The sequence below is a fragment of the Rhinolophus hipposideros genome (genome assembly GCF_964194185.1).
Source record: "Rhinolophus hipposideros genome assembly, chromosome: 9".
NCBI lineage: Eukaryota > Metazoa > Chordata > Mammalia > Chiroptera > Rhinolophidae > Rhinolophus > Rhinolophus hipposideros.
Window position 1 is genome coordinate 53416137 of NC_138055.1, and position 121896 is coordinate 53538032.

Consider the following 121896-nt stretch of genomic DNA (forward strand, 5'->3'; position numbering starts at 1 on the left):
AGACAAAGCAGGAGGAACCTGAGGATCATACCCACCCTGCAGATTGAGGAGAGCACCACAGTGGTCACCTCACAGAACGCTGAGAAAGGAGCTGCTGAGGCGACACTCACAGAGCTGAGACGTACAGTCCAGTCCTTGGAGATCGACCTGGACTCATTGAGAAATGTGGTAAGAGCCTCACTTCACCTGCCCCAACTACTCCTGTCCCCTGACCTCTGTCGGCCTAAGGCCCAATCCTGTCTTAGTCCAAATCTTATCCCTTCCATCATAAATTCCTTTCACTCAGAGTGGTTTCTCTTTGCATTTCCTACTGCTCCTATCCACTACCCTAGTACCTGGCACAAAATCGGTGCTCAAAAATGTTGCAAAGAGTGAAGTCCTGAGTTCTGAACTGTTCTGCTGAAAGTTGAAGAGACTCTCCCTCCACTAGATGAGTCTCACCCAACCTTTCTCCCTGTGCCCCTGCAGAGGGCTAGCTTGGAGAACAGCCTGAGGGAGGTAGAGACACGCCATGCCATCAGGATGGAACAGCTCAATGGGATCCTGCTGCACCTGGAGTCAGAGCTGGCCCAGACCCGAACCGAGGGGCAACGCCAGACCCAGGAGTATGAGTCTCTGTTGAACATCAAGGTCAAGCTGGAGGCTGAAATCGCCACTTACCGCCGCCTGCTAGAAGAAGGGGAAGACTTTGAGTAAGTGGGGGCTTTCCTACCCACACAAATTAGGGTCCAGATACCACTTCTCCCCAAATCTGAGCTTTTGTTAAGCACCACTGAGCACTGGGCCGGTACTCTGTGAGTGTGGCTGTGTCTCTAAGCGAGTGACAGTTACAGAGCTTCCCTCCTAGAGAAGAGAATGGATTAAGTATTGCCCCTAGCCATACTTAGAATACAAATGAAATTTGGCCTTGAGCGTTTCCCGTTTCTGGAGGAAGTGGACAAGGGGAATCTGGAGATAAAGGTGGGAATCCAGAGGCTTTTTTCCTCATCTCCCTTCTCTGCCGGGCTGTTTATAACTGGAGTTTGGTCTTCTCTTACAGTCTTGGCGATGCCCTGGACAGCAACTCCATGCATTCCATCCAGAAGACCACCACACGCAGGATTGTGGATGGCAAAGTGGTGTCTGAGGTCAATGACACCAAAGTTCTGAGGCGTTAAAGAAGCAGAAGCAGCACACCTCTTGGGGGGCAATAGGTCAATAAAAAGCTCAGAGGTCATGGTATATCGCTTTGAGTCTTCCTTGGCTGTATGCAAATCCGCTCACCCAACAATCCTATCTCTGATCAGGCAAGAATCACTTCTGACCGCGGGGGTTTCCTACAGGTGGGAAGTGAGCAGAGGAAGGGTCTGGGTTCTTGGAAATATCTCAGAGAAAGAGGAGGGAATGGGCCACGGGCACTGGGGAAAACTACAACAGAATTGTGAAATCTTAGCCTTGAAGAGATCTGGTGATGGTAAGGCTCCTGCCTGATAGGTGCTCCTCAGCGGAAATGTGAGCTTGAGAAGGAAGTGGAGCCAAGAACAGAGGGCAAGGGAAAGAGAAAGGCAGGACCAACGCACACAGCGGGCCCTCCCCACCCCTGCCACACTGCATCTTCGACCCACTGCCCAGGGCTTCCCACTGCAGCTTCTCCCTCCACCCTTCCCACATTCAGCCCCGAAGCCTATGCTCCTCTGTTCTGCTCCTTCACTTAACTGGGATATGACTTTTAGTGCACTAGAGGTCTAGCTAGAACTGGAGTAAATGCCATCATTGCAGGCGAAAGAATAGTCTATTCCAGGGATTCCCATCTAGGTAGGTGGTGCCACTAAGTAATTATCCACTTAGGTAATAAAAAGCACCTTAAAGCTAACTGAAATGCCACAGCTCTGCTTTCGATTGGATGTGTCATCTAGTAGTGACAACAATGGATATCTAAAACTAATAACACTTTGATTGGGATGATAACTTATCTCCTATTTTTTTAAGATTTTATTGGGGAACAGTGTGTGTTTCCGGGACTTTTTCCAAGTCAAGTTGTTGTCCTTTCAATCTTAGTTGTGGAGGGCACAGCTCAGCTGCAGGTCCAGTTGCCATTGTTAGTTGCAGGGGTCACAGCCCACCCTCACCATCCCTTGTGGGGGGCCATGTTCAAACTTAGTTGCAGGGGGTGCAGCCCACCATCCTTGTGGGAGTCGAGGAATCGAATTGGTAACCTCATGGTTGAGAGACCATGCTCCAACCAACTGAGCCATCTGGGAGCTCAGCGGCAGCTCAGCTTAGGGTGCCATGTTCAATCTTAGTTGCAGGGGGCGGAGCCCACTATCCCTTGCAGGAGATGAGGAATTGAACCAGCAACGCTGTGGTTGAGAACCCAATGGCCCATGTGGGAATTGAACCGGCAGCCATTGGCGTTAGGAGCACGGAACTCCAACCGCCTGAGCCACCGGGCTGGCCCAATAACTTACCATTTTAAATGAAAAAATATACAAAAGTAACATATACAAAATCCAAAAGAAGAAAGGAAGAAAATTAAATACTTCCCATTCCCCAGAGGTAACCATTGTAAAATAGTTTCTTAAACTAGACATATATAAACACATTTCACTTTATATTTGTAGGGTCATACTGTCCTGCACCTTGCTTTCTTAAACTCTGCTTTCTTCATTTCACAATATATCTTGGACACCTTTCTGAAACAATATGTGTAGACCTACCTTTTTTTAAATCTAGATGAGTAAATTTAGAGTCTCCTCTAATTTCATTTGTAATCTATATGATACGAATATCCCACTTAGCAAAAGGAAACTATTAGTCCCATATTGGAGGGAAAGCACAGAATTGTAGAGATTAGGATGCATTCTGTCACCTCAACTGCTTTGGTGACATTTTTGATGAATTTTGCCTACCTATTGTCCAGTTGAATGTTTATATCACACAAATCTGCTCTCAATCTTCCATAAAGAATAATTACTATGTTGCAAATTCTTTCCCAAAAATCAGAACCTTGATCTGCTAATGTCTAATCATAGTCACCAGACCAATTTGACAAGTGATATCTAGGTCTTTCTTGACTCTTGCCTTAGTAATTTGTCATCCATCTAGTTTGAGAGATAACATACAAAGTATAACATCATTTTATGTAAAACTTCTTACTGCATCTATATAGGAATGATTTGGAGATCATTATTTTTAAAGGACCATCAGATCAATTTTCTCTCGGGCCTAAGGAATTAAAATTTGGTGCAGAAGGGACTATTATAATTAATTGCATATACATCATACTCCTCATTCTTTTTAATCACTGCCTGGTACTCCAGTGTATGGAGTACAAATGTACTTAACCCATGTCTTCTAGTGATGGATGTCTTGGTCTTCAGTAGTTTTAGGTTTTGCAAAATGCTACAAATGCTGCAATTAATGTTAATTAGTATACAATTAATACCTGTTATTAATATGTACTATATGAGCATATCCATAGGATCAATTCCTAGAAATGGTATGGACTACCATATTAACAAATATTTATAAAGTATCTACTTTGTGCCATCATAGAGCTCACAGCCTAATAGTCAAAAGTATGTGCATTTTTAGTCAGTCTTTCAACAAATACTTACTGAGCACCTACTCTGCACCAGCCACTCTTCTAGGCACTAGAGACACATCAGTGAACAAAGCAGACAAAATCCCTCTCATGGAGCTTGCATTCTAGTGACAGGAGACATAATAAACAATAAGCATAATAGAGCATGCTAGCAGGTGGTAAGTGTTACACGCCTGGATACAGCAGGCAAAGAGGGTTTTAGTGGGGAAAGGCAAAAAAGTAAAAAGGGGATGCATGATGATCCTTTGACTAAAATGGAAAACTCAGTTTTTACTAAAACATGCAGTGTGTTTCCTCTGCAATCTCTAAAAATATGGGGGTCCTTGGTGAAGAAAAGCTAAAGACTTCGAAGCTCTTTGTCCCTGGGAGGCGCTGAAGGTGGGGGAGAAGCCCTTAATGGGATGGGGTGGAAGTCTTTATCACTGCAGGTCCCTGAGAGAAGATGGGTCAGCAGTGGCTGTGAAGTGAACAGAACAAGGGCCGCTCTTCGTGAGTGATGTCTGAGCATGTTACATAAAAGGTTACCTGGGAGCTTCTATGGGCAGAGACCCCTGTGGCCTCTGGGTGCCTGGGTTCTACTACCTGGAGGAAAACATCCACCTAAAAGCAAGGTGCCCTGGTGAGGTCTTGCTCACCCTTCTGAAACCTACCTCCCCTGAATAAATAGAACCACCTGCCCTACTTCCCTTCATTCTCTCTCCAGCACTTACTTTGTCTGCCCTGTCCCTCAATCTTTGCAGGAGTCTACAAGGAGATGAATCTTTGGGGAAGATGGTTGAGCGTTACTTTCAGAGATTTGTTTTAGGAAAGCAATCAGGGTAGTGTTCCTGTGCTGTCCACCCCTCTATTTTCCAAATGTGTATGTATAATATGAAATATGCTCACTCAGACACACAGGTGCCCCAGAGGTCTGATGAGCACCCCCAAGGGATTTCACAGGCCTGGCTGGCCATCATTGCAACTTAGTCAGTAGGAATCCAATCTTCCTTGGGCCCCTAAAAAGGAGAGACTGATGGCTCAGCCGCCAGAAGTGGGACTGACAGCAGACAGGCCTGAGAACAGACAGGACCCCAGCAAAGGTGATGGGATGGGGTGAAGCAGAAAATCATTGGCAGAGCCTGAGTAGGGCTTGCAGCTGAGTCAGGCTGATTGGAGAAACCCGAGCCGAGCACCTGACAGGACTATCTCTCCATCAGACAATGTCCTACAGTTCCCAGGGCGCTTATGCATTTGATCCTCATTACAATCTCATGAGGTATGCGGGCAGTGGGTATTACTGGCTCTGGCTCAGAGGTAGGCGCACAAATCATGTGACTTGGCTGAGGCCACAGAGCTAGAAGCTTAAAGCAGGAAACCACATCTCCAGATTCCCAGTCCTAAGCTCCGCCCTCGACGTATTATAACTTAACCCAGGGGTTCTTAGCCATGGCTACAATTCAAGTCACCAGGGGAGTTTTACAAACAATACGGACGCGGCCCATCTCCAGAGATTCTGATTCAGTTGTTCTGGGGTAGAGGCCCAGGCTCCCGGTAAATGTTAAAAGAGCTCCCTAGGTGATTCCAAACAGCAGACAAGGTTGAGAGTTAGACCCAAGCTATACCTAGAGTCAGCTCCATGGCCTGCCCTCCTGATGCAGGTCATGGCTGTGCCTATTTTAAATAGCACACTGTTGGAAAAGGTCAACACTTTTGGGGCAATCCTCCTCATCCCTGTGGGAAGACAACTGCATGAGGGGCGGCCCGTTTTATCCCACAAGTGCCAAAGGGGAAAATTAGAAATTCCAAGGTTATAATATGGAGTCATCGGTCCCATGTCACCCACCCCCTGTCTAGGTACAATCCAGACCACATACTAAATCAGTAAATGGTACTAGAAGGGGCAGAACAACAGGTATCATATACTGCCATTTGTGGGGGGTTTTAAATGACAAAAACAACAACATACACACACGTATACATTTAAGGTTGGTGCAAAAGCAATTGCATTTTTTGCAATTTTTAACCTTTCAAACCACAATTACTTTTGCACAGACTTGTGTATATGTTTTATACAACATAAATACAGACATATATATATATATATACATATATATATATATAATATTCACATATATATATCCTTGTATATGCAAAGATATCTGGGAGGATACACAAGAAATTGGAAATGATTGCCTATGAGAAGGGAAATTGGTATAGGGGAAACCAAAGTAGGAGGGAGACTTACTTTCCCTTGCATATCCTTTGTACCTTTTGAATCATATATTGCTAATTCAAATATAAAAAAAATTCTTTTGTTAACTTTTATAACGGTACAAGAACCTACAGCCCCCAGGAAAGGAAATGTTGCACCCATCTTTGTTTCTGTCCCACCCCATTCATTCAATCAGTCATGCAACAAATTTATTGAGCATCTACTCAAAATAAATTTATTGAGCATCTATTATGGGCCAAAAACTGTTCTAAGACATAGGGATATGGGGGTAAACAAAACAAGCAAATAATACTTGCTTTTACATTCCAGCAGATAGAGATAGACAATAAACGATAAATGTAATACATAAATTAGGTAATATCTTAGAAGAGATAAGTGTTATGGGAAAAAATAGAGCAGGATATGAGGAATCAGGAGTTGGGGTAAAGGGTGTATTAGTTTCCTATTGCTGCTATAACAAATAACCATAAATTCAGTGGCTTAAAACAACACACATTTGCTATCTTATAGTTTAGGAAATTAGAAGTCCTAAAATCAACATGCAGGCAGGGCTCTGTGCCTCCCAGAAGCTCTAGGGGAAAATTGATTTCCTTGCCTTTTCCGGCTTCTAGAGGACATCTGCATTCCTTGATTCCTGCCGAATCTGTTATCTTCAAACCCAAGTGCATAACATCTTCAAGTCTCTTTCTCTGACTTTTGCTCCCATCGTCATCATACCTCCTTCTCTGACTCAGACCCTCCTGTTTCCCTCCTGTGAGAAGGTCCTTTGGAGTACATCGAGTTGACCCCAACAATTCAAGATAATCTCCCCATCTCAAGATCCTTAACTTAATCATGGCTGCAAGGTCCCTTTGCCATATAAGGTAGCATATTCACAGGCTCTGGGGATTAGGACATGGACATTTTCAGGACAGGGGAAATTATTTAGCCTACCATAGGAGGGGAGGGGCAGATTGTAATTTTAAATCGGGCAGTCTGGATAGAAGGTGGCATTTGAGTCAAAACTGAAGGAGGTGATAGAATTAGCCTTGCATATCTGGGGAAGCAGGCGTCAGGAGGGAACCTGCCTGGGGTGTGTGCACAGTATCCTTCTGCTCCTGACGCTCACATTTAGGTTTACACTTGTCTGTGCCTTTAGGTCCCTTTGGGGCCCATAGGGGATTGAGTAAGGGTGGACTGTCAACCTACCTCACCCCAAAGCTCTCTCCTCTTCCCTCCTGCACCCTGCTACTAAACCCCTCAAAAGCCACCAGTCTGAGTCCAACAGCTGCCTCCACCTGCTTATCTTTTCAACCTGTGGCGTTTGAAGCCTGATGCTCTTGGCATCCACGCCACTGTGCTCCCCAGTTCTGCAACCTTTGCCCGCTCTGCGTGCTTAACTAGCCCTCTGACACAGACATCTCAGGCTGGCCTCCGCTTTTTCTCTCCCTGAGCAATCTTATTTTTCTTCCTTGACTGTATTATCACCTCTGAGCAGGTAGCTCAATGTTAATCTCCAGCCCTGATCTCTCTGGACCTTCAGAACCGTGTTTCCAACTGCCTTTGTTTCATTTTATCATATAGCATACTTAGCTACTTATCTCTCACCTTCCCCATGAGATTGTTAATTCCCTGAAGGCACATGCCCTGTTTTATTCACCTTTGTTTCATCTTGAATCGATTATACAGATTGGCGATAATAATAATAACATTTATTGAATGCTTTCTATGTGTCAGACTATATGCTAAATACTTTACACCTATTAATTTACTTAATCTTAACAACCACCCTATGAGATGGATAGTATTATAACCCTCATTTTACTGATGACGAAACGAGCTCAGAGTGGTGAACCGATTTTCTCAAAGTCACACAGCTAAACAAATGGCAAAGCCAGAATTCAAACCCAGGCAGTCTGGCTGCAAAGTCCAAAGGCAGTGGACAGGATTAATACAGCTGCATTCCAAATTCGCACCTGTCTGCTCCAGAGCCCATAAAGCTAAAAAATACATTTCCCAGATACCCTTGCAGCTAGGATGTGAATTACATTCCACTAATAAGATGCAATTAAGTGGCATTGGAAGCTGGAAGTCAGAGACCCTCTCCTACTCTTTTGGTTGTTTCTGTTGGCAAGCCTGGTCATGGGGCTGATGGATTTTTCTGGAGCAATGTCTAGTGTCCAATTATTTGCTTTTTGAGTACTGAGAGGCAACTGGACCAGGAGGAAGTAGTGGCTTCCTGATCCATGGGTCATAGCTGCAGGAGTACGACCACGGGTCAGTCAGCTTCCTGAAGCCCACCAGTTAGAGTGGTTTATGTTTCTCAAAACTAGAGTCAAGAATGAGGCCTTCTTTGGCGGTAAGAAAAGATGATATAGGAACATTTGTGACAACATGGATGGATCTTAAGAGTATAATGCTAAGCGAAATAAGTCAGACAGAAAAAGCAGAGAACCATATGATTTCACTGATATGTGGTATATAAACCAAAAACAACAAAATAACAAGACAAACAAATGAGAAACAAAAACTCATAGACGCAGACAATAGTTTAGTGGTTACCAGAGGGTAAAGGGGGTGGGGGTGGGAGATGAGGGTAAAGGGGATCAAATATATGGTGATGGAAGGAGAACTGATTGGGATTTATAGATGATGTAACATAGAATTGTACACCTGAAATCTATGTAATTTTACTAACAATTGTCACCCCAATAAATAAATAAAAAGAATGAGGCCTTCAAGGAGGAGACGTGGGAGCAATTTCTGACTCGACGGAGTTTGAAGGCAGTTAACCAAATGTAATGGCAAGACCAGTATGTTCATTTACTACCTGGGGCTACCTGGAAGGTAAGGCTTTGGCAGACTACTCAGCTGTTACAATAGACCACAATGGTGGGGAAAAGAAAATCAAGGGCCCTGGTACGGTCTGGCTGCTTTGGCTGCACTGGTGAGCTTAAAGAAAGGAAAAGTTTTAAATTTTTAGCTCAAGGGGACCAGGGTGCTTCTAAGACTTCCTAAATGAATCTGTCAACTCATATCGTCACAGGACTGAGTAACTGAAGCCTGAGGTTTCAGGTTGTTGAATTACATAGTAAATTGAAATTACAAACACATCTTACATAAAAACCAAGTCATAGAGGAGGAGTCCTAAGAATGGGCAAAGGGACTTTGGGATATATTTGAGGATGCTGATTGCCCAGACCCTCCTACATCTCGCTGGCTGGTCCTTCTCCATCTAATGAGGCTGGACCTGTCTTGCTTGGAGACTGTAAGAGCCTCACCTGAGGTAGTTAACATGCAATGGATACCTCAGATGCATAAGTGAGGGGACGAGGACAACATCTGACCCTCGAAGAAAAGACACAGAACCAAGGTTTTGCTAGTTTATACAGACACACACTTGGGGAGCATGTGGTTGGATCCTAAGAGTGCTAAACCAGAGAGGAAGAAACATAGTTTTGGATTGGACTGAATTTATTGATATGGGTTTATTTAAATGGTCTCAGAGATTCCAAACCTGGTGTGCTGACTCCAGCAACTGGGGCTCATGTTATCTTTCTTCATTGACTGGCGAAAACATGGACTCATTCGTGGTGTACAATAAATGAAACTGAGTTACCAGAAATCTGACTGCATGATTCAGAGGAAGGAATCCGAAGAATTAGGGAGAGAGGAATGTTGGATTGGATTTATCATGTACAATCCACTCACCCCTACATAATTTCTCCAAGAGGGCCTAGGAGATATTCCCTTCATTGAGGCATTGAGAAATATACTGGTAAGAGATGTTTCTTAAAAGGTGCTATGCTGATCTTTATCTGCATACTCCGGGAGGAAGATGGAAGTGCTACCATGGAAATGGGCTTCTTGGTTTTGATGGCAATGATGTGATCCCAGCATGGCAGAGGCCAGCTGGCATCAGGTGACCACCGGAGGCAAGGTGGGTGTGGTCACCTTAAAAGGCCACAGGGTCAGAGAAATAATCAGAATGGTCTGACCCACTGGAATCTTTGGCAGCAGTGGTATTCTACTTGTACAATAAGTGGGCAGTCTATTAGTCATCTTTTATTTTACTCTTATAAATGTGACTACTAGAAAAGTTTTAAATTTCTCTTTTAACTTACAGTAAAAGTCACTCTTTTTGGTGTACAGTTTCATGAGTCTTGACATAACTACCACTACAGACAAGATACAGCTCTGTTCCTTCCCCCTGAGTGTCAAACCTTCCTTTCACTCCTATCCTCCGTCAATCACTGATCTGTTTTCTGTCTCTACAGTTTTGCTTGGTCCAGAACGTCACGTGAAAGGAATGCTCCAACATGCAGGCTTTTGAGGCTGATTTCTCTCACGTCGCAGTGTGCCATGGTTGATGCAACAAGGTTGGCCTCTTGAGTGCTCTGATAGGAAAAGAGCTCCCTGTCTTAAATATCAGTAGACTGCACGGAGGTTGCAGGTGCCCGGGTTCTCCCAGGAGTCCCAGGAAACTGGAAACCAGGAGACGTTTCTAGCTAGTGGGGTGCGGGTGAGGCGGTGGCGGGAGGCGCGGCGGCCCTGCCCTGGGTGCGGGCCCGTTGGACTGGCGAGGCTGGGGACACCCAGGTGCCACCCGCAGACTCCGCGGGGGCATGCGGAGTCGCGGGGCAGTAGCGCCCTCCCGCGGGCATTGTCCGCCGCGCCCCGAGGGTGTGAGGACGCCGCGGAGGGGGACCGGGACGCGGGCAGGAATGCGCTTCCCCACGCGGTTGCCTCGGGAAATGAGCCGAGACGGAGGGCGGCGCAGAGCCAGGAGCAGTTTCCCCAGCTCCAGAGAGTTCTGTAAGGAGAATTTTGGGGATCCAGGGTCCCGCTTCCTGCCGTCCCCGCTCCGGCTAAGCCAACCTAGCCCCGCGCGCCCCGCGCTCCGGCACTTGGACGCCTTCTCTGGGTTCTGCCCCCGCTACCACCCCATCCTGTTCCAACCTGGGCTGTGGCTTTCAGGGGAGTCCCATTCGGACACAAAGCTTCTTTATGTTTTTGCAGTTCCTTTTCGCCCCTCAGCCCCGCCCATGAGGAACGGGGCCGTGGAGCTGGCAGGGCAAAGGGTTGGCCAGGTGCCCGCTGAGGGAGGGAGGGCGCCAGGGAGGGCGAGCTCCACACCCGGGAGTGGCGGAGGCCGGAGCCTTTGAGAGGCGGGGGTCGAGCTCGACTGCTCGGACTCAAATCCCCGGCGAGCTACGCCAGCTGGGTGACGGTGCGCTCCTTCCTTATCTGTCAGTGTCTTTGTTTCCTTGTTCGTAAAAATAGAGCCAAAAATAACGCATGCTTCTTTGGGTTGTTGAGAGGATTAAGTGAATTAACATATGCAAAGTTTGTAGGACCCCTATCTGGCCCACACTAAGGTGCTATATACACTTTTACATTATTATACGTATTTGAGTACCAGAATTCAGGTATCCTCTTCCCAGGTGCCATAATTGCCCCTTCCTGCCTTCCACTCTGGAAGGCCAATCTGGTTATGCGCACTGGTCACCAGCAATGAGAAAGGTGGCGCACAGACCCTGCCACCCAGTTAGTCCCCTCAATCTGGCCCAGGGCTTCTCCCCTCTCCCAACCCTGGGGAAAGCCTCAGCTCTCCCTTGGTGAATGGAGGTCAGAAGAGGAATGTTCTGGCCTCACCTGGTCTGAGTCACCCACCAGAGTGAGATAAGCTGGGAAATCTAAAATCTGACTCCTCATCCCAATGTGGTCGCTATCTCCATGACCCTGAGTCAGCCACCCTGTGGGCCTCACTTTTTTCATGAGTAAATAAAGATATTGATCTCTTGAGAACACATTTATGGCCTGCCCTAATGGTTGTAAGGGTTGTTATGACGATCATCTGAAATAAGGCAGGTAAAAGTGAGTCATGAAGTTCCATCCAGTTCGACACATTTTACAATCCTGGAATTGTAGGAGGCCATCTACGTCACTCAGTGCCCATCTTCTCACTCCTCCCACCCACCACCCATGTCAGCTCCAGGAGATTAGGGATTTTTGTCTGTTTTGTCCTCAGCTGTGACCCCCAGCACAGTGTATATGATAGGTGGTCAATAAATATGCAGTGAATAAAGGAAGGAATTTGGCCTCTTGGGGTAGGAATCTTCTTTATAGCCTTCCTGACATCTGGCCTCTGGGTGAAGACTTTAATATAGGTTTTAAGTGATTTTTAAGATAGTACACACTTGGGCACTCATTACTAGAACATTATTTCTCCTTCTACTGGGCTAAAATCTGCCTTCTTTTAACTTTCTAGACCCAGCTCTGCCTACTCGAGCTACATAGAACTCCTTCCTCCATAAGATTTTATATGTGAGCGGTTATTCTCCTAATCTGTGCAGAGGGAGCCCCAAGCACGGTGTAGGATTTAGCTCCACTGCTGGCCTTGGCCCCACCTGCCTGTGGATGAAATGGGGAAGAGTCCTCTACACAGGAACATCTCAAGGGATTAGAATACAGTGATCCTCAGGTCTTGGGAGTGTTTCTCCCAAAAGCCCTGGGCAGAACATGATGAAGTGGATCCTCAACTTTTTCTCTATTCATGGGCAGGATGGAGAGAATTTCTAGAACTGGAAAATGGAACCACAGGAGCAAAGGGGGCTGTAACTGAAGGGCCATTTGGAGCAAAGCCTCCTATCAACCCTACCTATGAGGAAATGGAAACAGTCGAGTCAAAGGCCAAAATGGAGATAAAGATAGAAGTTCTCTTAAACAACAAATACTGAAGATGTATGCCATTGTACAGCCAACTTTCCTTCTTATGGTTTCTTTTTTAAAATAATATCACAATATCATACAACAGTGGAAAAGAATAAAATATAGCTACATACATCAATTTGGATGTATCTCAGAAAATAATATTGAGTGAAAAAAATCAAGTTGTAGATGAATTGAGACTGAGAAAGTGGTTTTCTGGCTATATTTAATTTCAACTGATTTCAATAGTCGCAATAGTGATGAGCGGTTCATGGTTACCATATTGGGCAATGCAGGACTAGACTGCAAGCTCTCTGTGAGCAGAGACCAGGCTGTCTTGCTCACTGTTGTCCCTCTGTGGCTGAGCACAGATCCAGCACCGGTTAAGTCACCAATAAACAGTAGGGGAGTTTGTTTTTGCTTTTGTTTTTGAGACAAAATTCCTCAACCCTAGCTATGAGGAAATGAAAACAAAGTCGAGTCAAAGGCCAAAGTGGAAATAAAGATAGAAGTTCTCTTAAACAACAAATACTGAAGATGTATGCCATTGTACAGCCAACTTTCCTTCTTATGGTTTCTTTTTTAAAATAATATCACAATATCATACAACAGTGGAAAAGAATAAAATATAGCTACACACATCAAGTTGGATGTATCTCAGAAAATAACATTGAGTGAAAAAAATCAAGTTGCAGAAGAATTTGGTAATTCCATTTATATCAACTCAAAACATTCAAGACTAAACCACAGATTAAAGATATCAACATATGTGACAAACTACAAGGAAAAGCAAGGGAATGAAACCCAAAATTTAGGGTAGTGGTTTCCTCCAGGAAGGAGCAGTATGACAGACAGCATGGAGTGGCACATAGGAGACCCCAACAGTAACCAAAACACTCTATTTCTCTTATCCTGGGTGGTGGCCGCATGGTTGTCAGTTTTATTGTAATTCATCATACTTTACACACATGATATAATTATTCTTTTGTATCCATTCAGTTTCTGATTAAACAATTAAAAATAAGTCGAGAACATAGATATCCCCATCTATGGTAAATTTTTCTCCTGTTTAAAAAAAAAAATAAAGAACATGATGAAGTGACTGGTGCCGTAGCAGGAGGAATTTAGGGTAAACGTCTGGAGATTTTCAGGCATTACGATGCCCTGAGCCTAAAGCACACAGTTTTCTACCCCATCCCCACCTCTGCCGTAGCTGGGTCTAATTGGCTGACCTTTCTCCATCACCCACCCCTTCAGCAATCTGAAGACATTCATTTACATTGTTGAGCTTCCTCTAGGCCATTCCCACACAGCCTGTGTTTCAGGCCTGCTTTGTGGCCACCACAAGAGCTAATGATTTACGCTCAAGGCCAGATGAAAAGGCTGGTGAGCCAAAGCGGAAGTGGGGGATGGCGGTGGCAGGCAGGGAGGGGGGGGGCAGAGGCTTTGAAGCCACCCAGGGGTGGGGAATGAATTTCAGCCCTTTGTGGCTCACATCCTCCCCACAAGTGACTTCCCTTTGCTACACTTACACTGTTCCTTTCCCTCTTTCCCTTTCAAAAGCCACTGCAATCTCTTCCAGGAAGCCTTCCTTACCTGCATCACTCTTCTATTCTCTATCTCCATCACCCTGCCCGACTCCCACTAATATCAAAAGTAGTATTTTTCAAACTGAGGGGTATGAGCAGAAGAGTTGACTAACAGTATATAAATATATTGTTAATAAAATAAATAAAATAGGGTAGAATGAACTAGATCAGAGTCTTCTCATATGGTAAGGGTGAATTGCTTGAGATAGATAGATGATAGATAGAATGATACAGAGATCTGATAAGTACATGTATATAATGTATATCAGATTTTAATCAATATCTGTAGGGTTTTTTTTTTTCCCCCAAGTCAAGTTGTTGTCCTTTCAGTCTTAGTTGTGGAGGGCACAACTCAGCTCCAGGTCCAGTTGCCGTTGCTAGTTGCAGGGGGCACAGCCCACCATCCCTTGCTGGAGTCGAACCGGCAACCTTGTGGTTGAGAGGATGCGCTCCAACCAACTGAGCCATCTGGGAGCTCAGCGGCAGCTCAGCTCAAGGTTCCGTGTTCAATCTTAGTTGCAGGGGGCAGAGCCCACCATCCCTTGCGGGACTTGAGGAATCGAACTGGCAACCTTGTGGTTGAGAGCCCACTGGCCCATGTGGGAATCGAACCGGCAGCCTTCGGAGTTAGAAGCATGGAGCTCTAACCGCCTGAGCCACCGGGCCGGCCCACACTTGTAGGTTTTAATCAAAAAAGTTTAAAAGCTACAGCGTGAGCACTTGGTTCTGACATTTTGAAGCCCTACTCTGGGTCTCCATATATGACCCATCTGCCTTGCCTGTTCCTCTTTCTCCTTCTCCTGCTTCTACACAGTATCCAATGGAACAATAGAATTTTCTGCAGTCATGGAGAATATACTATATCTGTGCTGTCCAGTAGGGTAGCCACTAACCACATGTGGCTATTGAGCACTTGAAATATGGCTAGTGTGACTGAGGAAGTGTTTTTCTGGCTATATTTAATTTCAATTGATTTTAATAGTCGCAATAGTGAAGAACGGTTCATGGTTACCATATTGGACAATGCAGGACTAAACTGCAAGCTCTCTGTGAACAGAGACCGGGCTGTCTCGCTCACTGTTGTCCCTCTGTGGCTTAGCACAGATCCAGCACAGGTTAAGTCACCAATAAACAGTAGGGGAGTTTGTTTTTGCTTTTGTTTTCGAGACAAAATTAAGGAGGCCTGAGCTGTAGCATTTGCCAATTTCCATGGTGTAAATCCTCCCACTGTGGTCAATATCAAGCTACTAGTGGTTAAATCTGGCAAGAAAAATTTCTGAATTGAACCATCAGTTCTTACTAGCTTTTGAGTGAATGAATAAACAAATAAATGCGTAAATAACCTTCCGTATGCCCAACACCTAAGGGAAGGAGGAAGATCTTTTAAGCTATCAACAGGCATCTTTATCCCGTTGTAGCTCCTCTTTGTACAAAGAATTAGAACCTAGTGGGAGAATGGCTGGACTTTAGTCTATGGCCCCACTTCACACCCCATGCAACTTTTAGAAACCTCAGGGGTTTTCCAGCAGGCTCCAACCTAAATCATTCTAGCCAGAGGAAAATCCTGTATGTTACAAAGGCGACTGAATGAATATTAAAACATGTGGACTGGATACTAAGCTCTTGTAAGATAGTTGATACATTTTTAAAATTTTTCCGAGGTACAGAAATTACACAGCCTCCCTCAGTCACTTAAATAGCCTTTGTAATGGGAAGGTGCTAAACTGTAAATCTTGCTGTCATTTAGGAATGCTCAGTGCAAATATTTAAAGCTCCCAGGCACCATTTTCGCTTCACCTTTAATGGGCTTTACAGCCCTCCCCTGGGGTTACCCCTGCATTCCACACATGTTCAAGGAAGGAGGGGCAAGTGCTGCTTTGGGGAAAGGTTGGACCCTTGGTTTTAGCCCAGACTGATTCAAAACACAGAACTTTCAAATAAAACTTCAAGCAACAAAACATAGACAAGGATACAAGAAAGGTCACGAGGTGAATTTAAAGCCAAGGAAGGGCACGGTAGTAAATGCTACAGGTGTTCAGAGAAAGGACAATGATCATGATTCAGGGCAGAAGTGGAACCGGAGGGATACCAGGACTTGTGCAGTGAGAGCGGTGTGCATTCCAGAGGAGAAGAAAATGAGAACAAAGTCCCCAAGGCTCAACTGCGGACCTAGCACATAGTAGGTACTCAATAAATACATGTTCGTTGAGTGAATAGGGCCCCAGAGAATCTGAGTCTTCTCTTGCATGCAACAGTGGCAAGAGAGCATGGGTGGGCAAATGGCAAGTCTCAGGCAGTACCTCACCAAGGAGATAACCTTGAGCTGGCAGGAGTAGCAGGGGCATCGATGGGGCTGAGCTGAGCCAAAAGCACCAACTAAATGAACTGTCCCTGTAGTTACGATCCAGGGTGCCAACCCTCCAGCTGCCCCAAGTCCCTGGACCTAAATAAGGAGGTGACAAGGGCCTGCAGAACTTGGGTTTCAAAGGCCTGCTGCCCACCTTTGCACTGCCTTGAGCGCAGTTTGGCACCAGGCCTGGCCACGCTGTTCCCCAGAGCTATCAAATTTCTGTGTTGGCAGGGCTAAGGGTGGCTGGATGGTCACGGCCCTGCTCAAATCGAATCCTTCCTGGGGTCCCCGGAGCTGTCTCTCATGTGCCATTTCCAGGCCTCTTCCAGCCCCTTCCAGCAAGTTCTCCTACTTGTTCATGCTCCCACTAAGTAATACACAAATTTTCTTTAAAAGGCAGTAGCATATTGTTCAGTCTTTTATCCAACAATTCCGAACCCCAGAAAGTTCTGAAGACCAAAAGTTCTTTGTAATTCACTAACATGCAAAACCTGACATGAGGCTATTTATCGTTTTTTATATATCCCACTTAGCATGAACATTGATACCTTTCACTGCAGAAATATTAATGTGTCTGATTTCATGATTCCAGGTGCCACTTCAAACCCCACTGTGGTTTTCCTTATACATTATATGACCTACATGTCTTTTCTAAAAATCTAAAAGATTCTGAATCCCAAGAGTCATCTGGACCCAAGAGTTGGGTAAAATGGACTTGTAGCATCAGCCCAGGCTTAAGTTTACAGCGAAAGAATCTGGGGCTTGAACGCCTGCGTACTCCTTAGAGCTGAGGGCTCCCAGGAAGACAAGATGGGGTGGGGGGCCTTGGACAGCTCAGGCAGAGACTATTTACCACTGAGACACAAGTGCATGTTTCAAAGCTTTAACAAGAGTACTGGGTATACCTGCTGCCCAGGAGCTGTGATTTCACCTCTTCCAGAGGCCAGACAATACACTCATACCCTCACCTGGTTTTCTTCAACATTTAAATGAAGCTCTGGGTGGGAATGAAGGGAACTGAAGCGTGTAGCACACCTGAAGAACTCAGTGGGTACTTTGTTCTTTCATCCAGTAAGTATTTCTTGACCGTCCTGTACCGTGCTAGACCCCTGGAGGCAAGATGATGATTAAATTACAGGGTGAGCTCAAGGAGAGACAGAACATGCACGTACACTTAGAAGAAAAGTGAGTCTAAGCAGATTAAAGGGAGATTTAGAGGAGGGGAGAGTTTGGCCTGGAGAAAAGGACGACACTTGGGAGGTAAGAAATGTGCCCTGGCGGGCGTCAGAAGATCTAGGTTGGGCCAGGCCGACTCACTGCGTCACCATAACGCCATTCTTTCCTCTCTGGGCCCAGTTTTCACCAGTTTTCACAAAATGTAGATTTAGCCTTCAGTCTCCTCTGAGTTCTCTTCCACTTTCTGTGACGCCAAATATTTGAAGGACTGTCATTTAGAAGACAAATTAGAATCTGGTCTTCATGACTCCCGGGGGTACAACCAGACCAAAGAGTAGAAGCTGCAGGAGGCCGATTTCTGCTCAAATGCAGGACTTCCTAAGACACTGTCCCTACAGTCAGGGGGGCTGTCTGCCTCATCCTCATCCCAGAGAGGTATTCTGGGGGTTGGACATCAGGCAGGGCGTCAGAGCAGATGACCATGTGGTCCTCGCCCATCCAAAGGGTCTGGGATTCCATAAGCTGAACCTCAAGAGAGGCTTGGTGTTTGCAGAGCATGTGCCCATTTACCAAGTAACAATTCCATCTAATTCTACCTTCATGGCACATCTAGAAGATGACAAGGCAAGAACTCAAGTTCCAGTCCTCAAAGAGGCATTGGGGCCCGGGACCCTGGGTGGGGAGCAGAAATATCCTCCTGGGCACCTGGATGTTAAGGGAGGGGAACTTATTGTCATCTGTGTACATAAAACACAAAATGCAAATTACACACCAAAGAGCAGAGTATAATCAGTGGGGAGGGGGGTTCGTGGTGACAAGGGCTGGCAGGGGTTAGGGGAGGAGTCTGTGTCCTCACTCCCCTCTTGAGTGGGGCATTTCTGTCCCCTGTTCTGTGTCTCTGTGTCTCTCTCTCTCTCTCTCTCTCTCTCTCTCTCTCTCTCTCTCTCTCTCTCTCTCTCTGTCTCTCTCTCTCTCACACACACACACACACACACACACACATCTGTCTTTCCTCCCTCTGATGCCTCACAACTGCCTCTCCCCACCCCACACCCTGTCCAAGAGGAAATGCAGCCACTGCCCTTGAGGAGTTTGTAAAGTGTGGCTGGGTAAATACCAGGCTGACTCATCCACAGGAAACCATGAGGGACCAAGGTCCAATAGAGTCTGCTCTGCTTTGTCACCAGAGAGGAGAGGTACAAAGAGGGTTACAGACAAGGAGGGCAGGACCTGACTTCTGGGGGAGGAGGAGAGGGGGGGAGGTAAGGGAGGTCTGGGTCTGGGGACCATCAGGAGAGAAAGGAGACACTCTGGAGAGCCTCTGTGAATGGACTGAGCCTCTGGGCTATCCCCATGGACCCAGTGAGCTCATTCCAAACCATCCCCTTTGCTCTAGAATTTATGTCCTCTGTTTCCATTCCCTATTCCCATCTTCTTCAGCTGGGCTGAGGTGAGAGCATGAAGAAGCCAGGTGGCACGCAGTGAACTGAGCTCTTCCCGAGATGGTGCCAGGTCCTCTGCCCACAATAGTTCATCCTGTCCTGGGAGGCAGGGAAGGCTTTGAAGTACAAGCTCTATTGTGGACAAAATCCCTAGCCAGGTATAGACACCAGATCTAAGAATGTCCCCATTGGGAGAGGAGGACATTGTCTCTCCTGGCTCCCTCAGTCCCACCCATCCTGGATCTTTACTCAAGGTACTTCCTGGCCCTCTGGGACAGTGACAGCAGCTGAGGATGACGAGTGTGGAGATGAGAACATGGGACCTTCATGTCTCTACCCAAACAACAGCCCACACTTTCCTTCCAAAATTAACTTTAAATCCATATCTGTGCCTCTAACACCACTCGCCCATCCGTGTAAACACCTCTGATGGCTTCCCACTGTTGAAAGTATAAAATCTGATCTCCTGTCTTTGTATCCCATCTCTCCCACGACCCCCATATTCATCTCCCTGCTTAACTCTCTAATCTCCTCCTTTTCTAAACCCTCTGCCCCCTCTGAACTGATCCCAACTGTGTGTCCTAAACGGCCTCCTGCCCATTCCTCTATGGACCCCTGCTCCTCTATTTCCTGCCTCCCACGCTTCCCTCACGACACAGGACAAATGACACCTCCTCCCTGAAGCCTTCCCCATAACTCTGGTACCCACTGGTACCCTATGCTTCTCTGGACACCTCTGATTAGCACACCAAACATTGAGGTTATTCTTTTAGTACTTGGGGTGCCTGGCCCCATATGTTGGCTCACCCTGATTGAATGGACCTTGTATTGGTCCAATCATGGTGTCTGCTCTATCGTCCTAGAAGAGACAGGGTAGAGAAGCCCATAGCACAGGCCACTAACCCCCAGCCCGGATCCAAGAGATGTCCATGTAATGATTAAAATGAGAGGTTCCCCTCCAGATTCACAGGCTCAAGATGGGGAGCCAAAAGGGAAGCTAACAGAGACCCAAAGATGGAGATGAGAGCTGAGGTAGGAGACATAGAAAGAATATGGGAGACAAGTCGTCGTGTCCCCCCCACCCCCACCCCCCACACCACCCCGGAGAAGAGGATAAACTTCAGGGACTAAAGGGGATAAAAACTAGTTCCTGGGAAAGAATGTGATATTCATCCTAGAAGAAAATAGAAGCTTCCTGGAAAGGAGGGGTCCTGATCTTATCTGATATTGACATTCCAGAGGGCCCCTGCTGCTTCTTCTCATCTTAATTAGAAAATACCTGAGGATCCTAGCTACTACATGCTGGGAGAAAGGAATTCAGCCCCCTCACCTGACCTCCACCCCCAGTCCTGCACCCCTCACCTCTGACCTCTGGGCTTGCTGGGTGGGTGGAGGATGGGAGCAGGGGTCTGTATTTCTGCTTCTTTGTCCATTGTGTTGATCCTTTAAGCAAGTTTCATTGGGAGATAATGTGAGAGGGCCTGGGAGCTATCGGGCCTCCCTTCCTGCAGAAATCTAAAAAAAAAAAAAAAAATCAGAAATAGCCCCTAAGAGAAACTCTCAACTCTCATTCAGTTGGCCACCCCCCATCACCCTTACTCTACCACGTGATGTCCACTGTGCTGACACTTCATCCATTCACCCATCCAGTTGTCCATTCAAAATCACTTCGTAGGGCCTGCTATATATGTGTCAGATCCAGCGCTGGGAGCAGACACTTCTGTGGGAGTCTGCTCTCAATAACAAATGATAAAAGCTAGAACCCAACTATAAACACACTATAAGTGGGTAAAGACCGAGTTTTGTCTCATGGATGTCCCAGAAGTGGTGACATGTGAGCTGTTGCTTGAAGGATTCATACAAGGTAAACATCACAGGCAGAGGGGAAAGCAGGAGCAAACGCCTGGGCCCCTCCCCTCCCACACACCATCCATTGACCTTCCCCTTTCTCCTCCATCAGATTTCTCTCTCACTCTGCTAGGTTCTTCCCATAGCATTCAAACCTGTTCTACTGTTACCCACCTTAAAACAAGCTCTCTGGACCACCTTCCCCAGCAGCTCCTTCCCTAGCAATCGTTTCCTTTTGACAGGCTCTTCCCTTCCTGACCTCTGTTCAGTCAGCCCACTCCACATTGGCCTGGGCTCCCCTCACCCTGGGAAGCTGCAATAGCCAAGGTTCCTAGAGATTCCACATTGTTAAAATCACTGGACACTTGACATTTCTTATACGAGTATTCTTGGACCTCTTAGCTTTCAGCAGCTGAATGCTCCTTCCTGGAAACAATTTCCCTGGCCTCCTTGACACCTTACTTCGGGTTTTCCTTCAGGCATACCTTCTCAAAGTCTCTTCCCCAGCTCCCTTCCTTTATCTGATCTGTAAACATTGATGTTCCTAAGAGTTAGGCCCTCTCAGTACTGTGTACCGTTTCTTTAAGTAATCTCATCCGTTGCCATGGCTTTAATTACATCTTCTATATACCAAAGATTTCCAAATTTAGATGTCCAACCCAGACCTTTCTTCTGAGCTCCTGAACAGTCTATGGAACTTTCTACCCGTTGCCGCCTTTTGGATGGCTTAGGCATCTCAAATTTAACCTGTTCAAAACTGAATTACTGGGCCGGCCTGGTGGCTCAGGAGGTTAGAGCTCCATGCTTCTAACTCCGAAGGCTGCCGGTTCGATTCCCACATGGGCCAGTGGGCTCTCAACCACTAGGTTGTCAGTGCAATTCCTTGAGTCCCACAAGGGATGGTGGGCAGCGCCCCCTGCAACTAAAATTGAACATGGCACCTTGAGCTGAGCTGCCCCTGAGCTCCCAGATGGCTCAGTTGGTTGGAGCGCGTCCTCTCAACCACAAGGTTACCAGTTCGACTCCCGCAAGGGATGGTGGGCTGCGCCCCCTGCAACTAACAACTGGCAACTGGACCTGGAGCTGAGCTGCGCCCTCCACAACTAAGACTGAAAGTTCAACAACTTGAAGCTGAACAGCACCCTCTACAACTAAGATTGAAAGGACAACAACTTGACTTGGAAAAAAGTCCTGGAAGTACACACTGTTCCCCAATAAAGTCCTGTCCCCCTTCCCCAATAAAATTTTTAAAAAAACAACCAAACTGAATTACTGATCTTAGCCCCCTAACCAGCTTCTTCTTAATTATTGCTCATCTTAGTAAATGACATATCAGCCGTCCAATTCCTCATGCCCAAAACCTGGGAATCATATTTGACCTCTCCTTCTTTCTTACCCCTATATCTAATGAATTATGAAATGGAAGTCTTCTTCCAAAATATATCCAAACCTATTCCCTTTTCCCCATCTACACACCTTATACCTTATCCAGGCTGCAGCCATCTTTCCTCTGTACTATAACACCTTCCTAGCAGGTCTTCTCGTAGCCACTAGTGACCCCTTAGCCATCTTCCACACACCACCCAGCATGGTCCTCTTTAAAAATTAACTTCATTATGCCCCGCACCTACTTAGAATCCTTCCACGGTCTCAGAAATGCCCAAACTACGTGGTCAGTCCCCTGACTCTCTCCAGCCCCAGCCTTTCCAGTATCCCCCTTGTTGACCAATCTTCAGCCGCACTGAGCTTCACCTGGGTCTTCTAACCAGCCACATTTTTCCAGCCTCAGGATTTGTGAGTGTGGTCCTCTTTGCCTGTCACACTTGACACATTCACTCCATGCACACACATTGCCCCTCACTGAGCTCCCCTCTCAGGCATCTTTCCCTTATCTTCCCAGTCTCTGGCTAACTACTGGGGTACACAGAAGGTGTTGTTCAGTGAATATACGAGAAGGAAGGGAGGACAGAAGGAGGGGGGAAAAGGCATGGTGTGAGGGTGCAGCTTAGAGCCAGCAGGGGAGGGCTGAGAGATGAGCCTAGAAAAGTAAGGTACCTTGAACTATCCCTCTAAGCATTTAGTTTCAAGATTTGCACCTGTTTGAGCGGCCAGGTGGCTCAGTTGGTTACAGCATGGGTTCTGAACAACAGGGTTGCTGGTTCAATTCCTACATGGGAGGGTAGCCTGCGCCCCCTGCAACTAAAGATTGAAAATGGCGACTGGACTTGGGGCTGAGCTGCGCCCTCCACAACTAGATTGAAGGATAACTACTTGGAGCTGATGGGCCCTGGAGAAACACACTGTTCCCCAATAAAACTAATTTAAAAAAAAATTTAAAAGATCTGCACCTGTTTCAGTTATTCTGTTTTTGTCCCTTTTGGCACTTCATTGTTATAATGTTCCATTGTATTGAATGGCAGTTGAAGGCGGTGTAGACTGGTGACTCCAGCTGGCCCTGTGGAAGGGACACACCTCCTAGCCTGCCTCTGCTCCCTGGTGGCCTTCCAGGTACAGACGGTTATTCCAGCCTAACCTGGGATTTTCTGCCTTATAGCACCACCATCTGGCCAAAGTTGCTAATAGTTGGCCTCTCCACCTGCATTCACTTCCAATTTCTTTTCAACATTCCCAGTGGGTCAAGTTCATAAAATTATGGCCTCTTGAAGTACAAGTGACATCAATGGACTGAAGTCCCATTCAGAGCTTCACCCCATGCTTGAAATTTACCCTGCAGGGCCATGATAGAGGTGTGGATAGAGTGGCAAATGACCGTAGTCCAACAGTCAAGGAACTGGCAACGTGAATATCAGGCATTGGGCCCCCAACCCCCGACATCTCCTTTGTACCCAGGCAATCCGAGTTTTATTGGTCCTGCCCCCATCTGATTCTCCCCTGCCACGCACACCTCTCATCCTCCTTCACCCTTCATGGAAAGTCACGGGTGCTTTCCCAGATTAGCTCAATCCTATTAACACAATATTGGATCTTTGCCCATCTGACTCTCACCACACTTTAAAAAAAAAAATGTTGTTGTTTTTCCTTATTACAAAAGCAGAACGTGTTCGTTGTTGAAAATTAAACAACACAGATGAACAGAATAAGAAAATGTTTAAAACCTCCACAATTGTATCCTTCAAGATCTTTTAACATACACTTGTTTCTGTTTCACAGAAATGAGATGGAATCGTACCCATCATTTTATAATCTCCTCTTTACACATAACACATACAGTGGGAATTTCTTTCCTTGTCAATATGTATTCATCTACATAGATTCAAATATTTTTTTAAGGATTTGAATAACATTCCTTCAATAAATGGATACAGCATAATTTATTTAACCTGTTCCCTCATTTTGGACATTTACATTGCTTTTAGTTTTCTGCCATCATAAACTGAACTGCAATAAACAAACATCTGTTTGGCCATTTTAAAAGTATTTTTGCATTGTAAATGTGCCTTGGGTGGCATATTACCCCATTACACTGTGAGGACCCTCGAGATAGACCGACCCACCCACACCTCTTTCCCTGATGCAGAGCCATATTTCCAATCACAGCAGTCCCAATCCATCCTTTCTCTCCTCCTTAGAAGCACTGGGACAAATAGACTCACTCCCAAATTCACTCACAAATATCCAACTCCCACCCACCTCAGCTCTCCAGGGCTCCTGTGTTGCTTATTTTGTTCTTACCTCAGATACACTTGTAAATCAGTTTCTGTCTATAAATTAGTTTCAAAGTAAGGTGGTATTTTTACGTGGGTGTTTAGGTCCTTTATAATAATTCCTAATATTTGTATAATGCTTTGCAATCTATCAGATGTTTTATACAGAGCTACCACTCTTTGAGTGCTTACTATGTGCCAGGTACTGTGCTTAGAATTTAAAATAAATTGTCCCTAAGCTTCCCAAGATAAGTAAATATTGGGGAGGGGGGAATGTTATGGAAGATGAAACTGGGGTTTAGGGTGAGGTGAGATGGTATAGTGAAAAGAAAGAGTTTTGACGTCAGCCCAGACCTACGTTTGAATTGTTTATTGATCAAGTGTCGCAAGCTGTCAGCCCACCTCACAGATGTGCCTCAGACATGACCATTGAATGCGAACGCCTTTAGCCATTTCTTGCTCTTCAGTCGGCACTACTCTCTGTGACTTACACGCTTCACAGATTTGTCTCTCTGAAACTTGAATTGGAGACCCCTGAAAATATTATCCCATTTGATCTTTAACGAGGACCTTGTAAGGAAGGCAGGGCTGTGGGAGTAGTTCACCCTGCGTTAGGCAATAGGGGGCGCATTGTCAGCAGGGAATTTAAAAACAACAATAAAATTGATTAAAAGTCTAACTGTTTTTATTATCTCCATGTGTGGGTAGTTCCAAACAAGGTCAGAGATAAGATACTCTCAGAAAAACTTTCATTAGTCTAAGTTCTAAACAATTGCTGTGATCACTATTGAGTTTTAATAAGAAATGGATAAACTTCAGATTAACACACTTTTTTATTACTTATCTTTTAATAAACAGTGTTTTATATGAAGTGAACACCCAATGTTTTCCCTTACACCCGTTCATTTTGAGAAAAGTTCGTAACAGTTCAGAATTGTCCAAGCACTCGCCCAACCAGCCTTTGTGGTAATACATATTTCTGGGCTTAATCCGTGGATGAGAAATACACAACCACACATACGCAGAGAAACAAGACTTGAGTTACTTCAATTCTGCCATTCTATGTGGAGGGTTAGAATTTTCATTTGTGTTTGACATTTAAAATAACGACAGTGCAAACTGCAAGGAATAATATTTTTTCTTGGTAAGTGCAAACTTTATTTCATACGTGAAATGTTTTACTGGATTTGAATAATATCTTCTAAGTTAAATAATGTTTTAAATTGTTCATTGTTCTAGAGCTGAAAAGTGAATCAAGAAAATAATGATTCCTTCTAAAAATAATTTTGTTCTTTAGAGAAAGAAGTGTCAAATACTCTAGATATATCACTGGAGAAAGATAATTTTATTTTTTTTAGATATGGGATTTATTTGTTGGATAATTAGAATTATTATGAATTAATCATTTACTTGCTGGTTCCATAGTATTATTAACGAATAACGTTTGCCCTATGATTGCTCTATCAATTAGGGTTCTCCAGAAAAACAGAATCAACAGAATTATTAATATATAAAAGGAGATTTACTACAAGAATTGGCTCACACAATTAGGGAAGCTGAGAAGTCTCATGGTCTGCCATATGCAAGCTGGAGGGCCAGGAAAGCTGGTATAATTCAGTCCGAATCCAAAGGCCCAAGAATCAAGGCCTAATAGTGTAAATCCTGGCCTGAATCCAAAATCCCAAGAATGAAGAGCACCAATGTCCAAGGGCAGGAGAAGGTGGATGTTTCAGCTCATGAAGAGACAGTGAATTTGCCCTTCTGCTGCCTTTCTGTTACACACAAGCTCCAAAAAGAATGGATGATGCCCACCTGCACTGGTGAAGATGCTCTTCTTCAATCGGTCCACTGATTCAAATGCTAACCTCTTCCAGAAACATCCTTAGAGACACACTCAGAAATAATGGTGTACCGACTATCTGGGCATCTCTTAGCCCAGTCAAGTTGACATGTAAAATTAATCATCACAATTATAAAACTGAATAGTACAAAGACATACAATGAAAAGTAAGTCTTCCTCTTAGCCTAAATGCCCTCACTCCAAATGCAACCATTATTTACAGGATTTTTAAGTATGGGTAGATATCATTTTAATCTCATTTTACAAATGAAGAAACTGAGACTTAGGTTAAATGACTACCTGAGATCACTCAGCTGACGGAGCTAACAGAACCAAACTAGATCTTTCCTTGATACCTGCCATTCTGACATCATCCTGAGTGCTGGGTGTACATCCTGGATCGAAGATCCTTGGAGGGAAAGGGCTGCACATGGCACCTGCTCGGGGCAGTATCCAGCACTGGGCCACTGGGCACTACAGCAGGAGACCTGGGATCTGGCCCATGATGAAGCTGGTGCATGGTACTGGGCAAATCTCCTGATTTCCCCATCTGTCCTTCTTACTCACTGGGCTAGGTTGAGACACAAAAAATCTAAGTAGAAAGATGTTTGGGAAGTAAAAGTGTCATACAGATTCAAGGAAAGAAGGGAGTAGAATGGATGATAGGCTTAACTTCATACTTTCCTTTGAGCACATGTGTCCATGTTCAGATATAAAGTTCCGAGAAGCGTGTTGCTTTTTCACTGCCTCTCTTCTTGTGAAGAGGGTTGACTTTCCCACAGTTCTCTACAAGTGCCCAGCCCAATGCAGATAATAAGCCTGTCAAAGGGGCTGTGTAGCACCTCAGTCTGGGGCCAAACCACATACCCAGGTAGTGATACTTTCTTCAAGGAGTAGCACAGGTGACCCGACTAGCTGAGGTGCAAGACAGATGAGCCAGGAAATTCAGTCATGAGGAGCAGCCTATATCTCCAAAGAAGAAACACTTGTCCTCTGCCTCCAGCTGACATTCTGTGACTGCACAGCTAGTACTGTATCAGTTTACCCATTACTGCATAATAAAACACCTCAAAACGTAGAGGCTTAAAACAATAACCATTTATTTACTCGCAACTCTGCAATTTTAGTTGGGCTCAGCTTGGCAGTTTCTCTGCTGGTCTTACGTGAAGTTGTTTATGTGGCTGCAGTCAGCTGGACTAAGGGGGTCCAAGATGGCCTCATTCACATACAAGGCAGTTAGTTGGGGCTGTCAGCCAGGGTGCCTCAGTTTTCCTCCATGTGGCTCTTCAGCAGAATAGCCTAGATTTCTTACCTGGTAATGGCAGGTCCCAAAGGAGTGAAAGCGGAATCTGTAAGGTCTCTGGAAGTCTAGGTTCCAGAAGTCACACATCGTCATTTCTGACATATTTGTTAGCCAAAGCAAGTCACAAGGCAATTCCAGATTCAAGGAGTAGGAAAATAGACTCTACTTCTCAACGAAGACGATACAAAATATTTTGGTCATGGTTTTCAATCTACCACAGTCTTTATAATCCATCAGTCAATATTTGTCATCAATCAACCAGCCTTCACTTGTTGAACTCCTAATATGTGCTAGATACTGTGCTAGAATGCTGAAGAATAAAAGAGCTCCAAGACCCAGTCTATGCAGGAAGATTTTGAAATAAGCTGAAGATTACTGGGTGCTTTTTCAGTGGAATTCTGGCTTTACCCAGGGATCCTTCACTGTTATTTAAATCTGTAAGGGTTTGCACCTTGACTTTTAAAAAACGTTTGTAAAAATTGCTTATTTTAAAGACTCTCAGTAGGACTTGAACATCCTATTTTCCGATACATGAAGAAGATAATCAATATGTTTAGTATAACCTTTTATTGTTTGTGACTAGACTCACCTCTAGCTGCGTAAGTTGGAAAAACTGACATTAATGCAAATAATTTTTGTCCATAGAAATGCAAATGAACTTTGTCAAGTGAGATAAAATTGGTTTCTGCTAGGTAGAAATGATTATTCCAAATATTAAATGTTCATACCTGTACGATATTAACCAGTTTTCATACTTATTAGCAAATTCATTGCAGCATTCCTGATTGCCTATGAATGTCTGCTCTTCAGATTATTCTTTAAATTGGTTTTAACAAATTGCAGATTTCCTCCTTCATTAGTGAGTTAAAGACAATATTTGATGTGTGTTTGCTTCACATTTACATGAGAGCCATTATTTTACCATTTTGAATATTATAACACAGTTGCCTCAGCTACAAAATGGTAATAATAACAGTACCTCACCAAGGGGGAACTTGTTGGATGGATGAGATTAGATAAAATATAGAGACATATTATCATAGTACCAAGCTCATAACAAATGCTTAGTAAATATTATCTGCTTTATTCTTGATATTTTATTATTCAAAGGACTTAAAACTTAGTTGCGAAATCACATAAAACAGCAGCAAAGAGTTTAAGTACATCATTAAGCTCTAAACTGTGGCAAATGTTATTAATTCTGGCATTCAAAACAGGTTAATGGAGTCTGGAATCATCCAGGATGGCTTCCTGGAAGAGGAATGGTCTTAGCTGATCCTTGAAGGATGAACAGGATTTGGATAAGGAAAGAGAAGAGGGAAGAAATCGTCTCAGGCAAGGCAAGGTCAAGATGAGGAGTATAACTTGACCAGGCTCTGTGATGAGTTTAACCCTAGCTCCCTCCCCTATTGCATTTACCTTTGATTTGTCTATTAAAGAGTACCTCACTATTCACTTCTCTTTTATCCACAGACATACAATAAAAACATTAAGCAGGTGAATTATTTCCTCATCAATACTTGCCAAGAACATACAATTAATTATAGATTTGTAAAGTCCTGAGGGGCAGGAGTTGGGCCTTTAGCTGTTTCTCATACATACTTCAGCATTAAAAAGTCTGAACCAGTAAATGAGAAGGGAAAGAGGGGGAACTTGAGCTTGCTACTGTCAAACAAGCCTGTTCCACCTGGGTCCAGAGTTGGGTTCAAGTTTGAAACACTACATGGCAAATATCTGGTCAAAGACCTCCCTAACCCTCCTTTAACCAACAATCTTCAACCCAGGAAGTGAGAACTGTGGCATCTTTGGTGTGGAGGTTGGATTTGGGCAAGAAAAGGCACTCCTCAAGCAGAAAACCTCATCAAAAAGAGCATTTATGGGGTAGAAGTCCTTGAAGGAGAGGAAAAACAAACATTTATAAAATATCTCCTGGAGTTTATAATCTAATTAGGAGGATAAAATAAATCAGGTACACAACTAAATAGGAGACCAGGCCAAGAAGATGTCTTGGGATGTTGTGTCAGAGTAGGTAGGGCTTCCCCGACAAACGATTTGGCCAAACTAAGAAGGTATAGTTATTCTAAGTAAAGAGAATCGTAAGTAACAGTGGAAAAGCCCAGCGTGTGCTCTGGACTAGGCAGAAGTTGGGAGCAACAGATAAGGTTGGAAAAACAAGGCAAATTATGAAGTGCTTTTGAGGCAAGGGAGTAGGGCCTTGAAAAAAAACGGGAGTTCTCCAGAGAAACAGAAACAATAGGATATATAGAGAAATATATAAGAAGAGATTTATTATTGGAACTGGCTCACACAATTATGGAGGCTGAGAAGTCCCATGACCTGCCATCTGCAAGCTGAAGAACTAAGAAAGCTGGTGTTGTAATTCAGCCCAAGTCCAAAGGCACGAGAACCAGAAGCACTGATGTCCAAGGTCAGGAGAAGACAGATGGCTCAGCACAAGCAGAGAAAGTGAATTTGCACTTCCTCTGCCTTGTTAAGTTATATTCAAACCTTCATTGGAATGAATGATGCCCACCAGCATTGGTGAGGGTGATTCTTAACTCAGTCTACCAATTCAAATGCTAATCCCTTCCAGAGATAACCTCACAGAAATCATATTTACCAGCTATCTGGGCATCCCCTCCTAGTCAAGTGAACAAATAAAGTTAAACATCACAGAGCCCTGTTTTAGGAAAATTGATCCAGGCACTGAGTGCTGGGTAGAAATGAAGTGAAGTGGAACAACTCCTGAAGTGGTCCAGAGAGGAAAGAAGAGTCATAGAGCAGAGGCAGTGGGGCTGGTGCAGAATGGAAGGGTAGGAGAAGTGTTGGAATTTTCACCAAAAGAATCCTTATTTCTGGTTAATCTTTTAAAAACTGGAAGATCTGGCAATGCTGGGCCCACATTTCACTTGATATTAAGAGTCTGGGCTGAGTTGTGATGGATGCCCTCAGAGAAAGTGTACAGGGAAGGCTAGTCTACAATATATAAATAGAAGGGTTTTAACACAACACAATGAAGATTTGTTTCTTGTTCAAAGTCCAGGGTGAATGAGGCAACTCTCTTCTGCAGCTTTCCTCCTAGCAGTGACTCAGGGATCCAGGCTGCTTACACTTCATGGTTCTACTATTTCAATTCGTGTTCTCCATAATCACATCAGCAGAGAGCAAAACCATGTAAAGCTTTTATCAACCTGATAGGACACATGTTACTTCCACTGACAGTCTATTTACCCGAACTAGTCACATGCTCCCCAGCAGGGGACTGAGGAATGGGAAGCTCATGGATACTGGGTGAGCAGTAAAAGTCTGCCACAGGGAGCATGAACTCTGCATGCAGTTTGCCACAGTGTCTACCAGGCAGCTTAAATCATTCATATTATCACTTTGCATTTACAGTCTTGGGTGCAAAAAGAGAGGAAGGTTGGGGAGAGAACCCTGTGGAATGCTCCAGGGAGTAGTTATCACAAGAGAACCCCACACTGGCCAGGTGTCTGTGTGTCCCTGCCTTTCTTCTCCTCCCTAAGGTAGCTGCTAGTGTGTTTCCCTGAAAATAAGACCTAGCTGGACCATCAACTCTAATGCGTCTTTTGGAACAAAAATTAATATAAGACCTGGTATAATATAATATAGTATATTAGTATTTGCTCCAAAAGACACATTAGAGTTGATGGTCCGGCTAGATCTTATTTTCAGGGAAACACAGTATAAGCGACAAAACCAGGGTGGTGACCTAGCCATACCTTTCCCACTCTCCTGGGCACACCACAGAGGTGATACCTGCTTCTTCTGCAGAGGTAAAGATTCAAAATGTTCTTGTATTATAACCATTTGCATATTTCAAATTCCTCATAGTCAAGAAGACTCCTATATTCCATCCACTTTACTTCCCCCTGCATTGTGTTTCCTCTGTTTACCCTTGTTTTGCAGAGCTAACTAGGAAGAGAGTTGCAACGAGAATGTGTATTACTAGGCTCTGAACAGTACGGATGCCAGCGGAAAAATGTTATTTCAGAAGATTCAATGTATGTGTTGTCCTTTAAAAATGCTTGTTTTATATATCCTGTTTTGGCCCTCTGTATAAATTATTGTTATCTGTTCCTCCTTTTCTGCCTTCTTTGGATTATTTAAATGTTAGAATTACACATAAATTTATTTATTGTATTTTTAGCTATATTTCTTTGCATTGTTTTTTAATACTTGTTATAAGGCTTAGACTATACAGCCTTAACTTTTCACAACCTAGAGTTAATATCGTATCTCTTCAGATAGAAGAACCATTATCCTTTATGCTATAGTTGTACTATCTGCATTACATCTAAATAAATTATAAATCCAACAAGACAATGGTCTAATGTTTGCTTTAACAGTCAGATGTATTTTAAAGATATTTAAAAGGGAAAATTTTTATATTTACCCTGCAATTTACTCTTTCTGATATTCTCCATTCTTTCCTGAAGATCTGAATTTCCATCTTGTATCATTTCCCCTTAGCTTGAAGAATTTCCTTTAGTTTTCATAGTAAAGTAGTTCTACTGACAATGAACTCTTAGTTTTCTTGAACCTGAAAATGTCTTCATTTTGCTTTCATTTTTTCCACAGCTTTGAGATATAATTCACATATCAAACAATTTACCCATTTAAAGTACACAACTCAGAGTTCTGCAATCATCATTACAATTTTCATCACCCCCAAAAGAAACCCTTTATCCCCCATTCCTTCCATACCTCCTGCCTTATGCAGCCACTAAAATACGTTCTGTCTCTATAGATTTGTCTATTCTGATCATTTCATATAAATGGAATTATGCAATAAGTGGTCTTTTGTGACTGGCTTCTCTCACTTAGTATAATGTTTTCGAAGTTTATTCATATTGTATCATGTATCAGTACTTCATTCTCTTTAATTGCCAAATGATATAGAATTCCAGGGTGCTTATGCCTTATGGCAATTTTTTTTCTTCCAGCACTTTAAAAATCTTGTTTCTCTGTCTTCTGGCCTCCATAGTTTATGGTAAGCCCATGGCCATTCAAATTATTATTCCCCTGTATGTGATGTTACTTTTTTCTAAATGCTTTCAAGATTTTCTTATTGTCATTGGTTTTCAGCATTTTGATTATGACAAGCCAATACAGTTTTCTTCATATTTATGCTGTTTAGGGTTTGCTGAGCTTCTTGATTCTTAACCAAATGTGGGCAGTGTGGGGACATTATTTCTTTAAATATCATTCTACCTCCTCTCTCTCTCTCTCTCTCTCTCTCTCTCTCTCTCTCTCTCTCTCTCTCTCTGTCTCTCTCTGTCTCTCTCTCTATCTATCTATCTATCTATCTATCTATCTATCTATCTATCTATCTATCTATCTATCTATCTCTTCTCTCCTTTTGAGACTTCAATAACATCTTGTATCTTTTGATATTATCCGTAGTCCCTGAGGCTCTGTTCACTTTTTTTCCCTCTCTTCTTCAGAGTTGATAATTCCCATTGATCAACCTTCAAGCAGAGAGACTCTTTCCTATCATCTGTATTTTGCTCTTAATCCCATCTCATGAAATTTATTTCATACTTTAATTCTAAAATTTCCATTTGGTTCTTTTTATACTTTCTATTTCTCTGCTGAGATTTCCTACCTTTTCATTCATTACAAGCCTACTTTAGCTTATCTCAATGAGTGCAGTTACAACAGCTGTATTAAAGCCTGTGTCTGATCATTTCCACATCTGGCCTCTGTTAATTGTCTTTTTCCTCAAGAATGGTTCACATGTTCCATGTTCTTCATATGTTGGATAATATTGGTCTCATCCTGTAAATTGCAAATGTTGTGTTGTGAAAACTCTAGATTCTGTTATGTCCCTCCGTGGTAGGCAGAATAAAGGCCCCCTCAACGATGTCTACGTCCAAATTCCTGGAACCTGTGAATATACTATGTTACATGGCAAAGGGGAATTGAAGCTACAGATGGAATTAAGATTGCTAACCCAATGACCTTAAAACTGGAAGTTATTGGATTACCCAGGTGGGCCCAGTGTGAAAGCAGGAGGCAAAAGAAAAGTGAGAGGGGCCGGCCCCGTGGCTCAGGTGGTTAGAGCTCCATGCTCCTAACTCCGAAGGCTGCCAGTTCGATTCCCACATGGGCCAGTGGGCTCTCAACCACAGGGTTGCCAGTTCGATTCCTCGAGTCCCACAAGGGATGGTGGGCAGTGCCCCCTGCAACTAACAACGGCAACTGGACCTGGAGCTGAGCTACACCCTCCACAACTAAGATTGAAAGGACAACAACTTGACTTGGAAAAAAGTCCTGGAAGTACACACTGTTCCCCAACAAAGTCCTGTTAAAAATAAAAAAGATCTAAATAATATAGCAATTATTATTTTAAAAAAAGAAAGAAAAGTGAGAGTCGGAGTGATCAATATATAAGAAGGATTCACCCGATCTTCCTGGCTTTGAAAATGGAGGAAGGAGACCATGCGTCAAGGAATGTATTGCGTATATCGAAGCTGGAAAAGGCAAGGAAACAGATTCTCCCCTAGAGCCTCCAGAAGGAATGCAGTCTTGCCTACACCTTGACCTTAGCTCATTGAAACCCATTTCAGACTTCTGACCTCAAGAGCTGTAAGAGAATAAACTTGTGTTATTTTAAGCTACTAAGTTTGTGGTAATTTGCTACAGTAGGAACCGGAAACTAACACGTCCTCCAAAGCTGCTTGTGTTTTTATTTTAGGAAGCAATTAAATTGGTTAGACCCAAACTGCAAACTCTCAACTGAAGTAGGCAGCAGCTCATATCTCAGTTTGATTCTCTCTCTTTTTTTGCTTCTCAGCTAAACTGTTCACAGCAGAACACTGGCTCTCTTCTTTATAGGACCCTCCCCCCTCCTTTAATACCTACACACACACACACACACACACACACACACACACACACACACACTCACACTTTGTGAGAGCATAGACTGCCCTAGGCAATACCTTCCTAATGGTAGAAATGTGGCAGAAGTTTTCTAGGGAAGCTTCAGCCACCCTGAACCACACCGGGCTGTGCCATATCAGTACATTGTTCCAAGTTTCGGCTCCCCTCAAAAATCTGCTCGCCTCTCTCCACAGCTTTTGGATAGTTTTGGGTCTTTTGCTTTGTTTTTAACTTATGTCCAGAGTTTATTGGTCTATCCACTGGGAACTTATTTACTATACCAAAAATAGATCCCCTATATAATCTTGATATATATTTAAAATTAACCTTACACATTCAAAACTCAGTGATTAAAAAAAAACTTTAGAGAAAAACACATCTTTAAAGTAGTGATACATTTTGCATGGATTGTGCAGACATAAAGCAGAAAACAGTGATAATTTGATTATTTCAGTTACCCAAGCTGAACAAAATAGAAGCAACTAGCATTCAAAACATATTCTTTTATTAATGAATTAGTTTAGTCTTGGTTATCTGAAGACTATCTTGGCCAGCTTTACCAGGAGGAAGATCATTATATCCACAATTTGCATCACAGATTCATAAAATGACAAAAAAGATCTTTGAAATTATCTAGTTAAATGCCCTCCTTTTACAGATTAGAATTCTAAGGCTCAGAAAGGGACAAGGGAATGTTTTATTTAACCAAAATTTATTGTTAATATAGTTGAGATTTAAATTCTTTAAACTTCCAGGTATAATTATTTGATTTGTGATATATATAATATATATTATATATAACACATGTAATATATAATATATATTATATATCTATTACATAATACAAACACACAGAGGATGGTTTTCAAAAGAAAATTTGGACAATTTCAACCAAATTATTGTGAGAACCTCAAATACTAAATTAAGCCAATTAGCTTAGTAAATTCAGACTCTGGAAAACAAATATAAACTCACATGCATTTGCTTGCTTGCTTTATTTTAACTTAGTTTCCAAACATTTTTCAGTTTGAAATAGTCTAAAGGAGGAAATCAGTTTGCTTTCTTCCTGTGAATGAAGCCATTATTTTTAAGGGCTATATCTTCCAATTCGATGAACACTAAATGAATCTAGGCATATAAGTTAATGTGCATTATAACTTCTTGGAAACCTCCTCAATGAATGTAAATTCCTTGAAAGTCTGACTTTAGCACCAACTATATATTGAGCACCAACGTTCCAGATGCTAATGCATGGAAAACACAAAGATAATCAACAATAGATAGACCAGGAGGGAAGGCTATTCAAGGAGAAAAGTGACAAATGCCAAAAGAAGGTGCAGACATGGTCCTGATGGAGTTCAGGGAAAGAAGCTCAGAAAAAGCTTTCTAGAAAAGGTAACGTTTGAAGAGCCCTTGAAGGGTAGATTGTATTGTTGACCCATTTGGTAGTGAAGGAGGAAAGAGTTTTCTAGGCAGAGGAAAGAGCAAAGGGCACAAAAAGAATCAAAGATAGGAAAGCACAAGGTGTAAATGGTTGGAACATAGCAGACGAGGGAGGACAGCAGGAAAAAAGTGTGGCTCAGTAATTTGGGACTAGAGTATACACAGCCTTGAATGACTGCTGAGGTCATGCAGTCATGGAAAGTTCGTCAACAGGGGAATGTGTGCAGACCTATGCTTTAGGAAAATAAATCTGGTAGCTACATATTACATGGACCGAAGCAGGGAAAGACTGTAAGCAGGAAGACTAATGCAGTTGTCAGGATGAGAAATGACAAGGGAAATGATAGGAAAATGGAGAAGAGGATATGAATATAAGAGACACTGCAAATACCAGGACTTGGCAAGTGACTTTCTGTTGTCATGCAGCAGCCTAACTGTCTGTCCCCTTGTGCCTATCCCTAAAGAAAGAAGAGTCTGTGAAACTGTTCCTTTCAGGGACTTTGCTTCACCTTTGTGCTCACACTACATATCTCTCTGTTTGGCCCCCAAAAGATGGTTGGTCAGCCAATGACGGGTAAGATTCCTCATGGAAGGAACAACCCAAGCCAGGCAGAATCCTGTGGGGACCACCAGGAGAACTCATATGGTCGATAGCAGTGGGCACAGCCCCCACCTTCCCCCAGCTGAGGAGAGCCTCTGCCTAGGTAGCTATATTCCTTCCCTCAACCTGCTTGGGAAGTGAGCCAATGATGTGATAACATCAGTTCTCCTTCCATTCTTAACAATAAGTTTTAGCATGAAGGACTTGTTCCTGGGGAGGCACATGTCATAATTGTTAACACATCATGTGACTTTCTAAGTCCGTCTGTTTGCAGGCAAGGGTGATTGATTTGAATCAGTTTTCTGGTATGGTGTATGAGACTCACAGACCATGGAGAAAACTATGCTACTTCCTTGTGTGTTCATCAGTAAAAGCCAGAAGGCGGCCCGATTCGGGGCTCTCAGTCCTTTGAGGCTGGGAGACCCTTGGCCCCCTGTTTCATAACTTTCTTGATTTCTGTTTCTTTCTTAACCCTTCGCCGCCCCTTCTCGTTCTCTCACTGCCCGTGTTGCGCTGGACGCGACAACTTTCAATAACCAATTTCTTACCAACAGAAACTGAAATAATAAATGTTTGTTGTTTTATGCCAATAAGTTTTAGGGAAATTTGTTATACAGCATTAGATAACTACCATAGTTTATTTCTTCTGGATCTCAGAACAAATGCTACAAAATGGTTTTTGCAGAGTTATTTTATGATTTTAACCGTTTTCTTTATTTTTTAAGAAGTCTCTGGGAAACTGGAAAGAACAGGGACCTGATAAATAGCTCTGGGTTCGCAGCTCTGCCACGTGCTGGCTGTGTGCACTTGGGTAAGGTATTCATTGTTTCTGAGCCTCAGAGTCATTATTTTAAAACAGGATTAACAATATTAACCTTAGAAGGCCATTGTGAGGACTACACAAACTAGTGTTTTAAGTGCTTGGTATAACCCTGGGATATATTAGTTACTTAGAAACCGAAAGTCTCTCCCTACCCCCTATGTACGTCCCTATAGTGTTTGGTTTGTCATAGAACTTTCTGAAATCTATTGTCTCCAACCTTAACTGGATCAACGCTTTTTTTCTTAATTCTCAGATATCATTCCATTTTAACGATCTGGACCAGAAGAAATACAAACTCTAAGTGTCACTCCAGTCCTGCTAATTGAAATCTGGCTTTTAACAAATTTCCCAGATGATATGTAAGCACATTAAAATATGAGAAGCACTGAACTAGTAGCTATTCCAAACTTAATATGGCCAAAACAGAGCCTTCATATTCTTTCCAAACCTGCTCCACTCCAGGTTTGCCATCCAAATAAATCTTTAAATCCAAATAAATGGCATCACCCAGTGTGGGGACAAAGCCCCAAAAAACAGTTTCCAGGCTCTCGGCCTCACATAGAAAGGTGCTGGCTCAGGTAGTAAATGGCCATCAACTGTGATCAGATGGCCAGCAGCTGTGGCTAGTTGGCCGTCAGCTGTAACCCATAAGCCATTGGCCACTAATATAACTGCTGTGGCTACGCTAGCAGAGGGGCATGGGGGCTAGCAAGAAGATGGTGGCTGGCAAGCGCGGACTGCTGTTAGGACGGCGGGTTGCAGATTATGTAGATCCTGCTTCCTGTGTCTCCAGCCCAGCCGCCAGCAAGACTATATTGGTTTAACACCTCTATCTATGGCTCCGTGGGTGTTCCTTTTTGGCCTCACCATGTCCTGCGTTCTTATGTGGGGAGCGGGAGCAAAGACCCCGCCGGACGCCCCACACGACAAATGGCACAGCGAGCAGGGTCCCCCGCACGACACATGGCATAGTCGGCAGGATACGGTGCTGGCCAAAGCTTTCCCAAGGGCAGTGGAGCAGTTTGTGCCTATGAAAGCTCAGTCTGAGGAAGGCCAGGAGGAGCAGCTGCAGAACAGCTCGATCCTCGTGGAGGGGTGGGAAGATGTGGATGGTTCCCCAACCAGCAGAGGCTGGAGAAAGCGAAGGTTGTTGCCGCCCTGTGAGCTGGGAACTGCTTGCTGACTCAGCCTGGATGCGGAACTTGTCCCAGGAGGAAACGCTTGCTGAGTCCTCCGTGGGAGATGAGGGTGAGGTCAAGGTCATCCCTTACCCCCAGGACAGCCCTGGGGAATGACTATGGACTATGAGGAATTGCCTTCTATCCCTGATTTAATGGACGCTTGACTGTTTGGGAATATACCACCATGTATTGGAACTGGCGGATGTTTGCTTTTGTGTCTTGACTGGCCGCCATTGAGAATATGTAAGCACCTTGACTGTGAGCCACTGTTGTTACAGCACAGTACCCCGAGAGGCCCAGAGAGAGTGGCAGTGCCCTGAAAGCCCTGGCTGTGTCCAGGAGGTCTGGCTGAGCCCAGAGAGAGTAGTGGTGCCCTGAGAGCCCTGGCTGAGTCCAGGAAGTCTGGCTGTGCCCAGAAGTACTGTGGTGGTGCCCTGAGAAACTCTGGCTGTGCCCGGGGAGACTGGTGGTACCCTAAGAAGCCCAGGAAGTCTGGCTGTGCCCAGAAGTACTGGTGGTGCCCTGAGAAACCCTGGCTGTGCTCAGAGAGCCTGGCTGTGTCCAGGATATTGCATTCACCTCCAGGCTCCTCGCATAGGGACCCTCGCAGAAGACACTTGTCACGTAGATTGTGAGGCGAGACCCTGTAGGAGTGGAGTGTGGGGACAAAGCCCCAAAAAACAGTTTCCAGGCTCTCGGCTTCACATAGAAAGGTGCTGGCTCGGGTAGTAAATGACCATCAACTGATCAGATGGCCAGCAGCTGTGGCTAGTTGGCCGTCAGCTGTAACCCGTAAGCCATTGGCCACTAATATAATGGCTGTGGCTACGCTAGCAAAAAAAAAAAAATGGGGGCTAGCGAGAAGATGGTGGCTGGCAAACTTGGACTGCTGTTAGGATAGCGGGTTGCAGATTATGTAGATCCTGCTTCCTGTGTCTCCAGCCCAGCCGCCAGCAAGACTATATTGGTTTCACTCCTCTATCTATGTCTCCGTGGGTGTTCCTTTTTGGCCTCACCATGTCCTGCGTTCTTAAGTGGGGAGCGGGAGCAAAGACCCCGCCGGACGCCCCACACGACAAATGGCGCAGCGAGCAGGGTCCCCCACACGACACCCGGTTGTTTATGCCAAAAACTTGGTGTTCATCTTTGCTAGCTCCCTCTCCTGTGACCATACGTCTAATCAATCACCAAGTCTACTTCCCAAATACATCTACAGCTATCCCTTTCCAGCTCTACACCCACATTTAAACCACCATTTTCTCTCACCAGGATTACAGCAGCTAGGGCTGACTTACCCAGTAGGCACAAAAGGCACAGTTTCTAGGCACCACCCTACTTTCAGGGGCCCATAAAAATATTTTAGTTTCAGATCCAAGATGGTGGATGTGGGGACAAAGCCCCGAAAAGCAGTTTCCAGGCTCTCGGCCTCACATAGAAAGGTGCTGGCTCGGGTAGTAAATGGCCATCAACTGTGATCAGATGGCCAGCAGCTGTGGCTAGTTGGCCGTCAGCTGTAACCCGTAAGCCATTGGCCACTAATATAACTGCTGTGGCTACACTAGCAGAAAAAGATGGGGGCTAGCAAGAGCGGATTGCAGAGAGGCGGATGCCACCGGTGAGAAGGCCTAATTAAAGAATATAGTGATATGATTCCCCGACCTATGGCTCTGTGGGTGTTCCTTTTTGGCCTCATCATGTCCTGCGTTCTTATGTGGGGAGCGGGACCATAGACCCCACAGGCCGCCCGGCATGACAAATGGCACAGCGAGCAGGGTCCCCTGCACGACAGTGGAGTAGATAAATACTGCGCCTGCTTCCTTCCATGAATAATTTAAAATTACAACTAAATTATATAACAATCAACCTGGAGAAAACCTCTGAAGTCTAGATGAACAGAATTTTTATAACTAAGGATATAAAGAAGCCACGTTGAGACTGGTAGGAGGGGCAGAGACGTGAAACGGGCTAGCCCCACACTTGTGTGTGGTGGTTGAGAATCAAGAGGGATTTCTCAGCCATGGAGGTTTCCCCCCACAGAGGAACAAGGGACTCCAGCCTCACACCAGGTTCCCCAGCCCAGAGTACTGGTGCCAGGAAGAGGAGCCCCCAACAACATCTGTCTTTGAAAAACAGTGGGGATTCCAACCAATAGGGATGTCCTCTTAAGGGGCCTGAACACAGACTCACTCAAACTGGGCTCCAGAGTAGGGACAATGACTCAGGGAGTGTCAGAGGCATACGGCGAGTAGCAAACTGAGGTGTGTGGCTCTGGATCAAGGGCTGAAGGACAATTGCCATTTTCCCCGTGAGGGGGACTCCAACCATGCAGTCAGCAAGTGGGTGCCATCTTTCCTGTGTTGAGCCCTCTCACTACACTTATAGTGAAATCTGAATCTGATTGGTTTGGTGAGCTCTACTCGTTATGGCCGCGATGCCCTTCTGACTCACTGGGACATCAGCCCACACAACTCTCCCAATGCAGGAGGCACTTTCCCCATGAGCAGCCAGCCCCACGAGCATTTCACTCCTTCTTGGAAAACTATCAGAGTTCACAGTTCCCAGGCAGGCAGCAATTGGCCTAGGTGTGCTCTGAGACTTTTGTTGAGTAGCTCCAGGCTCAGCACTAGCCCCAAACCAGAATCTACATTAAACCTGGTGACCAACTCTTCCCACTCTAGTGACTCCCTGAAACCATGCCTCACCCAACTTGCATACCACACGAGGCTTTATCAGTGGCCGAACCTTAAGGGAGCCAGCAGGTGGTGGTAGGTCTCAAGGTGTCCTGGCTTTTTGCAGAGCTACCCCAGGCCCGGCATTGGTGACAGCCATCCTCAGTTTACAGCATGGCCTCTCTCATGCGCCTCCAGGTTTAGCACAGACAGCGAGCAACCACTCCAAAGCGGTAGGACCACTTTGTAGCTCCTACCAGCTAGTCCCCAGCTGGTCACAGGCAGTGGCTGACCTAGGCCTGCACCAGAGCCCCTTGCAAAGGGCCCCAGAACCAACATACTAGGAGGTTAGCTTCAGACCATAGCAGAGCACCACCCAATTAGCCCCACAAATGGCACACCCAAAGGGTGGTCTCAACAGGCACCAGAGCCCACTAGGATGAACCCATTCAGTGGGGTAAGCACTGCACAGCAGCCTGTAAGCTGTGGACATGGCCAAACCCCACAGCCAATCAGCCTGAGGGTCAATCCCATCCAATGATATGCCAATAGCAATCAAGGTTCAACTACAGCAAGAGGGCACACACAAACCACACAAGGGACACTCCTGAAGCACCCAGAACAGGTGACCAGGGAGACTGTGCCAGGGCCCCACAGGGCACCTACTACATAAGGCCACCAGGCCAAGAGACATAGGAGACATAGCAGATATATCTAATACATAGAAACAAACACAGAGAGGTGGCCAAAATAAGGAAACAAAGAAATTGTGTCCCAAATGAAAGAACAGGAGAAAACTCCAGGAAAAGAACTAAACAAAATGGAGGCAAGCATCCTACCAAAAATACAGTTCAAAACACTAGTTATAAGGATGCTCAAGAAACTTAGAACTTCAACAAAGAGACAGCAAGAATAAGAAAGGACATAGAACCCATAAAAAAGAACAAGTCAGAAGTGAACAATACAAAACTGAAATGAAGAATGCACTAGAAAGAATCATCAGCAAACTAGATGAAGCAGAGGATCAAATCAATGATTTGGAAGACAGACAAGGTAGCAGGAAATACCAAATCAGAACAGCAAAAAGAAAAAAGAATTTTAAAAATGAGGATAGCTTAAGAGACCTCTGGGACAACATCAAGCATAACAACATTCACATCATAGGAGTACCAGGAGAAGAAAGAAAGCAAGGGATTGAGAACATGTTTGAAAAAATAATGACTGAATAAATGATGAACGTCTAAGTAGTACCTTGTTTTGTACACCTGAAACTAATAAATAAATAAATTAATTTTTTAAAAAAAAATAATAATAATGACTGAAAACTTTCCTAACCTGGCAAAGGAAATAGACATACAAGCCCAGGAATCACGGAGTCCAAAACAAAATGAACCCAAACAGGCCCACACCAAGACACATAATAATTAAAATGGCAAAGGTTAAAGATAAAGAGATAATCCTAAAATCAGCAAGAGAAAGGCAACTAGTAACTTATAAGGGAACTCCCATAAGATTGTCAGCTGATTTCTCAACAGAAACTTTGAAGGCCAGAAAGAATTGGCACAAAATATTCAATATGATGAAAAGCAAGGACCTACAACCAAAGTACTGTACCCAGCAAGGCCATTATTTAGAATCGAAGGATAGATATTAAAGGACAGATAATAAAAAGAATCCCAGATAAGAAAAAGCTAAAGGAGTTCATCATCACCAAACCAGTATTAAAAGGAACATTAAAGGGACTTCTTTAAGATGGGGGGAAAAAGATCAAAATTATGAATAATGAAATGGCAATAACTATATATCTATCAACAATTACTTTCAATGGAAATAGATTAAATGCTCCAATCAAAATACATAAGAGTGCTGAATAGATAAGAAAACAAAACCCTTACATATGCTGCCTACAAGAGAATCACTTCAGATTGAAAGACACACACCGACGGAAGGTAAAGGGATGGAAAAAGATATTTCGTGAAAATGGAAACAGACAGAAAACAAGAACAAAAAGCTGGGGTAGCAATACTTATACCAGAAAAAAATAGACTTTAAGACAAAGGCTGCAACAAGACAAAGAAGGACCCAATAATCCCACTTCTGAGTATTTATCTGAAGAAACCCAAAACACTACTTCAAGGGTATCTGTGTATCCATATGTTCATTGCAGCATTGTTTACAATGGCCAAGATGTGGAGGTACCCTGGGTGTCTGCCAATGGAAGAATGGATAAAGAGGTGGTACATATACAGAGGGTGCCAAAGAAATGTATACACATTTTAAGAAAGGAAAAAACTGTATTAACATTGTAATACTCAATATATACTGATAACAAAAATGAATACAAGTCATGTGTATACATTTTTTTTGGCACCACCGGTATACAATGAAATATTGCTCGGCCATGGAAGGGAATGGATTCTTGCCATTTGCAGTGGCATGGATGGAGCTGGAGGGTATTGTACTGAGTGGAGTATGTCAGACAGAGAAAGACAGATGCAATGAGATTTCACTTATGTTTGCAATCTAAAGAACAAAGTAAACAAATAAAACAAAAATAAACTCCTAGATACAGAGAACATTTTGATGGTTATCAGATGAGAGGGAATTGGAGATGTGAGTGAAAAGGGGGAAGGGATTAAGAAGTACAAATTGGTTGTTACAAAGCCATGAGGATGTAGGGTATAACATAAGGAATATAGTCAATAATATTGCAATAACTATGTATAGTGTCAGACGGGTACCAGATTTGTTGGGGTGATAGATGGGAGGGGGTTTGGGGGCAGGGTGAAAAAAAGTGAAGGGATTAAGAGGTACAAATTAGGTACAAAATAGTCATGGGGATGTAAAACATAGGGAATATAGTCAATAATATGGTAATAACTATGTATAGTGCCCGGTGGGTACTGGACTAGTCAGGGGGATCACTTCTTAAATTATATAAATATCTAACACTATTCTGTACTCCTGAAATTAATATAAAATAATACTGAATGTCAACTGTAATTGAAAAATTTTTTAAAAAGGAGAAAAGGGGAACGGAAACAAGAGGTCCAGATTTCCAGGTATAAAACAAGTCATGGAAATGTAATATACAGCATAGGGAATATAGTCAATAATATTGTGATAACATAGTACAGTGTCAGACGGTTGCTGGACTTATCATGGTGATCACTTCTTTAGGTATATAAATGTTGAATGACTATGATGTACCCTTGAAATAATATAATATTGTATGTTAACTATATTTTTAATAAAAATCTTTTTAAAAACATTTTAATTTCTCTTAAAATTGTAAGTAAAACAAATATTCGAGTCAAAGAAAATGTTTTAGTGTATAATATTAATATATTTGTCTTTAAACCAACATAATCATAAAATATAATTGTTAATATTGTTTTTAAGTAGAAAGGTGCCTGTGAAGGAAAAAGTACCTAGAGTCTATGAAAAGTTATAATGGTGTCCAAAAGATTGTCAGCAACAATCTTTTGCCTGGTCTTTCTCTTCCATTTCTGCATCTGTATAATCCACTCTCCATTGAGTATTCTTCCTGTGGGTGTTTTGTTTTTTTTTTTATATTGAAGTGTAACTTCTGTAAGTGCATAAATCTTAAGTGTACTATGGGATGAAGTTTTACATAAATATTCACTCATGTAACCACCACCCACATCAAGACACTAATCTTTTTCAAAATCTTACTTCAAGTCATGACATTCTCTTGTATAAAATCCCTCCATGCTTTCCCAACCCACTTGAAATAAAACCCAAACTCCTAAACCTGGTTTACAAAGCCTCCCATTATCCAACCCATCCATCTGTCTGGAACTTCATCTTGTACTACTCTCCCCACTCCCTTACCATACTCCACTGCCTTTAAATTCCTCAGTTTGCGGGGCAGCTGGTTGGCATGGTGGTTGGAGCGCGGCGCTCATGGCACCAAGGTCACCAGTTTGATCCCCACGTGGGCCAGTGAGCTGCGCCCTCCACAACTAAATTGAAGGAACAACGATTTGACATGGAGCTGATGGGTCCTGGAAAACACATGGTTCCCCAAGAATCCCCAATAAAAAGCTTTAAAAAAATTTTTTTTAAAAATTCCTCAAGTTGCCAAGATGTTCCTACCTTGGAGCTTTTGATCTGGCTCTGCACCCTCAGCTTTCACCTCAAGCGCTTCCTAAAGTTGTTCACAGGGTGGGCTATGTGTAATTCAGAGCTCAGAATTACAAATCACTTCCTCAGGGGCCTTCCCCAATTGGGCAATCTAGACTTACACCCAATCATCTTTTATCAAATCACCTGAATTACCTAGAGTGCTTATCGTTTCTAATATGTTTTTTTCACGTCGGACGGGTAACGTGCGGATGTGTAAGGAGGTTCGTGGGAGGCACATCTCACGCAAAAGCGTGAGCACCCAGTCGTCACACTTACGAACTACAAAAGGATCATTTCTAATATTTTTTTTCTGCCTTTCCCTCACCGAACTATGACTTCCTTTGGGGCAATTTCGCTCCCTTGCACTCAATAAAGCCAGCAATAGTGCCTGACACATGGTAGATGCCCAATAAAATGTTTTCATTGAATGAAATGCTAATATATAACAAAATGTAGCATTAGCTAGAGAAGTCATAGGTAGCACTCCTTGGTGAAATTATAGGGCCTGAATTGGACTAAAACCAGCCAGTAAAATGGAGGATTAAAAGAAGTAAAAACCTATGGCAATGAAGTGTTCTGTATTTGTTACTTTCTTATTCCTGCTAAATATGCCCAATTAAAGCCATCCTTATCCAGGATAGTGGGCTTGCTTTGCTTCAACAAAAAGGGATATAAAAAGAAATTCGGAATCTTCGCTTTCATAAAATCAATTGAAGCACACCGATTCCAGGTTCCAGGCCGCCTCCATTCGGTCCAGGGAACTGTCCCAGCCAGCGCGGCCCCTCCCCTTCCGCTTACCCCCACCGGCCGGAAGTCAGCGAGGCAGGAGACCCCGCCCCGTACTCAGACCCTGCCCCGGGTTCGCGCGTAGCCCTACGTAAAGCATTACAGGTTTCGCGACAGCCCAGGCCCCACCCCTTTGGCCACATGTCGCGCAGGTCTTCCGGTCGGACGCCGTGCCACCTCCTCGCGCTGCTTTACGAACCTAGAGCAGCGCCGCCCCGCCTCTCTGTTCTTCCTCCTCACCTCCCCGCCCCCTCCCAGTTTTGCGTCTCCTAGCCCGACGCGCCCGCTATAATCACGTGATTGCCTCATCCGGGTCCTTTGCGTTCTCTCTCCCTCTCCCAACATGGCGGCCTCAGGTGAGTGAGCGGCTGAGCTCGGCCAAGGACCGGGTTCCCAAGGCACTCTCCGAGCCTGCTCCACTGATCCCCTGGAGTCGGGGAGTGGGCGGCACCACTTCCCTTTGGATCAGGGAGCTGCGGCAGGCTGGCGGCTGGGCCGCGTTAGGTTTTCGCCTCGGGATGTTTGGGGGGAGGGGAAGGACACCCTCCCCCTCGCACTCTTTTCACCCCGTCTGCGCGAGGTTGGAGCGGGGAGTAATGATGGACTCTGGCTTGAGTTGGAATGAGGAGGAGGCGCAGAAAGCTCTACAGGGGGCGTGAGGCCTTCTCATAGATGAGAAGCACTGTGCCCGCGTGGAGGAAGGAAGGAGGCGGTTGGCGCGCGGACGGGTGCACACTAGACTAGGTCCCCGAGGCGCGAGGCCGTTGCGGACGGGAGTGGGGGCAGGGGGAAAAGGGGGGGCAGTTACAGCCCGATCGCGAGTCGGTGGAGGGGCGGAGGGAGGCAGCGGTGCGCGTGCGCGGCAGGCGAACCGAGGGCAGTGGAGACGGGCGCGCCTTAAAAGCACGCGCGAGAGCGCAGATGGCACGATTTTAGGCGTCTCTGTCGGTTTCTTTCATATCCTTTCACTTTCTATTCTTCACCTTTTAGAATGGGCCCGGCCCCTGCATTTTCCCGAGGGATATATGTGTTAGGTTTGGGGGGTGAAGCTACTAGAGTTAAGTGGGGGTGGGGAACACATTGGTGCGCCCACGTGTTGGGGAGGAAGCAAGGGTAGGCAGAGTTCTTCCAGGCTTTTTTTTTCTTAATTCAATCAACACGTTTTTACTGAGCGCAGACTATGCCAGGCACGGTTCTAGGTGTTGGAGACACAATGGTGAACAAGATCCGATCCCTTGACAGCTTCCATTTTGATTGAATTTTTATAGCTCCAGTGGTGGTGGTCAGCCCCCCCCCCTTTTTTTTTTTGAGATAATTGAACAATGGTTAGGAGGTGATTTTAAAATAATACCAGTGGCTGGAGTTGGTTCCTGATTTAGACCTCTTAGGGATAGGGAATATCACGCACAATAGTCCACTTGCATTTCTGATGGACTTAGTGAGCTATGTAACGTTTTGTAGTATTAATTTTAGTTTGGGGGATTTATAGTCGGCACTCCTTATCAGCGGATTGAATCATGGGGATAGAAAATATTGGGGGGAATGTTAAGTTGTTCCTGATGTGTGCTGTGTAAGCCTATGGTAGTTGTAGTTGTCTGTACTGAACATGGATAGACTTTTGTCGTTATTCCCTAAATACAGCATATGACAACTATTTACATAGCATTTGCATTGTATTAGGTATAAGTAACGTAGAGATGACTTAAAGTATATCGGAGGATTGTATGGGGTGTGTGCAAATACTATGTCATCCTATTAATATATAAAGGACTTGAGTATCTGGGGATTTTAATATTCAGGGAGGTCCTGGAACCAATCCCCCTACGGTTTGGCAGAACAACTAATTTCTTTTCCCTGGCATGACCCTGCATTCTATGAGACATTTATCGAACCTTTGCTATCTCTGGACATTCACTTCCCAGCAAGAATTACTTTCTCTGTTATTACATAGGAGACTAAGGATTATGTATGTCTTTGGAAAATGTTGAGGGAATTGAGGTGTATTTGAACATAATACCTTTCATTCGTGTAGCACTGGACAATTGACCAAGCACTTTTGTGTCTATTGTCTCATTTGATGCTCTGTGAGATACATGTAGGCAGGTGATACGTACCAGATGAGGAAGGTGAAATTATTTGTTCAAGGTCACACTGTATGCACATGGCAGAGCAAGGTCAAAGTCTTTGAGACTCCTTGCTCTTCATTATCAACTTGGAAATAACAAGGTTGGCTTCCATATAAGTTTGGGGTGCTGCCCTAAAGCTTCATCTGAAGCTTATTTGGCCTGGATTTACCATTTTAATGGCTTAGTGTCATAATTTAGTGAAAAGCCTATACTCCCCTTTCTCCATAACTTTTGTGGAATTTTTAGAAGTGGAAGAAACGTTAGCAATCCGACTTAGTTTTACAGAGTTGCGTGAAATCCAGACTGGTTAAAGGGATTTACTTAGCGATGTCTCCTCCTGTTCTTCAATATTTACCCACTTGGAAACCCTCATCTCCTTAATCCCATAAATCTTTAGATTGTGTAATATGTATAAGGGACACTATGCTAGTGTCTGAGCACAAGGTTACATCTGACAGTCTGTCCTTGAGAAATCTGGGATTAGCAAAATTCTTTCCCCAGTTGGAATCTTTTCCAATCAATTGCATTGACTTTGATGAGTGACCGGTATTCCCATGTATTGGGCACTCAGCTAATGTGGCTGGACTAAAACTATAAAACTTAGTGTGTGTTTTCAGTATACTTTTTGATGTCAAATTTGTTCGATACAGGTTAATTTTTGAGACTAAACTGCTTTGAAATTGGAAATAGTGTATGTATGCCTGTAGGTCTATCGTTTGAATAATGCTTCAAAATGCCATTATATGTGGGATCTTGTTTCATTGATATTTTTTTTTTATGGAGAGGATGGTATCCAATGGTGGTTTTCATGCAGTGCTGACCCTTATAGTTAAAAACAGTTTCATTGGTTGCCATTTATGCCATTTACATATTAACCTATTTTCAAATCCCATCCTTTACCATATGTTATTCTGGGAGTAAGATAACCAGAATCAGAATGCCAAGACTAAAACTCCCAAATACAGGGAGCAGTGTCAAAGTAAAAGAATATTTCTAAATAAAGTCATTTAAGTATATACTTTTAAACAGCTTTGAGATATAATTCACATACCGTATATGTATGTCTGAAAACATCCTAGAATTCTCTTTTCATGATGGGGGAAAGAATGAACTTCAGGGTGACCTTTTTAAAAACCAAGTGCTTACTTGTAATTAAGTATGTGTGTGTACATATATAAGTGCACCCACCAAAGTTAATTTCTTAGATTTGTAATAGTTATTTCTGTAGTTCTGATGGTAGGAAAATGCCTGAAGCAAGAAGTTAATTTTTATAGCTCCTCTCTTACAGAGAAGCTCCAGGTACTTTGTGTAGTGGTTAGCATGACGTGTATTAGGTGCTTATTTTATAATTTTTTATGTAAATGATCCAGTTGAGTGTCTCGAGAGGGGGAGGAAAAGACAGTATGACATTCTCCTCAGATTGTGTCAAGATGAAGAAATAGGGCAGAGAAGAGGGGTCACATAACTAACTGAACACTGGTTGAGGTAATGGAGCTTGTTAAGTCCTGACTTAGTCTTTATTCTCTTCCATGCTGAACTATAATGCGGTAAAGGTGAGGCCTCAGCATGCATTGCATTGTATGAAACATCTTTTCATGGCTGGGCTCTAAGCAGCAGTATAGTTGCAACAGCAGTTGTAGGCGCTCTGATATTTGGGTGCATTGATTTGCACTTATACAATATTTCTTTAAGGAAACATTTGTTAATCATTAATTAGTTTTTAATTCTAGAGGAGGATTTGGCAAGATTCACTTCCTAAAAGGAAACATCTTACCCATTAGTAGTCATGTATCCTCTGCTCTCCCCCCCAATATTAATCTCCCGGTTTTTTTGTATTTACCTGTTCTAAACATTTCATATAAATGGAATCATACAATATGTGGACTTTTGTTACTAGCTCCTTTCACTTAGGGTTCATGTTTTCAGGGTTCACCTGTACTGTAGGATGTGTGGAAACTTAGTCCTTATAGCCAAATCCATTGTATGGACATCTGCTTTATATTTATCCATTTGTTAGTTGATGGACATTTAGACTGTGTGGTTTTTTTTCTATTATGAATAATGCTGCCATGATCTTACACAGTTTTTTATGATGCTTTCTGACTTTCTTAGCCTATAGTTACTAAAACTATATAGTAACTATATATTTAGTAACTATATTTAGTATATTTACTATATTTTATATTTACTACATTTAGTATATTTAGTAACTACATAGTTACTAAAACATTTAGAAGAATTGATAACCCTATAAAATAAGCGGGACTTAGTCTGACAAGATCTAAAATTAAGAAGCTTAATTTTTGACAAAGCCCCATGTGAATGTTAAGAGCTAGGGGAATTTCCCTTCCTAAATAAGTATTAGTTTAAGAAAGATGCAGAAGTGGGGTGGCATTGTGCAACAAATAAACTTGATTGCTTATTGTACTTGAAGGTGTCTTCTATTTGAAATAACTAGCAGCCAGTCTATAGATTTTGTAACTAATACCTGCCAGTTGGTGTTTTTATTACTAATACAATGGAGTAATAATAACAGAAAAATGTTCTGAGGAAAATAAAGGAAGCATTTCTTTTTTTACATGCTGTAGCCTGGTAACCGTGAAGACCTGGTGTATTGCAGTCTCTTTTCTGCTAGTGTACTTTATATAGGGCTGACATTCCCTTTTATTTGTCCTTTATTTTTAAGATTTTTATTGGGGAAGGGGAACAGGACTTTATTGGGGAACAGTGTGCACTTCCAGGACTTTTCCAAGTCAAGTTGTCCTTTCAATCTTAATTGTGGAGGGCACAGCTTAGCTCTAGGTCCAGTTGTCGTTGTTAGTTGCAGGGGGCACAGCCCACCATCCCTTGCAGGAGTTGAGGAATCAAACAGGCCACCTTGTGGTTGAGAAGATGCGCTCCAACCAGCTGAGCCGTTTGGCCACCCGGGTGCTGAGCAGCAGCTCATTGACTTCATTCTAGTGGAAGGCACAGCTCTCTGGCCCATGTGGGAATCGAACTGGCAGCCACATTGAGCCACCCATCTGCCCTGTCCTTTTATTATTGATGTGAAAATAACACTTAGAAAACAGTGGTTCTCAACCAGGGGGCAATTTTGTCACCCACTCAGGACATTTAGCAATGTCTGGAGGCATTTTTGGTTGTCACAATGGGGTAGGGACTTTCCTACTGGAATGTAATGAGTAGAGGCTAGAGATGGTGGTAACTTCTTACAGAAGCACATGGCGGCCCTCCACAACACAGAATTACCTAAAATGTCAGAAACTGAGAGGCTGACTAGGAGTTGATCTGTTGTATTTATTTTTGTATATATCATAACAAACCCTGTTTATTAAGAAGGCTATTCTGTTCAAGGACTTGTGGACTAAAAGTTTTGAAAATAGTTTCTTTTTAAGTTTTTTCATTTGTTATTTATTTGTTTATTTATGTAAGGTACAGTCGGGCCTCTATATCCATGGGTTTCGCATCTGTTGGTTCCACCAATCACAGGTCAAAAATAATGGGGTGAAAGGTTACGTTGTTGCTGAGGTGCTATGTGGTTAGGCCTGCTACGTTTGCATCTGTACTGAACATGTACAGACTTTTTTCTTGATTATTATTCCCTAAACAATACAGTATAACAACTATTTACATGGCATTTACATTGTATTTGGTATTGTAAGTACAATAGAAATGATTCAAAGTATACGGAAGGGTGATTCAAAGTTCTCTCTCTTATATCAGGGACTTGAGCATTGGAGGATTGTGGTATCCCTGTGGTGGGTGGGGGTGTCCTGGACCAATCCCCGTGGGATGGCTGTACCCAGTGCTTGTTTGGTAAAGGAAAATTGTAATTGAGGCAGCAGGCAGAGGATTTAGTAACATTTCTGGGATGTGTATTTTCCCCTTTAGTCCATGTGGTTTTAAATAAAAAACTAAAGAGTTGGACCAGTTCCATTATTGTGGCAAGGGATTAATACACCTGGAGCATTAAACAATGTTTTACTTAAAAAGAAGTGGAGAACGTTGTTGAAATCCTAAACATTTTGTGGGCCTAGATACTGGAGGAGCAAAGGGCATAAAGTATTTAGATAATATTGTTTCCCAGTTATTGGAAAAAATGGAGTGGAGCGAACATTGGCACCTGCTTAGGTTTATTGATTTTGCTTTTTAAAAGGCTAGTTCCTTTAAATCTGCTGCTTATATTGTGACTGAGTGAATTCTGCTGCTAGATTTAATGAAACATAACTTAAGGGTCTTGTGAAAGAATTCTCTTTAAATGCAATCTATCATCATCCAACAGGGATTTTTCTCAACCAGAAATTTTTGGGAAGTAGTCAGTGACAGAATCAGGAGAAATGGGAATATGTGATTTGAAAAGGCATTCTAAAATAGTGCTTTAATTTTTTTAGTCATACTATTTAGTTTATTATTTTTGAAATTTGAAATAACATTAGAGAGCGTGAGACTTGTTTGTCAAGAGTCAAGGGGTGAAAATTGAGAAACCCTGATCTAGAAAGTTGATGTAAGCGGAAATCAGACCAAAGGGCAAGGTTAATTCCAGATTCTGCTGTTTTGGTAGTAGTTATGTATATAGAACAAAAGGGAAAGGGATACCTTAATCAAATTCTTATTATTCTTATGTTGAACTTGGCCTCATTGTATGGACTAACCACTAGTTCCATTTCTATTTTCCCAGTGACCAGATTGGTTAATAATTGGGTATAGCTGATAATACTAGGTTAAGTCCCGTGAGGGTAAGGATCGCTAGCTAGCATCTTACTAGTTCCAGACACTATTTTTGATCTAGAGGATATGGAAAAGACTAAAATAAGCCTAGACACTAGAAGCGTTCTACCTCAGAGGTAGGCTTTATGTCTTGTGCAAAATAATTTATTAAAATTTCCCCTAGGCCTTTGCATATGGGCCCGAAGCAACATCACTGCCATAGTACTCAACCTTTGCCTAACTGCTTTCTTTCAAAGCATAGACTAGATCCAAAATACAACCTCGTTCATCATAAATGAAACTTTTGAATCAGGGTTAGTATTAATTCGCTTGAGAGAAACGTGGAAATGTTATATGCAAGGCCATCTTTTCCCTGTGTTACTGCCGCCAAGTTCATCTGATTTGCACATTGAGACCATAATGCTTCAAATTCGGTTGTGTCCAGAAGATTGTTCATAATGTTTATAGCAAGCAGGTCTTTATTTCCTGTAAGTTGGATTTTAAAAGAAAAGCAGGTACCAAGTGAAAGAACACCGTTCAGTTTAATAGATGGTGCATCATGTTATAGACTCTCCGTCCTCTTGGATTGAAAATTAGATGAGAATTGGAACACGGAGGAATTTTTAGGATTATAAAAACCATGAAACTGATCTTTGTTACAACAGAGCTGCTTACTTTTTTTCTGACCATTTAGTGACTGCTCTTCAGTGGCCAGTTCTAGAACTTCAGTTAGTCTTTTCAGCTCTTTGCAGTAGCTGTTGATTGATGCCATCTCAGAAGTTCTGAGAACTAGACAGAGCCAAAGTCAATCCACTAAATGGAGTCATTTGGAGATTCCTGAAGATTTTATAACTGCAGGAAACATTTAAATGTGTTGGTTCTTAGGGATTTCTTATTTATTCCCTTTAATATATCTGTTCTTCATGAGTGGCGTTAAGGTAGGGATTAAGAGTAGGGATTTTGTTTGTTTGTATCCCAGGAGCAACAAATGTAGTAACCTGTCTTACACCCAAGTAATTGCTAAATTAAAAATCTCAAATGACGTATGAGTGAATGTAGTAAGAAATAAAAGGTTGCCCCCACCCCGGCCTTACTCCACAGAAGTACACTATTGAAAATCCTTCTAGACCCTTTTCCATAATATGCATTAGACAAAAGGGACTCATAATATGTATTCTGTGACTTCTCGTTGGACTTTCCATGCCTGTATCTTGTGCTTTCTCCTTGTTTATATCTGCATGGTATTCCTTCATATAAATGTGCCATAATCCAATCCTTTGATGGGCCTTTATGTTGTTTTCTTTGTAAATATATTTAACAATAGTACATCGTACAACCCTGTAAGTACCCAAGTACTGAGAAATTATCTTTCTCTTGCCTTTTTAAAACAGCGAAAAAGAAGAATAAGAAGGGGAAGACTATCTCCCTAACAGACTTTCTGGCTGAGGATGGAGGGACAGGTGGAGGAAGCACCTATGTCCCCAAACCAGTCAGCTGGGCTGATGAGACAGACGATCTGGAAGGAGATGGTAATTTTTATTTTCCCTCATGCTTGGAATTTTCATTATCTTCTAAATAAAACCTGTTCTATTAAAGGAACTTACTCACTTTGTAGAACCTGAAATCTCACGTATTTTATGGAATTTTAGGTTTAGGCTTTAAGAGTTTTTGATAGGAACTAAAGTGGTGACTCGAGAACGAGTTCTGGCTTTTGCATTCACAGACTTCTCAAGGTCTATCCTTTTAAGCCTCAGTTTTCTTCATTTGAAAAGTAAGAACTAGATTATTTCCTTTTGGGTCTAAAATTCTGTGATGTTCTCATAACGTGATACTGCAATACAATCTGTAAGCTGTTTATACTCAGAGTCAAGGATAATTTGTTCTAGGAGCGGTTAGTAAGAAGTCACGGTGTCCTTGGGTAAACAAAAATGCTCCGAAGAAAAGGTATATGAACAGTAATTATGGTGGGAAAATACAGAAGAGTCACTGGGGTATTATTTGGATAAGCTCTGCTTTCAAGGAGTATCTAGCAACAGACAGGAGCTATATAACCATTGGGTATAGCATAAATCTGATCACCTGTCATTTTTTTTCCAAAAGCTTTCATTATAGACTAAAGAATACTTTTTTCTTTTGTGACCTCTTTTCATAGTAACAATTTCATACAGATTATACTTCCGTAAGTGTTGATGCTTGAAGTGCAAGTTCATGGACAGTGCTATAGGGACAGAATTGATTTTTCTTTTCAATAAAGGGAGGCTAAACCATGAACAAAACACTTTTTCTCCAGCTGAAAGGTAGGAATATGCAAGTTGTCCGCATAGTTAAATACATTTCGAGTGAGGGACCCATGTTGGAATCGTAGCTCTATTGGGATTACAGTCTACTGCTCTGCAGTCAGTGTGGCCTGGGTCATGTTACAGAGCCTTCCTGAGATCTGAGTTTCTTTTCTGTAGAATGGGGAACAACCTCACGGGATTGGTAAAAAGACATGATGGGACATAATGAATAGGAAGTAGCTGGCACATGGTAACATTACATAAATAGTTGATATTCTCTCATTCCTTTGCTACATAAGGAGTAAGAGTTACCGTGATTCTGTTAACAAAAAACCTGGGTCTGGAAAGGGCTTGGAATACTTAGAAAAAGAGACGGTGTATACTATGTCTTTTTGCATTGCTGTTCTGATTCTAACGTATTCTGATTCTAACATTTCAGAAGCATTTTCTCTGTGTAAAGTCTCACTTATGACTTAACGCCTACCTTTTTTACCTGTTTGTTTCCTGATAGAGGTTATATAATACTTGGCGCTTAGCATGGGTCCTCTTATTCTACAACAGCAGTAAGGGAAGTTTCCTCTAATTTCCTGTGCCCACTTTTCTGTCCTAGTTTCCACTACTTGGCACAGTAATGAGGACGATGTGTATAGGGCACCTCCAATTGACCGTTCCATCCTGCCCACTGCTCCACGGGCTGCTCGGGAACCCAATATTGACAGGAGCCGTCTTCCCAAATCACCACCCTACACTGCTTTTCTGGGGAACCTGCCCTATGATGTGACAGAAGACTCCATTAAGGAATTCTTTAGAGGATTAAATGTAAGTCTACAAAGGTTTTAGGCAATGAACTAGATACGGGGGATAGCATGTTGGTAGTGACTGTCTCTGTCTCTGATTTTCTATATTGAGAAAGATTTTGAGGTTGTGTCTAGACTTGGAAGAAACGGATACATAATAGATGAAGTAGTGTTTAGGCTCTTTGAGAATGTTCTCATTCAACACCAGTTGGACAGTTATCAGCAAAATTAACAATACCTTATTGATACAGATGAGAGTCTCTCAAAAACCTATACCCCTTCTCATTAAGAAACTTAAAAGGTGATGTATCCAGTTAAATTTTAAAAGATGGAAAGAAAGTTTCTTTGAACGCAGCCATTCTGTTTTTGAAATTTTGATTAAAAATAGTTAGGACTTTAAAAATGAAATCGTGAGTAACAGTTTTCAGTTCTATTAGGTTTTTGTCCCAGAGTCTTTGCCAATTAGAAAAGATTAAATGTACGTTTCTTCCAAGAATCAGTTCTGTCCTTTCTTCTTACTTTGTTTTTTGACTCCCTTCATAGAGCCTGTTGTCTGCAGTGGTCTGCCAACTTCTGTAGTTGGCTTTTCTGATGTGATTATTTTTTTGACTGCCACCTATAAATTTCCCCTGTGTTTAATTATGTAGCACAACTCGAAGGCTGACCTGTTTTTAATTTCTAGTGGCCAATTTCTGTAGAATGTTGAATAAAATGTCTGATCTATTGGGCTTTTCACATTCATTGTGCGAGAATTTGAAACTGGTCTTAAAATTGGAAATGGAGAGTGCATACCCTCTTGTAAATAATTAATAAGAATTAGTGCCAGGGAACGTTTTGTGAAACTTTAAAGGAAAACATCCTACAAACTTCAAATTAGAAAACACAAGTTCAAATTAAAACAAAGTTAGTGTGAATTTTTTCCTGTGTCCACTTTTCTATCCTAGTCAACTACTTGGCACAGTTTGATGACAATGTGTATAGGACACACATCTTTACCTAAAATAGTAAAAATTCAGTGGTTTGCCATCTCAGAATTCAGCGGATTGGGTAAGGGTGAGGGGGTTTACAATCCATTGTTTGATTCGACCTAACTATTGTTAATATATGAAGACAAGAACCTTTCTCAGTGTGTTTCTGAAAAATACACTGCCAGAAAACTTTTTGGCAAAAATTGAGTTGACTTTCTGAAATATAAAAATTGGAAATATATAAAGGTTAAATTTGTGTTCAAATTGAAACGGTTTAATGTGTCATGCAGTGAAGTCTGTCTTCTATTCCTTTGTACCAGTTTTCTGCCTGGAGACGGACGACCAGGTTCTTGTGTATTCAGAGAAAAATACTGCATCCACAGTGGTCCAAAAAAGGAGACAAATGAACAAGAGCATTGAATTGGGAAACATTTTCTGTTTTTTTTGTTTACTCCTTCAGATCAGTGCAGTGCGTTTACCACGTGAACCCAGCAATCCAGAGAGGTTGAAAGGTTTTGGTTATGCTGAGTTTGAGGACCTGGATTCCTTGTTCAATGCCCTGAGCCTCAATGAAGAGGTAAAGAAAATAATGGTGGGGAGCTTGAGGGGTGGGAGCTATCAAATCTCATGTTTATCGAACTGATACTTTTTAAATTGAGTCAGCACCCATTTCAGTGATTGCTATAATCTCTACAAAGAAAAGCCTGGATTATTTAACAATAGCACTTAAAAGTCACACCTCATGTCAGCAAGTTCATCAAGCCCCAGTAATTCAGGGAGGTACTTAGGTGGAAAATTACGGAAGAAATCCACCACACTAAGTCTTTAACAGAATCCCATATTGGTGCACTCACAGCTTTGCCTCAGCTCTCGTGGCTTTGCTTTTAAAAAAATAATCTGACCAGATCAATCCAAATAGAAAAATCATGTTAATTAGTTTAATATTAAATAGCATTGTCTCATTTTTAGGGAAGTAATGGTGTTTTTTATATATGTAATTTTAAGAGGATTTAGAAACATTCTTGGATATCATTTATGGTAAATACATGCTCCTAGGAATCTTTTACAAAAGAATGGCACTACACATTCAGTCCTGCTTTTTGACATTGCCCGTAGATGTTTTTCTATCCAGACACACTAGAGGTTCAGTAAGAAGAGGCAATTCAGCTGTAAATACGTGAGGTGGAAATGGAGATTAAATCTAATTGTAATGCAGTTATTTGTGTGATTGATGCCATGTAGTGATTCTTAGGCTGGCCCAAGCAGGATATTAAAACCTTTATTTACCTGTTAGTGATGGAAGTTTCTAATCTAGGAACTGCTTTTTTACCTCTAGTGACTTTAGAAATCAAACTAATTATATCTGGGAAGAAAAAAGGCTTTTTTTTTTCTTCTTTTAATTCTAGAAACCTCATTGTTGAAGGCGATTTCCAATGCCATTTGTGTCATACATGATTCTATGGTCCAAATCTGCCATTTGACATGATTGCAATCAACATCTTTTAAAATATTTTTCCTGTCTCGTAATTGAGGGTACCACCATGATTATCTGAAGTAAATGTTAGATAGGAATAAAAATTCACATATTTAGTTAAATATATGAGAAGCTAAGGTTGTTACAGAGTGTTTTTTCTCAGATCATTTTTAGATTTTAATAACATTCCTAATTTTTAACTTCTGTCTGGATTTTTTTTAAAAAAATAGCATACAATTATCTGAAGTTTTCTGAATTAACTAACTGTTAATGTAAAATGTTTTCATGGTCCAGACCTAGGAGTCACTGTGTATTTAGAGATTTTATTATAGTGGTATTTAATATAATCCCAAGTGTTTTTAACTAAAATTCACTGTTATCCTTCTTCAACTGTAGATTCTACTATGAAATGAGGAAAAATCAGCAGTAGAGTTAATTGGGTTCAAAGTATATAAATAATGATGTGGGAAAGGGAAATCAGAGGGTATCCTGGAGGAAGTGATTTATCCAAAGGTAATATTAAGTAAAAGAACTTGAATATAGATGGAGACCATGCTTTATGCAACTTCGTGATATATTGTAGGGTTTCTGTAAATGCTTGAATGACTAATTAATTACTCTGGACCCAAATATGCCTTTTATTTAGCTAGTTGGGAATTATTTTTATTTATTGCACTGTTACTACATTAAAATGCCTTTGGTGGTTAAAAAGTTAACTCTATCCTGCGAAATTTGGTTTTAAGTTAATTGACCTGATATCATTTAAGCCCAACTTAAATTTATTAATTTAAGTCTTTTATAAAGTCTTTTTCAAGTCTTTTATAAAGGATTCTTTAGCCAACAAATTGGAGTGTTGGCTAGATTACAGTGTTTTTCCTTTATCTTCCTTCCCCCAGTGCTTCTGCTATGCCCAGACGTTCAAGGTCACTCATGGGATTTGTGCATAATGGGGCAAAAGGTTGGTTAATATGGTCCTATGCTCTCAGTCTCTAGGTAACAGGAGAATTCGAGTGGACGTTGCTGATCAAGCACAGGATAAAGGTAAGAAAGCTTACAGAAATTTTCCTGTTTTGTTAACGGTCCTAAGATGACAAAGGAGAGCTGCCCCTTCCCGGAAAATTTTATGGAAGTAGATAGTGGTAGGCCTATGTAAATGTAGAGCAGTGGTTGTTAACTGAAGACAGATGTGCCCCTTAGGGGGCGTTTGTCAGTGTTTGGAGACATTTTAGGGTGTCACAACTGTGGGGAGTGCTGCTGACACCTATGTATCTATAGATAGAATCCAGGGACTAATCCTGTAATGCATAGGACAGCTCCTCACAGCAAAGAATTATTCAGCCCAGAATGTTAGTGGTATTGATAGTGAGAAACCCTGATTGACATAGGTGAACATCCAATGTATAATAAATACATGAGGTACCCAGCAGTATATTGGACACAGGAGGGGCCTAATTCATACATATATCAGGGCTCCTACACAGGAAATGAGACAGATGCGCATTAAGCCAGTAGGAGTAAATGTGAGGAAATAAATCACTCAGTTGAGTTGGACAGTGAACTTAAAAAAATCTGAGGCAACTTCATCATGAGCAAGAAACAGAGTAAATTGAGGGGGGGTTTCTATGCATGCAAGAAATACTGGGCAAAAGTTTCTGTGAGCTCACGTGGGGGTTCTTTATTTTATATATCTGTAGACAGGGATGATCGTTCTTTTGGCCGAGATAGAAATCGGGATTCTGACAAAACAGATACAGACTGGAGGGCCCGTCCTACCACAGACAGCTTTGATGACTACCCGCCCAGAAGAGGTGATGACAGCTTTGGAGACAGTAAGTTCATTTTTATCAAGTTAGTTTCTTCTGTGTTCATTTTGCTCTCTTTTGGAGACAATTGTTTATAAAGAAACTCAACAGATTCTACAAGTAAAGTAGTTGACTTAGCAAGAGTTCAGGGGCCGGCCCGGTAGCTTAGGCGGTTGGAGCTCCGAGCTCCTAACTCCGAAGGCTGACAGTTCGATTCCCACATGGGCCAGTGGGCTCTCAACCACAAGGTTGCCAGTTCAACTCCTCGAGTCCCACAGGGGATGGTGGGCTGCGTCCCCTGCAACTAGCAACGGCAACTGGACCGGGAGCTTAGCTGCGCCCTCCACAACTAACACTGAAAGGACAACAACTTGACTTGGAAAAAAGTCCTCGAAGTACACACTGTTCCCTAATAAAGTCCTATTCCCCTTCCCCCATAAAACAATCTTAAAAAAAAAAAAAAAAAAGTTCAGCAAAATTGCTGGTTAAAAGCAGAATAGAGTTAGTCCTCTTTAATGTCATCAGTAGGTTCTGCGACTTTTAAGTGAAAAAGCGTATAATGAAAGCAGTTTTACTATATGCTAATTGATATAAATAATAGTTCCTGTGGTATCTCATCACATAACAGAACGACGTAGAGCAGAACTATGATATTTGAGGGAGGCCTGCTATACAAAAATTGGTTGCATTACTAGCAGCAAACAGTCAAAATGTAATTTTTTAAGATACCTTTTAAAATAAAATTCATTCTCTTCAGAAATGCTGAATGTCTGCCATGTGCCAGATAATGTTCTAAGCTCAGAATATAGCAGCGACCAAACCAGACAGAAATCCTGTCCTCATTGTATATTGTTTATACTGGGGAAGAGAAACAATCTGCAAATAAATAAAAGATAATTTAATTAAAGAAGGGGAATAGAGAATGTCATGGGGTCAGAGAGGGTAAATTACAACTTTTATACACACCACATAAAAACAAAAGCTTTGTAAAATACCTTTATGGAGGAAATTATGCAACTTTATTGAAATACATGAAGAAATACTCAACACTGCAGTTATTTTTTAAATGGAAAGAACCTACTGTTAGGTAAATAAATGATTAGTGGTTTGTCCATATAATGGAATACTTTATAGCATAACATACATGTAACGACAGGGATAAAATTCAGAACCTATTTTATTGAGGGGAGAAAGCAAAGCTAGAAATTGGAAAACAGTGTCACATAGTGTTAATATGTAAGTTGTAAAAATGTATGCGTGTAGTGTAACCACCCTTACGATTATGAAAGGAGGGTTGAGGGGGGTCCTTAGAAATTGAAAGAAAAATTTCAATTCACAAAGATTTTAATTTTGTGCGATACCTAGTATGAGCTTTGTACCAAATATAACTGAGGAGGCAGTAAGAGACACATTCCCATTTGAAGAGAGTCCTCCTTAACTTAATAACATGTAGAAGGAAGAAGGAAATAAAATTTATATCTGATTTTACGATCAAGTCTTTGTGACCCAACAGAGCCTTGGAGAGAACTACCTGAGGTACTGTACTTCAGCATTTGTGCAAAAAAGTTCTGTTGTTAACAGGAAGAAATGGCTCTTGGAAAGAAAAAGCAGTCAGACCAGGGGTCCTGTTTTGAATCAAGGGAGGTGACTATTTTCTCACTTCATACCTTGAATTTAGAGCAAACAGAATAGATAACAAAAAGTGAGTGCTGTTGTTATCCAAAGCTGCCAAGTGTGTAACACTCGGTTGTGGCCCAAAGTCAGCTTTACCAACATTAGAGATCCCAGACTATATGTACTAAGAGGTCACAGACTCCTATGCCAAGCATTGGGCCCATAAAAGACACTTTGAGGAGGGCAAGGGGGAGTAGTGCACTAAATAATGCTGTACAGTCTCACCAAACACATGTTTCCTGGTTATCTTAGTAGCAGTGTATTCATGTGCTGCTTTTCTTCACTATGGATCCCTGTTAGTGAGTGCAAACTTATAATCGTTTTAATATTATCTAAATAAAATTGAGTATAGAGTCACTGCCTCTCCAGAAATTAAATTTAAAAATAAATGCAGTTTTTTTGTTTTGTTTTTTTTAATTCTGTTTTAGATGCTCTCCTATATATAATTGTTTGACTAACATCAGCGTGTCCTTTGATGTATAAAGTACCACGGAATGAATGAATGTTGACATAGACAAAATGGTCTTTGTGAAATGAAATTGTTTAAAAGGAAGCAGTCATAAAAATAAGATCCCTCTTTGGCCTGCTCACATAAATTATTAACTCAAAATGTTTTCAGTTTTTTATAATAGTTCATATTTAGAAATTGAGATTTCTTTTTCATATAAAAATCTGGGTTCCCAGTTTGTCTCAGAAAATTTGGAAGATCTAGCAAGTCAGCTGAAGCTAAATAGCCACTACTCATCTTTTATGAATGACTTACACTATTTAGTTTGTCTTCTGTATATAAATTTCTGGCATTTAGAGGCCTCTGACATTAATATTCATGAATGTGTTGTAAAATACAGTTTATATAACATTTCAAATAATACCAGGGGTGCCAAAAAATGCATACACGTGACTTGTATTTATTTTTTGTTATCAGTATACATTGAGTATTACAATTTTAATGTAGTTTTTTCCTTTCTTAAAATGTGTACATTTTTTTGGCACCGTTTGTATGTTGTGAACATGTTCAGTAAATACATTTCTGATTGTTTTTAATGGTTGCTTTGTATAGGTGCCCCCTAATTTATTTCATTTATAGCTTGCTCTCCCATCAGTTTTAATATAAAAAAGCATTGCAGTGAACCTCCTTGTACATGTGTCTTGGTAATATTTCCCATTATTTGTTCAAGATAAATTCCTAGAAATTGATTTGTTGGCCCAGAGAGTATACATAATTTGAAACCTTTTAATACAGTTCTGAAACAACGTTCAGAGTGTTTGCACTGTTTTAAATTCATCAGCAGTGTAGGAATTAACTGCATTATTCACATAGGCCTCTAAGCTTTGCTAACACAAGATGTATTATTTATTTTAATATTTGCCATTTGGGTAGTGGAATACGACGTCCTATTAATTTCAATTTCTGTTACTTACATAACAGATAATCCATTTGTATATTGCATATATTCTCATTTTCTTTGCCTCTCAGATTTGTGATGTGTGTGTGTTTTTCTGTGCTAAACTTTTTAAGTGGTCTTTGCTTGGTTCTTTGGCATCAAGCATAGAAGATTCCAACTATATTTTCTTCTGGTGTTTTGTGCTTACATTTTTTAATATTTAAATCTTTAATCCTGGAAATTCGTTACGGAGATTTTTCTCTCCTCTAACTTCCTCCTGGATTGTTAACCCAGAAATGTGTATTGAATCACCAGAGAAATTTTTTTAAATCAAATAAATGACCTAATGGGCTATCCTGTTTCTTTCTATTAATAGTGTCCCCTGAACAAAGGAATGATGTTACCTGTCTCTCTTCCTTCTAGAGTTTCGAGATCGTTATGATTCAGACCGATACCGCGATGGGTATCGGGATAGTTACCGTGATGGTCCGCGCCGGGATATGGATCGATACGGGGGCCGCGATCGCTATGATGACAGAGGCAGCAGAGACTATGATAGAGGTTGTTACCAAAACACCATTCAGTTCAATTGCTTTCTTTTAAGAACTCCTTTCTTGCCTTCTGTTCCCTCCAGTGTGATCATTACAATTTGGGATGTATTTACAGGCTTTGATTCCAGGATAGGCAGTGGCAGAAGAGCATTTGGTAGTGGGTACCGGAGGGATGATGACTACAGAGGAGGCGGGGACCGCTATGAAGACAGATATGAACGGCGCGACGATCGGTCCTGGAGCTCCAGAGATGATTACTCTCGGGATGATTATAGGCGTGATGATAGAGGTAATCATTTTCTTCTGCTTGCTTAATGGGACAGACCACTGTAGAAACTGATTGGAAATTCTTAGGTTATGTTTCAGACTCCTTAAGAGGGCACAGACAGAATTTACACATTGAAAAGTATGTAGCAGAGTGTAATAGAGCACTGGATAAGGATGACATGGAAAGAAAGCAAAGTCTGATTCTAACCTTTCTTAGCATATGGATTTTTCAGTTAAAATTGATTGAGGACACAAAGTAGGAAAGGAAGAAAGTTTGTCAGACATTCTTATGGTGTGATCTCATTTAATAAACTACACTCAAATTAGGTGGTGGTAGCTCCATCTTTCAAGTGAAGGCAGTAACACTCAAACACAGTCTTATAGCTAGTAGTTGGCACTGGGGTTAAAAAGCAAGTGTTGCTGATTTCAATGCCGTTATCAGTTACTGTATTAATTAATGTTCATTAATTAATGCTGGGATGTCAGTGTACCTATTCTAAAATTATGCCCCTCATGTTACAACATTTATATAAATGTTATATTTATATATATTTATAGTTTTTATTTTTTTATTTTATATAAAAATATATTTTTTTATATATAACATTTATATAACATTGTGTTGTATATCTGACTTCTCGAAAAGTATCAATCAATGGCCACCATTTGTGTTCTGACTGTAGTGATATCATTGAAAAAGTAAGGTGTCCAACACAGAATTTTTCTTTTTAATTATTTTTAGACAGCAAACCTAGTCTTTAACGTCCCTTAGTCAGCCTGGACTTTGTGCTAAACACTTTCTATACATCATAACCTATAATCCCCCGAGTGAGCAAGGTGGACCTAGACAACTAGTAAAACACAGTGGGGTGACAGACGTCATCAGAGCCATATTGAAATTCCACTGCAGTAGTGCTTCCTCCTCCCTCAAACAAAAACACTAAGAAAGCTTCTTGTTTTTTCTACAAAATTTAATTTATTTTTAAAGCATTGCTGTTTACATGCAAGAAGTCTAGAAATAATAGCTGACATTGAGCGTTTACTCTGCACCAACAATGAGCTGAGTTCTCATACAAGTAGTATATAATCCTAAGGATTCTGTCTGGTATAGGTACAGTTACCATCTCCACTTTACTAGTGAGAAAAGTGGAGGTTCAGGTGTGTGCCTCAAGTCCTCCTGATGACTCCTGCCTGGCCATCTCATGCCATTCCTTCCCTCCCCCAATAGCTGCGTACCTGATTTTTCCCCCCTGATGATTTTACGTCCTGCTCCCTCTAAGATCTGCTCCCTTGTCTCCCAAGTCACTGTCACTATCCTTGTTCAGACTTCATTGCTACACCCACATTTCTAACCAATTTCCCTGCTTTGCATCATTCTTCATCCTGGCCCAAATTGTCTTTCTGGAACAAGATCTATTTAGATTATTCTCCTTTTAAAAACGTTCCTAGTCTCTCCATGGTCTGAAAGATACCTTTGTCTGTACTTCCGACATACCAGGGCCTTCACCGTTCTTCCTACAGTTTAGTTTGCCTCTTCAGAGTTGTTTCCCATGCCTTCCTTCCACATCTACCCTGTTAGACATGTGTTCAGTTTTCAAGAATCTGGGGTATTGGCACTTCAAAGCCTTTACAGCCTTCCCTAAACACCATCTCAGTCTTAAAACTTTCATATGGATAAATCTCTTTTGTAGAACTTAGCATACTGTATTTTTAATTCTGATCCTCCCACTAAATTGGGCTCCTTACAGACAGGAGCTCAAAACTTCCCAACAGTTGTATTCTTGGCCTTAGCACAGTGTCTGAAATAGAGGTACACCAGTTATTTATTGAGCAGGTAAATAAATAGAAATTATTAGAGGAAGAAGAAAGGGGGAAGAGCAATAGAGTTGCTACAGTAATAATAGATTTTTAACCTTTTGGTCCACCAAATATTGGCTGTATGACTCAAATGAGTTACTCTTTCTGACCAGTTTTACCCTATAGAGGTGAAGGTAATGATCTCTTCACAAAGTTACAGAGATTAAAACTGTATCTCGGAAGTTCTATAAACTGCGAACTTAAATCTTGCTAAACTGTACCCTATCCTATTTGCAGATACATATATATATAGTGAAAGTATAAAGACATGCATGGGGACGATAAATACAACTTCAGCATAGTGGTTGTAGAAGACAGTGCAGCTAGGCATGTCATTAGAGGGGCACCAAGGAAGCTTGGTCTTCTGTAGCTTTTGTATGTCTGAAATACTTAGGATAAACACTGATTTTGAGAAATACAGTTTCCTCGAAACAAAATTTATCTTAAAATATGCCAGCAACTTGGATCAGAAGAAATCAAATTCTCTTAAAGTTTATGTTCAGTGTTGCATGCTTTACCCTATGAATCACCATCAAGTTTATATTATATACAGAGGCAAGAGTATAAGACTGGATGGAGTCTTCCCTATCACATTGTTACAAGCTCTTGACCTACTGAAGTAATCCATCTTCCAGACCACGTTTTTGAACAAGATACTTACATCCAGTAGTCTACTGTAGTTGAGAATTTCTTCCCAGATAATAGTAATCATGATAAATAATTGGCTTCACCATGTAAATTTTTACCATATTTAGTCTTTTCCCTTAGTCTGGTACTACATCATAGATGTGGTAGTGGAAAGATTGATTGGACTTGTTATTTAAACCACCCATTTTCTAATCTCCCTTTCTTCTCTGTTGGCTTGGCTGGGCCACAAATCTGAATCCCGTATAGCATTCCATAAGCTATATCTGGGAGTCTGGCTTTCAGCCATCAGCTTCTGGTGATTTTGAAAAACCATTACTTAGAGTTTCATTTAACTTAGGTCCCCCCCAAAGACCCAAACTGAATCTAAAGCCTCGGAGCACTCCTAAGGAAGATGATTCCTCTGCTAGCACCTCCCAGTCCAGTCGAGCAGCCTCAATCTTTGGAGGGGCAAAGCCTGTTGACACAGCTGCTAGAGAACGAGAAGTAGAGGAGCGGCTACAGAAGGAACAGGAGAAATTGCAGCGTCAGCTGGATGAGCCAAAACTAGAACGACGGCCTCGGGAGAGGTGAGGTGATCTTCAGTTACGGATTTCCCATCTTTGAGTTCAGTGGTTCTTAATGGGAGCATTACCTTCCTAGGGGGCACTTGGGAAATCTGAGTGCATGTCAGCAGTTAGTGGACAAAGGGCTGGAGCTGCCAAGTGGTCCACAGTAGATGGACAGTTTTTATCCAGTGAAGAGTTGTTGCCTGTTCATCACAATTTTCAAAAGGCCTATTGGACTTAACCTGCAACAAATATAAATTGGTGATGCTTTAATACAGGAGTCAGCAAATTATGACCTGGCCTGTTTTTATAAAGTTATCTGGACCTTTAAGAAAATTTTGCAAACCCTGCTTTAAGTGTATAGAATAAATTCCCCACATGGTAAGGTGAGTGGATTTACCTCTTTTCAAGTTACTGGGGATAAAGTAGAGAAAATGTTTTCACTTACGTACATATAGAAAGTAGATTATTTCTCATGTACTTTTACTTGTGTGTATGTTGGTTATACTGAGTATTACTTCAGAATACTGAGAGTCACTACAAAATATTTATTATGAAAGGTGGCATTGGCTCTAATAGGGTAGAAACCTCCTTATAACAGTGTTCTGAAAAACTAGGACTAGTTTTGAATGACTTGCAAAGTTGTGTTACTAGTAAAGGCAGGGCAGTGTTGCAGATTGTGTAGGAGAACGTCCTTAACTCTAGCTGACGCTTGCTGACGTATTTAGAGCCAGTGTCTTAACATCTGCAGCATTCAAATAGTGTGAGGAAGACAGAGCTATGCACACACCTGCCCGTAGATAAAGCCAGTGTGATAAAATCTTAATAAGTGATGGTTCTTAAAAGGGTCAGCACGGGTCCAAGGTGGCCTTCACTGAGCATAACATAATCTATTTTGTTAAATCTCTTGTACAGACACCCAAGCTGGCGAAGTGAAGAAACTCAGGAACGGGAACGGTCAAGGACAGGAAGTGAGTCGTCCCAGTCTGGGACCTCGGCCACCTCTGGAAGAAGTAAGTCGGATCAGGGTGGGTATCATATTATTGCCCTTCTCCATAATCTACCCAGAACAAAATGATGCACAGACTTGGGGGTGTTAAATTAAGTCATGGACTCTCTGTGGGTTAGCCTGGATTAATCTGAGTTTCACATCTCCTGCTCTGAAAACTCTGAGAAATGGGCACTAGAGGAGACTTAGATGATCTGTTTAATAATTTTCCACTGAAGAGTATATTTAACTCTTACATTTGTCTCTCCATTTTATGTCTTGACATCTCTCAGAGTTTTCTTTATTCAGAGCAGTCAGGTCCTGTAGCTGTCTATGCGCTCCTCAGGGCCAGCCTTTTTTTATGGCATATATGACCAGAGCAGTGTCTCAAGTGATATTATTTTAGCACAGAGAGTGTAGAAAGTCTATAATCCCAAAATAAAGAATACTCGCTCATTCCTAGGAAAGGGAAGATGGCTATCCTTCCTTGGAGAGTCATTTAACCTGTTTCTCTTGCATTAGTAAAACATTTTCTCAAAACATTTGGAAACCCTTGGTTTAGGGATAATTTCATCTGTTGGGAGCCAAATTAGGGTCTGCATTTAAGAATAAAGATGGAAAGCAGTAAACTTGAATGTGGACCATTTCCCATTCTGTTCAGATCCTATTGGATGGTTATACATTAAGTCTTTTCTGGCCATTTGACCTTTCCACTCTGATTTCACAGATACACGAAGGAGAGAGAGTGAGAAGTCTCTAGAAAATGAAACATTCAATAAGGAGGAAGACTGTCACTCTCCAACTTCTAAGCCTCCCAAACCTGAACAGCCTCTAAAGGTAATGCCAGCCCCTCCACCAAAGGAGAATGCTTGGGTGAAGCGAAGTTCTAACCCTCCTGCTCGATCTCAGAGCTCAGACACAGAGCAGCAGTCCCCTACAAGGTGAGTCACCTTGGAAATGGCAGATGATGAGCTGTAGGATCGTAAATATTGTGATATTGTGAGGGAAAATGCCCTGCGGGGAGTTGGCCTTAGATAGCACCTTACACTGTCTTTGCTCTCTTAGTTCAGATTCGGTGGTGTACTGGAGCTGGCTCATGAGAGCCCATAGTTCCATTTTCTGGAGTTTTGATAGCTGGTTGGCCTCACTTTGGTAACTCAATCTGCAAATACTGTAAATCAGAACGTGCCACTGCCACATGTTGGCAGTGTGGCCTTGGAAATCACTTCCCTAAGTCTTAGGTTTCTTGTGTGGCTGGCACTCGGTGGCAAGGACTTGGCACTCGGTGTTCGAATTGCTTTTGTTGTCTTTCCCATGTTTTAATGTTTTACATCATTATGTATGTATTTTTTGGTTGTCTGTAAAGCTTACTGCACTTAGAAAATGATTATGTAAGTTGCTTATCTGTTCCTTCCCTAAGTCAGCTGATGAATGTGATTATATGTTTTCTTCTAGTGGTGGTGGGAAAGCAGTTCCAGCTCAACCATCAGAGGAAGGACCAGCAAGGAAAGGTAAAGCCAAAAGAGGAATAGGTTTTTCACCTAGAGATCTAAATAAAACGCCCATAAAGGATTGTGCACCCATTTTTGTTTTCAAGGTTCTTAGGTTAATCTCTTTTCTTGCCAGTAGAGGGCAGGAGTGGTCTCTTTGGAGAAAGCCTGGAGCCCTGCCCTTTCCTGGTAGAGCATTTCTTTAGAAGGGGGAAAAAAAAGAATCGGAAAAAAAAGAATCGGAAGGAAATAAACATGCTCAGTCCAGATTAGAAATGTCACCCTCTGTAAGACCAAGGTCACTACACAGCGTCATAGTCCTTATTGCCAGTTTGCTTTTCATGATGGTGTAACCCTACAGTGGAACATTTTAGTGGATCTTGTTGTGTGGCGGGGTGGGGTGGGGGTGAGAGAGAGCAAGGGAGAAGTGCTTAGGAAGGAAGTCTGGGTTGACGTGAGGATTAATTTCCCCGGTATACATGAGCACATTTTTCTCCAACTGAAGGGAAGCCTAGGAGAGGGAGAGTAGTTATTTTACTTGCCTTCAACTTATTTTTGTATCTCTACTCAAGCAGATGAAAGTAAAGTGGATGGGGTGAGTGTTCCAAAAGGCCAAAGTGGGAACTCCAGCCGTGGGCCAGGAGATGGAGGGAACAAAGACCACTGGAAGGAGTCAGATAGGTATGCGTGTTCTCTCCTGTCATTTGTTCCCTTTCATCTGATGTTAGACACACGTGTCTTTGTAATTAAGGTCTTTGTTCTCCAAATATTGCCGTATCTCCTACTGTGGACAAATTAAAGTCAACCAACATATAGACAGTTACAATTCTGAGAATCTAGAAATAAGAAAATATCCGGGTAGCAAAGACTGTTGACTGGAGGCCTCTTGAGTGCCTCAGAACTACTTGTGGGTGTTGGGAGGGTCCTCTCCTAAGACATGTGGTTTTATGCTCACATCTCTGCAGGAAAGATGGCAAAAAGGATCAAGACTCCCGATCTGCACCTGAGCCAAAGAAACCTGAAGAAAATCCAGCTTCCGTAAGTGTCCAAGGCGTATTCACAACTTCCCTCAGCTTACTCTTGCTGTTGGACTTAGGGCTGCAAACAGAGTGGTTGGAAATAAGGCACTACTACTTTTTTGAAATAGTGAAAGAAGCTGAGATTCGAGTTTTTCTGTTTCTACCTTTCACTATCATCCCCTCTTCAAGATAAAAGGTGGTGTGTGACCTCAGTCAGAATACTGACAGCGCTCCCCAGCTACTCTCTAGTGGAAAATGCTAATGAGCAAGCACGTGGGTGTGGTCTGGACTATCACCCCCCATTTACCTAAGTAGCAGTATCCTCTTTCTTGGATTTTGATGTGAGAATTCAAGGTCTTGGTCACTTTATCACTCTTGTCTGTTATAGAAGTTCAGTTCTGCAAGCAAGTATGCTGCTCTCTCCGTTGATGGTGAAGATGAAAACGAGGGAGAAGATTGCACCCAATAGACTACATCCTGTGCTTTCTCCGAGTCTCTCTCCACCCTGGAACATTTGAGAGCAAATGGAACCTCTATCGAGACAAGACAAAATAAAACTCACCATCTCCTGGAGACCTTTCTTAATTTTTTTTTAAAAAAACAAAAAAAAAAACTGAAATGAAATGAAATGAAATTCTTTTGCATGCTGCTGCAGCCTTTAAAGTATTGAACTAACTGGAGAATCGCCAATGTAGCCAGAGAGAAAGAGACCTATTTTAACGGAAAAGTTGTGCATTTTTATGACACATGGGATTGCCTGTGTGATTAGTGCCTAGGGGCCTCCATTTAGCAAAATGGCAATGACAGTGACGCAATGACTGGAATCTGGTTGGGCAGTAGGGCAAGTATGAGGAAGAGTGAGATTTCTACCTTTAATTCTTATTGTCCTAACGTAGCATACATGAATCCTCAAAACGTTTATCTGAATAAATTCTCCATCCTTGGCAAGGTAGGTTTAGTCTCTGAAGTTGTTTTAGTCTCCAGGAGGCTGCCAGCCCTTCTTATTTAGTTCTGAGTTACAGGGGCCAGCCTAGGGGGAATTCTTTCATTTTTACCCCCCAGGGGGGTAGCTAGAAATGAGTCTACAGGCCACTCAAGAATAGGACTGCTTGGTGACCAAAATAAGTGGGAAAATCGTGGTTTGAAAGGGAGCTTTGGGGAGGTGATGAATTATTTTGCACCAGTAATAGGGGAAAATGGTATGATCTCCAATAAACACATTAATGGTTACTTCCTGGAGCAGGAAGCATTTTAGGGGTTGTGGGAATTCCCAAGTCTCTTATGTGTCCTGGTTTCACCCTTTCTTAAACACTGACCTTTTTGAAAGTTTAAACTTATCTGTATTCTGTTGAAATCTTGACGCTTTAAAAATTTAAACTCTAGTTGTCTTACATTCCTCATGCTACTCTTTCCTGTTACCTCTCTAAAAGCAGCTTCGGTTTAAACCACATACTCAATGTAGGCGTTCTGTATCAGCCTCTGGGAGCTGTCAAGTGAGGAACCACTGCTTTTCTCAAGCAAATCTTGGCTCCTTCATGTCTTTTGACCCCTATTCTCCTGCTCCTGCTTCTTTGACCCCTTTTACACCTCAGAAAACTCTAGAATTAATGGTCTTAGGTGGTGAGGATGGATAGATGACAGTTAAATTGGGAGCCTTTCTTATGACTTTGATTGGGGTTTTTGTTTTTTGTTTTGGTTTTTTTTTTGTTTTCACAAGTTTCCTTTTCTCCACTGAAATCCCACACCAATGTTTGGATTTATAATGTGGCCTAGACCAATGTGTGGTTTTGTTTTGGTATTTTAGCTTCCCTTGAGAGAATAAATGGTAATGGAGAGAACTATTTAACAAGGTCCTGGTTTCTCTTGCAACACAAGAGCTTAACCTGCCTGCTTTTATGTGCACCTTTGTACCGTCAGCTCAGTAGGTGGTATCCTTATGGGGCAACATTGGTCTCCGCAGAGAAATAACACCTTGGTTTCTTGTTTGCAAGCCCTTTTCCCAACGGTCCTAGGTTAGACCCTGCCCAGCCATGCAGGGGTGTTGGTTTATGAGTGCTGCAGCAGTGGGCATAATGAATCATTGACCCAGTGGACACAAAAGACGTACCAAGTGAAGTAACTTTAACTGGCTTGGATGGCTAGTAGCTAGGAAGTGGCTTTTAGAGAGATGCCCATGGTTGTAAAGGTTTTTTTTAATTTGTTTTTTTTCTTTTTTTTTTTTTTTTACCATTTGTAGATGATGAAAAGGTAGGGATTGCCCTCTTCATGTCTACTTCCTAATAGTTGTATCCAAAAAAGCGTTTTTTTTTTTTCCCCACTCCCCTACCCTGTCCCCCATTAAAACAGAAACAGGGATTTATGTCCCACTCAATACAATGTAAAATTTGTACAAAAATATCTTCTATGAAAATGATTTGTAATCTGTAGACTTAATACCTGGGAGATGTCTTGAGATGTGAATCCCATCCTTTGGGTTGTGGGGTTTTTTGTTTTCTCCAAATAAATCTGATCTTTAAAGTTCATTTTAATGCTGGAATTCTTTGACAGTGTACTTCATGCTCCTGTGCTTTTTATTTGACTCCCCACTGACAGTCTGCTACCCCACCCTCCTGAGGTTCTCAGCATTGGGTACCATGTTGTGCAGAGGACAGGGTTGCCAGGGGAACCTGTTATTGACACCTGAGAACTGGGAGTTTCACGTCAGCTCCCCTCCAGCATTTTTGCCTAGTGCTAACCTTTGTCATTTGAGCATGTCTGCAGTCCATTTCCTACGCTGTTGATGTGCTAAAATGAAGTAGGAGCTCAGGATAAATCCTCATGTCCTTGAGGCAATGCCTCCATAAACCACCCTTCAGCAGTCTGGAGAGGTACGTCTGCTTTCCCAGGTTACAGTGCACAGGCAGAATAGGATTCTGGTTGACAAGCTGGTCTGGGTTAAAACTGAGGCCACTTTTCTCTTAATCATTGCTCAAACTTAGTGGGAATTTTCCAAACATCAGGAACAGACTGTTCATTGTTGCAAGGCAGGAAAGAGGTTAGGACAGTGGCAGAGAATCCTTAAGGTCACAAGGGGGTGGAGCATAGAAAACCAAGGAAACCTCAGTCAACAATTTTGGGGACTCCAAGCCAAGGGGAAAAGGGGTTGGGGGAATGTGAAGTGACATGGGTGCATAGTTACACAAGTGGCTTTCCTGGGCCAATTGCAGCAACTGTCCTTGTAGTTTCTTGCCCATGCATTGATCCCTTCAAGGGATGAGAGATTCGGTGTGCAGTCTGCATGTGGGTTTAGGGAGGGAGGAAAAGCCCTGCCCAGGCTGCCTGGGGAAGGAAGGTTCATGGCAGTGCTTGCTTAACTGCAGCTGCTCCACTTCAGGAATCAATCTCAGTCACATTCTCCAAGCCTTTGTTTCCAGCCACTCCCCTCGCTGTGCAATACTGAAGTCTGGATGAATGATGACGGAAAGTGGAGAATTGAATTGGGAAAGGCTAACGGAGGTTCATGTTGGTTAGGCATAGGAAGTGGGAGGGAGAAAGGGACTCCTGTGTCCCGTGAAGGGAAAGGTAGGTGCTGATACGCCGCCCATCCTTGGTCATTACAAGGATGTGTGGACCCCCCTCAAAAGTCCTGTGGCAGGAAGGATCCCAGCACTGGTGAGCAGTCAGCCTTGACACAACCTGCTGTAAATCTTGAGCGACCAGAAGGTTGTGGGTATGGTATCCTACTTCACAAGGGTGAACTTAAGGTTAGTTGGGTCCCATCTGTATAACAGGCCACATAGTCTAGTTTCTCCTAAACAGAATCAAAGCGCTAGGCTCTGGATCCCAAGACAGCAAGGGTCCCAGTTTGTGCTGAGGGCATCAGCTCGAGTGCTAAGTGAGCTCACAGCATCTGGTTTCTCAGGAAGTGGGAGAGCTACACGTCTGCTCTTGGGAAGCATTATTTCTCAAATAAAAAACCTTGTTTCTCAGCAACCATCGTCGCCCCGAGGGTCACAAGTGAAGGGAGGACTCGTCGACCCTCACCCTCCCATCTCACCAAAAAGGACTCTGGAAGAGGCGAGCCGTGCTGCTCCCCGCCCAGCTGCAGCAACCTGCCAGATGGACAATACAGTCCTCAGCCAGGAGATCCGCCTGGAATCCTGGAATCCCTGTTCTTCCTGGTTCCCGGCGCCCAGCCCGCTACTGACATTTCCCTGACCCAGTGCTCTTCCGACCCTCAATGCCCTCCTATAGTCCCCCAACCCAAGAATCTCAGCACATTTGGTCACAGGCGTGGGATCACCCCAGTCCGTGAAAAAGGGGGTTCAGCCTTCAGTGCCAAAATGGGCTGCCCTCTGCATAGTCAAGGCAAGAAAACCTGCATGGAGGCTCAGAGGGTGTTCCTACGATTCTTTGACCTTGACAAACATTACCCTGGCTTCTCTCCCTTTCCCCTTCCTCTCTGAACCTGCCTGTCCCCAGGATGCCTGGCTGGCTCCATGTGCCACCCATTTTTATTTCACTCCCACCAAGCCACCTCCAGTATAATTTTTCACTCTCAACTTCTCATCAGTCTCCTTCCTGCCTTGGTCCTCACTTGAGAGTAGGCATCAAGTCTGAGCTGGAAGTTCAGCTACCCATCTTGTGATGCTCTCAATTCCTTGGAACCTCAAAAGGGGTTCTTCTTTAGCGACAGCAACGCCAGCTTGTGTGAGGCTCTAACCCTGCCACTGTCCTGGGATCCAATCAAGTGCCTCTTCTCTGAGTCTCCCCCAGTCTCTCCCTTGGTACCTTGAGAGATTAGAACCTACCGCCTTAGCATGTATCCCAGGGCCCAGCCAAAGACATAATGAACTCTGAGAAGCGCAAAGTGTTAAAAGAACTAGCATGCACTCCAAAGAAATGAACAAATTTTCATAGCATGTATCTTGATTATACTATAATCAAATCTTGTCAAAATCCATAGAATGACCTTCAGTCCTGCCCCTACCCCAGTAGCCTTTGATCCCCGTTGCTCTCCTAACTCCAGCCTTTCCTCTCCTCCCAACCTCTTCCCTCCCCAGCTCCACTCCAACCTCCCAGCCCCTCCTCCAGACTCCAGTGACTGCTGCAACTTTCTGAGGCTGCCTACTGGACACCAACTCAGACAAGAGCAGTAAGATCAAGGCTCCCCAGTCCCAGCTACATCTACCCCTCCCAAATGCCAGTCTCTGGGGGGACCCACACTGTCACCGTGCACTGTTCCATAGCCTTTTCCCTACTGCCTTATTGAAATCGGGAATCCACCCCTCATAATCAGAACCAGACTTCCCAGCCTTTGCCAAAGGCAAGATGAGCACAGAAAGGATGGAGGGCCTTAAGAGCTGAGGGTACTGGCTGCTTTGAGCAGGCATTGGGCATTGAGCCCTGGGCACTGGCTCCTCAGACAAACACCCCCTCCTTCCCCCCTCCCCCGGTTTTCATCATGGAAAATCTAGTGGGGAGGGAAAGGGAGGGAGAAAGTTTCGGGAAGTGCTCACTGATAGAGAACACTGGGGAAGCTGGGAATGGGAAAAGATTCAGAACTTCTAGAAAGACATCCATTCCCTCTACCTTCCCCTCCAGGGTGGCACAAACTCAAATCAGACCCATGGCCCATTAGCTGACTTCCAGGAAGTTCCTATTCCAGTGCTAAGTCCAGACACTGCAAAAGAAGGGAATAAGTTTAGACCACAGAATGAACTTCCACGTTCATTGGAAAGCCTGGGACTAGAGTTGTGAGGAAGACTTTTTAACGGAAATCTCCTAGGCAGTGGGAGTGACTGTCCAGCTCCAAAGCAGGGCGATGGATCGGCTGACGACCCGCTTGGCCGTGGTGATGGGTGTGGGGGGTTCCTCAGGTATGAGTCCTTTGGGGAGAATAGGTGACACCTGAGAGGTGTCAGAGGACCAGGGAAAGTGTCCAGAGACTTGGAACACAAGTGACACCAAGTCTCTTCATCTGAAGCTAGTGCCCCCGTGGGTAGGTGGCACTAGCCCCCCAGGGCCCAATCTCAAATACACTCCTGTGGAGGGCCCGGCTGAGAGAAGCCAAGGCAGTTCTCTGTACTCTGTTTCCAGTGCCTTCTGGACCTCTGTCCACCTTTTCTTCTGAGTCTGTCTGGCTCGTGTGGCTCTTTTGGCCTGTGTCCCGCTGGGTCACTCCCCATCTCTGAGATTTTCCTGTCCCTGTGTCCTTGGTGTCCACCTTCCTGAAAATCTCTCCCCATCTGTCTCTTTCCGTCTGCGAGTCTCGGCGTCTCCGCGCTCCTTCTTCCTCTCAGCTCTTTATGAGCGGGGTTCGCAGAAGAAGGTGGGGAGAGAAGAGAGAGAGGAGGAGGGCGAGGGGCGGGAGCGGGCGGAAGGTGGGGATTGGAGCGGGGCAGGAGGGAGGGGAACAGCGCCGGAGGGAGGAGAGTGCGGCGCGGGAGCGGCGGGGCGGGAGGGAGCCCAGGAGCGCGGCGCCCGCTCCCGCCTCCAGCGCCTCCCGCGCGGCCGCTCGGCGCGGGCCCGGCTAGGATGGGCTGGCTCGGGGGCTCCCCCTGCTGCTGCCCCGCCCCGCCGCGCCCCCGCCCCGCCGGGCGCCCCCCGCAGGTGAGTGGCCGCGCCGCGCGGAGCGGGAGGGCGGCGGCTTGTGCGTCACGGCCGGGGAGCAGTGCCGGGGGCGGTCGCCAGGGGGCGCGGGGCCGCCGGGGCTCCAGGGGAAGCGGGCGGGCGCCGGGCTGGGGTCGGTGATCGGAAATCTGGCGGGCCGCGGCGCACGGAGACGGCTGGCTGCCGGGAAGGGGGCCGGGGGCGGGGCGCAGGCCGCGGTCACACTCGAGTTGGGGCCGTCACGCCTTCGCCCGCCCTCGTGCGCACACGCCGCCTAGGCACGGTGCTGCTCCTTCCCGCCACGCACCCGCGCGCGCCCCGCACCGGACGCCGCTCTTCGAGTACAGTGGGGCACGTTCTTCCACATGCAGGCCCTGTAGCCAGGCGGGAACTGGCGGCCGCGCGCGGGCACTGGCCTGGGAGTGCGTCTGAGTGTTTTCCGTTTCTACTTCACATCTGGGGAAACTGAGGCAGAAAGCGGGAACAGATGAGGCTGATTTGACTTTCCAGCCCACTCGTCGGCCCCCTTATGCTGCTACTCTCAATTCTCCAGCTCCCTCTGGGCACACCCATGTACCCCGCCTTCCTCCCTCTCTCCTTCGCTGGGCCTCACCCCTCCTCCGTGGCGGCCGCGCTCCCAGCCTCTCATCCAACCACAGCTATTTCCAGGAAGGGGGAGTGTGGGTGGAGGGGTTTCTCCAAACAAACCCAAGGCTTCGGAGTATGAGGGGGCCAGCCTGGGGGAGAGGCTGACAGGCTCTGGAATGTTCCAGGCAGAAGAAGGGCGAGGGTCCTTGGGGGTCTGGCCATGCCTTCCCGTCCCTGCCCCAGTGAGCTCGTTTTCCTCCCAGCACCGCTGAGGGATCAGCACTCTTGTCTCCATCTTCCCTCAGAGGTGTCCCAAAGGGTTGGGAGGGTCTCAAAGCCATGCTTCCCTGGCCACCCAACACCCGGGTTAGTGAGCCTCCCAGAAGAGTGAGGGTCAGAGGATGAGGGCGACTGCTAGGTGAGGGGAATTTCAGCCCCTCTGGAGGCAGCAGGAGTAGAAAGAAGCATCTGGAGGGGTCCAGGTCAGGCTATGTACAATAGGAACAGAGAAAGGCCACCCAACCTACCACAGTGCTCCTCCTCCCCCAGCAGGGCTGGGGACTGGACACCAGGCCCAGTTGCCCACACTGGCCAGGGGCCTGGAATGTCCTGGGACCCAGCCAGAGCTGGTGGGTTGGGAGTGGGTTGCAGAGCCAGTGCCCCTCTCCAGTTACAGGCGAGGGGCCCAAGCTTTTTCACACAGATGCCTCCCAAGGTACCCTGGGGACAGACTTCCTGACCTGCTAGGAGAATTAGACCGTCAAGGGAGAAGCCCTGGCAGGTCCAGGGAAGACGGCTCATCCCAGAGAAGGCAGGGCACGAGGGAGGGAGAGGGAAGTCTAAGGACCTGGTGGGAGATGCCAGAGCTGGGGGAGTTGCCTGAGCTCTGGGACATTCAGTAAATACCATGCAAATGAGGGAGGCATATTTGCACATTGTTTCAAGTGACAGCTCTTGCTGGTCCAAGGGGCTGCTGTCCAAGGCTTGGGGCTGAGGACCCCCAGCCCATTAACCCCTTAAATTTTCGGAAGATTCCTACCCCCCTTTCCAAGGCCCCAATCCACCTCCTCCTTCCCTTGACTCCCGGGACAGGAAGTTGGCCATGTTCCCAGGAGGGAGGCAGGAGGCCCATAGAGGGGGGTGGAGTATGTGTTGGGAGGGGGGCCTCCTGTCCAGTCCTCAGGTCCTGGGACAGCTGCTGAGGAAGGAGAGCAGAGACAGGAGAGCCATGAAGGTAGTATTCAGGCTTTGGGGGAGGAGGGCGGCCCTAGGGCCTGAGGTGGAGGGCCTAAGTGGCCGGCTCCAAAGAGGGGCTAAGGGTCTAAGAGGTCAAGCAGAAACAAGCCCAGGGAATGAGTGAGGAGGGGAATGTGTCAGGAGCAGAGCAGCTGCAGGCTCTCAGGAGAAGGGCCTCAAATGTCTTGGGCTGTGGCAGGAGAATGGATCACTCCTGTGGGCAAAGCAGTTTTCTGGCTGCAATTTGCCTTCCAGTGTGAATGGGGAGAGGGGGAAGATGGGCATGTTTTCCTTTCCTTACTTTCAGAACCAGTGAAACTGAGGCAGGACACTGGCCCTCTGTCCGATTTTCCCTGACCCTCAGGATGCACTCCCAGTCCTGGGCTGGCTGGCGTAGTGAGTCCCAGCTCCCCTCCCTCCCCACTAGAAATCCCCAGAGAGCCTACTGGTTCAGACTGGGAGGCTGGTCTGGCCAGGACACGGTGTTCCCCACTGGTCCCTGAGCCCTGCCCTGAGCCCTCAGTTCCCACCCTGCCCCCATGCTGTCCCGCCCTACCGGGGGCTGGATCTCAGGATCCCAGCAGATCCTGGATGGGGTGGCTCCTGGGGCCTGGGGCAGCCCCAGAGCAGGGCTGCGGGGTCAGAGGATCCTGGGCTGACACTCCCAGCAGGGTAGATCCTGGGAATCTGATCTCCTGGCCTCCGCCACATCCTCCCCCCACTTCCTGGAGCAGCGACCTGCCCCCTTCCCGCCTGTACTCCCCTCCGCTTCCAGGGCTGGGCTTCTCCTCACACCAGCCAGACAGCCTACCCTCCACCCAGGGGAAGCGGCTGCCTCCGCCAGGCCGCTTCCAGGAAGCCCCGGGCCAGGCCCCAGCATTGTTCGGGCCCCGCGGCCGGCACCCCAGCCAGCCGGACACCATGAAGTCCAGCGGCCCCGTGGAGAGGCTGCTCAGAGCCCTGGGGAGGAGGGACAGCAGCCGGGCCACCAGCAGGGTAGGAGTGCCCACCAGCTGGGCAGAGGCGGGGCAGGGGTGGAGGTGGGGAAGGGGGCCAGGACACAGGCCAGACCCTCCGCCTCAGCCTTCTCCCTTTGCCCTACATCCCCTCATTACTCTGCCTCTTTGGGGTGGCCAAGGCTGTGGTATGCACCGCAGAAGTTTGGGTTTGAGCAGAACCTGGGGTCTGTTTTGGCTCTTCTATCACCTCCCTGCCCTAGCCCACACCAACCCTGGGGGTCCTGGTCCCCTACACCTACGTCCAGGTATATTTCATCGTAGGACCTTCTGGGTACCATCCTGGGAACCCCAGAGCAGGGCTAAGAGATCAGGCATCTTCCCTGAGCCAAGATGTTTGGGGAAAATGAGGGGCTGGGGTGGTGAAGGAAGGGAGGGAGGTGGCCAGGTCACAGGAGTGCCTTAGACACTGGGGGGTTGCTTTCACTGACATCATCTGTGTATGCCATTTATGCTAGATGTACCCAAGTGTCCTAGTGGGTCCAGCACAGGCGAGTTCAGTTGCTGGCTTAATCTAGCTGCATCAGGGACACAGCCAAGAGACCAGAGGTGCTGCCTGGGTTCCCAGGCTGGGGGGCCTGGAGGCCCCATCACTCCCTTTTTTTACTTGCTTAGGCTTACCCCAAAAGCAGCAGCTCAGGGCAACATGAGACAATACTATAAAAGGGGGATGGGGCAGGGACTTGAACTTCAGAGGTGGAGAAAAATGGGTAGAAGAGAGGAGGCAAGGAAGCAAAAATGGTCCCCAGACAGGATGGAAAGAGTGAATCACAGTGAGAGTCATGGGACCCCGTGAGGTAGGCCTGGGCCTTCAGGGGGCATCCCAGCCTCCTGCCTCACTGCACCTCTGGGTGGGGAGGGGCCCGGCCCAACATCTGGTCCACCCCACTACTCCATTCAATGCTGGAATCCCCACTTGAATGTCCTCAAATGACAGGCTGCTCGCTACATCCAGAAGTAGCAAGACAGCTAAATATTTTCTCCAATGTCATGCCTCTGTATGCCTCTCCCTCCAGCATTACCACCCACCTCCTTACACAACTGCTGCCTGCCGCCTCAGTGCACAATGAGTAAACATGTTGTTCTTGGGGGTGGGGGTGGGGGTGAGGAAGGCATGTCAGCTGCCTAGAGCAGGAGCAGGAGCCAGGGGATCAGGACTGACTGAGGCCACTCCCATCAGTCAGTCTGGGTGCTGTGACTGACAGCCTACATTCTTGTCTGGACCCCCTGCTGTTCATTCTGCACCTGGGCCTCCATCTGAGGAGTGCAAAATTGAAGGAGAAACAGGGGCCCTCATAGAGGAGAATCAGAGAGTACCCCCCCACACCAGGAGGAAAGCTCTTGTGTTTGGGGTGGCAGTGACCACAAGGGTATCACACACCAGAGCCACGTGAGGGGCCTAACTGAGCCCTTGGGGAGGAGCTGACCCAGGGAGGGTGACGCAAGAGGCCAGATTCCGTGCACTGTCGAGGACAGCCCCCACAACTGGCCGGAAACAGCAGTGGCCAAGTGTCCCACGGGTTTGGGGACATTAATCATTTGGGGACTTTAATCAGGATGGAGGAAGAAAGGAACCACTGCAGTGCTAAGGCGCTGGCCCAGTCTCCAGATGGGCCCGCTGGGAACAGATACCTCTGTCTGAGTCTCTGCCCCTCCGCCCCTACCTAGCCTAGGAAAGCCGAGCCACATAGCTTCCGGGAGAAGGTTTTCCGGAAGAAACCACCAGTCTGTGCAGTGTGTAAGGTGACCATCGATGGGACAGGCGTCTCGTGCAGAGGTGAGACACCCTGTTCTGGGACTCCGAGAGCCTCTGCCCAGCACCACTGTGTTGCACAACTCCAGACGCACGGAACAGAAACCGTAATGTGCATGCTGCCCCTGGACTAGGCAATGTGGGAGCCAAGAGGCAGCTGCCTCCCCTCCAAACAGCTCTTGCTCCCCCTGTCAAACGCCCCAGCAACCCAGGAGATCCAGTACTTTCCAATGCCTTCCCTCCCTCCCTTCCTTCGTCCTCACCCCCACCCACTCTAGAACATTACCCTGCCTCCCTCCTGTCCTGGCCTGGGTAGTAGTACCCCACTGCCATTCTCTGACCCTGCTCCCCTACCCCATCTCAATACAGCTAGAGTCCTAGAAGTCCCAGGGTCTGGTTCCAGGGCCTGGGAGATGGGAGAGGGCCACCCTTCCACTGTCCCAGTAGGCCCCTGCTAACCCCTCCTCCCCCTATCCCTCTCTAGTCTGCAAGGTGGCCACGCACAGAAAATGTGAAGCAAAGGTGGGTACCTGGTGGGGGGAGGTGGACTGGGGTCCCTTCCTCCTCTGAAACCCAGGGAACCCCTGGGAACCCCTGCTGGGATAGGAGAGGGTGCTGTACTGGGCCCTTTAAGAACCACCCTACTCCACCCCCTGGAGGGTTGGCCCAGGCGTGTGGACAGTGAGACAGCGACAGCGTTTGTCTTGGTGCTGTGCCCAGGCTGCAGCTGGCGAGAGAGGGTGGGGGTGGGGAAGAGGAGGAGAATGAGGAGGAGGAAGGGTGGGGTGGGTAGATGGGGGAGCAGGATTTCAGAGACTGGGCAGCCGGATGGGCTGTGCCTTCCCTCTGGGGAAGGGGCCTCAGGATGCTTGGGTGGGTCTTATCCTGGGCCCTGGAGAGGCTGGGCAGAAGGTACAAACTATACATAGCACCCACTGTCCACGGGGGACCTGAGACAGCCCCATCTCTGAAGAGGTCCCCTGGTCCCCCTCCTGCAATGTGGGGGTTCCCAGGGCCTTGGAGCTGGCTTTGGGGAGCTGTGTGCCCAGGGGCGGGGTCTCCCGGTGAAAGAGGCCAGTGTCCGTCCCTGGCCATAGCCTGCCTGCATGGCTCTATATATAACTCCTGCCCTGTAGCTGGATGAATGGGGGTCTGTGTGGGTACGGGGCTGGGAGCCAAGAGCAACAAATGGGGGGCATGGGGGGGTGGGGGACCGAGAGGCCAGAGGGGTGGCTCCCTTAAATAGAGGAACCTCAGCTGGAGCCTGTGCCCATCTCCTGACAACCCCTCCACCTTCTTGCTGAAGCTAAGGGGTGGCCCCATCCTTAAGCCCAGGAGAGCCCATTTCACCAGGAGCTTAGCCCCTCACTCCGGTCTCCTTCCAGGTGACTTCATCCTGTCAGGCCTTGCCTCCTGCAGAGCTGGTGAGTGTGCTCTGGGATGGGGCGAGGGAGGCAGGGAACCTGGCTGAGGTGTCCAAAGGTCTGGGAGGGGACCCCCAGGAGGTTCCCTGGAATGGACTGCAGTCATATTGGTCATCCGGAAGGAGGGAAAAAAGGTCTGAGCCCTTTGCTCTTCTTGTCCTCTGGGCTAGCTGGGGGCTAAGACTCTTCTTTCCTTGCCCAGCACGTCCCTCACAGAGACACTGGCAGGCCATCTGCACGATCCCAGGCTCAGACTGGCCCGTGCCCCTGCCCTAACCACTCCCCTTTCCTCCCCCATCTCCCTCTAGCGGAGAAACACGGCCCCTGTGCGGCGCATAGAGCACCTGGTAAGGTGATGCTGGAGGGGGGATGGCAGCGGGGAGCTCTGGGATTAAGGACCTAGGTCCCTTCTGAGGACAGAAGTGCATGGAGCTCTGGAGTAGGGGTCCTAGAGAGGGAGGGAGCATCCAAAGAGATGCGCAGCCCATCGTCTCACCCACCAGGGATCCACCAAGTCTCTGAGCCACTCAAAGCAGCGCAGCACTCTGCCCAGGTAAGTGAGGGCGCCGGGGGTGGTCCCTCAGGGGCCCTTTCTGCTGTCCCCACACCTCAGCCCAGGACAGTGCCCTCCAACAAAGTCCTCCGGGACAGTCCCCCCACCCCCCGCCCCAGCGATCCCACCCACCCTCAGGATCCACGAGGCTTCACCTGCTGTCGACCAGACACCCTCCCACCACAAGAGCCCCCTCCAGGATCCCGCCCCTCCGTTCCTTACGTAGGCTTCGCCCCTTTCCAGGAGCTTCAGTTTGGACCCGCTCATGGAGCGCCGCTGGGACCTGGACCTCACCTACGTGACTGAGCGGATCCTGGCTGCCGCCTTCCCTGCGCGGCCCGAAGAGCAGCGACACCGGGGCCACCTGCGCGAGCTGGCTCACGTGCTGCAGTCCAAGCACCGCGACAAGTACCTGGTGAGGGGCGGGGGCCTGCCGCAGTCAGCCAATAAGAGGGCTGGAAGGTCCGGCGGAGCCCGGCTGCACCCTGACGTTAGACCCTCGGAGGCGGGGCTGGGGGCGGGGCTCCGAGGCTCTGGAACCGACCTGGAGCCTAGACGAGCCGGTCTTCACCGCTGGGCAGGGCCTTAGCAACCTCCTCGTTTTGGAAAAAGACTCAGGATTACTGCGGGTGACACCACCTCCACGCATCACCAGCCTTGCTTTCTGAGATTACTTCCGTCTAAAGCACGCGGTTTTTCTTGCAGCTCTTCAACCTTTCAGAGAAAAGACATGACCTGACCCGCCTAAACCCCAAGGTAGGAGGGGATTAAAGCCATTAAATCAAATCACCGCCACCCCAGAAGCCCCCAGCCTCCTTTTTATTAATAGTAGCAATTGGCATCTACTTCACTCTGAAGCACTTTCCCATGTGGCATATACTTCAGACACCCCAAAGCACGGTGCAGCAGCTATCAACACACTGTACGAGGGAGAAAGGTGTTGAGGCTGTGGTGGACAGCCAACAAGCTGACCTTGCCCCAGATCCCTAACCCATCTCTCTTCACTCGTGGCCTCCACCGCCCCCACCCACCCCGGTCCACGCCTGCACTCCCCTTCCCCAGGTCCAGGACTTTGGCTGGCCTGAACTGCATGCGCCTCCCCTGGACAAGCTGTGCTCCATCTGCAAAGCCATGGAGACCTGGCTCAGTGCTGACCCCCAGCACGTGGTTGTACTGTACTGCAAGGTGGGCTGGGCTGTGGGGTTTGCAGGCTGGGAGGCCCTCCCCGTAAGGCCCCAGCAGACCTCAATCCCTGTCTCTATCCTCAGGGGAGCAAGAGTAAGCTCGGGGTCATCGTCTCTGCGTACATGCACTACAGCAAGATCTCTGCAGGGTGAGGCTCTCTCGCGCCCGAGTGTCCCCTTCCCCAATGGTCCTTCCTCCAGCTGGTCTTTGAGGAGCCCATCTCCCATGAAGCCCACCTCTGTGTTCAGAGAGCCATCTACTATAAACTTGACATTACCACCTCCTTTTCCTCACTTGTATTTCACCACCGTTCTGTAGTAGATACTCTGTAGTAGTTTCCTGGGGCTGCTGTAACAAAGTGCCACAAACTAAAGTGGCTTAAGACAACAGAAATGTATTGTCTCAGTTCTGGAGGCTAGAAATCTACAATCGATGTATCAGCAGGCCACACTCCCTCTGAGACTCTGGGTAGAAGCCTTCCTTGCCTCTTCCTAGCTTCTGGTGGTGCTCTTTGGCTTGCAGCTGTGTCACTCCAATCTCTACCTCCGTCATCACATGGCTTTCTTCCTGTCTGTGTGTCTGTGTCTCTTCTCTTCTTCTAAGGACACCGATCATATTGGATTAAGGGCTCACCCTACTCCAGTATGACATCTTAACTAATTACATCTGCAACGACCCTATTTCCAAATAAGGTCACATTCTGAGGTACATGTATTTTTTGGGGGGACACAATTCAACCCATAACGTGGTCTTATTGCCCCATTTTACAGATGAGGAAACTAAAGCTCAGGAAACAATTGCCTGAGGTCCAACAACTAGTAAAGTAACTGTACATGGGGTTTCTAGTTCTCTTTACCACCACTCTAGGCTTCCTGTAGACTTGGGGGGGGGTCACCTCTCTCTCCCCTCCCCTGGGGCGTAGGAGTGGGAGAGCAGGAAGGAGACCCGCTCATCATCCCCCACACTAATGCTGCTCTCCCCAGGGCAGACCAGGCACTGGCTACTCTTACCATGCGGAAGTTCTGCGAGGACAAGGTGGCCGCAGAGCTGCAGCCCTCCCAGCGCCGGTGAGCAGCTTGGCTGGGGATGAACCAGAAGAGCAGCTCCCTCCATGGCCACCAAGGCCAAGTTTTTCTCATTCACATAGCACGCTTTAATGGTGCACGTTCAGTGTGCCAGGCCAAGTGCTGAGAATTCAGGACAAACGAGGTCCCTGCTCTCATGGAGTTTCCATTCTAGTGGACTATAAGGCCATAAATAGACAAGACCATTTTGGATGATGACAAGTGCTATGAATAAAATAAAGCTGAGTCGTATGACAAAGAAAGACAGTCAGGACCTGCCTCTATGACACGAGGCAAAGCTCTGGGGGAAGATCATTCTAGGCAAAGGGGGCAGCAAGTACAAAACCTTTGAGGCAGCAAGAAGGATTGAACTTAGAGGCAAGGAAGAACTTTCTGGTAGCTGGAATGGAAGGAAGTACTGAGACGTGCAGGCCTTCCAAGGGTGCACAGTTGAGATGAGACAAGGGGACCTCCAGAGGAAGGGGCTTATGTTGTCCTCCACCTCCGCCACCAGATACATCAGCTACTTCAGCGGTCTGCTGTCTGGCTCCATCAGAATGAACAGCAGCCCTCTCTTCCTACACTATGTGCTCGTGCCTATGCTGCCAGCCTTTGAACCGGGCACAGGTGAGTCCACTTGGGAGGTAGTGGGGTTCTGACTAGTGGGGTTCTGCCCCTCACCCCCTCCACTCTGCATCCCTCACGTACCTTCTTTCTCCTCCAGGCTTCCAGCCCTTCCTTAAGATCTATCAATCCATGCAGCTCGTCTACACATCTGGAATCTAGTGAGTGCTGTGTTCCCAGGCCGCTGCTCCCTGGAGTCTTATTTCTTCAGCCTCCCCAGACACCTGGGCCTCCAGCTCCAGCCACTGTACCTGAAAACTATACCACCACAGAATACCATTTTACAGATGGGGAAGCTGAGGCTCAGCTAAAGGTCTCCCACTCTGGGCTCAGACTCCCATCTCTCGACTCCCTTCTGACTCGTCACAGCCACCCCTGAGCCTGAGGACCTCTGATTCAGCTGTGCTTTCTCCTCTCTTCCATAGTCACATTGCAGGCCCAGGTCCCCAGCAGCTTTACATCAGCCTGGAGCCAGCCCTCCTCCTCAAAGGCGACGTCATGGTGAGAGGGCCTTGGCAACAAGGGGAGTCTGGGGAATGGGCCAAGGGGTGGTGGTATCTCCTGCCAGCCGCACAATCTCTGGTGAATCATGAATTCAATCCAGATTGAGGGTGAGAAGGGAGGCCCCTCGATAAGGGTCACCTTGAGGTTGAGGTTGAGGCAGGGCAGAGCTTTGGCCAAGCAGGGATCGGGGTGGAAGCACAGAGGTATAAGCAGATGTGAGGGCGTGAGGGCCTGACCCCCGTCTCCCTCACCTAGGTGACATGCTATCACAAGGGTGGCCGGGGAACAGACCGGACCCTTGTATTCCGAGTCCAGTTCCACACGTGCACCATCCACGGATCACGGCTCACCTTTCCCAAAGACCAGCTGGATGAAGCCTGGACTGGTACGTTAGAGACAAGGGGGGTGGGGGCTGGACCCCAGGTGAGGGCGGGCAGGAGGGGTGCCTGGCTCCTCACGGCCCACTCCTCACAGATGAGAGGTTCCCTTTCCAAGCCTCGGTGGAATTCATCTTCTCCTCCAGCCCTGAGAAGATCAAAGGTAAGAGCCGGGCCTGGGCTTGGTGCTGAAGGCTGCCTTTCTGCTCCTTACCACCGGGTCTTCCACAGGAAACACCCCACGGAACGACCCCTCCGTCACTGTTGACTACAACACCGCAGAGCCCGCTGTGCGCTGGGACTCCTACGAGAACTTCAACCAGCGGCACGAGGACAGTGTGGATGGTGTGTGGCAGTGGCGGGGTGGGAGGGAGAGGGTTGGGGGCACAATCCTTCCTCCCCAGGCAGATCCCCCTCCCGAGACACAAGCCCCGAGCTGGACTCTCCAGCATTGTCCCCTCTCGTTAACTCTCACTCTCTTTTCCCTGCCCGCCCGCCCTCCCTGGTCCTCTCTCCCTTCAGGCGCCCTGACCCACACCTGTGGCCCCGTAGATGGCAGTCCTTATGCCCAGGTGCAGCGGGCCCCCCGCCAGACCCCACCAGCACCTTCTCCAGAGCCGCCCCCACCCCCGCTGCTGTCCATCAGCAGCGACTCTGGCCATTCCTCCACGCTGACCACGGAGCCAGCTGCAGAGTCCCCAGGCCGGCCACCCCCAACGGCTGCTGAGCGTCAGGAGCTAGACCGCCTCCTGGGAGGCTGTGGAGTGGGCAGCGGGGGCCGGGGCGCTGGGCGTGAGACGGCCATCCTGGATGACGAAGAGCAGCCCCCTGTGGGAGGAGGCGCCCATCTCGGAACGTATTCAGGCCACAAACCTGCCCTCAGCCGCCACTGCTCCTGCCGCCAGGGCTACCGGGAACCCTTTGCGGTCCCCAATGGGGGATACTACCGGCCCGAGGGAACCCTGGAGAGGCGGCGGCTGGCCTATGGGGGCTACGAGGGGCCTGCCCAGGTCTATGCCGAGGCCTCCGTGGAGAAGAGGCGCCTCTGCCGATCGCTGTCCGAGGGCCCATACCCCTATCCCCCTGAGCCAGGGAAACCGGCCAGTGGGGACTTCGGCTACCGCTCCCCAGGCTACCGGGAGGTGGTGATCCTGGAGGACCCTGGGCTGCCTGCCCTATGCCCCTGCCCTGCCTGTGAGGACAAGCTGGCGCTGCCCACAACAGCCCTGTATGGGCTTCGACTGGAGAGGGAGGCTGGAGAGGGGTGGGCAAGCGAGGCCAGCAAGTCTCTCCTGCACCCAGTGCGGCCTGGGCACCCATTGCCCCTGCTGGTGCCTGCCTGCGGGCATCACCATGCCCCAATGCCTGACTACAGCTGCCTGAAGCCACCCAAGGCAGGCGAGGAAGGGCACGAGGGCTGCTCCTACGCCTTGTGCCCTGAAGGCAGGTATGGGCATCCAGGCTACCCTGCCCTGGTGACATACGGCTATGGAGGAGCAGTTCCCAGTTATTGCCCAGCATACGGCCGGGTGCCTCACAGCTGTGGGTCTCCAAGCGAGGGCAGAGGGTATCCCAGCCCTGGTGCCCACTCCCCACGGGCTGGCTCCATTTCCCCGGGCAGCCCGCCCTACCCATCATCCAGAAAGCTGAGCTACGAGATTCCTGCAGAGGAGGGAGGGGACAGGTATCCACTGCCTGGGCACCTGGCTCCAGCAGGACCCTTGACATCTGCAGGTGAGCGGCCCTGGGGTGGGGAGTGCCCAGGGCAGAGGAGGGTTCTGGAAGACGGTTGGGAAGGCACAGAGTGAGAAAGAGCTAAGCCAGACAGAAGGCCTGTTTCTGGCTCAGCCTCTCCTCTCCCCTTCTCTGCAGAGTCACCTGAGCCAGGGTCCTGGAGGGAGGGCCCCAGTGGGCACAGTACCCTGCCGCGGTCTCCCCGAGATGCCCAGTGCAGTGCCTCCTCCGAGTTGTCTGCTCCCTCCACACCCCTGCACACCAGCAGCCCAGTCCAGACCAAGGAAAGGTAGGCAGGTGTCTCCTTGTCCAAATAGACGGTAAAGGCTTGGGGTGGGGGCAGCTTCCAACAGGGGCTCGGAGGCCCTGCTGACCACCTGCCCTCCCTCCTCCACAGTACCCGACAGCAGGACACCAGGTCCCCCACCTTGGTGCCCACTCAGAGATTGAGTCCTGGCGAAGCCTTGTCACCTGTATCCCAGGGAGGCGCTGAAAAGTCTCCTGAGCTGCCAGCAAGAAGTGGGCTTGAGCCTCCAGCTTCTAGTCCTTTCTCCCCGACTTCCCCCCGCAGTTCACCCAACGACTGGCCTCAGGAGAGGAACCCAGGGGGCCGCACAGACAGTGCCAGTCCAAGGGGCCCTGTGCCCACCACGCTGCCTGGCCTCCGCCATGCCCCTTGGCAGGGCCTTCGAGACCCCCCAGATAGCCCGGATGGGTCCCCTCTTACCCCTGTGCCTTCCCAGATGCCCTGGCTTATGGCCAGCCCAGAGCCGCCTCAGAGCTCGCCCACTCCTGCCTTCCCCCTGGCGGCATCCTATGACATCAATGGCCCCACCCAGCCCCCACTTCCTGAGAAACGCCACCTGCCAGGGCCTGGGCAACAGCCAGGCCACTGGGGCCCAGAGCAGGCATCACCACCAGCCAGAGGCACCAGTCACCATGTCACCTTTGCACCTCAGCTCCTGGATAACAACCCCCAGTCTTCAGGTATAAAGGCCTTAGGGGAGTGAGGGGAGGTGGGGCCACCTTGGAAGAACCCTTTTTCCCAGGGAAGGGCGTGGTGTGGGACCCAAGGAGCCCTAGGGCCGAGCTCAGTCCTTTGCTGTCCTAGAGCCCCCCATGCAAGAGAGCCAGAGCAACGTCAAGTTTGTCCAGGATACGTCTAAGTTCTGGTACAAGCCAAACCTGTCCCGTGAGCAAGGTGAGGAGCCCGCCCACCCCACACCTCTCGCTCGCTAGGGCTCTGGGCCTTGGACCATCCAGCCCAGCCATCCAGTTGACACCCTTGCTGTCTCCTCCCCATCTCAGCCTTTACTCTGGGCTGAGCCTCGCACGAGCAGGTGATCCTGGGCTTTGGGCCCGTGGCGGTTTGACTCGATGTTGTCCATGCCCTGTTAACACTAAAGTTCTGTACTCAGATGCCCAACACTGCCACGGGTGTTAGGGCAAGAGGCCTGGGGGGCTGGCTCGCAGAGCAGTGGGCTACATGGGGCTCGGGCAGCCACTGAAAACTTCTCCTCCTGCTCTCCCAGCCATTGCCCTGCTGAAGGACAAGGACCCTGGGGCTTTCCTGATCAGGGACAGTCATTCATTCCAAGGAGCCTACGGGCTGGCCCTCAAGGTGGCTACGCCCCCACCCAGCGCCCAGCCCTGGAAAGGTACTGAATGCCCGAACCTAAGGGAGAGGGGAAGTGGAGTGGGACAGCTTCACAGGCAAGACAAGGAGGTCAGCCATGCCACTTGGTGGGGAGCCACGGAAGTGACTCTCCTGCTCCGGAAAGAACCCCAGCAGGGGAGAAGACGGGAACCTGGAATCTGATAAAGCCTTTCTCTCCTCTCCTGGCCTCTTAGGAGACCCTTTGGAACAGCTGGTCCGCCATTTTCTCATCGAGACTGGGCCCAAAGGGGTGAAAATCAAGGGCTGTCCCAGTGAGCCCTACTTTGGTGAGCAGCAGGGGCCAGGGAGGGTACACTAGGTTGGTTTAGGGAGGCGAAGAGTGAAGGGAAAGATGGAGCGTTCTGTGGGCCCCTCAGGACGCTCTCACTTCCCACCGCAGGCAGCCTCTCGGCCCTGGTCTCCCAGCACTCCATCTCCCCTCTGTCCCTGCCCTGCTGCCTGCGCATCCCAAGCAAAGGTAGGAGTTTCGTCATCTGTCCTCCCACCGCTCCCACCCGCCGCAGCCAAAGGCAGAATCTGGGATCCTGTCTCCCAGCCTGCCTTCCCTTAGGGAGGGCCGCTCCCTGCTGACCTGCGCTGACGGCCCTCATTTCCCTCAGATCCTCTGGAGGAGACCCCGGAGACCCCAGTGCCCGCCAACATGAGCACAGCAGCAGACCTCCTGCGTCAGGGTGCCGGTAGGGCCTCCCCCACCACCCCTCGCTCTCCCTGAGCTCTAAGGGGGGTACTGCACATACAGGCATGGGGCGCTGACAGAGGCGGGGGAGCCTGATATTTGTAGTGTGGGAAATGAGTCCTCAGCCCAGGTTGTCTAACGCACATGAGAATCCTGGAGAGGGGACTTGTTAGAATGCAGATTCTCAGGCCTTTCCCCAGCATTTCTGACTATAGATCTGGGGTCATAGAATCTGCATTTAACTGATTACCTATGTAATTCTAATGCAGTTTGGGCAGCGCTAGCCAGATAAGGTGCAAGAGCTGCTGGGGCGGGAGAACGGGGAGACAGACGCAGAGGTTGGCAGAGCTGATGATGCCGACACCCCTCTCGCCCACAGCCTGCAGTGTGCTCTACCTGACCTCAGTGGAGACTGAGTCCCTGACGGGCCCCCAGGCGGTCGCCCGGGCCAGCTCTGCGGCTCTGAGTTGCAGCCCCCGCCCCACACCAGCTATTGTCCACTTCAAGGTCTCAGCCCAGGGCATTACACTGACCGACAACCAAAGGAAGTATGTATGCTCAGCCCCCGGGGACCCCCAAGCTTAGTCCTGGGGGCTCCAGTTTCAGGTGTGACCCCCCCACTCCTCTTCACAGGCTCTTCTTTCGCCGCCATTACCCGGTGAACAGCATCACCTTCTCCAGCACTGACCCTCAGGACCGGAGGTGACCTTCCTCCCACCGCCCCCCCATGGTCCCATTTGGCCCCCCAGACCAGTCCCCTGCCCCAGCTCCTCCTCCAGTAGCCATTCTCTGGGGTGCTTTCCTTCACAGTTCTTTTCCTTCTGCAGATGGACCAACCCCGATGGGACCACCTCCAAGTAAGCCTCCCCACGATGCGATGCAATCTCTTTCCTCCACGGAATCCAGGCACCTCCTTCCTCCCCCACTCTAGCTCTGCAGTCCTTGGTGGGAGGGGTGCTGAGCGCCCTCCCCACCCTGCCTTTGTACCCCTAGGATCTTTGGTTTCGTGGCCAAGAAGCCGGGAAGCCCCTGGGAGAATGTGTGTCACCTCTTTGCAGAGCTGGACCCAGATCAGCCTGCAGGCGCCATTGTCACCTTCATAACCAAAGTTCTGCTGGGCCAGAGGAAATGAAGGAAGGCCACACGCTCAGAGCCCACATCAACACTGCGCCCCTCCCAGCACCCCACAGCCCTCACCTCTCCTGGCCTGGCCCCAGGAGACCCAGGAGCCAGCCCCCTCCCTTAGGAACGGGGAGTGGCTATCAGCCTGGGCCACTGCTCTCCTTCCCCACCCCCAGCCTGCTAAGCTAAGTGGACGGGCCATGAGATGACCTCGCACGTGAGCAGATGGCAGAGATGGGTGTGTGAAGGGTGAGGAGGCATCAGCAGTGGAGCTGTGGAGGGGATCAGAACAGCCGCACCTGCAGGAGACCATCAGCCCTGGCGAGGAGCCAGCTCCACCGCTGCGGGTCCCAGCATGGCGGGCAGGGGGGAGGGGGAGGGGGAGCTCCGCACTCCTGCCTCTGCCTTGCCCTCTGAGCAGAGAGATCAGAGTGGGAATCACATGAAAAGGGGGGGAAAGAGTCTATTTTTGTCTAATAATAAAGAATTTCTATAACGTTTAGTCGGAGTTGGAGTCGTGGCCGTGTACAGGAGGCAAAGCCTCATGTCTCCCTGGGGTGTGCCCGTTTCTTGGGGACGTCCCAGGCCCGGAGCCAGGTCCACGGAACGTACACAGGCCCCTGCTTGGCCTCACATTAGTCCACGTCCCGTGAGCAAGCTGCCCCCACCTCCAGCCCTGTCCCCAGCCCTACCTACTGGCAAAGGACTCCCATGTCGCGGCTGTGCTGATAAATACGGAAACTCCATCTTTATTGGCGGTATAAACATCTCTGTCTGTACATACATTTCAAACATTATAGTGCAGGGCCTGAAGGGAGCGCCCAAGGGGGAGCCCCAGCAGCACGGCAGCTCCCCCTTTCCCCAAAGCCCTACCCGCTCTGTGCAAACCAAGGCCAACAGCTCCTGCTCCCTCTTCCTCCCAGGAGAAGTCACTGTATGGGGAGGGGTCAGGGGTCAAAGGGGTAGGAGACAGGAGGGCTTGGAGGGGGAAGACACAGGTAAGTGCTAGAATCAAACACTGAAGCAAAACAGGCAACTGGCACAGGCAGTAAGCTGGGGGTGGGGAGAGGGACGAAGGGGAGTGAGGGGCCGAGCTGCCCTCTGGGACACAGGGAGGGCTCTGGGATCTTGCCCTCTCCACAGCAGGAGAGACACGCTCTGGAGTCTCAGCCTGCATCCCAGGAAACGAGGGACAAGGGTGCCATGGGTAGGCGAAGGATGGCAGAGGCGAGATAGAAGCAAAAGCCCTCCCCCTACCCCCCTCCCCCCCCCTGCACCTGACAGCCCCTCTCTCACGCCATTAAACACACAGTGGGCACTCACTTATGTGTGTCCCGCCTGGGGAGCTGGAGACTCAGATTCTTTGTGGAACTAGGGTGCCTGAGCAGGTGGTGAGGGAGAAAGCCAGCTCTCAGGAGAAAGAACAGAGACCCTAGAACAGTTTTGCAGGGACAGTAGTCAATGGAAGTAAAGAGAGGGCCTAAGACAGCCCCCTAGCCCAGCCAGGGGGGATGACAGCAGCAACTGGTTTACACCATGAGGACAGAACAAAACAGAGAAAATGCAAGAAATACTGTGGTGAGCAGGGCAGAGGCCGTCTCTGCTCCGCCCTCTATAAAGCCTCAGGCCCAAATAGCAGCTGAGACAGGGCGCTCGCTCCACTCCACTCACAGGGCCAGTGGCGAGCAAGGACATGGAGCCCACCGACCCACGCAAGTGGGACCCACTGATAGAGCAACATCATTCTTTGGGCTGGGCCTGCTCCTGTCCAACCAGGGACTCAGGCCCAGGACGGGTCAGAGGGGTGGCACCGGCACAGAAGGGCTTGGCAGGGGCCGGATCTGGTTGGGGCAGAGTGACTATCCACCCCTGGGGCCTGCCAGGTAAACAAATCTTCAGGGAAGTCATAAACTGGGTACCTGGTCCTGTAAAGGGGGCGGGAGGGTCCTGTCAAGGGGCGGGTGTATGGGAGAGGTCCCTAGCCACTCAAGGGGTGCAGGTCCACTTTGACTTTCTCCCCACAGCTCAGCATCCCGATGGTGGGAAAGAAGCCGCCAGAGGGCACAACAGCATCCTTCTTCCCGATGATCTTGCCATTCCGAGTGAAGAAAACCTGGGGGTGGAGGCGGGAGAAGAGTGGAGCCGGCGGCTCTGGCCTCTGCTCTGAGGATGCTGGAGCTCCCAGGCTTGACCACCACTCGGTCCCAACTCCCAGCATCACTTGCAGGGACTTGGGGCGATGCACGAAGCGACCACGAGAGGGCGTGCTGAGGCTGGAACCCAGTCCCCGCAGCTGGGCGCTGCCACCCAGAGCTGACGGCGCCCACCGCAGCCCCGCCCCCCGCCTCTTCCCTCCCGGCCCCACTGCCTATTCCCACTCACGCCAGCCCTCGCGCGGGCCCAAGAACCCTGGTCCCACCCCAAACCCTCCACACTCACCACCACCTTCTTGCCCTCATGCTCCTGCTCTATCTCCTCCCCATCTTCTTCGTCTTCCTCTTCCTCCTCTTCCTCTTCCCCTTCCTGGTGCAGGTACATGACATTCCGGACATTCCGGACAGCTCGAGCAGTTGGGGACAGGATCACTGTGTCGCAGCTGTCATCACTGTCACCTAGGAGGCCCGGCAACCTGAGCTTCTGTGGTTCTGCCCCACCCTCTACCCGACCGCCTGGCTGGCCACCCACACCCCACTCACCCTCACTGTCCAGAATGTAGTCCCGGGGGAACATGATTCCACAGCCCATAATGTCCCCTTTGTAACAACGTGGCCCAAAGGGGTCCCCCACACCACTGCCATGGAAGATCTTCCCATCATCTGTTGGAGGCGAGGACACACAGTGAAGGGCTGACGCTCCCCAGAGCAGCCCAGGAGTAAAGCTGACACTTCCCTACCTCCCTCTCTGGCCCCAAGTAAGGGAGGAGATGCGGTGAAACAAAGACAGAGGGTGAAACAAAGACAGGGGGGGAAGAGAGCATGAGATTTTTTTAAAAAAAGACACAAAGTCTGTCCATTCCTGGGGCTAAAGAGGAGACTCCTCAGGGAGCTGGTTAGAGAGAGGAAAGGGTTTGGGGAGTGGAGGGAGAGCTGGGACCAGGGACTCATGGCTAGTCCTTGCTAAAGAAACCCCAAAGGAAATGGAGCCGACCAAAAAAGAAAAGAAGAATCTGCAGGAAGGGCACAGAGGAGCCAACTCAGAGGCCTGGAATGTCCAGTTAGGGCCCAGAACCCGTCCCTGCTCTGCTCCCCTGGCTTTTAGGGCTGGCAGGGGAAACACAGATGAGAAGAAAGCACTAGAAGCTTGGGGAGGCAAGTAGATGGCAGCAGGGACAAGTCTCTCCAGCCAGATGCTGGAGGGAAGCCACTTGTGAGGGGTCGGAAACGGATGTCCCTGTACCCTACGTCCTCTACAAGCCCCGTTTCCCCAGGGCAGCCCCTGCTCACCTGCATGATAAGCTACAGACCCTCTGCTCCAGCCAGGGTGCCTGTTCTTGGGATAATCCTGCATCAAGAAGAAAAATGATAATCTGTGGTACCACACACAAAACAGACTGGGAGAGAGTTAGGTCTGCACCTCCAATCTTCTGAAATAGGCTACAACCCGGACGGCTGCTCACCACCCCTGCAGCCTTCTCTCCTTCAGGTATTTGAGATTGCAGGGGCAGCTGAGAAGGTGAGAGGGTTCTCCGCGTTCCCAGCCGGGGCTGCAGGCTGACCCCAAGCCCACATCCAGAGCTCAGCGTGTGGTGCAGTCGCAACACTCTCCAGCTCCTAGGTCACTGGGGTCTGCACCTTTACACAGCAGACACACACAGCCGTGTTCTGCCTCAGATTAAGAGCCTCCCTCTGCAGCCTGGCCCCTGGATTTTCCCAAGAGCTCCCAGCCCCATCCCAACAGCCCCTGGGCTGAGCAGCTCCACAGGCAAAAAGCAGCACTGGTGCCCACCTTCCGGGCCAGCCCCAAGGCGATGTAGCATTTCTCTCCAGGGTCCACAATCTCCACCTCGAAGTAGTGGCTGCGGGTGCTGAGTGGGTGCCGGGCCTGAGCCAGCCCCACGTCAACGATGCTCTTGCCCTTGCCCAAGTACTCCAGCAGCTGTGGAGAGAGCGCAGGGGAGCAGGAGGCGGGCTGAGAGCTGCCCTGGAAACCTGGGCCCAAGGCAGCCCAGGGACCGCTTTCCTGTGGCTCACAAAACACCCTGGCGGAAAGGGAAATGGTCCCAAAGGTGTACAGTGTGGCCTCAATGTTCTCGGCAGCCTTTGGAGAACTGGGGGGGGGGGGGGGAGCAAAGGTGCTAGCGTAAGCCAGAGGGCTGAGCCCTTTGCTGAATGCTGCTCCCACCTGCCTGCTGAGCCAAAGACCTTCTCCTTGCTTTGGGGAGACAGGGAGAGCAAGCACCACAACCAGATGGCAAAGTGCTGGGAACCACACTCTGGGTCTCTAGGCTGTGTCATCACTTCCCTGAACAACCCTGCTGGGAAAGGGCCATCCAGGGCCCCTAAACACAGAGAACAGGAGAAGGGAAGACTAGGCTGAGGAGAAACCTGATGACCTTCTCAGGGGGCCTCATGGGGACAGGTTAGGTGCCAACTCGAGATGTTTGGGGGAAGGGAGACCAGTTCAAAAGCCAATTTGGCCCGGGATGGGACTGACATAATTTCTCAGGTCTTTGTTTTACTTGGCTTTGAACAGAGCTGTTCAGAGCTGGGGTCAGGGAGGTGCCGAGGGGAGTCAGGGACCCCCGACGGGCCAGCTCTACTCCTTCATTTAACATGAGGGAGGGCAGCAGGCAGCACGAAGCCCGGGAAAGCAGGCTTCCCTGTTCCCAGCCTCTCTGGCTCTTTCAACCTGGAGCAGAGGTGTGGAGGTGGGAGGAGAGGGGAGATGACTGATGGGCTCTTGGGGCTCTTCAGTCCCACAGTGGTCCTGCCTGGGCATGATGGGGCGGCAACCCCCAATCTAGGAGGATCTATTTATCAGTTGTCATGGTAACAGTGGGCCTATGACTCAACCCCATCCCTCTTTCCCCCACCCTCAGCATCACCTGGGATTCCTTAATCCCTTTTTAATGAGCCAAACTGCCCCTGAAGACTTTCTTCTACCTTCCCACCCCTCCAGCACTGAAGAAAACGTACTCCCTGGGGACCTTCTCCACTTATCCCTGGCAAGCCCTGGGATGCGGGCCTCTCACTCCTCAAAGAGCTCCTGCCTGAACAGGAAAGGAATTACGCTCGCCCGCACTAGCATGGAAGCAAGCCTCTGTGTCTTCAGCAGAGGCAGCGCCTGCGTCCTCACCACCTCCTTGAGAGAGGAAACAAAGGAACTTCGTCCACTTCTCAGCTCTGGATCCCCAAAGCCCTGCCACCGCCAGTCCATCCTCCCCTCCTCACCAAAGAGAACTGGAGGGAGAGGTGGGGGTGGTGGTCAGGGGGAAAGCCAGAGATGTATGGAGACCATCGAACTGCACAGCCAGGCTGGCTCCGTCCTACAGCTAGAGCCTCACCCGTCCTGGGCGACACTGGCTCTCCCCTGTTTACACTCCTAGCGCAGGCTGCTCCAGTGTACACACGGCTTGCTTTCATCAGCAAGGGGTCCCCTGCACCACCTGAATGTCTGGGCACTAATGAAGGCCCCTACTTTTTGAGTTCTGTTGATGGTCCCCTGCCTGTTCTCTGCTCAGTCTGGGTTCCTGCCTCTCCCCACAAGCTGGGAGGGGTGCGGCTCGCTGCACATGAACGAGCGTCCACCCCACCCAGTCCGAGCAGCCCCCAGCCCACACTCCCCCCCCAGCACTGCAGAACTGGGGGGGGATCCCACAGCTGCCCTTCACACACTCCATCCACCTGGCCTCGGTGTAGGAAACATAGTGCTCTCCACTTTCAGAGCCAAGTGACAGGAGTAGATCCAGAGCCTGATCCTTGGGAACAACCGGTCCTACGGTTCCCTCTGCCTCAGCCCTGAAGAGGCAGCTGAAGTTTTATCTATGCATAGGCTGGGGTACTTCCTTAAGCTAGAGGGCGAGGACAATGGACACTAACACGGGGCTCTAACCCCACCCCCCTCTCTGTAGAGCAGCTCAGACAGACCGCTGACGGCCTGCAAGACTAGGTCCCTGCACAAGCTGCCCTCGGCAAGAGGCATCACCCACCTCCCAGCGTGGAAGCCACCCTAATTCATTGGGCCTCTCGGATCCACTCTCCTGCTCATGGGCAAAGTCCCCTCAAGCACTCTAGAGCCTTCTCAGAGCACTTAGAAGGGTGGGGTAGAAGGAAGTTTGGCCTCTCTGAGGTCCTTGCTTGAGTCCACTCCTCCCCCTCTCAGACTAGGGCTGCCAGGAACCTAGAGGAGATGGGAGGTTTAGCCCCTTGAGTCAGTTGCTAGAAGCTTGATGCTGGTCCCTTAATCTGTGCCTCAGACGCCTCTTAGTTTGAAAGAGAATCAAACAGACCTGAGTTCAAACCTTCACTCCAATTACTTACTAGCCACTAACCCCTGAGCAAGTGACTTGCACTTCTTTAAGCCTCAGTTTTTTCATTAGTAAAATTGGGATACTACTACCTGCATCTCCAAAAACAGGTGAGAGACTAAATGAAGTGGGTGTCAAGTGCTCAGCACAGAGTCTGACACCCACATTTCTGCCTTTCCCGAAACCAGTAAATAGAGATTATACTGGGACATGCCAACATATTAGTGCTGCCTAAACATTAAGTCACCCCAAAGCTATGATAGACTGGGAGGGCCAGTCACAAAGAAAGAAACGATCTTTCATCTTAGCCTTTGCCTCCCACGAGAATGGGTCCTTGGCTCCTGGAACTGAGCACAGTCTCCCCAGGACAGAGGACCACTGCCCGGATGACTCTACCCCAACCGACCAACTGTCCTCCTGGCGTGATTCTCTGAAAACAATGCCCAGTCAGCAGGAATGTTCCCCTACATCTTTGGTGGGGGAGGGGAACCCTCTCCTTGAGGCTCTCAAGCCCCCTGCCTCCTTCCACACACAACCAAAGCCTTGCGAGGCCAAACAGGTAGACTCCAGGCCACAGAGGAGGCTGCAGACCAGAGTGCAGAGCTCCTACTGTACCCCACCCCCTCCCAGTACCGGTAGCACCTTCTCAGCCTCTGCTCTCCTGCTGGGATCCGCCCTCTGTGTCTCTCTCTCGCCAGCAGAGACCCTAATCCTTCTTGACAGGAGCAAGGGAGGGCTCAGTGCCCTGAGGGCCTAGAAGCAGCTGCAACAAGAACGAAGAGCAGGCCTCCCACCGCGGGCTCAGGCCCCAACACGGTCTCCTCCTGGGTTGGGTCCATGAAGGACCCCTGGGAGGGTGAGGCCTCAGTCACCCCCCTTTGTATACCAAAGCTGTTGCCTGGTCACTAAGGAGTTGTCAGAGGAGCTATGAAAAGGAAACAAAGACAGAAGGAGTCTAATCTCCTAGCTTTACCGGCTGTCCCCCACCCTCCACTCATTACCTCACTTTGCAAGGCTTGAAGGGGGGAGGTGAGGGGCAACACCCCATCCCTGAGCAATGCAGCAGCAATGCTTCACCACCCTCAGAGCTCTGGGAGGGGGGGACTCTTTAGGAGGGGAAACTGAGGCCACAGGAAACAGGAGAAGAATTCCACTCAAAAAAGATTAAACAAACCTGACTAAAAATTAACAACTGTTCAATCTAAGTAGTGGGTATATGGGTGCTCACTGTACTATTCTTTCCAATTTTATGTTTGAAATTTTTTATAATGAAATGTTGGAGAGAAAAGAAGAGGTCAGGAATTGAATTTGCTCTTCTTTATGGAAGGAACCAGTAAGAAGGGAGAAGAGAGGATAATTGAGACTCTAGAACTGAGAGAAAAGGCGAGGAGTAAAAGAATTCCAAGCCAAATAAACTCACCTAGAGGGACCCTGGCTGAAGAAATCAGACAGGAGAATCCCAGGGAAGTGGGAATTGAAGCCCAAGAAGTCCGGATTCATCTTAGGAGAAGGGGACAGGAGGAGGGGAGATGACCGGCTACAGGAGAGCAGGCTTGGGTAGAAGGTAACAGCAGCACACATTAGACAGAGGAAAGGCAGCGGCGGAGGGGGCCAAGAATGAGTATGGGCTTAGTTTTGCTACTACCGTGTTTCCCTGAAAATAAGACCTACCCTGAAAATAAGCTCCAGTTAAGATCGTCAGCCAGATGGACGCATTTAGTAGTATGTTATGACAATGTTCCAGAAGAAGATGACATGACTGTATTTGATTAAATGTAGATTGTTGTACATGAAAAAATAAGACATCCCCTGAAAATAGGTCGTAATGCATCTTTTGGAGCAAAAATTAATATAAGACCCAGTCTTATTCTCGGGGAAACACGGTAATTCACTTTTTGGCATTTTAACAAGTCTCTTCACTTTCCTCTGGGGCTGTTTTTTCATCAACAGCACAACAAGAGGATGTTTAGGAATATGCAGCTGTCACAATGACTGGGGGCGGGGACACTAGCATCCTGTGTCTGGGAGCTGAGATGCTGAACATCCTGCCCATCACAGCCATCGCACTGACAAACCCTGGACTGGATGCCCGGAAGCCTCTCCCCACCCTTTGTGGTTCTGAAACGTTGCTCTCCTGGGAACATCGCTCAGGGCAAGAAAAATAGGCTTCAACAACAGCAGGAGTCTGAGGTCCCAGGTAAGGGCTCCCCACAGAGAGGAATGGAAAACCCAGGAAGGACAAAGAGGATAAAGAGCTGTGCTAAGCATAGAACTAGGAGGCACAGGCCTGGCCCAGATGACCTCTCCCAGGCTCCTTCGGGCTGACACAATCTGATCGCTGGATCAGGAATGCAGTGCATGGTCAGAGGGACAAACGAGAGGAGGCCGAGAGACACGTAGGGATGGGGGACCAAAGGGATGGAAGAAACGGGGTGAGTCACTATCATTTGAAAGGTGGGGTAGTTGAGACTAGAAGAGAGGTGTATGTCCCTCAGGAAGCACATGCCCAAGTCTGCCCCAGAGGAGCAAGTGCTCAGGGAGTCGTGTGCCCACCCTGCCAGCTGTCACAAGCTGGGGTGAGGGTCTGAGAGAAGAGCCAAACTCAACAGCTTATGTCTAAGAAAGAAAAAAGTATTCAACACGCGGCCTGAGGGCATTAGGGGAAAGGCAGAGAGGAAGGAAGGCTATTTATAAATGTCTACAGGATTCTGCATCAATTAGAAAAGATTGCCTGGGAGGAGCTGGGAGCAGAGTGGGGACAGGTCCAGGCAGGGAAAGGATGCCAGGAAAACACTGCTGAGGAGAGGTCAGGGATGAGAGCTGGAACATCGCCCTGGCTCAGTCCCAAGTTCAACTCTGTAGATGTTGTCAAAATGATGGTGGAAAGGGAAGACATGAGGGTCAAGGAGTGGGCATGGGAGGCCTCCTGGCTCATAGCCACTGTAGTCCTTGGACCCCAGTGTCAGAAGGAGGTGCAGAGTGTCAGAAGCAGCAGGGGGGCACACCTTGAGTTGGACTCACCTTGAACTCCAGAAGGGGGGGCCTTGCTCATAATCCACTCCCACCCCCCACTGCTTCTGTTTGCTATCAAAGGCTGAGTTGAAAACAGCCTGGGTTGGGGTGAGAAGGCCAGAGGGTGGAGAAAAGGTTGAGCCGGGTGCAAGAGGGCAGCAGAGGGACAATTCAAAGTGGGAGGCCTGAGCAGCCCACTGGAGGTCAGGCCAGACCCCTGACTCAGCATCCATTCACTCCCAATCCAGCACGAGGTGTAGCGGGTAGATATGAAGAATTTCCCTCTCTCAAGGGAAACACTAAAACAGGTATGACAGTAAGATGTATAAAAAAGCAAGCTTTGAGGTCAACGTTTCTCACTGAAGCTTCATGTGCCTCTATTCTCATCCTCTATAAAACGTAGGGGGAAGAGATTGACATTGACACTTGATTAAAAAAAGATCTCAAAGAATCTTCCCCTACATGAATGGAACTTGTGACCACACACCTGCCCCACTGCATGGTGAATGGGAAGCCTGAGTCGAGATTCAGCCCAAAGGAAAATCCAGGCGTCCTGCCTCCCAATCAGCCCCAACCTCTCAAAGGCAGGTGTGCAGGGCAGCAAAGGGCAGCAGGTACTGAAGGAAGCAAAGAAAGAAAAGGAGAACTACTGCTTGTTCTGAGAGTAAAGCTCTCAAATGAAGAAGGGAAGAGAATCAACACAAAAGGGAAAACAGATCTGGACTCACAGAATCATGTCAAGGCTCCAGGCTACCCTGCTAAAATTCCCATTTCCCAAAACCCAACAAAAGACACAGAATTGTCTTCACCCCCAATTCTAAGCAATTCAGACATACTTACGTGGCCTGCAGGTGTGCTGCCCGGCCCTCCCCACCCAGCCCCCTACTGCCCCACTGACTCTTACTTACGGTTCCACAGACTCTGACATCATGGAGGCGGCCCCATTCATCCTCGTAACTGTCCACCATCATGACGCTGTCATCCTCACGGCCCAGCTCAGCGTTGAGGTGCAGCCGCACCTCCTCACCCAGGGAGTGCATGCCCACTGCTGGGAACAGCCCGTCCGGGGACATGGGCATGATGGTGGAGCCCACCTGCAGTGTAGGGAGGAAAGGAGCTGCCTTCTGGCTCACTTTTCTAGAACTCCTCTAATTCTCACAAGAGTACTTTTGAGATGATACAACGAATAATTATCACACACACTGACAGACAGAAAAACGGAGGGACAGAAAAATTTAAAAAGCTGCTAAGTACTCCTGGCCAAGCAAGGTACCCACACAGCTAGAAGGCAAACACAAGTCTCTCAACTTGCTGCCAAATACTTTTTGTACGAGTGAGTGTGTGTTGGAGCAGGAAAGTGCTGAGGCCTAGAAGCTGAGGGAGCAGGACATCTCAGCCAAGGCCTGAGGAAGCAATATTCCCAGGGTGGGAGATGGAGCTGGGTAGGAAAAGAAAGAAGCTGGGGGGCTCTCTCTGCTACATGCTCTTCTCCCATCTCTTCATCACTACTAGACTCTCTCTGAAGAGGGAAAGAGAAGTGAAACAAGGAAAATAAAACACAGGAAGGACGTATTCTCAAAGTATCCAAGTGGAAAACCCAAAGAGTACCTCCAGCATCCAGCATATGCAGCCAGGCCATAATCTCTTTTTTTCCTGCTCAAAGCCCTCCCCCAAATCACCCAATTGTGTCCCCCGCAATTTCTGGCCATCCTCCACCACACTAACTGCCCTCTGCATCAGTCATCTAGGTAACGTCCCAGTTTCCCCTGGGCAAGGGAAATGTCTTCTACACACAGGAGACTTCAGGAGAACCTGACGCTGGACCAAAGGAGATGGGAACTAAGCCCGTGGACCAACGGAGATGGGGACTAAGCCCGTGGACCAAAGGAGATGGGGACTAAGCACGTGGACTAACGGAGATGGGGACTAAGCCCGTGGACCAACGGAGATGGGGACTAAGCCCGTGGACCAAAGGAGATGGGGACTAAGCCCGTGGACCAACGGAGATGGGGACTAAGCCCGTGGACCAAAGGAGATGGGGACTAAGCCCGTGGACCAAAGGAGATGGGGACTAAGCCCAACCAGCAGACTCCTACTACTCCCAAATTCTTAAACAGCCTCAAGCTGCTGAAGTCCCACTTGGGATTACCACTTACCCGCTTCCCATTTTTGGTGAAGAAGATCTGAGCAGTCTGCACATCAAAGGACACAGGCTCAATGCCACAGCCAATCCGGTCTCCAGAGTTGCACTTGGACCCAAACTGGCGGCCCTTAGCTCGGCCATTGTACAGCCTATGGACAGAGCAGCACAGACACAGCACCCAAGCTGCGCCTCCAAACTTCTCCCCAGGGCCGATACTGAGGCTTCGTCTTGCTGCTCCCACTCTGCGGCAGCATCTTACCTATGTCCTGGCGTGAGCTCCACCCTTCCCTCTAAGCCTGCAAGTCTCCCAGTGTAGCCGTCCAGGCACCTTTCTGTCCTGATCCGAAAAGTCTATGAAAACACCCCAAGATAGGTGAAGGGATGGCAAAAGCTACCCTGAGGCAGTCTGTTGTATCTAAGAGTCCTAAATCCACAGGAAGGGGGTCAGGTTCCCCAGGAGACAACTCACTTGCCATCATCAGCATGGTAGGCTACAGAGTCAGGCAACCAGCCGGGCTGGTGATCCAAGCTGTAGTACTGAGGGACCAGCCCCACAGCAATGGTGCCGCGGACCCCGCTGTCCACAATAGACACCTGGAGGGAGGACAGCAGGGCAGTTAGTAGGGATGGGAAATAGGAACTGCTAGGGGGGCAGGCAAGGGGAGTCAGACATCAAAGCGGGCTGAGACAACAGACATGGGAATCAGAGAAAGGACAGAGGACACTTAGAGGGACAACTAGGAGAGCGAAGGTCTACTTTACCATGATTACTGAAAAAATAATTTCCAATAGATGGAAAGAAATAGGAGATGAAGTAGATCCTTGGTTTAGGGGGTGGGAAAGGACATGGGTCAAAATCTGGCATATGGGTCAAAGTCTACTTAGCAGAAGGGACAGGGTGCTAGGACTCCAGGGCACCTATTCTCAACATAGGCACCATGCCATCCTGCACCCTTTTCCCTGCCAACAGGACAGCCCTGATGGAAAATTAAAAGGCCCAGATCATGAATCTAGTGAAAAAGCTCCCTGGATCTCACCCCCTGCTCTGCCCACCTCAAAATAATTGCTGTCCTTGGTCAAGGGTCGAGAAGCCACATAGCAGCCAACTTCACCGGAGTTTCCATGGTAACTGAAGGAAGAACGAGTGGGGAAATCCATTAGCAGCTTAGCCCAGGAGTTGTGGGGAGAGTTTCAACATTCCCAACCCCCACCCTGCAAAGGCCAGCAGAGAGGAGAACCCATTAAGCCACACTTCAGGACATCTGCGCAGACACCATAACAAGATACTTGAGGTCATTCACTCCCCCTGCTGCCTCCAGTCAAGGTCCAACCCACACCGGACCAACGCAAGCCTGGCTTCTTCATTTCCAGGGGGAAAAGAAGGCAACCTTGGTTGCCTATTAGGGGGTCTCATACCCCTTTCTAACCTCAATCCCTCGTGTTGCAGCTTCAGCCCCTTTCCTTTGGCTCTGCCCTCAGCGGAGCTGGAGAATGGCTGGCCTCTATCCTCTGTCCCAAAGCCCTTCGGATACTGGAAGAGTTACTCAGTCCCCACTCCTCAGCTTTCTTGTCTCCAGGCTAAATAGAACTACTTCTTTCCCACCTTCAGTGACAACTTTGTGAGAGAGCAAGGCTCTGAAGGAGTCAGGGAAGAGGTTCAAGCCAGAAAAGAGAGACAAAATAAACACAAATGTACACACTGAAGGGTTGGAAGGTGGAGATCAGGATGCACTAAATGACTGTCCTTCCTGAAACAAAAAATTCACTGCCTTTGAAATGGCCACTCTTCATCTAAGGCAACCTGTGAGATCCAGGCAGAAGAGGAGCCAAACAGCCCACAGAGCCACTGGGGTCCTCTCAGCAAGGCACCTGGGCAACTCCCGAGACCCCAGCAGCCTCCTGTCTCTCACACGAGTGCTTCCACTGCGGACCAGGATAGTGACCCAGACACACACGCAGCGAGAGGGCAGGGGGAAGCAGCACACACTGCTCCACTCAGAAAGCACTTCAAGTTCAATAGCATTCCCCGCCCAGTGCAGTGTAGACAGTCCTCTCCCTCTGAAAAAGCCCTTTTTCATCTCTAAGATCTGGCACAAGAAGAAAAATGTAGAAAGACTCCCCTAAACTCACCTCAAAGTGTCTCCATCTACAAGAATGTGCTTGAACCTCTCCTGATACCGGAAAGCTCGAACCTCCCGAATCTCCCGGATCCGCCGGCGCCAATTCAGAAACCGGTAGTGCAAGTTGAGGTCATCCATCTTGTTCATGAGAACAAACCTGCAGGTGGGGAGCAGGGGATTGAGGAGGAAGCAGGGCCCTGAGCAAAGCACCTCAGCCTATTTGATCCAGAATGTGGGGAAGGCACTGAACTTGAAGCCAAGTGCCTAGATCGACCTCAACGATCCCCATCCTTTCATTCAACATTTATTGAGCTCCTACTATGCGCACTTCTCGGTGCTAGCGACACTGTGAATAAGATGGATGGGATTCTTGTTCTAGTACGGCTTCCATTCTAACGTAAGGAGGCAGGACAGTTAACAGACATGGGAATGTCAGTGGAGGAGAAAGCAGGGCGAGCTGATAAAGAATTTGGGGTGAATTCTATTTAAAGCAGTTCGCTCTGAGGAGGGGACATTTGAATTGAGAGGAGAAGGAGCCAGGCATGTGACAAGCCCCAAAAGAGCACTCCAAGAACAGGGGAAAGCCAGGACACAGGTCCTGGGGTGGAAGGGAGCTGGCATGGTAGAGAAATAGAAAGGCTCGGGTGGCTGGTGTGCAGGGATCATGGAGAGAATATACGGGAGGGTGAGACGCGGCCAAGACCCTAGACCATAGTGACCAGTTTGCGTTTTATCCCAAGTGTGATGGGAAACCTGTGGAGGGCTTTAAGCCAGGAAATGACATGGCCTTAAGGTTTATCAGGTCTCATAGACCATTCAGACTAGGGGTTGGAGCACTGATCAGCAGCAGCGCCAGAGTGGCCAACAACTCGGCTGTCGCCCCAGTTCAGATGAGAGATGGCAGCCACTAAGATGGTAGCAGTGAAGGTGGATTTCCCTGTATTTAAACCCACTGTGCTAACGTATGAATGAATGAATGAATGAGTGAATGAATGAATGAGTGAATGAATGAATGAGTGAATGAATGAATGAATGAGTGAATGAATGAATGAATGAATGAATGAATGAATGCCTTTTTCCTGGGAGCCAAAGGTGAGGAAAAGGTGAGGAACTTTTCTCTTCCCAGCCCACAAACTCTGGTAGGCGGGTTCCATCAAGGCCTGACAGCGCCTTGAACACAGTAGGTGCTTACTAAACCGCAGCTGGGCTGACTGCAACGCCAATGGGCGCATTCGACCCTTGGTTAGCAGCCAGAGGCCACCACGTGGCCCAGCAGGACAGGCACCTGCGGGGCAGCGGAGCATCTGCTTGCCCCCAACCCCACAGCTGTGGCACCGGCAAGCAGCGGCCGCACCTCCACTCCGGGCACGGCCTGGCCACTCACACGAGACCCGAGCGCAGGGGGGCCAGCCGGTCAGTGTGACTACGCCGTCTCCCCAGGCCCCGCACCGGGCTGCGGGTCCAGAGGGGGTACGCCCCGAGTCCGGAGCACAAGGCCCCGCCCATGAGCGCGGAGCCCCAGCCCAGGACCCCCGCCTCCCGCCTCAAACTCTGAGGAGACCCGAGACCTCCGGGACCCCGCCCCCGATCCCCGCCTACCGGGGCCGCCGCGTCCTCCTCATCCATAGGCCTCTCAGCTCGCCCTCTAGCTCTTCGGCCGCCGCCACCACACACATCCGGGTCCCCGCCCTTTCTACGCTCCCAGAGGCCCGCCCCCCACCAACACCGCCGACCAATCCAAAGAGGCCTAGGATGACAGTCACCTGCAAGAGCCAGTCAGAGGGCGCAGGCAGGGTCGGGCGCGGCCCGGTGAACCGGGTACCTTGAGCGGGGCCGGGTCTGGTAAACCGGGTGTCGGGAGGGTGGAAGGCGGCTCCATGGCGGCGCGGACGCCGCGCTGGGCAGCGTGGGCGCTGACTGGGCGGTCAACGAATGGCTCCTGCGCTGGGCGGGGCAGGCGGAGGAGGTTGCTGCGTACCCACAAATATTGCGAGTGTTTCCCAAGCGCTCGCTCTGTGCCAGACAGCATGCCAAAAGCTTGTGAGAATGTGCTTCTAATGCACTCAACAGCTTTATGAAATGAATCTTACTTTTTGCAGATGAAGAGAATGAGGCTGGTCTCCATAGTTGGTGCGCCTAATGTAGCCCTATGCTTTATAGTCTCTCGGGCTATATATTATTACCTAATGTGCTTTATAGTTTCCCGAGCTCCATTTCACGTCACCTTTGGCTCATTGTGGGAAGGACATTCCATTTTAGGAGGACAGAACTTCAAATGCAAAAAGCACAGTTGGCATTAAACGTTCATGCTGTTCAGGAACATAAGCGTTTGGTGTGACAAGGAAAGTTGGGCGGGAGTCATAATGGGAAAAGTAGAGGGATACGAACATTTACCGAGCACCTACTAAAGGTTGTTTATTGCCATTCTGGGGAGGACCTCCGCAATTTCTTCCCATCGCTGACTCTCTTTTCCAGACAGGAAGGTTTTCCCCCCTCTGTATTTTCATATGTCGTTTGTACCTCCTTTATAGCACTTATTACAATCATACTTTTATTATTAAAGTCACTTCTGTATGTAGATCCGTCTCTGCTAGACGAAGCTCCTTCAGATCCATTTCATTCAACATTTGTAGAACACAAATTTATAAGAATAGGATAAATTCCTCTAATATATGGTGATGGAGAGAGAACTGGCTCTGGGTGGTGAACACACGATGTGAGATATAATGTATTACAGAATTGTACACCTGAAATCTATGTAACTTGACTAACAATTGTCACCCCAATAAACTTAGGATGTAGTCATCCTAATACGTATGTAGTGATATTTCATTGTGGTTTCAATTTGCATTTTCATAATTACTAATAATATTGAGCATCTTTTCACATGCTTATTTGCCATCCATATGTCTTCTTTGGTAAAGTGTCTGTTCAAACCATTTCCCCGTTTTAAAAATGGAGTTGTTTTGAAAATTCTTTATGTATTCTGGATTCAAATCCTTTATCAGATATATGGTTTACAAATATTTTCTTCCAGTCTGTGGCTTGTCTTCTCATTCTATTAACAGTGTCTTTCAAAGAGCAGAAGTTCTAAATCTTGAAGATGTCCCATTTATCAAGTTTTTATTTTATGAATCATGCTTTTGGTGTTCTAGTTAAGAAGTCTTTGCCTAATCCAAGGTCATAAAGCTGTTCTCCGATGTTTTCTTCTAGAAGTTTTATGATTTTAGGTTTTGCATTTAAGTCATAATCCATTAAATTATTTTTATTTTGAAACAATTTTATATTTGCAAAAATAGTGCATATGCCTTTCTCCCTATATCCCCCAATGTTACCATTCTACAATCTTAATACAATTATTGAAACCAGGATAGTAACACTGATACAATAGTCTTGAGTAATTTACAGTCCTTATTCAAACATCACCAGTTATTCCACTAATGTCTTTTTCTTGTACAGGATTGAATCCAGGATCCAACATTACATTTACTTGTCATGTCTTCTTAGTTTCCTCAATCTGGGATAATAATTCAGTCTTTCCTGAAGAGTATGTGCCTGTTATTTTGTATAATATCCCTCAGTTTCATTTTATCTGATGTTTGTTCATTATTAGATTGAGGTTATGCATTAACAATTTTATTGAGATCTGTGATTCATTTTGAGTTAATTTTTGTATATGGTGTGAGATATGGATCAAAGTTCATTTTTTGCATGTGGATATCCAATTGTTCCAGCAGCATTTGTTAAAAAGACTATTCTTTCTCTACTGAATTGCCTTTACACAATTAAAAAATCAATTGAGCAAGTAAAAAAAAAATGTTTTAAGTAAAGAAAAACAAATCAATTGACCATGTATATTTGGGTTTATTTCTAGACTCTATTGTGTTGCACTGATCTGTTTTTCTTTTCTTTTCTTTTTTTTTTTAAGATTTTTATTGGGGAAGGGGAACAGGACTTTATTGGGGTACAGTGTGTACTTCCAGGACTTTTTTCCAAGTCAAGTTGTTGTCCTTTCAATCTTAGTTGTAACGGACGCAGCTCAGCTTCAGGTCCAGTTGCTGTTGCTAGTTGCAGGGGTCGCAGCCCACCATCCCTTGCGGGACTTGAGGAATCAAACTGGCAACTTTGTGGTTGAGAACCCACTGGCCCATGTGGGAATCAAACCGGAACCTTCGGAGTTAGGAGCATGGAGCGCCAACCGCTTGAGCCACCCGGCCGGCCCTGAACTGTTTTTCTATCTTTATGTTTTGATTACTTTAGCTTTAGAATAATTCTTGAAGTCAGATAATATAAATCCTCCAATTTTGTTCTTTTTTTTAAAAGTTCGTTTGAGCTTTTCTGATCCGGTCCTTTGTACTTTCACATGAAAAATCAGTTTGCCAATTTCTACCAAAAAAAAAAAAAGCTCTCTAGGATTTTAATTGGGATTACATTGAATCTAGTAATCAATTTTGGGAGAATTAACATTTTAACAATATGGAGTTTTCCAATCCACAAACATGGTATATCTCTCCATTTATTTGTCTTCTTTAATTTATCTTAGCAATGTTCTGTAGTTCTCAGTGTGCAGATCCTTTGTCAGATTTATGCCCTAAGCATTCCATATTTTGATACAATTGTAAATGTTATTTTAAATTTCAAGTTCCAATTGTTCATTGCTAGTATGTGGAAATACAATTGATTTCTATACATTGATTTTGCACATACCTGATTTTAATGTGTGAGATTTAGTTGCTACTTCCCTAAACTTACTCTGGTTGTCTAATATTAAATTCTAGACTCTCAAGACAAAATTTTAGGGAGGAAAAAAGAAATATTTACTATAACCAATGTTTTATTACAGCCCAGGATACTTTCTTCAACAGCTTTGCCAGACAGGCTATGAAAGGGCACAGCTGTCCTGCCCAGACCTCAAACAGCCCCAGGTTGCCTTTGGAAAGAGCCCAAACGTAGGCTTGGAGTATTCTCATAGCTCAAGAAGAAGAAGAGGAGGAGGAGGAGGTCTACGAGTAGCTTTTCATGGCTTGTCAGGGATCTTCTATCTATAATTTTATTAATTCTATTCTAACTTCTTTCCTTTTTCAGTCTGTGCTGTTTATCATAATCATATATTTCTTGTGTTTATTCCCACCCTACCCCCAACACACAACGCTTCCTTTTATTTGCCTTAAAACAACCTCTCTCTAGCTCTAGAAATTACATGTGGTTTGAGTTTTTAGACAATTTAGAAAGAAAAAAAACTGTATTAACTTACTCAAAGTCTTAATGTTTCTATCATTAATGTTTTTGTGTTGAAGTGAAAAGAGCATTGATTTTGGAATCCAGTGGCCCTCACACCTAGCTGTGTGGCCTTTGGTAAGGTATTTAACCTTTCTGAATATGTCTTCTTATCTGGATGTCATAATGGAACATTGTGAGAACTACGCAAAAATAAATAAATAAGCAGTCAGTGAACTTGAGTTGAATCTGAATATCTCTGCCTCCTCTTCAGACTGGAGAATCCCCATCTGTTTTGTTAGTGTGCACAGGCTGATCCCATCTCACTGAAACATTGCCATTCTCTGGATCTTTTCCAGTCCAATGAGGCCTTCCAAAGCACAGAGTTCCAGCTGTAGACACAACAGTTTTGAACCAGAGTAGGATCATTCATTTAACAAATACTGAGTACCTAGTGTTGGCCAGGAACTGAGTTACACACTTCATATTAAATCATTGAGTGCTTACCACGTACATCACATGAATAATTCCTAACGCTCAGAATAAGTCTGTAAAGTAGTTATTGCAACATCCATTTTACAAAGGGAAAATGGAGGATATGGCTCCTATCCTAAATGTGTTCATAAGCCAGTTAAAAGCAGACAAGACATAGTATATGAAAAGCTGCTAGAAATACAAGAAAACTCTAAGAGATGTTAAGAAGAAACACATGATAAACAGCCATGTGAATGTTATAGACAGGTGCTGCTTTCTCTGCGTAGAAGCCTTTCCCTAGGTCCCCTGCCTCACAGATTTCTGCTCATCTAAGAATCAACTAAAGCATCACCTCCTCTGGAAGCCTTCTCTGATTCTTCCAGGCAAACTTAAGATCTCCTTCCTCTGTTCACTTGGCCGTTGATCCTTCTTTTCCTTACGTAGTGTCATTGTTGATTTGTTTTCTCCAGAGACTGTGAGCTCCTTGAGATCAGGGTGAATAGACTTACTCACTTACATCTAGAGCTTGATAATAAAAATTAGAGAATACATGGTTAGAGAAGAAGGGGAAAGTTAGGAGTGATTATGAGCAAAAGTTCTGATGTATGAATTCAAAGAGTATATTTGGCCAAGAGATAGGTGATTCCTGGCAGGTAATAAAAGGGGTTATAGAACTGGTGGATTTAAAACCAAGGATTTGGACTTGGTACTGGAGTTATATGCTCTACTTTTCGTTTCAGAAAGAATAGTCTGGGTACAGAGTAGATTGTGTCTGAAAATTGAGCAGTCCGTAGGAAACTATCACCATGGTCTAGATGAAAGACAATAAGAACCCAAACCATCAAATAGCTGTAGAAATGAAAACACGTTAAGACCAGATGGGGGACCCATGAAGGGGGACAGACCAACAGGAATAGGTAATTGCATGAGAAAAGAGAAAAGAGAGGAAGATGACTGGGAAGTTGGGAGAATGATGAGACCAGTGGCAAAAACAGGAAAGCTGAGGAATGGTTTATAGAGAGAGATAAGTATGTTTTCAGATGTGTTGAGTTTGAAATAATGGCAGACGGAAGTTCCATTAGGACCCTTGGAAATATCTCTGGTTATTTCCCATACTCTTCCTTCTGATGCCTAATATTCTGATAGCTATGTTGGCCATGGCAGCATATTAAGGGTTCAGAATTTAACCACAGATGCTGTATGTAACGGCCCTTTTCCCAGTCTACATGATCATATTTAAAAGACCTTGAGAGTGACAACCCACAATCCATGAAGAGGCCTTTTGGAAATGGATTTGCCCAGCAGATCGTCCTAAGTAAAGACCTCCAGCAACACTCTCAAAAATTATTAGGAGGCTGGTAACACTGAGGCAGGTCATAGAGGGCTCAAGTGAGAGCTGGGTTCAAATCCCTGCTCCATCACTTCTCTCTTTGAAGCCTCAGTGCTCTCTTACAGGAAGAATAGTGAGAATAATAAAAATCACTCACCGTATCAATTTATAGTGAGGATTAAGTGTAAAATGCTTAGTACAGTTCTTGGCATATAGAAAGAGATGACATAAGTTACTATTATTATCAATAGTTCATGTGGCCATGTGGCCTCTACTTGACTGTGATTTTGTTGGAAGCGGGGGCCGTGTCGTATTTCTGCATCCTCAGAGCATGGCCAAGGTTTGATGATGCCCACCAGAAGCCTGGGAAAGGCAAGAAAGGGTTCTACCCAGAGTTTCAGAAGGAGCATGGCCTTGCTAGCACCTTGATTTTGGACTTTTAGCCTCCAAAACTGTGAAACAATAAATTTCTGTTGTTTTAAACCACCCAATTTATGAAACTTTGTTACAGCAGCCCTAGCAAACTAATACAATCAGCATGCACTCATACATATTTATTTTATACCTTATTTAATCCAATACTGTATTATGTATTTTGTTGCGCAAATTGTTTTCAGCTTTGACCATTGGGAACTCCACCAGGCTGGTTCTTATTTCTGTTTCGTATGCTCCCTCCTTTTATTTTTGAAGTGCTTCCTTACTTTCTGGTGCTTCAAAATGCTTCAGCTTATGTTGTATTTGCCTGCCCCAGGCCTAGAGGTTCTAGGAATGCTCCCTGCTGTTGGGGTGTCATTGCTTTTAGACCCTCTCAGTGAATAGAGTCAGGTAATAAACTCTTAGGACATGTCATGATGAGGTCATTGATCCTCCTCTCTGGGTTTTTCTGTCTATGGACTATGCCACCACTTGTCTTTCCTCAGACTCAAGCTCAAAAGGGTCCAGGCAGGCCCCCTCCTTTACAGCCTTGTTCTCAAAAGGAAATCAGCAGCTGGGGATGCCAAGGATTTGGAGGGAGGGCCTGGGTATGAGAGATGCAGAGCTTAAGGGATCAAGACAATAGAGTGTAATGTGCAAGAGGAAGGGTAAGTCCCAGCAGAGTTTATTTGTGGAAAAGCCCAAGTAATAGCCCAAGTTGTTTAGCCTTTTCACTGCTCAGGCAGAAGCTTTTAGCAAACTCCTCTCTTCCAGAGGCCAGGTTCCCAGGGCTTTGCACCTTAGCCCACACTCCATCCTGAGTGTCCACTCTGTGCTTCAGATGCTGAGGTGGAGGGCACCCCAAAGGGAGAAGATGCAGAATTCATGAGTCTCGGTCTGCAAGAAAGAGCCTGGTTAGACCCCAGCACTGACCACCCACAGCTCTGGACATCCATGCTGGAGGGATGGGGAAAAGGGAACTGCAGTGCTGGGGTGGTGGATGATACTGGATTGTGCAACCCAGTTTAGACTGCCAGGAGGGACCAAGCTGAGCAGGAGAAATCTATAGGGGTGGTGGGGGGAATGTGGAAGGAGGCAAGGGAGAATTTGTGAAGGGAGTATTGGAAAAGGAGTGGTAGATGTGAGAGGCTAGCAGAGTATTGAGCTTTTCTGCAATATAACTTACAAAGGAGGAGCACAAATATTTGAAAATTCACACTGGGATCCTGCAGGGAACATGGCCATTTCATCCCATCCCAAACTTCCACAGACCTTTCTCTCATTCAGGAGCAAAGAGCTAGAGCCCAAGAGAAAAGCCCTAGCCAGAACCATGTGCAAAATAAACAGCGATGAGGGTTTGAGGACAGGACAGCGCTCTCTCCACGCTGGGGTCAGAGCTTGAGGCAGGAGGTCACAGAGCCTCTTCAGAGTGGAGGTTATGTTGCAAAAAAGCCCAATACTCTGCTAGCCTCTCACATCTACCACTCCTTTTTCAATACTCCCTTCTCACATTCCCCCTTCCCTCCTTGCACATTGCCACCACCACCCCACCTCCGCACCTGTCCAATCTGTTATTAGTGTCTCAGGGCTGCTGGAAGACTCTGCTCCCCAAAGTCAGGTCTTAAGTTCCCAGGGTAACCATGAGGGGTGATGCTGGGAGAGAGATTCTTTTATTTTGTATTTACCTAAAGGTTCAGGAAGCCCTTGCTGACATTCTTGCTTGGGGGCCCAGAATTTCAATTGAGTCACTGCCCAGAGCGGTTGTTTTAGGAAAGAATGAGTTGGCTGTTGCCTAACCCAGAGCCAGGCGGGGGTGGGTCGCTGAAAGAAAGATCTTTCTTCCTCCCTCTAGGAAGGAAGGCGGGGCTAAGAGTGCTGGGATGGGCGGGGCACTGCCTGCCGAAGGGCGGCGCGGGGGTGAGGAGACTGACTCGTGTAGTAAAGGCCCTCCAGCGGACAGACACCCAGACCAGTCACGGTTGGACACCCCCTGGGCATGCACAGCCTGAAGAATCCAGATAACCCACTGGATGATACTGGGGGAGGTCGGGGGCGGGGGAGACACGTTGTGGAAAAGGAGAGGAATGGAGTGTAGGTTGACCTGAACGAAGGACGGTAAAGGGGTAAAGGGCGTAGGAGGGTGTGCTGTTCTCTGGCCACTGTTCCTAAGAGCACCCAGAGTATGGGTTCCTTTAACTTTTGCCCCTCTCCTCCCTAATTTCAACTGGTCACTTCTCCCCTCGCCCATCCCTACGTCCCAGGTGTTCAGCCAGTTCTCACCCTTGCACACTCTCCCCTCTGCCATCCTTCCAGACTCTTGTGGCCCCACCACAACGCTAGGGTTTCTGAAAGTGCATTCAAGGTGTGCTTCCCCACCTCAACCCTCGCCCACCCCCGACCCCTTCTATCATCTTAGCCCAGTCTGGCCCCTCTGACACCCGTTTTCTCCAGTTACATCTCAGGAAGACTTTCTCTTGTCTCTCCCTCAATATGGTTCTTCCTCCCCTCGCCCTTGGTCTACTTTCTTCCATCAGCAGTCGGTACTCCCAAGACCCCATTATCCATCATCTCGGTCTTTTTTCTCTTTTCATTCACCCCTATTCCTCTCGTGACCCCCCCCCCACACACACACCGTTCTTTCCTTCTCCGTCCGCTTTTAGACCCCCCTCCTCGCACTGTCCCCGGGAGTCCCCGTGTCCCCTGCATCCTCCTGCACTTACACACAAACGGGATTTCAGGGTTTCCCTTCATCCCAACTCCGGTCCTCTCCTCCTTCTACCTCTTCCCATCCTCTAGTTCCTCCAGCTGTCCAGCTCCCAAATTCCGGGCGAGATTCCCGGGAAGAAAGCAAGAAAAATCAGAGTAATTTGGGAAGTAAACAGAAACTGGGAAGGAGGGGGAAGAGTGGGGAGGACCCAGGTGGGAGGGGGGCCTCTCCAGTCCCACCCAGTTTAGGGAATGTCTCTGCCTTCCCCCCCACCCCCCTTCACCTGGCTCTTAAAAGGCCCGGCCCCTGACCCGCGGCTACTTAAGGCAGAGGGGCCGCGGCCGGCAGCAGCTGCGCTGCGACTGCTTCGGGAGTAGTGGACGCGGCAAAAATTCTGACCATGACCCCCCACAGGCTGCTGCCGCCACTGCTACTGCTAACTCTGCTGCTCGCTGCCCGCCCAGGAGGCGCCTTGGCACGGTGCCCAGGCTGCGGGCAAGGGGTGCAGGCGGGCTGTCCTGGGGACTGCGCGGAGGAGGAGGATGCGGGGCTGCAGGCGGAGGGGTGTGCCGGGGCCGGGGGCTGTCTCAGGAGGGAGGGGCAGCAGTGCGGGGTCTACACTCCTAACTGCGCCCCCGGACTGCAGTGCCAGCCGCCGGAGGAAGACCTAGCGCCTCTGCGGGCGCTGTTGCTGGGTCGGGGCCGCTGCCGCCGGGCCCGCTCCCGCTCTGGTGAGTTCGCGCCCCGCCCCTGCCCGCCAACGTGAGACCCGCGTCTCTGCTGGCAGGGTCCCGAAGAGGTGGGCGCGGGCGGCCCGAAAGCCTCTAGGTCCCGCCCTTGATACTTCTCCTCCCAAACCCTGGCGGGGGCACGTTAGGGACGTGGAGGGGCAAGTGCTGGGGGCAGCTAGAAGGGTGGGGTGCGGCTAGGGGCCCTGGGGATGACGCAGGGAGATGTCTGAGCTCTCAACCGTTTTTTGCCCCTTCTATTATTTTCTCTGGAGGGGATAAAGGTGGTGGGTGGATGGAGGGGTTTAGAGCCATGCCATATGCCGCAGCAGCCCAGCTCCTTCAGCCCTAGACCCCCAAGCTGGAAAAAGGACCTAGATGTTGTTCTCAGCTTCCACTTGGAGAAAGAGGGAAGGAAACCCCAGACTCCCAAATCCTGCACACCAAGAAATATCTCTTCCTCTCATCTTAATATCAGGGTGTCCAAATCACCTGAGCATAGAATTTGGAACAGAAGATGCAAATCCAGAGTTGTTTCAGATTAGACTAGGGTCAGAAGGCAGGCACTGAGGGCCCCAGAGGAAGGGGCTAGGGGTGGGAAAAGAAGGAGTCTCCCAAATCAGGCTATGATTTAAATTGCTCAAAACCCTCCACCCACCCCACCCCACCCTACTCCAGAAAGGAGTATAAAAGGCTGAGTCATTGGGTGGGTGGGACAGAAGTGAGTCAGAACCTGAAAGATGGGGGGCAGCAAGGAGATGGGGAGGGCAGGAAATGCAAACAGCCCCCAGCTCAGGGGTATCTGAGCTCCTGGTTTCTTCCCAGAGAAGGGAAGATGGGAAATGAAATTAAGTTTCTTCCAGTCCCAAATGAAAGCGTCCAGGCTGCTAGAGGTCCTCCTAGAAGAGGAGGTCCATCTTCAGAGGAAGCAGTGGGAGCATGGTCATAGTAGGGTGCTAAATAGAGGGAATGAGGGGCAAGTGCTGAGGAGTGTGGATCAGCCTCACTGCAGAGGGAGTGGCTTGGGTTGTGAGTAGTAGGCAGATGGGAGCATTGGCTAGTTTTGAGGGCTGGGGACCTGAGCAGAGCTTGCTTTGGGCATGGAGGGATCATAGTATCTAATTATACAGCTGGGCCAATTCTAAGCAATGCATGCTCCCCTCCCTGCCTTTTCCTCGCCTTGAGGCCCTGACTTATTTCCCCACCCCATGCAGTCCTGAGCTCACCCCAGGCTTCCCAGACACCATGTGTGAAACTTCTCCAGAGCCAGGAACAGCCTGCATATTGGAAGCCCTAACTTACTCCCTACACCTTTGCAACTTGCTCTCCGCCTGTCCTGTGCAGAATCTTACATGCTCCTGGGACTACTGGGATTGAGCTGGGCTGAGCCACAGAGGATCAGAAGGGAGAGGCCCCCACTGCTCCAAAAGTAACCACAAGTCAGGCCTGGGAGAGGTGGGCTGAATCACAGCAGGGTTAGAGCAGGGATACACGTTCCGGTTGGGTCCCTGCTGACCCCTCCCACATGGGTTGCTCTTCTGCCCCATCTCCCTGGCTTCGTGCACCCCCTGCTGGCCTTTGGTGTAATAGCCAGATCTTCTCACCCCAAGCCCAAGGCCTCCCAGTGTACAGCTGGGGAAATACGTTCCAAGACGTCCAGTGGATGCCTGAAATGGCGAATAGTACCTACCCCTAATCAACTTCTTCATCTCTGCTGGTAACGTGACAGCAGCTTTTTCACTCGTAGACGCAATCTCTCCAGTAATTTTTATATTTTTCAGTCCAAACCTATTCCTGAATCTGTATAATCATTCCTTAGTTTTCAGTAAATGTCATTTCAGGGGATTCCTTGCTGAAGTCTTCATAAAGGCTCAGTGCTTTCTGTGACAACACACTGCTGTCAATAGGGACATATTTTCTGTTCCTGTCTTCTATACACAAATTTAATGTCTTTTTCATCTTAACTAGGCACTTATCACACACTGTGGCTGAAACGTTTGCCGTTTGAGGTGCAACAGTAAAACCAGCATGAATTTCTTTTTCCTTTTTCACAAATGGATGGATTGAAGATTCATTCTTACCATAGATCTTAGCAACCTCAGCACAGGATATTTTTTTCTTAAGTCAAGAACTTTCACCTTTTTACTTAAAAGGCAGCACTGAACAAAGGGATGATCCACATCCAGGTGGGACAGAGCAGGAAAGTGGGAGATTTCATCATGCTATTCAGAACAACGAGCAATTTAAAACTTATGAATTGTTTATTTCTGGAATTTTCTATTTAATATTTTCAGACCACGTTTGACCACGGATAACTGAAACCACAGACAAGGGGGCAACTACTTTATTTGTATTTGTTCTCGATTTTTGCTTTCCAAAGCGCTTCTCCCTTATAAACCTTAAAACTAGTCTGGGGATATTGTCAGGAAAGGTAATACCATTTGCCAGAGAAAGAATCTGTGGCCAGGAGAAGTTCAGGGTAGAGCCAGATTCTAACCCTCCTCACTTCTACCTCTCCGAAAGCCCTTGTCCTCCTCCCACTTCAGCAGGTAGGGGTGAGCAAGGCTCTTTTGCACATGGCTCTGGTCTTTCATATCTGGTTAATTTCCGGCCTCTTCTTCCCCCATCCTCTTGTGGCTGTAGGGGAGAATCCTAAGGAGAGTAAACCCCAAGCGAGGACCACTCACCCACAGGACGTGAACCGCAAAGACCAACAGAGAAACCCAGGGATCTCTACGACTCCTGCCAGGCCCAATCCTGGGAGTATCCAAGACACTGAGATGGTGTGTTTGGGGCTGGGAGGGAGCAAGAGGGGTGGGGAGCCCTAGAGACACCCATCTGAGACTGCTTCCTTGGGCTTGAAGAAGTCTCCCATGTCAGTCCTGGGAGCCTGGCTAGTGGGGCCAGCGGACTGTGCAGTGGAGCGTGGCTGAAGCGGTTCTGAGGTGCCTGCTCTCCCTTCCCCCAGGGCCCATGTCGCAGACATCTGGACTCAGTGTTGCAGCAACTCCAGACTGAGGTCTACAGAGGGGCTCATACCCTCTACGTGCCTAATTGTGACCATCGGGGCTTCTACCGGAAGCGGCAGGTGAGGCCACTCCTCTCCTCTCCTCTCTTTGGTCCATCAGTACAAGGCTCTTACCAGGGATAGGGGGTGCTTATATAGTTGCATAAATAAGACACTGTCCCTGCCTTTAAGGCTCTCCCAACTTTAGGGTCCATGCAAACAGAATAACCAACCATAGGAATTAGACTGCTTAAGGAACACCTACCTTAGAGGTGCAGAAATGTGAAGTGCATCGGTCACCTGGAGGGCTGTGAACACACAGGTGGCTGAGTCCCACCTGAAGAGCCTGAGAATGCATTTTTAACTCCGTCCCTAGAGATGCTGATGCTGTTGGTTTGGGAACCACACTTTGAGAACTATAGTTCTGGCCTAGAGAAATGGGCACAATTTTGTGGGTGGAGAAGAAGAGAAGCAGGGGAAGGGAACCCAGTGGGCCTCAAGGTCCTGAGAACTCTGTTTCTGCATACTCAGACTCAGGCCCTTTCCCAATCCATGGGACCCCTTCTATATCTCCTGCTGGAGGCTTGGCCTCACCTCTGATCCATATGTCTCTCTCCCCAGTGCCGTTCCTCCCAAGGGCAGCGCCGAGGTCCCTGCTGGTGTGTGGATCGGATGGGCCAGCCTCTGCTAGGGTCCCCAGACAATGATGGAAGCTCCCCCTGCTCCACTGGGAGCAGCAGCTAAGGCTGGGTGGGAGCCCGCAGGGTCACTGGCAGGACCATGGGGCTGTCATCTTGGGTCATTTGTTGAGTAATGAGTAACTCAGGGCCCTGAGCCCCTCTCCACCTTTAGGCCCTGTCCCATTGTCCCCTCACCCCTGAGACCTCACACATGACAAGATTGTTGGTGTTGGCTTGGGGTGTTAATAAAGCTGTGTTGGGTTTCTCTGGTCTGCGTCTCCGTGTCTACCTCTCACATTTCTGGAGCCCCTGGCCCTTCTCTCTACCTCCCTCCTGTCACCCCCATAGCAGCTTTCCTTTCCTGTGGACTACCTTCCGTCATCCTTTCCACTGTACTTGGAATGAGGAGGCAGCCATTGGCAGAGGTTTCAAGTCCTGAAGCCTCACCCAACAACCCACCAGGGGGTGGGGGGTAGGAGGTGGGGAGACACTGAGCCCATGGCCTTGGTCTGAGGTTATGATCTTGTTTCTAACACTGATCTTTGGACTCAAGGAAGAAGAATAATTAATAGTTAATCCCCAGCAGGAACCCAACAAAGAGGAACTCTCCAAGCACTTACCCTACTGTCACTTCCTACTA

At 47.0% G+C, this 121896-nt stretch overlaps 5 protein-coding genes across 22 annotated transcripts in view; 4 read left to right on the top strand and 1 right to left on the bottom strand.

Annotated features, from left to right (window-relative positions):
- KRT18 (keratin 18) overlaps positions 1-1215 on the top strand; it is a 3969-nt gene extending 2754 nt beyond the window's left edge. The window contains exons 5-7 of the mRNA XM_081059530.1: positions 43-168; positions 469-692; positions 1040-1215. Coding sequence (XP_080915656.1) covers positions 43-168; positions 469-692; positions 1040-1157 — 468 coding nt within the window. The 3' untranslated portion in view covers positions 1158-1215. The remainder of the gene's footprint in view (positions 1-42; positions 169-468; positions 693-1039) is intronic.
- A 45170-nt stretch (positions 1216-46385) lies between these two features.
- Positions 46386-73355, top strand: EIF4B (eukaryotic translation initiation factor 4B). Of its 8 annotated transcripts, none has more exons than XM_081060747.1 (15): positions 46386-46612; positions 54481-54618; positions 55979-56187; positions 57594-57710; positions 59594-59648; positions 60302-60436; positions 63892-64029; positions 64135-64308; positions 67129-67357; positions 68252-68364; positions 69052-69265; positions 69780-69835; positions 70387-70495; positions 70780-70852; positions 71222-73355. In XM_081060747.1, exons 1-15 carry the CDS (start codon positions 46600-46602, stop codon positions 71300-71302), a joined length of 1854 nt encoding a protein of 617 aa, XP_080916873.1. In that variant the 5' UTR covers positions 46386-46599; the 3' UTR covers positions 71303-73355. The 8 variants fall into 8 exon arrangements, with proteins under 8 accessions (XP_080916873.1, XP_080916877.1, XP_080916878.1 ...); XM_081060751.1 differs by having other exon boundaries at positions 46392-46612; positions 68252-68349; XM_081060752.1 differs by having other exon boundaries at positions 46392-46612; positions 68252-68349; positions 70390-70495.
- Positions 73356-77219: 3864 nt separating this feature from the next.
- On the top strand, positions 77220-93465 carry TNS2 (tensin 2). Of its 6 annotated transcripts, XM_081060757.1 has the most exons (30): positions 77220-77424; positions 80071-80244; positions 81933-82041; positions 82502-82539; positions 83403-83441; positions 83750-83788; positions 83945-83994; positions 84238-84409; positions 84700-84750; positions 85057-85179; positions 85263-85327; positions 86163-86246; positions 86758-86870; positions 86968-87028; positions 87293-87368; positions 87627-87756; positions 87846-87911; positions 87980-88093; positions 88271-89482; positions 89621-89771; positions 89880-90469; positions 90594-90683; positions 91015-91140; positions 91334-91426; positions 91540-91617; positions 91760-91837; positions 92216-92384; positions 92470-92538; positions 92664-92693; positions 92830-93465. In XM_081060757.1, exons 1-30 carry the CDS (start codon positions 77350-77352, stop codon positions 92966-92968), a joined length of 4404 nt encoding a protein of 1467 aa, XP_080916883.1. In that variant the 5' UTR covers positions 77220-77349; the 3' UTR covers positions 92969-93465. The 6 variants fall into 6 exon arrangements, with proteins under 6 accessions (XP_080916883.1, XP_080916881.1, XP_080916879.1 ...); XM_081060755.1 differs by lacking the exon at positions 80071-80244 and having other exon boundaries at positions 77221-77424; XM_081060753.1 differs by lacking the exon at positions 77220-77424 and having other exon boundaries at positions 79171-80244.
- Positions 93466-93681: 216 nt separating this feature from the next.
- Positions 93682-108405, bottom strand: SPRYD3 (SPRY domain containing 3). Of its 6 annotated transcripts, none has more exons than XR_013994059.1 (13): positions 108299-108405; positions 106710-106856; positions 105633-105708; positions 105049-105173; positions 104593-104728; positions 103345-103530; positions 96904-97053; positions 96402-96459; positions 95655-95774; positions 95398-95570; positions 94878-95071; positions 94282-94390; positions 93682-93890 (listed from the first exon to the last, which is right to left on the bottom strand). XR_013994059.1 is itself a non-coding variant. In XM_081060759.1 (11 exons), exons 1-11 carry the CDS (start codon positions 108373-108375, stop codon positions 94937-94939), a joined length of 1383 nt encoding a protein of 460 aa, XP_080916885.1. In that variant the 5' UTR covers positions 108376-108405; the 3' UTR covers positions 93682-94936. The 6 variants fall into 6 exon arrangements, 1 of the variants encoding a protein (XP_080916885.1); XR_013994060.1 differs by having other exon boundaries at positions 93682-93936; XR_013994061.1 differs by having other exon boundaries at positions 93682-94390.
- Positions 108406-117170: 8765 nt separating this feature from the next.
- On the top strand, positions 117171-121526 carry IGFBP6 (insulin like growth factor binding protein 6). Its single transcript, XM_081059927.1, has 4 exons — positions 117171-117572; positions 120213-120352; positions 120538-120657; positions 121198-121526. The coding sequence occupies exons 1-4, from the start codon at positions 117242-117244 to the stop codon at positions 121318-121320; spliced, it is 714 nt and encodes a 237-aa protein (XP_080916053.1). The 5' UTR covers positions 117171-117241; the 3' UTR covers positions 121321-121526.
- The last annotated feature ends 370 nt before the right edge of the window (positions 121527-121896 follow it).

What these genes read in the sequence shown, in the direction of transcription:
- EIF4B (XM_081060745.1), top strand. An exon ending in GAGCAGCAGTCCCCTACAAG is followed by an intron (nt 69,266 to 69,779) that starts GTGAGTCACCTT and finishes GTTTTCTTCTAG; the next exon opens with TGGTGGTGGGAAAGCAGTTC. An exon ending in GGAAGGACCAGCAAGGAAAG is followed by an intron (nt 69,836 to 70,386) that starts GTAAAGCCAAAA and finishes TCTCTACTCAAG; the next exon opens with CAGATGAAAGTAAAGTGGAT.
- TNS2 (XM_081060758.1), top strand. Translation starts at nt 79,840, where the DNA reads ATGGGGTGGCTCCTGGGGCCTGGGGCAGCCCCAGAGCAGGGCTGCGGG. An exon ending in GCACGAGGACAGTGTGGATG is followed by an intron (nt 88,094 to 88,270) that starts GTGTGTGGCAGT and finishes CTCTCCCTTCAG; the next exon opens with GCGCCCTGACCCACACCTGT. An exon ending in AAACCTGTCCCGTGAGCAAG is followed by an intron (nt 90,684 to 91,014) that starts GTGAGGAGCCCG and finishes CTGCTCTCCCAG; the next exon opens with CCATTGCCCTGCTGAAGGAC.
- SPRYD3 (XM_081060759.1), bottom strand. Translation starts at nt 108,375, where the DNA reads ATGTGTGTGGTGGCGGCGGCCGAAGAGCTAGAGGGCGAGCTGAGAGGC. An exon ending in ATGTCAGAGTCTGTGGAACC is followed by an intron (nt 97,054 to 103,344) that starts GTAAGTAAGAGT and finishes CTCTCTCCACAG; the next exon opens with CTGCTGGAGTACTTGGGCAA. An exon ending in CTACATTCTGGACAGTGAGG is followed by an intron (nt 95,571 to 95,654) that starts GTGAGTGGGGTG and finishes CGGGCCTCCTAG; the next exon opens with GTGACAGTGATGACAGCTGC.
- IGFBP6 (XM_081059927.1), top strand. Translation starts at nt 117,242, where the DNA reads ATGACCCCCCACAGGCTGCTGCCGCCACTGCTACTGCTAACTCTGCTG. An exon ending in CCGGGCCCGCTCCCGCTCTG is followed by an intron (nt 117,573 to 120,212) that starts GTGAGTTCGCGC and finishes TTGTGGCTGTAG; the next exon opens with GGGAGAATCCTAAGGAGAGT. An exon ending in GCTTCTACCGGAAGCGGCAG is followed by an intron (nt 120,658 to 121,197) that starts GTGAGGCCACTC and finishes CTCTCTCCCCAG; the next exon opens with TGCCGTTCCTCCCAAGGGCA.